The sequence below is a fragment of the Megalops cyprinoides genome, chromosome 3, assembly GCF_013368585.1.
Source record: "Megalops cyprinoides isolate fMegCyp1 chromosome 3, fMegCyp1.pri, whole genome shotgun sequence".
Classification (NCBI taxonomy): Eukaryota; Metazoa; Chordata; class Actinopteri; order Elopiformes; family Megalopidae; genus Megalops; species Megalops cyprinoides.
The window spans coordinates 42,767,079-42,911,257 of record NC_050585.1 but is presented as its reverse complement, the minus strand read 5'-3'; the positions used below and the strand labels follow the sequence as shown (position 1 = coordinate 42,911,257).

The window sequence follows — 144,179 nt, the reverse complement described above, 5'->3', positions numbered from 1 at the left end:
CCAGACAGCTCTCTGATCGTAACATTGGCAGGACAGATCCCTCTGACAATGCTTCCCGCTCCAGGTTGTAAATGTTTTAACCCCACAGCAGATTTTAATGGGGTTTTCATTCCTGGAAATCCTTCAACACTGGTTATCATGCATCACTTTAATTAGTGAGATTTTGCACGGTGCCAGTAGATTAAGTCCAGCCACAGAGAGCCATGTGCAAAGCCTTGTGTTTTTCTCATTCAGAGGACTAAGAATCAGGCTCAGCCACATAGCTCTGAGAAGGGAGTCTCAATCCCACAGAATCAAGTCATCTCTCACCACCTAATTCAAAAGCATGACACGGGTGCATAGAAAAGGAAAAAAAGAGAATAAAAAGAGAAATTGTGTTTTTCAATTAGCACGGCATTCTTTTATCGTACCAGGCCGTGAATTCCTTTCAGAAGTTACCACACATTCACAGTCCATTGCATGGAGGCCCGAATATTAAATGCATTCCAGCAAGAAAAAAAAAAAAAAAAACTACACAAACAGTTTTCATAAAGAACGATGTTCACCTCACCTCACAGAGTCCAGGGTATTCCTGTGTATGCACAAACCTAATTTATCACCATCAAAGAAAATAAATAAAAAAATTGGGATACCAAGGAAGGGGAAGTTTTCATAAAGATTGAGTGAAGTAAGTTGATTTGTTCCCACTTTCATGTCATAAAACACACAGCAGAGTTTACATGTCTATACATCACATTTTGAAAATTTCAATCTCCCATTGACACATTTCATATTCTGAGAATATAAGTTTTTTCTACTATGTCACGCTTCTCCAGGTTTCTTAACTCTGCAAACACAACAAGGACCATTCTGTTTACGGTTACATTTTACCTGCGCTAATTTGCTAAATTTATTTTCAATGTCAAGCATTTGAAAGCCTTTTTGCCTTACACAATGGCCACAACCCAAGTGGTCACCATTGAGGGACACCAGTGCTGATTGGTTACCTATCAATAGAGGAACAAAAAGAATGTCGTTGTGGTTGTGAGAACAAGAACCAGAAGTTTGTAGGTTTTAATCTATGGCAGAACATAGCTATTATGATCCAGAGCAGGGTGCAGTGCATTATTATATTAAATACCCAGCTGTTTAAATGGATAAAATGCAAGTAATGTAAGTTACATTTACATTTACATTTATTCATTTGGCAGACGTTTTTATCCAAAGTGACTTACAAGTGAGGCAGAGTTACCAAAGAAGACAACTTCTAAGCAAACAAATTATGATAACTACAGTACAGGTGTCCTCAGCATTGCCTGTTTAGAAAAAAAAAAAAAATCATAGTAATTAACTGGTAATGTATTCCCTGGCCTGACACTGCCATGTCTGAGGTGTGTATACTGTGTAAATGCCTTCCAGGAATCCCTGGGCTCCACCCTCTCCCATTTAAAGTCAAGAGTAGAAAGGATTTTTCCACAGGCGGTTGTTTACCTGCAGTGACGTACATTTTCACTGATTGTATATACCTGTATGTTTTCCGTTTCATTACACTGGAGAGAGCCTTTATGTTTTAGACGGGTTGTTCAATGCTTCGTCGAGCGTTACAAAAATAAGAGAACGTCAAATGTGGTTTTGGTGTGTTTGCTCATAATGATCAGAGTGGGGAAGGGGCGTTCATCTTCTCCGGAGGCAATCATTCATATTAGTTACATAACATTGTGCTGAATATAAGTGCAGGGTGTTCCTTTACGACATGTGTAATCACTTGTTTATATGAAATGTGATATATAATGCGCTACTGTACACGCCAGCTCCTTTGTTGAGAGTGCTATATCAAATGAAATGTAATTGTTTGGTTGATTGATAGTGGTAGAGGAACAGGAAGTGACCTGTAAGGCTGCCACCGAGCAAAGGGCGGCATATGTGCACCCAGCACAGGAAGTGATATTCCTTTCATTGCCATGTGACAAGCTGAACGCTCATCGCAGCACAGAAGAGCTGGAGCAGAGCTACGCCTGTATCGGGTTGCAGATAGACGGTTTCCAAAAACAACAGTTGCGAGTTGTGGAATTCATCAACAGAACTGCGAAAAAGGGGGTTAAAGGGAGATCCAGCGTATCGCCAATGGAAATGTTTCTTTTACCGAGCGACATCCAAAATTGCCTCCATTATCGGCGGTTAGTCATATCCGTGTCGTATCGCTTTCGCGGAGTCAAACGGACCGTTCTCATCCCTTTGTGGTGCTGTCACTTGACCCCGCTGCTTTCTCCCTAGTGTGTTTCCTCGGGGGTGGCGATAGAGATCTTCAGCACAGAACAGCTTTTATTTCCTTTGTGTGCTCCACACTGGATAAAAAAATAATGTTATTTGTTTAGAAGATAAAGGGATTATGCATCATAACTTCTTTTAAGACAATATGGACGATGTGACATTGTTGTCAGTGAAAGATCGTTCTGCATATTTACGGAAGTGACCCACAGACAATAAAAAAAGGGATATTATCATTAGTAATAATAGTGGAATTGTGTTTGTTAGTATTACTGAACACCAACAGAAGACAAATGGCTGCTGAATTTAGAGAAGGTTTGGTCACTGTTTGTAGAATGTGACCAGGTATGTCCCTGGTAGAAATACCAGGTACAAAAAAAAAAAAAAAAAAACATCTCTGATGATGTCATTGGCTCAGATCCTGGGAGCCTGAAGTGCCAGTCCTAGTGTTAGCCTCATGAAAACACCACCCCGCAATCCCGCGGCCTTTGTCTAACTGTCTCTCGATCCCTAATGATCTCCCAAACCCCTAACCCCTTGTGATTTAAGTATGTCTGAAATCGTTCCTCACTTGACCCTCTTTCACACCGGGGTTAACTGTGCCTCTGGGCTTAGGATTACGCTTGTACCATTGCTGGGTGAGAGCACAGAACACTTTGAGCAGATTAGTCAGAGAGAGAGAGCCTTTCACACAGCTCCGCAGTGTATGGTATCATTCCCATGTTACTCATTTTCATAGCACAGCCACAAAGGCCTGTTTTTTTTTGCCCCCAATATGAAACAAGAGCACATATTATATTGTTCATGTGTTCCAATGCAAACAAGCGAAATGGGAACAACCTCGATTAACCCCTTTATGCCTTAACTGCTTTCTTAACACTATGATAGTACATAAAGAAGTACCCAATTCACTATAATAGCTTCACATTTTTTGTGTTTTGTGTGTGTGTGTGCGTGTGTGTGTGTGTGTGTGTGTGTATAGGTACCTATTTATATGTGTAATATGTATATGCATACACATACACATATATTACATCCAATACATGACCCAGACCCAACCCTTGTGGTGGTTTAAGTGGAAGACAGTATTTATAAACTTTTTAAAAATGAAATTGCAGTACTGGGGCAAAAATAAACTGGAAACATTCCAAAACACAAAACTAAAACATTTTACTAATGTATTCCACCCCTAAGGAAAAGAGACACATTTGGCCTTTTCCTAAAGACATTAAAGCAGACATTATTTGGGGGGGGGGGTTAGACCATGTGGAGCTTTGATGTGCTGGGCTGCAGACAGACAGAGTGCCTTCTAGCACATCCACACCAGGGGGTATGAGGCCCCAGAACAAGTTGTTTTATAAGTTGTTTTATGCACAGCAGCAACACTGTGCGCTGACCACCTTCCAAAGGGATTACAGCAGCTTCAGAACAGACTGAGTCTCGGTGCGCACTGACATGCGTCAGTCACAGAGTGTTAACTAGGAGAACAGCAATGCTCTGCGTCCCTTCCTGGACTGGAGCACGATGTTGTGATCCCCGTTCAAGTCGCTGAGGAGGTCATTAGCTCCAGTGTGTCGAGGAGGTTCAGTGATGAGAGCCCTGGCTGGCTTCAATACATTTCTAATGTGCTGTGAGTAGAACAAATTTCTTGGTACTATAGGCTATCTTTAGTTGAGTGTGCCAGAACCCGGAAGGAATCTACCAACAGAAACACTGCAGATGAAGAAGCCTTTTGACATGAACTTTGTACAGACACTGCTCTCTACTGGACAGTGCACAGCATAATACTGTTTAAGATACTGTAGATATGAGGGCTGAAAGACAAAATGTATCTTTCAATGATACATTATAAACCTCACCGTTATAAATTATGAAATTGTACAATAGCGCCCTCTTGTGGATAAATAGCTTCCTGCAGGATGACAACCATACATATTGATCAAACCAGTTGCTTCTGAATTAGGCGCACGTGGTTAAAATTATTGCCATTCTGATATGATAATTCAGCATGTGCTCTCGATCTAATACTTTAAAACACCTTCAGAATACATTGCATGTTTTCCCCTCATACTGCAGGGTATATAAGACTCATAATTTAGCATTATGAAGAGAAGATGTGCTGCCATAAGAGCAGTAAGCAACACATCCTATTGGCTCTTTCAAAGAAAGAGATGGGCGCCATTTTCATGTTAGGTTTCCTATATCACTGGAATTGATTTAGAATTGATTTGCTTAGCAAACCCTCCAACCCAGTCATTTACGCAGCTATGTTACTAGATTTACTAGACCGAAGCAACTGAAATGTTGCCCAGGGATATAGCATTTCTACAGGTTACCGTCTGCACCTATTGTTTCAAAGGCCATTTCTGCAACTGTTGCTGTACCGTTGATATGTATGCATATCAGGGACTTCCTGGGCCAGTTCCAGTTTCCAGACCACTTCCTGTGTAACAATGAAAGTGTGCCTGTGAGAAATTGGAATCAATATTTAATCACTTTCTATGTGAGGGGAAAAAAAAAAGAGAAAAGACATCATAAGCCACAAGCTGTAAACCCTCTTATCTATGTGGGTTCCTTCACCTGTGCAGCAGCGTTTCACAGCATTCCTTTCACCCACCCCTTCCTCATTCAGTTTCAGAGCTGCACCAGCAGATGTCACTAAATCCTCGTTAATTTTTTCCCCCCTTCAGCTGAAAAAAGCAGAAGATTCTCACAACGGTGATGTCATTCCATACACTCTGCTTCAAATTTAAGAGTGTTTTATTTCAAAATGAAGGCAGTGGCTGGCTGTTGTTACTGCTTCTTCGAGCCGCACTTCATCGCACACCTCAGCGGTGTGAGCACAGACAACGCAGTGTTAACACAGGCAACACACTGCAGTGTGCGGTTTCCTTAAATACGGCTTGATTTGCTTACTCAGTCATCCAGAGAGATGAACGGTGTCTGTGTTTAACTTCCTGTCCGTTTGGACAGCTTCACTGGGGTTCTAGCACACTACGCAGGGCTGTAATGCCAGGGTCAATGGTGTAACTGCAGTGTACCGCTTGCACTTTGAAGCCATTACCCTTTTGGTAATGAGCACAACACCTCTAACCATTACTTACATTACGTTAATTTTTTGTCATTTAGAGGATGCTCTTATCCAGAGTGACTTACATGTGTTACAATTTTTACATGTTAATCATTTATACAGTTGAATATTTACTGAGGCAGTTCTGGATTAAGTACAAAAGCAGGGAATCGAACCGGCAGCCTTTCGTTACAAGCCCTGCACCTTACCACTAACCTACACTGCCGCCCCTTCATACTTCACATCAGTAATGGAATGGAGTTTTAGGCTTCATGACCCCCATAGTCCTGGAGTTGCCATGTGGTATTAGTCACTGGTTTTTTTTAATCCTTCCCAGAGATGGGTAAAATGCTATAACATGTTCAGATGACCAAGTCACAGATGGTTCATTATCACTATCTGCCTATTTTGGGGTTCATGAGACCTTGCTCCCTCTGTCAGTGCTTTGAACCACACCCCCACCCCCTCCCCAGCGTGTGAGTGGCATCTTGTCGGGGGACGCGGCCATATGTGTCTCTTCCCCGGACCACACATACCCACTCATGAAAAGCTGAGTCATTAACCATTAAGCTCAATCCTCCCACCCCACCACCTCCTTGCCCCCCCTACACAAACACCCTGCCACCACTGAGAAAAGCACACTCTAAAAATCGTGTGATTAAAGACACTTTTTTTCTCAGTATGCACATTTTATTGACCCCCCCAGCAGTTATGCTGACCACCTCCCTCACTGTGTTAAGTACTGTTCGATAGAGATGGCCAGAGGCACCGGCGCAGTGACTCACCTAATGATCGGGTACCGAAACGGAAACCAACCCTCTAATCATCGTGTTCTGAGCTCCTCCAAGCTCGGGCAGCGTACAACAGCAACAACAACAACAAAAACTCCAACAAGACTCTGTTTTGTTGCATTTTCTCCCCATTTAAGCACATTTAGTAGTCTGTTTTACCTGCAGTAAAAGCAAGTCATTATTATACTGTTGGGTTTGGAGGACTGTCTTGCAACAAGGGAGACTGTTGCACTGAATTTTTATTTGACTAGCAAATGCCCTTATCCAAAACAACTTCTGTACAATCATTTTATACAGCTAGGTATTCACTCAAGCAGTTCAGGTTAAGCATCTCACAACAGCAAGAAATCAAAGCATAAACCTTTGGGTCACATGCCTTGCTCCTTACCGCCACAACACACCCCATTTCAATGTGATACGTCGCCACCATAGTGGCAATATGCAGCCCAGCTAAATATGATCATCTAACAAATGGGAATATGAATTACCCACATGGGCTATTATTATTTTTAATTAGATACCCCCTACACTGTATTGCATGAAGTCTATATAGGTAAGCTTGGTGATTAATGTCTGGATCCTGAGACAAGGTACTATTAATAAGTTTACAATGTCAAAAATGCCACCAGGCTGCAGCCGGAGCATAAATCAGCTTTATACAGTGCAAAAGCTCACAAAGTGGTTTCCATTACATATTTAATGAAGGGAGCACAAGTAATATTTCTTTCCCATCCTTTTTTAAAAAAAAAAAAAAAAAAACAGGCAGAGAAGAATATCCCTTGGCGTGAATTTCAATAGAAATGCAAAGCAGGAGCTCATTTGTGCATTTAAAATGAAATGTCAGAAAGTGAGAGATCACACGGGGCAGGGAGAAGTGGTGCGACATTAGTGTAAGCTGGAGAAGAGGAGAAATGACATGTCCCCTGGGCTCCCTGCATAAGTTATGTTACTCCCCCCCACACACACATACACGTGGACACCCGACACTCCAAAAGGTAGATAAATGTGGGGAAACTCTTTAGCGCCCTAGTCATACATCCAATAGGTCATAGGTTTACATCTAAGACACAGGCACCTTTGATTAGAGATGGCACCCTTAGCAAAGCAATTGTCACAGAGCTTCCTCAGCAGAGGGAATTTCGTATGAACAGTTCAAGGCATCGAGGATGTGGCTTGAAAGGACAGCGATGCTGCATTAGGAGCTGAAGATAAATTATATATTTCCTAGTCGTGGAAATAAAAGCAGGCTGCTCTGAGGCTGTGTAGCAATGAAATGTCAAAGCTTCAGACAAGCTGGGCTAGTGATGAAGGAGCTCCTCTCATAACAAAATGGTCGCAGTTTTGCGTTCCAGGTGGGGCACTTCGGCTGTACTCTCGAGAAAGGGACATAACATAAACCTCTCTGGTAAATATTCAGCAGCACAACACCAAAATGTATTTTATGTGAAGCATTTTACAGTCAAAGTTGTGACAAATGACCGTACCAAGGCTTTCCAGAGGGATTCAAAACAAAGAAAAACAAAACATGGGCTAATCTGGCAAAAAAGTAAAAATTCTTCCTTGACCCCCAAGCAAAGAGGCAATTGAGTGAAACTGCTGGAAAATATTTCAGTACAGAAATGAATGCTACACACGCATATACGGTGCTTGTGAATCATCAGAAGTAAATTAGTAGTCTGCGAGTGGTTTGGGAAACGATCAGCGGCAGGCCACAGGGGCTGTGAATGTGTATAACACCTAGAATGTGAGTTATGCAGTTGCCCTTCAATGATGAAGGTTAAGAAAAGTGTTTATCTGCTTTTTAGGATAAATGTTAATATTTGCATAACCAGTAGTTTAGTATTCAAGTTCAGTGCAGCATTTCTAAATAAAATTTTAAACCAAAGTATAAGAAAATGCTATCAGACAATCCCCTAAATTTAATGTGGTAACCCTGAAGTGCAACCATGTCATTTTTTAAAAAATGCACAAGAATGTTGCATTAGAGGGTAGGAAAAAATCTCCAGAGCAGACACTTTCTTCAAGGTAGAAAATCTCTCTGGACCATATTCTCCTCTGGAGGAATTGTTCTCCTCTAGAGCATTTTCTCCTGTGGAGAAAACCTACTTCTCTCCAGGAGTTCATTTCAAAAGGGGCGTTCACTGGCAACACTCCAGCTGTTGCGGTTCAGTATCATTTAAACTCAAGGGCTGTACATCCCTCAAACTGTGGAAAGAGTTTCCCAATAAGTCTCTCTGCGTAGAAGCAAATCTTTAGGGGGAATGCACCATTTTACGGGAGAGGCGAACATAAACTGGTCCTGTCCGACTCACCTATAACAAAAAGGTCTGCTAAATGAAGTAAACATAGTCAATAAGCTTCAATATTTGCTACAGTTATGTTTAAGTGGGTTGTGCTTTTTTCCTTTTGCACATGTTGGAACGACAGGTTAGCTTAGAAAATGCTCTTATCCAGGGCAACTTGTATAGATTACAGTTGTCACAAGTTATCCATACAGCTGGATGTTTAATGACACTAATTTGGGCTAAGTACTTTGTCCAATGGCATAACTGCAGTGGCCCGCTCGGGATTCAAACTGGCAACCTCTACGTACTACCACGTGGTTCTCTGTCTATCTTTTTGTTTAGTTTATTTAAAAACGTGTCTGAAATCAATATACATTTATGTCCCTTCCCATTAACTTTACCTGACCTTAACCAATTTCAATTAATCAATTAATCAGTTAATCTTTTTTTCCTGTATAGCATATTTTTACAATGAAATTTGTCACAAAGCACTTCACACAGTATGTTATCCAGAGGGGAAAAAACTCAAGGGGAGAAGCCACCTGCTGCATCCAGAGTGATGCAGAGTGGATCTCTGTCTTTGCTGTCATTGATTTCACAAAACTTCCAACTGTGACTCCAGGATGCAGTGAAAAGATATCCACATGATGCAATAATCCAGGTGTCCTCAGTTTCAATTTACCTTTGAGAAAAGAGTTTACCAAGTTCTGACTATGAAATTCTGAAGTTATTTGAGGAGAAATAACAAACACAGCAAAAAAAAAAGCAAAGCATGCCTCAGGTTTGCACTCAATAGGAAACAGCATATCATTTTAATGTTAATCTCAGCAATTTAATATTTTTTATCTTTTTTTATTATTATTCATATGATATACAGCTGGAGGGCAAAAGTTGCTGCTTGATGTGGTTTAATGTTAAATTAACTGAACACTTGTCCTTCACTCACGCGCATCAGGTAAAGGCCTTTACATGCCAACCCCAGGGCCCCAGACGAGTCAGAACTGTCAGCTCTTGAGTCCAATTACCATTCCATTACAATGCAAGTTGCACCAGTGCAGACGGGGCTGATGTGTCCTGCATTGAACCCTCTCTGAATCTGTGAAAGGAGAGCAAAATAAAGACTCTCAAAGCGTAGGTTGTGGTGAGGATGCTTTTTTATTTTTGCTCCAACTTTCACAGTCCAATGTTAATAAATTGCCTAGCCACTCACATGCCCCTCACCACCCTAGCCTTCAGAGTTCAGGACACTATTGAATTTAGCTCACAGCACTGAAACGCCTCATTTTTCCCAGCTAAAGCTTAAGACACTAAAACTGTCTGAGACCGGTATGAAAGTAGGCATGCCGCATTTTCACTTCCAACCTGTTGCTCATCTTTGGAAAGGAGTCAGAATAGGACTGGTGGGTTTTAATGCAAAAGAGTGGAAATCCTCCATCCGGAGAGGCAACAGGGTGCAGGTTGTCTGACAAGGCTTCGCCAGGAGCTTTTCGATGCAGCGGATCCTGACGAGCATGGCCGGAGTGGGTGTCCGAGGATCCGATCTGAAGGCCCCGCGGAACTGAGGTGGGCGCGAGAGGAGAGGTTGTGCGTTTCTCGTCTGTGAAGAGGGATCTGTGGCCTGTATCTTACCCTCTGCTGAAAGGGAAGGGAGTTGATGAGGGCGAGCTGGTCTCTGAGCGGTCCCAGGCCTCTGCGTTTGTGTGTGTAGGAGCTGGGGCAGAGCGGAGACGGAGAGCATGGAGATCCAGCAGATGTCAAAACAAAACACGACAAATCGAAATCACAAATGCAACGAAGTCTTTTTTGTGTACCTTTCTGTGACAGATACTGACCTCTCTCCTCACCTGAACTCACACAGGTACAATACTCTGTGTGAATACAGAACTCCAGGTATTGCAGCTGTGTGAGCACAGAACCCCAGGTTTTGTACATGTGTAATCTTTCCTGTCCACACGACACCTCATCCTTTACCTCACAAAAATATAAAAAATTAGTGTACACAGACCAGTCTTATTCATTCCAGTTATGCTAATTTCTTCTGGTGCTAAGATGCCCTTATATGCTAAAACCCAAATAAATATAAATCTACCCCAGGAATTACATTTACATAATACTATATAGGCCTAGCCACCTTCATACTGTTAATTTAACATCACTCTAGAGTGTCTGTGTTTCCAAATCACGAAATTAACTCATCTCTGTGTGCTCCACATCTCAGATGCAATCATGAAAACAAAGGCTTTGATGTGTTGTCACAAGAGTTTTGCTTGATGCATTTAAGTTTTCAGTGGCTCGTTAATAATTTAACGTTGTTTTTAATAAAAATTAAAAGCTCTCGCCAGACACAGCATGCGTGGCACATTGGTTAAACAGGCTGTTTGAATCCTTGAAACGGCCCACGGAGACGCAACATGACATTTCCAGGCGCAAACAACTTTAATATTCATGGACGCGTGGAACATTCTGAGGACCGAGCGCGGCGGACTTTGTCATGTATACTAAGGAGAGAGAGTGGAAAATTATCGCCATTCTGACCTCATAAACAACATGCCTGTTGATTTTTAAAATCTCATCAGTTTATTTAGCTCCGTGGCCCATTTCATGCAAAGTGCAGTTTTTGAGTTCACAGCCATGGGTGGTGCTCTTTAGCTCTCATTTTGCCATGCCTGAGTGGGCTTCATATGTGGACACAATTTACCTGGATAAACTACTTGTGTACATGACCTGTGTTTGTTTGCAAATGAATTCTGGTGGCTATTTTGAGAGAAAGTATCAAGAAAACAAGAACAGGGTCATGATTATATTGTATTTTTATCTTTATTATAGTTACTATTATTCTTTTGCTGACCGGGTACCTGTATCCGAAGTGCCTTACATAGCTCACATTTTACATGTTATCAGTTTATACAACGGAATACTCAAAATTGCATGAATTAGTTAGGGAGTATATTAAATAATGATGTGAGAGACTGTTCCTCTTATACCCTGTACCTTATTCATTTCCATGTCACAATATCAAAGGTCAATGTCATAAAACAAAGGCTTGCAAACATATAAATACTGTGCGTACAACTGTGTAGTTTTTGCTATATCATTAATCGGAAGTTTATACAATTTTCAGTGTTAATTTCAGTGTTTCAGTTCTTAATTATTCCTGTTCGGTTCATTCAAATGGATCGCCTGATGTAGAATATAAGTACTACCTTATGTAAAATATCTCCAGTCCAATGGGGCACCATGATGTGGGTACAATTTTTTAATATTATTTTTATGCACTGAAAAATTCCACGAAAAGTTCCACAGCAAGCAATGCAGGTGCAAACATCACCCGAAGCCACATTTTATGGGTTCTGTTGCCACAACACACAGTGCTTGCTTCCACTTCATGTTGAGTTCAAATGCTGGCAGCTCAAGAGAGCTGGAGATGATGCATGCGCTTAAACCCTTATCTTCGGCTCAGACATTTCAAAAACCCAGTGGTGATTGAATGGGGGTTGTGCCTTGGTAAGAAGGATCCATTAAATAGACAAATAAAGGCTTTCACAGATGTGCACAGGAACATTTTAGAAGAAAAAAAAATAGAAAAAGAAGAAAAGGGATGATTCACACAAAGGTTCAGATTAAAGCATGGTGCATAACATTGCTCAGTTGCCTAGCAGCACCTTGCCACCATTGCAAGAGATGAAATCTTCTCTGTTTCCTTTATTGTAATTCTCAGAAATGCATAGAAGAAAATGTCTCTGCCCTAAAAATCTTTTTCAGACAAAGCCAAGAGTACTGCTTTGCTTGTGCCATGCATTTGCACCAAGGAGATGCACACAAGCATGGTTACATGGTCTGTACCTCCATCCTATGATGATCAATCGCCGGGTTCAATGGTTCTGACTCCTTGTTGTTCCGTTTGGATGATTCCCAGAAGCACCAGTAGTGAGTGACTAATGCCTGGACTTTGGGAATCGTGCTTAAATTGCACTGAGGGGAAAAATAAGTAAATACATTAGTATTTTTTTGGTTATTTATTATACAGCAGTTCCCTGTGGGCTAGCGGCATGGCAAACCTCAGCCTCTGGGTCTCTGAGTCTCTGGCAGCTGTGAGCGGGCCACAGCGTCACACCCTCTTCCACCAGTGACACATTCATGAGTCATGTGACATTTGTGGCTTTCTGTGTCAGCATCTGTGGGCTGCGAAATTTCACCTCATTTTTGATGGAGGAAGCTGCTTTTGGCATTTCAGTGCTGCACTTTCATATCCTCTTACGCTGTGTCCATTACACTAAAATGCCTCTAACCCCCCGCCTACACCCCCATCCTCCATAACTCAATGGGTCTTACCTCAAAAACTTTTCAAAAACTACAAGAGGTCCAGTCTTGGCTTCTTCTGTGCTCATTCAAGTCTGTTGAACGCCATCCCAAAATAATAAAGAATATCAGAAATGGAGATTGATATTTTCAAACATTGAAATGCTAATGTAAAAAGGTCTCAAATGTTTGGCATGTGAAGAGTTTTAATATATATGTAATTAATATCTTAAGGATTCCTCAGAAATTCCAATGCTCTGCTCACCCAGCAGGGTGGTGTTAAAGTTTTGTGTTAAAGTTTTGTGAATTTCACACACAACGATCTGGCCTTAATCAACTCCAGGCAGCAATAAGCGCAGAACTATTGTCAGAATCTACCAATTTGCCAACCGCAGTAGTTGAACGCACTTTCAATATTAGAAAATATCTCCAATTGCCTCAAATCACATAGCAATCACTTGGCATTTTGAATGGCTTTCTTTACCCGTCTGCCTGAATGCTGCTTCAACAGGGAACGCATGTGACATTCCCCTGCTGTGTCTCCATTTGCATATAGATTTGCATATATATTCCTATTCATCAGAAGTCAGAAATTGCCTCAAATGATGAGCGGTGACAGAGGTTGGCTCGTGGGACAGCTCTATTGCGTGAATGCTGCCGTGCTCCGCCCGGAAGCATTAGGAGTAACCGGCTGCTCAACAGAAAGCAGATTTATGATAAGGTGGATTCATGACAACAGTTATAATAAACGATGAGAGATAAGGCAGAAACACATTTCCCATCTCAATTCAAAGGAGTAAGAGGAGGAAAAAGATCACCACTGTGCCGGCTGAGTTTTTGTTCATTCTTGACTGATCTGCAGATACGTTCCCTCGCTGATAGCTCCCAGCACCTTACCTGCAGATATAATTTGCATGAGAGCGGTTTCTCATGATTTAATCAACACCTAGAAATCTCAGTTATGGGAAAACAGCAGAGAGTCTGTCTTGACAAATCATTGCAATCCACAAATACACTTTGAGTAAACAGCAAAAGAACTTCCTAAGGTGAAAAGAGAAAAAAAAAAAAAAGAAAACAAAAAGGAGAAAAATGTCAGCGCAATTTGGAACTGTCTCTAGGTAGCCTCGTTATGCGTTATTTTACTACTGCGCTTGCAAACCGAGCCGAATCTTTCAGCTCCGCGAGTTTGTGCTGTGTGTCTGCAGAGTACGTGTTCCTCTTTTCCTCCGTTGTGCAGGTCCTAGCTGCTGCGGCACACTCCGCGGGCTAGATCTGAGGCTGCTGAGTGGTAATGACAAAGGCAGCATTGTTGCGGAAAGATGGGATCGGGAGAGTGTGCGTCATCTGTACCCGTTGTCCCTGCCGAAGCAGAACATCAGGTGATGAGTGCTCTCAGGCGACTGCCTAAACCCTCGGCCTAAAAGTTTGCTGTCTCATCCCGATCGCAGAGGAAGATTTTGTGCACATCTTTCAGAAGAGTGTGGGGCCAAGAGATGTGCAGATCTTTGCTTTAGTCCTAGCTGCAGGTTATGATTCGGATGTTTGGCCTACAGAGGATCGCCTGTCAGATTTGCACTCTAAAAGCGAAGAACAGTACATGCTGAACCACTGCGATTTCACCTCAGTTTGTAATAGGTATTGGGACATACTGCAAATTTAACCCTTATTTTTCCTGGAAACAGAATCTAGAGGGGTAAAACCATCTGCACATAAAACAGAGCAGATACTGCCTGTACCAGTGCTAGCCTGATGGTAACAAAAGTTTTGGCCAAATGTTCAATGAATGCACTTTGCCCTTGTAGGCCACATATTGGTTTCTCATTGACACAGAGGTCTGAAGGTAGTATGTGATATGTTTCAAACATTCCACAGTATTTCAACAATTCAGAGGGATGATTGCAATGATTGATGAGGAAATGAATTATTACTATCAGCTATCATGTTTATGATTCTTTGGTGAGTTGCGGCTGCAGTCAGTGTTCTCTCAGCAGAGTCAGCCTTGGCCTTCATCCAGAACCTGAACGCATTGTTCCCTCTCCACTTTGTTCAGCCCCGTGGATTTCTCTGCAAAATTAACTGCATTCTTAAAATTACACGGGAGGCATCTTCTCAGTCCACCCAAGGAGAAATGATGCAGCTTTCTGCAGAGGCCCAGAGCTGGGAAAGCATCACTGTTCTCCTCCGCACTACACTCCATAAACCCACCACACCCGCCTGCCCGCCTCTTCACGCAATTTTTCTCTCTGCCATAACCACTTCCAGCGCTGAGACTGCTGCATTAAGGACCCCTAAGATGCCCTAAGATTGCTTCCAGCCAGCCAGCCTGGGTCCTCGATCATGCCAGGGCTATTTGTTTTACCGCAAGGGTATTTTTATTCCAAACTCCAGTATGCACTGCTTCCTGTTTCCACGTGTCTCTTGTGGCCTGTTGTTGCCCTAGACACCTCTCTGTCTGAGCCAAGGTCTTCACCAGATCTCCACTGCCTCTCGCATCAGGGAGACAAACGTGAGCTGCTTCAGACAGCTTCAATCCCCGGGGCGGTGCTTGTTTGTGCAAATGCTGATGTCACATATGACCTGTATGGAAAGCCTGGCCAATGGATGGGTCCGCATTGTGTTGCAACGAGACTTGTGGTTGAAAAGACAAGCTGAGGAGTGGACTGCCCAGTTAGGTGTGATTAAATAAAGTCCAAGGCCAGGGGAGCGACATCTTTTTTTTTTGATAAAGAAGAAGACATTTCTCTCAAAAGAAAGAAAGAGTTCTCTCAGCTTTCAGGACGCAGTCCTGTTGAGCACATTTCTGGGACCCTTTGGCACAAAATGAAATGAATGGAAAAGCAAACAATACACCAGTCATGCATATAGTTTTGTATTAGCTTTACAGATTGTTATGGCTTTAGTACACACTTGTATGTTTAAGTTTCATTCAATATGCTTTCATTTTACAGTCACCACACCAGACAGAAATAGGAATTTGAAGAAAATCAGGGAAATGCAGTTTATTATCCCTTGTGGTGATTCACTGTATCTGCATCATAATAGTAGATGATGTCATCACCAAACAAGTGATGGAACTGCACTTTACACAACTGTTGCTCCCAACGTAGTGAAGCCATAGATATTCTGTTTATTATGACCAGACACACAGCTCCTGTATTTCTTCTGCCCTTTTCTAGGAGCTTCTGGTTGGTAGCAGTAGCTTCTGGTGCTGCCTTTGCTCCTGTGCAAACTCACAGTCTCTTGTTTTAGACCACACCCCCTTCCAGAATGTTCATAATGAGGCAGCAAATCAGAACATTTGCTGTATCACCTCAATAATGGCAGACAGAACTTTCAACACAAGGCACGCACTATCTGGTCATAACAAATAGAAATTCTATGGAGAAGCTCTGGAGACAGGTGCTCTTTGACCTGTAGAGAGAGCCCTTCAATGTAGGAGGGAGTGCAGTAAACCTTCAGCTTAAAGGAGTCTGCCAAGGGAAGGGGTTGGTAAAGAGAGCGTTGCCTACAGTTTGATCTGCACCCATTTAACTATTTACTCTTATTCAGTAAGTACGGAATAGGTGAAGACAACTTTAGAATTCTCAGTTTAAAATGTATCATTTTTTACTGATTTTTTTATCTGTAAAATGTGGCCTTGAACATGAATGAATGAGAAATGCTGATGGTCATGATATGCCTCTCTAGATAAACACATATGAGATGATTTGTCTTGGAATTTATACTGCACTGTTAAGATCACGATATGCTCACTACTTTTGTGATAAATCTGGAAATGCCTGAATCTTAGAAACAAAACATAGTGAATTCAACTTGAATGTATACACCTCTCTTTTGTGCTGGAAATTGCTCTGGATAAGAGCATCCGATAAATGTATTTAATATAATGTAATGTGATGTGAATTCGAATAATGTCACTCGTGCAAAATCCACACAATTCATACTAATACTGAAATAATAAAAGTGAGTTAGACTCCTACAGGATTTTCTGTATGTTCTGTGTTAAGTGCTGTGGTTCATAGGGGGTCATACTTTGTTCCCAGGGTCCTATGTTCCTAAGGTCCTATGTTCTCCAGCTCTATATAGAACATAAGGGGAACTTGAAAAAGATGTTCCCCAGCTCTGTATTTGTTTAATATGACATGGAAAATGCTTCCAAGGGCCCAAATGGAGGTTCAGGTCATGATTAGCTTTAGTATTAGTTCTAGGATTAGCATTAGCTTTAGTTTTCCGGTTAGCATTAGCATTAATTTCATATTTAGCCTTGAAATTTGGGTGAGAGTTAGGGTTAGGGTTAAGGTTAAGGTTAGGCTTTGGGTTAGGGTTTAGGTTTAGGGTTGTGTTAACATTAGCTCTCTGTCAGTGAAATGCTTGCTTCCACTCTCTCTCCCTCTCAAATGCTCTCTCTCTCTCTCACACACACACACACTCTTTCACACACACATCCACACAGACACACATACACATTCTACAGCAAAGTGTGCTTGAATACACAAGCAGAAACAAGAGTACAGCCAAACATAAGTAAGAGAGACAGAACAGAGAATAAGTATGCTAAGTATGTGTAATGTTTTCCTTCCTGGTCGAGACTCTGGAGCGCAGCACACTCCTCAGCCTTGATAACGCCCTTCGCCTGCCGTGCCTGCCTGCCGATATATATTCTCCGTCAATGACTTCATCGAGCCTGAGAAGTCTCAGCACTTCCCACTTAAGACATAAATTCAGACCGCGTGTGCAAGAGTTTTGCCAGCTCGCTGTGCAGAGATCCTCATTTTCAATCCTCGGGATGTGCCCGTCGGTGAAATCAATAATGATCTCCGCAAACAGGGCGTCAGCTGAGTTATTTTTCATTAACCTTGCCACTGAACAACTCATTATCCCGACTGCATCGACACATCTTTTTTTTAATGTACACAATTTAATAATGCCTTGTAAGTGATTGCTTGGCTTGTGTTCCCTAACCCAATTTTACCAACCCATCTGTTAGACATAAGCAGCTTTACACACGCTGCTCAAAGTGCTTTTTAAATTCAGGAACAGGTTTCAGTCAAGTGTCAAGATATATTGGTGTTTTTTTTTCTAGTAGAACGTAAGTGTTTCTTGGAGCCAGTTGAACGCATTTTAATTAAGTAATCAAAGATTCATGCCAGACAAAAAACTTGGACTCAACAAACCAATCATTGTTTGACCCTCATCCATCATATCCTTGAGGCAATTACCATTCTTATTGAATCTAGCATGTATACTGTTCTGGGATCAGCCCATGTGAAGTTTGATTGTAATATAACCATGGTAACAGTTTGATGTTTTGTTTTGATGGCTTGGCTCTGCAAATGCTTACCACATTCTTTACATTGGTACATAGCGTTATGGTTCTGGAGGACCACCCTTGTTTTTTTTTTTTTATTACCTGATGTCTTCCTGTCTAGCTGCTTGACCCCTCAGGTATCAGGAAGTTCGTTCCAATCAGTCCTGGCCACATTTCATATGCAGTATTTCTGGTTGGGTCAGAATGGCCTCTGGATAAACATGATTGACAGCGCAATGAGCACATAGGCGTGTGTAGAGCGAAACCAGATTTCGCCGAACGAGCCTGTTTGGTATTCCGCCTCAGCAGCTGAGGGATTATGAGACAGTGTGAGGGTCATCTAGGAAACGTAGCCTGCAGCATGGCTGACACCGAGGAAATGCGAGTCAATCCATGCATTAGGGGAAAAAAATTCCCTCCCAGCTTGCCGTGATGCAAAATTGAAGTGGATCCTCAAGAATAAAAAAATCTGTTCCAGATCACAGCGCCCTCCCTGGAGTATGTTTTCGGGGTCTGTGAGAAGACTAACCTTGACTGTACAATGGCTTGTTATGATCTTTTCCCCAGATCCATTGCGAGAGTGCATTTTTATTTATTTATTTTTTTTGTAATCCATTACATGTTCTCCTTGCCTCCATTGTGTCTACTCTTTATCTCACTGTTTGCTTTTATGTTCATTTTGGATGTGATCTGTCTACCGTGATAAGAACTGACACTTAAAATTGTGAAGGATCAGATTAGAATGCATGTCATACGAAAGAACAAAAAATGCAATTAAAATTCATATCTAGGTTGGCACCAATGCAAACAGTTTCTGCAGTGCAAACAGAGGCGTGCTAAGTGAGTTTGACATTTTTGGCAGGATAGGTTTTTTTTTTTTTTTTTTCCTTCTCAATTTCCCCATGCTCCGCTGCACTTTGTTCACGGAAATGTATAATGTAGTTGGGCACCGATCACAACATTTACCAGTGGAGTAACAGATTCAGCACCCTCCCCCAGAGAGCAGATGGTGCCACTCATCCATCCCACTGCCCGGATGGACGCGAGCTTTAATCACCGAATTCTCCATGTTCGGAGCAGGGCTCATAACCGAAAGGTTGCTGGTTCGATTTCCCTTCCCTTGGGCAAGGTACTTAACCCACAACTGCCTCAGCAAATATATAGCTGTATAAATGGACAACATGTAAAAATTGTAGCCTATGTAAGTCACTCTGGAGAAGAGCGTCTGCTAAATGGCAATAATATAATGTAGAGTTAGAGCTAAGGCGAAATCCGTTATTCCCGCGAGGCCACCACACACAGTGCCAATCGATCTCCGCCTGCTTGTGTGATCCGCAGTGATCTGTGGGGCTGCTCCGCCACACTCATTTCTGGAGAGAAATCATACAGTCACCGCGAAGAAAGCAATCATTCCTCAATAGCGGCTCCAGTAGAAACAGCAATATTTCACACACGGGATGAGACACCCTTGTGATTGGCAACTGTGACCGCGTGATGACAGAGTATATAGATTAGAAGACCTGAAAAGCCTGTGTTTGTGAGGATAGATTACTGCTGCAAACTTTGAAAGGTGCAAATGATTTCTCACATCCTGTGAGGGCTAGTCTTATCTCCTCTTGCTCCAATGGCTTTCCGCGTGCCAGATGAAATGTCACAGATTGCTAGTATTGTCAGGAGACATTTTAGGTACATTTAGAGACTTAGTCATACTTCCCTGCCTTAAAGATCTACGACCTTCATCACTGATTGGTGAGAGATCAGTGAAGACCAGTTGAGTTTTATCTGATTGGCTGAAACATGTGGGAGGGTGGGGCAGGTATATGTGTTTTGCCAATGTGACCAATAGCTGTGAAGCTGACCTGTAGTACCCATAATGGTGTGAATGAAGGAGACAGACAGTGACCGTGTACCACGACAGCATGAACGCTTCTCATTCCCAGTCATTACATTACATTATTGTCATTTAGCAGACGCTCTTATCCAGAGCGAATTAGATAGGTTACAGCTTTTACATCTCATCCATTTATATGACTGGATATTTACTTAGTAAGCAGTTGTGGGTTAGGTACCTTGCCCAAGGGTACAATGGCAGTGCCCCAGCAGGGAATCAAACCAGCAACCTTTTGGTTATGAACCCTGCTCCTAACCACTATGCTACATAGCCGCCCAGTCCTGCTAAAAGGCTCAGGATGTCTTGCAAGGTTGCCTGGCACAGAGTGTGTGTGTGGGTGGGAGAGGCACTAATCCAGCCCTTTGTTCCAGCCCTAATGCCCAGTCAGCGACCTGGCTTGATGCATAGGACAGAATGCCGTGATGTATGTTTCTATGGCAACCTCGTTTCCATTGGCTGTGGATGGGTCTGTTTGTTTCCTTTTTATCCCCCATCATACAGAATTGTCTTGCAAGTTGTCATGGTTACTTTCATTGAACGAGATTTCCTCTGAAAAAAGGAAATCTCTTATCTGTATTCCTACTGTTTGTTTCATTACTCTGAATGCTGCGTAGATATGATTTTAAGAAGGTTTACACTCACTATGGCAGAGACAGCAGCAATGCTTCCAATTCCAACTACCTCAAAATGATAGAAGGTATACAGCAGAACTTTACACAGCATAGTTTTGCAGCCATATTGTAGACTCTATATATGGAGCCAATTGCATAATTGCAAAATTAACAGTCAATTTTCTTTTCAAGCTGTAAAGCTTTTCACTCAATTCCTCTGAATTTACATTTGCGTATGAATTGACTCATTTTTACCTCTGACAAACAATACATGATCCCCTCCAGTAACAAGTATATTAGTTATGAAGAATGCACTTACTGTACAGCATTAATGGCAGCACTTACACTCAGGCAAAAGAGAGATTTGGACTTGAAAGGCAGGCATTTTATGGGCCCAGGCTGTTCCTCCATTCATCTCTGTACTCTGCAGAGAACAGAGAATTGGACTTTTGTACTACAGAATCAAACCTGAACCATTACAGAATGTAGTGGAAAATACAAAGTAACAGGGCATGTTTTCAGGAGCATGCTGGGAGGCTGTCATGGAGGAAAGACTAAAAGTGATCACAGACAGGCAGGTTTCTCCTGTGGTAAGTGTACCAGCCTCCACCGCCACTGCTGTAAGGGGGCCACAGTGCACAGACAGAAGCATCAGTTAAAGGGAGGCGTGGGATGCCAGATTACATCAGTCCCCTGCAAAATGCAGGCCATTTGGGCTTTGGCAGAGAGATCAGCATTTGGTCAATGCACAGACAGACACACACATTGCACGCACACACACACACACACAAATGCACTACTCACCATCCTCCCACACACATACATGCCCAACCCCCCCATCCCCCACAAACACACATACATATACACACACATGCACAAATGCAAAAGCATACACACACTCCTGCTTGCATGCACACAAATGCAAACGCATAGACACAGACACATGCACATGCAAAAACAGAACAAACACATGCATACACAAAAGCTGTATCACCACACTGTCCATCCTAATCACCATCTTATCAGGGCCTGTCTTCCTGGCCACAATGACCCAGACTCCACACCCACCCTCCTCCACACCCCTGTGCGCTCAGGACAAAACATCACGTCTCCCCGTCATGCCATTACCAACCACCCCCACAAGAAGAGAGCCGTTACTGCCCTCATTACCGCTTACTGATGGCCAAGCAGACACAGACGAGATTATTGATGGCCGTCGCTTTGAAAAGCCAATGGAAGATCAGACGGAGACGTTTTGTCATTGTGGAGAGGACACACTGCGGACACACCTTTCCTCCTGGTCTGTCATATCTGTATTTGTCATGGCTCTCAAGGAACATCTCCTGTTGAGTTTTCAAGCAGTTTAGCTGTCAATATTACTATTTTAAGTTCATCCCTATCCCTCAATTTCCATTGAATAGATTCTGATAGACAAACCACTATAAGACCACAGTTCCTACAATTCTTTGCAGAAACTCAATGCTTCACAGCTGAGCTTTTCGATTTCACAGTTTCTCTAGACTGGATGGATGCATTGTTAGAAACAGTAGGGCTGATTTTGAGAATAGGTGACACTAACTATGCTTCTGACTATGCATCTAAACATCTGAGAAAAACTATATGTGCACTAGAATCTCAAACCCCACTGATATCTTTCTGCAACTGATGAGACATTTCATGACCTTAACTGACAATTTGATTTTGGCTTTCACTATTAGAGGGTAACTGATCTCTCTCCTCTATCCTCTGATCCAAAACAGACGATTCAAAGAAAATAGATGTCAGAACATTTACCCCCACAGCCCAAAAGACACAAATTGCGGCCATTTAAGCTTACCTCATTCTCTGCTGAATAGTGTGATCATTTGTCCACAGCCATTTCAGGACGTAGAAATCTCTTTTTATATATGTACCAGACACAAGGGTGTTACAAGGTTTAATCAGACACATGTCTCTCTCAGCTCAGCCGGCCTCGTAGATGACAAGAACAAATTTGATGATTATTGAAGGCAGTTTTTCATCAGAAAAGTAAATATAAACTGATTTATTGTTACATCTATTTGATTTCAATAATTTAAAACATACAGATATGTATTGTGTTTTATTGTGTTGTATTGACTTTATGTCAATATTTATGTAAACAGTTATTCATTGTTGTGATCTATGGTTGTATAACATTTATTTTATATCAACATTAATGTAATTAGTTATTTATTGTTTGCGGTGTGATAAAAATCAGACACTTTTATCGAACTTTCACACTTCTGAGTATGTTTTTGCTTTGCACTCAACAGATACATTTTCGAATTTTAAAGCAATGGAGTTTCCCTCAACAACAGTTATATCTATACATTTAAGATAAACTATACTTTCAGTCTCTGTAGAGAGAACACCTGAGCTGATACATTTGTTTGTGGAGAGGTATTCTAGCATGCAAGAATTATCTTACCCCGTATAAAATGGCATATCAAATTCCCCACATCATGGCCAGGGCTACTAATGTAATTTTCAATTACACAGATTAGTTGTGAACAAAACAACACATGGCATGTGTATCTAGCTTTAACAGATCCTGAGTAATCCGCCTAAAACTGAGCGGAGTCCTGAATGTCCAAAAATAGGGCAGGGTGTATAGGGTTAAAACCGACAGAAAAAGTTGTTGATTTGTAACTAAACTGCAAAAGGAAGTGCTTCCTAATGCTTGGCTGACATTGACTGTTGTTTTGACACCCTGTTGAATATCGGTAATAATTTCTCAACTGTTTTTGCAGAGTCGACAATGCCGTTCCACCCCCCCCCCCCCCATCAGCTCCTGTGCGCTAGACTGGTTTCATTAACTCTGTTTCAGACGAGGCTGATAGCTCTCAATGAAATTAATTTCAAGGCTCCTCCATGTCGCCTATCAGGATTTGTCTTTTTTTTTTTGCTGAAGCCCTTGTCTTCCATTTAATTGGGAAGAGATCAAATATCCCAGAGCTGCTCTCTGCTGAGAGTTTTAATTTACCTCTTTGGGCAGCCACACTGTGTTAATAGACAAGTATATCACTGCCTTAAATAAGTTAGTCTTTTGTGGTGGAGCACTGGAGAGTTATTATAAGTTCATGCAGAGGGGTTCTACCTCCACGGATTGACAGGGAGTTCATTTGAAGAATTTATAACCTGATGGAAAAAAGGAAGCGCTTGCTACTTTAATTGTGCCTAACTCACTCAGTTATGATTAATATGCACAGTTACATTGTCTGTGATCTATGAATGAGCTGAACAGTTGACAGAAGTCAGGAAAGTAAAAAAAAAAATAAGACAGAAAGTAGTCTGTGCATGGATTTGTAATATTAACTGTTTATCAACATCCCATGCACACAGTAAAAGCACTTAGCCATTGATGTGCACCTCCAGCTCAGACATCAGTGGAGGCAAAAGAAACACTGTTACATTATTTCACTGTCATTTTGCAGACGCTCTTATCCAGAGCAATTTACATGTGTTTCAATTTTTACATGTTGTCCATTTATACAGCTGGATATTTACTGAGGCAACTCTGGGGGTGGCAGTGTAGCATAGTGGTTAAGGAGCAGGACTTGTAACAGAAAGGTTGCCGGTTCAATCTGCTGTACCCTTGGGTAAGGTACTTAACCCACAGTTGCCTCAGTAAATATCCAGCTGTATAAATGGATAACATTGTAAAACAACTGTAGCCTATGTAAGTCGCTTTGGATAAAAGCGTCTGCCAAATGAATAAATGTAAATGTAAACTCTGGGTTAAGTACCTTGCCCAAGTGTACAGCAGCAGTGCCCTAGCAGGGAATTAAATCAAAAACCTTTTGGTTACTAGCCCTGCTCCCTATGACTACGCAACACTGCCACCCTCATAAAGCCTGTTTCTGCCCAGTTTCAGGCTGGGAACCTTTTATGTGTGAGGTGAATGTGATAACCACTCCGCTACGGAAACAGATTCTAAGTGGCGTTCACTGTTGACAGTGAATGCCGGATCATGTTTGTTTCGAGTAAATAAGGAAATGAAAAGGACGGTTACCATATTTCATTAAGACGGCGTCTGGGTGTCTCGCTCTTGTTGGATGTTTCTTTTACTTCAGTAGGTTTGTAAATAAATAAATAAATGAATAAAATGGGAGGAAGACTTCAAGAAGAAGAAAAAGAAGAACAAAAAGTATAGCAAGCGAGAATAAAAGAGACAAATTGGCATAAGCAGTGCACACAGGTTTCAGACTCATTACAATGCAGGAAATTCTAATGAAAAGGTATTGATCAGCCCCCCTGCCTCCAGTTCTTAATTGAGGACTTTGGGTTTGCAGGTTTATTTGCTTTTCATTAGTACACCATTTCAGTCTCATAATTAGACCTATAATTACTGCTTTCTTTGAGGAGGAGTTTGCTTGGTCAGCTTTCTTTACCTATCAAAGGGCTCTTCACTGTTGATAATGGATGATGTGACACAGTGGGACTAATCTACCCAGAGTAATTGAGTCTGATAGCGATCTGGGGCGACGTTGAAAGGTTTCAGTTTATTCCCAGCTTTTGCTTTGGTGTGAATGAATGGCGGCGCATTGTTATTTTAGTCATGGTGTCGGCTCATCTAGTCCAGCTGACAGCTTTTCAATAAAGACTCTATCTCTCTCCAACAAAAAAAAATGCTAACAGGAAAATATGAGTTTTAGGATTAGGCTATCAAGATAAGTTGTATGAGATCAATTTTTCTAATTTGTGGTATTTTATGGATATTTCTAGCCACAGATTTAAAAAAAAAAAGATTTTATGTCTTATGTCAGAGGGAATAAGGTGATTTTTTAAAGAATATTTCAGTTTAAAATATTTATCAAATCCCCAAATTTTAATAATCTCACAATCTATGGTGTGATGCTCCCCTGTTGAGTCCGTCTTTCAAGCCTTACTTTTTCTTTGCACAAAAAGATGAAAAGTTATTTGGATGAGACGTTAAACCGTGGTCCCAGTCATTGTGGTCATATGAGATCTGATGACACATCACAAAGTGAAGATAGTTGCTGGTGTCCTTGTCAAATTTCCAGTTTCTCAATCTGTTTCTGTAATAACTCCCCAGTATCATTGGCTAAATACATCACTCCTCTCCACCTCAGCTGATATGTAGTGAGCGTTCTGATACAAAAAGGCTCCTGTGCACCACCCAAATAGGTGCTACGCATTGGTGGTGGTTGAGGCAGTTTATTTTATTAGAAATGTCCAGTAATAATAACCACAAATATTTCTTCTTGCTTTAGTGCGTGCCTCATTTCTACTGTTCCTCAAATTGCATGCCAAAGCCACAAATGACAGTGAATAACTCCATCCAATTACCATATTGCACTTCCCCTGACTGCTATGACATCACGTGATGGCCGTGAGCCTGCTGGCATTAGCTCATACAGACATACCAGACCCCCCCAAGTGCAGTCTTTATAAAAACATTACAGCAATGACCAAAAACTAAATCCCCCACACACCCCTACAGTTTAACATTACATTATCTGCAGAGAATCAATCATTACATTACCTTATTGTCATTTAGCAGATTGTCTTATCCAGACTGACATTCATTATCAATTTAAACAGCTGGATAGTACCTTGCCCACAGGTACAATAGCAGTGTCCCAGTGGGGAATTGAACCAGCAACCTTTTGGTTATTAACCCTGCTCCCTACCACTACACCACACTGCTGCCCTGGCCCTGGCATAAATATACTTTTGCTTGTGTTATTAATTATGCATATATCCACCAAGGATATGCAAGAGGAGAGTATGCAAACATCATTATATTTGTTAACGATGAGCAATCAGACATGCCAGTCCAGACGAGAACAGCTACATGTCAGTCTACAGCAAGTTGGAAGCATTGCATAAATTTGTCATTGCTGGTCACTCTTTAAAGAAACTGTCATTTTATGACAATGATTGCTGAGCAGAAATGAAGTCTTATCTAACTTCATTGGCTGCGTTGCTTAAAACAAACACAGTGGCACATCATTCGCGAGGCGTATCAGATGTGCATGAATGAAGTATATCTGTGTGACTGCATCTGCTTTTAATCTGGGAGGATGATCTTCTTAACATACTGTTCTTTTAAGATGGAACTTGTTTAAAATTCCATTTCCGCATGTAAGATGTTTCAAAGTGCGATTTTTGACATTATACAGATAAGAAAAAAATGGCATCATTTTTTTTCTTTTATTCCGCCTGAATTCGAGTGACGCTGATGATGTGCCCTATTTTTCCCCTTTTACCAACTTGTACTCTCTAAAACAAGTGGGCAGTAGTGTAGCATGGTGGTAAGGAACAGAGCTCATAACCGAAAGGTTGCTAGTTCCATTGCCCACTGGGGCACATATCCCGGAGCTGCCTCGGTACATGTCAAGGTGTATAAATGGATAACATGTAAAAAATGGTATCCTGTGTAAGTTGCTGTGGATAAGAGTGTCAGCTAAATGACAATAATGTAATGTAATGTAAAATTGGTCATCTAGATGCTGACCATGGTCAAATGGTGAATGGAGAATCTGACCCAACGCAGGCTGGCTGCAGTCTTTCTAAGCAAGCACTGAGATCCCAAAATCTTGGCTTCAGCCGGGTTTTTGTTTGACAGACGGAGACGGATGTGAAGAAAGGGAGGGAGCGCGTCATAGCTCTCAATGTTGAAGCGGCCGTGTCACGCCCGTCATGGTGAGTCTGGGTCTCCGGGAACTGGAAGAGGCATGTGTCCAAACATCATTACATTTGTTGAAGTTGCACGATCGGACACGCCGTTCCAGCCTGGAACAGCTAATCAAAGTCTACAGCGAGTGGGAAGATTGTCACAAGGGCTCAGTCAGCTGATGCTGCTCACTCGTTCAAGAAACTGATGTTCTGATGATATCAGTAGTTAAACAGAAACAGAGTTTTATAGAACTTCTAGCTGCTGCTTCAAACAGACACAAATGCGTCCTGTCCATAAAGCACATCATACGTATGTGTATCGCTTTATGTGCTTGACTTGCTCTTTAAGCAAGGAGGCTGATCTGCTTAACTTCATAGTATTTTAAGCTAGGAGCTTGCTTTTATGCATGCAAGTTATGTCAGCAGTTTGGTGTAGTGGTAGTGAGAGTTGGGCTCATAATTGAAAGGTTGCTGGTTCGATTCCCTGTTAGGGCACTGTTGTTGTATCCTTCCGCAAGGTACTTAACCCAATATTGCTACAGTCAATACCCAGTTGTATAAAATGAATGATATTTAAAATTGTCACCTATGTAAGTTGCTCTGGTGTGTGCAAAGTAACAGTAATGTAAGTTGCTTCACATGGTAGCCAGTTTTTGAGAACATGAAGAAAATGAAAATTTACAATCAGCTCTTAAACTCAACGTGTTCCTGAGGATCTAGAGCAGAGACGATTTTGGGTGGCTGAATATGAAGAGGCAGGCTTCGACAGGATTCTCCTAACTGGCTGTGTTGAAGGGACATGATGTATAGGGCGAATCAATGATTCATGATCAACACAAACAAGCAAACAAAAATAGAGAAGCTCGCATGATAAACCAACCCTCCCTGGTGACCTGCAGCTCACAACTTCAGTGCGAGTGAAGGAGGCACTTTTCAATTATGGTTCTGAAGTGGGCAACCTCTGCTGCTCTTCAGGGGATTAAAGATCAAATTCAGCATCAAAAAAAGCGAATGGGATAGATAGTAAACAAAATCCATTAAAGCCGGGGGGCAGCTGCCAAGTCTCTGCTGTACTTTTTTTTTTTTTTCAGGAAGGAGGAGTGTGAAGATAACGTTCTTTGATCCTTGCCAGGGAATTTCTGCTTGTTTTCGTGTTATTATTATTTTGTGACAGTCAAGGTAGATTTTACATTTACATATTTTGCTAAGAGCCATTGCAGCAGGGGGGAGACAGTAATGGATGTGAGTGTGTGTTTGTTTGGGGGGGGGGGGGGGGGTGGGGGGGGGTAACAGATGGCTTGTCATCATCTGCATTCTCTGAATAATCCAGAATGTGGAAACCCTTTCTCTGTTCACTGTAACATCTGAAATTCAACACGCTGACAACCCTTTTTGGTCAGGGGTGGGGGTGGGGGGGGGGGGTGCTGCTGCCGGTGATTGATAACTTTAATTATTCCACATGGAAGGCACTCGATACGTTTTCCCATAGAATATTGCAGCTGAAATCACAGACATTTCATATTTCAAGGCAGAGACTTTTAATTACATTCCCTGATTAACTCTTTAGAGTGTTAAGGAAAGCTTTGATTGGTGCACTGAGAAATCCAACCTTAGACCGCACTGCAGCAGGCCTGTAGTAATTGCAGGCAGTGAATCATCATGTTTACCATATCACTGTTTTATTTTATTTTATATTTTTGGTGAACAATTTTTAAGTTAGTTACACATTCATATAAAACAAAAACCTTCTACAAATTGGCACGAGTGGTTCAGAGTAAGATTACAAATATTAAAAAATCTTTAAAATGGTAGGTGGTCTTCTTTTACCTGTCAGATTACCTGTATCATACCTACACATTTCAAAAGTAATTGGCAGTAATATCTCTCACCTGTGCCACTGTTTATTCAACACACAAGCAATTATTTATTTCATGGTGCAGATTAAATGCTAGATTTTCCTATTTTTTCTTCTTTTTTTTGCAAAAAGTTGAACAGCCCAGCAGTAATGCCCATAGCATACATCTGTCTACCTCTTTCTGTCTCTTCCCTGCATTATCTGAAACAAAGCACAACACGTTTAATCAGTTTCACACACGGATAATTATATCCCTCACACTGCCTGTGCAACATTGCACACTGCCATAGTGAGTGATAAAATAACACTCCTTATATCTTTGCACCTGATCTCCGTGTAAATTCTGCTTATCCGCAGGTTTTACAAGTGAGCTATTAAAAATCAAAAACAGTTGCAATAGGATGTGTGCATTTTGGGCTGAACTTGAGTGTTGATTTCTCTTTTTTTTTCCACGTTATGAGCGTCATAGCTTTATACAGAGTGTTATTACATTCCACACCATTACATTAATTTCTTTATGAACGAGGCCATAGCAAAATATGTGAATTGAATGTTGTACCAGGAATCAGGTTTTTATCTTATGTTAATTGCTTTGTGTGCTTGCAAACACACACATATAACATTTTGTTAATAACAATGGTCATATTTATATAAAATCAGCACTATGGCCTGGAGTTCCACTCTGCTGAGAACTTGTTGTTGAAATGTATTAGTATTACTGCACTGGAGTAATGGCCTCTAAGTGCAATCCTTCGATTCAGTTCAACTCAAGAATTCTATTGTCAGTCAGTGATGTTTTTTAATATAATTATGGAAGCACTGTTCTTTCAATAATGTGCCAGCATCAAAGTTAAATGAGAAGAGTCTATTTAAAGTCAAACAAATACTAACATATAACTAGCTTACTACCTGGTGTAATGACACAACACAACACTACTACTACTACTACTATTACTACTATTGCTACTATTATCACTGCTACTGCTGCTACCACCATAAGTAGTAGTAATGATTCAGTATGTTTGAGTTTCCATACAATCCATACAAAGTGTGAAGGTTTCATTTTATGTAGTTATACTGGTACTTTGGTTTGGAGTCAAGGGATCAGCTTGGGAGGAAAGGATTGGACCTGGCCATGGGCCGAAGTTGTTGACCCCCCCATTTGCAGGGAAAAGTAAGGGGGAGATGGAGTAGAGGAGGGGTGCTGTGAATGCTGCGAATACAGAGAGTATCACAGATACAACCAGCGCTCTCACAGGATTTTCACAGGGCAGTGTGAAAAAAACTATACTCATACAGCAGCAGAATGACTAATTCAGTTTTGCTGGGAGGAAGTGTTTATCGGGCTAATGCTTTGCTAATATGTGACAAATGATGTAATGCTGTAATGCAAATATCTAGCTGTAAACATGGCTAATATGTGAAAAATATTAAAATATGAAAGTTACACTATATAAGGGTGTCTGTGCAATGAAATTACTAATAATTGTTGGGCAGCAGTGTAGCATAGTGGTTAAGGAGCAGGACTCGTAACCAAAAGGTTGCAGGTTTGATCCCCGCTGGGACACTGCTGCTGTACCCTCGGGCAAGGTACTTAACCCACAATTGCCTCAGTAAATATCCAGCTGTATAAATGGATAACATTGTACAGAACTGTAACCTATGTAAGTCAATTTGGATAAAAGTGTCTACTAAATAAATAAATGTAAATAATTGGGCCAACCTAGCCAATACTAGTAGTTTTTACTTAAGGGTATTGCAAAGCTTCTTTTACACATGAGGGTGATAGAGTTCTGCATCAAGTAAGCATAAAATTGACTACTTTATTTTAGTACAAAGAATCAGCAACAGGCTAAAGGAGTCTGAATACACAATAGGCTGTTGTGAGATTTGTGATGCACATGCTAAAATACTAAATATTAATAAAAACATCAAGCAAATATGAAGATTGTAAATATTTTACACACAGACTCACATTGAACCTTTAGGGTGTTGTGTCACGCTGCTAATGCACACATCGTTGAGTTTCACTGTAGTACGGTACATATGGGCAATTCACATGAGGAAGGATTTTATTGATTTTGATTCTGAGCTTTGATCCAGTCCCGCTAGTGCTGGTGGCGGGGTGGGGTGGAGGGGGGTTGGATTTGAACTTCATGTTAATGCATATGTGTGCAAGTACCAGGGGACTGAGCAAAGCTTTGGTTTCCTGTAACTTATTAAAGTGGAAAAATGTAAAGCGGGAAGAGATTAGAGGGAACAGTATGTGTTCTGAAAAGCCGTCTGTCAAGGTTGCATTGCATATAGGTAGCAAAAGGACACTGTCAGCGCTCCCCCCAAACACACTCACACACACTCACACTCACACACACACTGAACTAGCATCCTATCAACTCACTCACCCACCTCTGCCCCACCTAGCACTCTTTACAAAGGGATAGCTAGTTTGGTGATTGGTTTCTTTATAACAGCATCATGCTGTTGATTCATTGTTCAAAGGCACTCTAGTTTCCAGCTTTTAGCTACACTCTGCAGTTTTTACAACTAGTGAGTTAATATTTTGTGAAAAATTGTCCTAATTATGAGGGCATTTTGACACTTCCTACAAATCATATACTATATGGTGTATTGAGCAACATTCTTCCATTACGTTACATTCTCCACTAGGAATCACTCCATCCATGTGCCACTGTGCATTAAATACATCATCAGTAGAAATGGTATGCTTCACAAAAAAATTAATAAATGCACATTTACATATATATTTCAACCTAAATTCCCAGAATACAATCTCAAATCAGTTCCATTACTGCAAGGATACATGCACAGATGTGCCAGCCAGAAATATCATGTGCCATAAAGGCAGCTTCTCAAATGATAAATCCAATGGATTATGTTAAGAGGGGTGATAGTGGCAGCATGTTAGGTTACACAGCCCCCCCAACCCCCCCCCCCCCCCCCCCCCCAAACACACACACACACACACACACACACTCACACACTCCATGAATAACTCAGAATACCAATGCACCCCACACTCAATAGCTCCGCAATGTGCCAAACTGAGCAAAGGCTCATGGGATATTGCAATCGGTGTCATTAGAGGACAAGAGACGCTGAAAATCCAGGCCAAAGGCTTTAAGTTTCACTGATTCCTGCTGTCCATCAAAAGCCGCTGCAATTAGTCCTGAACTGCAGGTAACACATGCACAAGTTTGATTTATCCTTTTGCGTTGGTTTCTACGGCCATCAGACTCTTCCTAGTGTCTGTTCATCAAACGTAGCTGTGTTGCTGCAGAGACAAAAAGGCGTAGGCGTCATAGAAACGACGCTCGCTTAAATGTGTTACTCAAAGTTAATGACAAAACCCAACAGGGGTAAGATTGAATCATGGCCTAGGCAGTGATAACAGCTATTATCTCATCAAAGCAGACAGCTAAAATGCTAGGTTTGCCCACGACAATGTGTAAAATATCCTCTTTTCTCTGAAGCAGTTCAAGCGTATTAGACAAAAAAAAAAAAATACAGATTGTTAATCTGTTCTCCTGTTCTCATCTTCAAGCAAATATTCAGAATTCAGAACACAAGATATAAGTACAAAATGATGTAAAATTACCGGCTGAAATGAAATAAAACACATAAAACACACAGGCTAGTGAATGTACAGACCTATCCCTCTTTCTCGTGATCGTGTCCATCTGTCTGGATTCTAATGTATAGCTTAGGAGTAAATGCTTTAGAATTCTGACTTCCGCCCACAAACCCAGAGACGATTTTCCGATGAATTCCAAACAGCCTGCGTCAAAATGTCTTACCTCACATCACCATGAAACATCTCTGCTGAATCGAATCAGTGTGATTTGTCTACATCAAATGAGGATCTAAAAAAAGAAAAAACATTTGACCTTTCATTCAAAATACTTGTCGTTTGTCTCAGAGATGACATAATTTCTAGACAAGCCTCTTGATATGCGGGAGCCATCTTTCCTCTCTGCCATGCCTACAGCTCACAGACAAACCTTATTATAATGTTTTCTATGTTTCCATACCTGTAATGGAATGTTCTCTAGTTGCTTTGCTTTCCAAGGTCTGCACGCAAGTGATAGCTTAGATCAGCACAGCACAATAAACTCAATGACTTGTATACTGTGATAGACAGTTTGTTTACTTCTATTTTCCTAGTCTAGGGAAGCACACATATTGTTTTGAAGCAGGCCCTCCTGTACATTTAGTACCGGCAGCACTGGGCTGTGGTGGTAGCTAGCATACGCTCAGCACATTATAGCAGGCACATATAATCAAATCTACACAATTTCCCACTTGTGCTTGGGCGCGCCACTGTGGTCTCGTGGCTCAATAACGATCGGTGAGTCCAGGGGCCCTCTGTGTTGTCTCAGGATTTAACAACGTGACCTTTCTCAAAGCCCTCATGTCTGAACCCTCTGTCATTTCCCCCAGAGGCGGCATTTAAAAAGTGGCTGAAGACATCGTGAGACATCGAAACTGATCCCCTCCTTGCAGTTTTTTACGATTTCTCAGCTAAAAAAATTGCATAAATGTGAAATACTGACTAATGAATGAGTATGTTAACAATTTTCACACAGGTAGGAAAAATACTTTAATGAGGGGGAAATATGCCTGTGTTTGATAAGGTTAAGCTGAAGCTCCTTTCTAAAACAACACATTAACCCTCTTAAGGAAAAAAACAAACAAAAAACATTATCCATTTAGCAGAGAAATTTCAAAGGCGTGATACCTCCAAACTGTTTAAGGAAAGACAGTTGCCCAGGTGACATTTCAGAACATTTTCACACAATTAGGTATTCATAAAGGTATTTATATTTCTATTTTTATTCATTTTAATCACCCAATTATTGCTTACCACATTGTTTTGTACATACAAGTCAATCTAGGCATGCATTTTTGATCTCAGCACTATGTTTAGTAATGATGCTTGTTTATGTGTGGGTAGCGGTGTCCTGTTTATGCAACTTTTCGTGCTACTTTATTAGATGCACTATGTTGCAAGTTGCTCTGTAAGAGAGTCTCTCAAATTACAATAATGTAATGCAATTAGGTATTTGAAAATCTGGAAATGCAAAGTCAATCATGTAGACTATAAATGTTTGAGGTGCCTTTGGAAAGAGGTTCTATCACCCCATGTTACCATATGGAACATGCTCTCTCTCAGCTGCAGCAGTCAAGAGAAGAGTTAGTAGTGAATATAATGGTGGAGCATCTGAACACTAGAATGAATGAGTGATAAAGAAACGAGCGTTTAAAAATGTAGCCTGCAAGTGATTTTGTATTCTTGTTCAATGCTGTTCCTGGGTGTGCAGTGAACCATAGAAATTATTGCATTTAAGAAGGTTCTGCTGGCTTTTATTTTTTTTTGCTTTAGACAATGCAGGTGAGATCGGATCCAGGGTTTAAAATGCAGAGCCGTGATCCAGGGCTTCCCCATGGTTTCTTTCACCTCTTATTTTGCCCCCAACCCCATCAAAATTATGGGGGATAGAGTGCCATCATTTTGAATGTGTTTAGAATGCATTACCAGGCTGTTTAATACAGCAGGGAGGTGATCACACAACAGGATTCTGACTCACCGCTTGTCAGTTCGGCACAACAGCGGACATCGACACCGTTGCTAAGCAGCAATCTGAGACAGATAGAGATTTTCTTTGGAATATTTGACCAGCTAGCTCAACTGACAGTGGTAATTCCATAAAGTCCATTCCATGTTTAAACTCTGCAGAGCAAAAACAGAATTATTAATTTCTTAATTGCTTGTATTAGTTTGTTTACTCCAGATGTTCTGGAGTAAACAAACGAATAGTGGATTTCTGTGTTTACCAGCTCGGTATCAACTACATCTCATGGGCTGAGTTAGATGATGGAACCAGAGTGGTAGATTAATTTTTTCCCAGGATTTGCGAATGATAAAGACAGGAAAATATAAAATCACTACTCATATAAAGGAAGAGTCTATTTTTCTTCACTTACCCAGTGAAAATAGAGGCTGCTGCTTTTGAAAGACATAAGTTATGAATATAGTTTCATTCACATAGACATTCTTAAATTGTACACTGTGCCCTTTTTTGATGCAGCATGTTGAGACACTGGCCAAGCTTAAATCACAAAAGCACTGGAAATGTTCAGATTTGTATGGTTTATTCTTTGTACAAACACTCAATGGAAAAGGAAGAAAGATAAGATAGAACTTTATTGATCCCACAGCGGGGAAATTCACTTGTCACAGCAGCATTAAGACAGAGGTAGAAAGGTGCAATGTGCAATAAGTTAAAAAAATACAAAAATACAAAAGAAAAAGCAACGATATATATATACAGAAGTCAAAAAGCAAAGAAATATATATAATGATTCTGATTACAATAGCCTTACTATGCTTACTATGCCTTACTATGCTATTTGTATGCATGCATCTTTCCTGTTAATGTTCACTGCTATGAGCCTGCAGAGGCAGTCAGAATGGTCATGCTTCTCGTCCCTTGTGTGATGGTTTTGCTCATTGCTCTCATAAAAGTCAGACAAAGGGCTAAATCCACTGCTAACTTTTCCCTTTACAGACAGAGGAGGGCTGGAATCTGGGGCTCATGTCAACTCAGTTGCAGTAAGCAATGTATTCAGTTCATATAAGAAACTTTATGGATACGGCAAGTAATGAGAGCATTTAAATGTGATTACTGCATGCTATTCTACTATTGTGTAGAAGACAGCGCAGGTGTCCTTTCTTTGTCCTCACCAGCACAGGCAAAAGACAGCCGGCATAATCGATGGCAGATGTGTGTTTTCCAGTGAATAATTCATGCTGTTTCAGGCTTGCTGTTTGTAGTTATGAAGGGGGAGAAGCTTTAAGGGACTGAAGAGTACGCTTTTGTTTAATTTCCCATGATTCGATTCAGCGGATCGGATCTGATTAGCTCGGAGTGAGCGGGCGCAGGTTAGCGACAAGGAAGCAGCGACGATAAAAATCACGAAAGAGAATTGCTGTAGGATATCACCCCGCGGAGAGAAGCAGGGGGCTCTGGAGAGGCGGCGAGGTCATGACTGCCACATGGGCAACGCATTTGGCTATGCGGCTAAAACGTGAGCAGAAACGAGAGCCGCGGATTCCGACCCTGCGGCGCACTCACCTCCCTTTTCAAATCTCACTTCCTGTCTGTGCTTTACCTGGCCTCGAGAGAGAGAGAAAGAGAGAGAGAGAGAGAGAGAGAGATGTGGGGGGGAGGGATGAGAGACGGTGCTTTTGATCGGTCAGTAGCGGGGAAGCGCTGGCGCAGTGTTTCGTGACTGGAGGTGACGGCCGCCCCCAGTGCCGAGCTAATGAATGCTGCAGGGAGCCTGCAGATGGGCCGCACACCTTACACCGCCTGCCCGAAACTTCAGACACAGGCACCCGGGGGCGGGGAGCGCTCCGAATGTGTAGTGTAAGAAACACGTGGGTGGTGCAGCTTAAGACGGCAGCGCCTGAGCACATGGGAACATTCGGAGTGGAGCGGAGCACGCCGTTCGCTCGGGGGGGATTACGGTCTCAGTCTCCCACGCCTGCAGGGAGAGCTTAATTGGTTTTATGATTTAATATTTTAGATCTAGTAAAGTAGGGATGGGATTAAAATCAGCAAGGCACAGATGTACAGTGGCCATTGTACCACTGTATCCACATGTGTAGGAACATTTTTACATCAATCAACACGAATCCCTATAGTGAAGCTAACTCATACATAGACATTATCCAAAAAATGGCATCTCCTTACAGCACAGTGTCCCCATCACCCACACTTCAGGCTGCAACTTCATTATCTTGAGGTGGTTGTCCTTTCAAGTAAAAACCAACCCCAATCCCACTTAGTGTTGGCCATCAGGCAGGAGAGGGCTACAGGGTGATAAGGGGCAGTAGTGTAGCATAGTGGTAAGGAGCAAGTTCATAATCGAAAAGTTGCTGGTTTGCCTGCCTGCTGAGGAACTGCTGCTGTACCCTTGGGCAAGGTACTTCTATTGCCTCAGTATCTACCAATATAAATGAATTATAAATTGTAAAAACTGTAACCTATGTAATTTCAAGGATATAATCAACACCCTGTATAAGGTGTTACACACCTGGCAACAGAGCTCTATTTCGGTTTTGTAGCTTTTCATGTATTACCTTTTGAGGGCAGTTCAGATGTCCCCAAATTGCCATTTCCACTTCAGACAAACCAGCACAAGCTACTCTGAAATCAGGGCTTGGATCAGCCAAAATAATCTAACTGCAGGGCGCAATCATGAGAGTTCCAAACGGAGCTCTATGCTGTAGCCCGAAAGCTCTCCCCTTTTCATCAGGTAAGAAGCCACATATGGAATGTCCTTGAATCTGGAGTGGTGAAAAAGCTGCAAATGGTCGTTTTTTTTTTTTTGTGCTTACTGCCTATTCAAAGAGACAGACTCTGGCCCCACCCCTGTCTCTTACAATTAGAAGCAGAAGCCCAGACTGAGAGAGGTCACATGCTGAGCCTCAGGAGTGTGTGATGTATGCTGGCACGGCACTGGAAAAACATAGCATGGTGCAACTGTTGTCCAATACGGCGCTGGATTTAAAGTGGTGACAAAATAGATATATAAATAAATAAATAAAATGTTCCTGTCAGCATGCGTTAGGAGCGGACACAGAAAAAAAAAACCCCACTCCTGCAAGACCGATCTCGTCCACTAAATATGCACGGGCAGTCGCTCCCAGAATTACCTCTGCATACAAACTACGACATTACCGCTGGCCACTGCCAGCCTTGCTCCAGTGTGCAGAGCCAGGACAGGGGACAACGGCTTCATTAATGCTAAGCAGCGGGCACGGCGAACTCTGCCAGGTACACCATCAGGGAACCTGTCTGGTTATCATCCGTTAAATTGCACCCTGGTACCTTCGGGGAGCTCAGGGCCCAGGGCAGGCCAGTCTATCTGCAGTGTCATAGGCTGTCACAGCAGCAACTGCAGCACTCTCTCCTTCCATCTCTCCCTCTCTCTCTACCCTCTCCCTCTCCCTCTTTCTCTCTCTCTCTCTCTCTCTCTCTCTCTCTCTCTCTCCCTCTCTCTCCCTCTCTCCCTCTCTCTCTACCCTCTCCCTCTCTCTCCCTCTCTCTCTCTCCCTCTCTCTCCCTCTCTCTCTACCCTCTCTCTCTACCCTCTCCCTCTCCCTCTCTCTCTCTCTCTCTCTCTCCCTCTCTCTCTACCCCCCCCCCTCTCTCTCCCTCTTTCTCCCTCTCTCTCTACCCTCTCCCTCTCTCTCTGCCTCTCTCTCTCTCCCTTATTTTCGCCCGTGCGAGAATGTGCTGGAAATGAATGGTGCTTCAGACGGGCATACTGCCGTGCATTTCATTCCAGCTTTCAACACTCCTGCCATCGTTCCTCTTCACACCTACGCATAAGGACCCCTTGGCAACCAGCTTTATAATTGTATGTGTGCCTGTGTGCGTGCATGTGTGTGTGTGTGTGCATGTGTGTGTTCCTGAGCTCCTCTTTTCATTAATTTACTTGGCATTAGCTGTACATTAGCTGTATGTATATATACGCATGTGTTATATTTCTCCAATGACAAATGTGCATCAAAAGTCCTTGAAGTAACAATAAAAAAGCACACGCACACACAAACACACACAGTATACACAGTATATACATACACACAGTATTGCTTTCAGCAAAGCCACTTCACCTGCAGACTAAGTTCCCTCACTGTGTGCAAACCTTATTTCGAGCAGAGTGGCTGAGGCACAGCTGCGAATGAGTGTGGTTTGCCGCATAGAGGTGAGCTATTGCAGGACATAAATAATTGCTTACAATTGCTTTTGGGAGGTGAAACGTGAAACAGCCAAGCACTTACCCTTGCCACAAAAGTAAAATGAGATACATTAGATGGTGGAAAGGCTTCATCACATTGAGATTAGTCTGAGCCTTAGTGCTCTAAGCTGTCACAGGCACTTGGCTGTAACCATATCAGACATAAAATTCACTAATGTTACTTAACAGGAAGACAAATAAAAATATGATTGAAAATATGAGTAATTTACATAGAATAACAGATAAAAACCCAAGCATGGCTCATGGTGTTTCTATTTCATATAGCTGATTTTTGATTGCACGCATACTTTTATCATTTACAGCCTCATACTGATTGCCAACAATTTATAATAACTTCCATACAATGTCAAAAAATGGGTTGTGTGTGAAAGAGCTGAAGGGCTGAATAAAAGACTGGGTAGAGTCAGCAGACATCTGACACAATGCTGAAAATGACACATACTTCCACACCTTTCTTTTCACATGCTAATTCATGCAGAATATTTGTTTCAAAGCAAGATTTGCCTGTGTCCTTGTGAAGGAGCACCTTCACCTCCCCCCAACACTGCTGATTTTTATAATGGTCAGGTGTTTAAATGTGGGTGTATAAGGATTTTGTCTTTCAGTTTTCAACCTTGTTAATTACTGTGCTCATTTAAATCAACTCCATTTCAAACTGGTTAATTTAACTGTTAACCATCCGATTGGATTTGTTGTTGTCTTTAATTGCGTGACATCATTAAGCTAACAGCCAGATATTGGTTAACAAGCCACACCTTTTTCATTGGCCTGTGGATAAATATAGGTGTGTGGCAACAGCACAGGGACCTGACTTTAATTCAGCACTTTGGCTGTGTGTGTATGCCGGCTGGTACTTGTGTTTGTTGTTTTTTCATACAAATTATTGTTTTTGTAAGTTTCACTCCCTCTGTGCAATATTTCGGCCAGAAGCATTGGCTAGCTTCTTTATAGTCAGCTCACTTCTGTTCTGACTTAATTTCCCTGTTGCTGGAGAATGGAAGCCTTTTGGCTCTTGCATGTCTCAGTAATAGTAAAAGTAGAGTGAGGGAATATTTTCAGGTCTGGCCCATTGTGTGCCACACCGTGGGTGTCCTCTGCCTGCTCTAATGTCAGCCTTCATCATGGCACGGTCTGAAAAAACTGTCTGTACCATCACAATGCTCAGGGACACCTACCTGTCTCTATTGGACACAGTGAATGTGTTCTGTATCCACTGGGAGACATGCGCACGACATGAAATCAACATGTTATATTACCGTATATTATTGTCATTTAGCAGATGCTCTTATCCAGAGTGACTTTACATAGGGTACAATTGTATTCACTTACACAGCTGGATATTTACTGAGGAAACTGTGGGTTAAGTGCCTTGCTCAAGGGTATAACAGCAATAGCAGTACCCTTTGGGGAATCAAACCACCTCTCAGTTACAAGTCCTGTTGCTGATCACTACACCACACTGCTGCCCACATGTGCATGTTACTTTACATTGCATTACATTATTTTCATATAGCGGATGCTCTTATCCAGAGTGACTTGCATAAGTTGCAGTTTTATCCATTTATACATCTGGATATATCAACATGCAATTTTTTTGATTGTTGAAGCACTAGATTGATCAACAGCCAAAATACAGGCGATGTAGGACAGAGAAGGGGATATATATTTTTATGAAGCGTACATTTTTCACAGTGCCTCACGGTGTCAGATTTTCTCAGTCATCAGGCTTCCCTTTGATTTAATCTTCCAGTTTGCTTTTGCCCAGTTCCTAGCTTTCATTGTATGGGTCCTCTCTTTTCATTTTCCAGGTTTGCACTGTTTCCACAGGGGATGGCGATGTTCATATGTAACATAGAGCTCACCATGACAACGACTGGACTGACAAGTGGCTTAGTTATTTTATTTATTTATATCTTTTGAAGGATCAGACTGATCAGCAGAGAGAAAAGTGAATGAGCTCTGGGCCTCAATTTTCCACAAGAAGGTTCTGCTTACATTTCACCTTTTTCTTTTCCTTTTACGCAACCACGATGGCTATAATGAAATGTGAAGTGTGCCTCAAGTGCCCATCTCCCTCAGTGCACAAGCTGAGCATGTGAGTTGTGGATATACGCCTGCTATAATAGGATTCATGGTAAGAGCACTGGGCCACTCAGGACCCAGAGAATGATTATGTATTATGGGTTTTTCTTTGGAGAGACCCTTATGTGGGGGAAACATACAGAAATGTTATTCATATGGTCAGCTGGATATTTATAGGTATAATTCACAATGATTGCCTTCAGAACTGCAGTGTCTCGTTTGAGATTTGAACATGTAACCCTCTGGGCACACCTCAGTTCCATAGCAACTACGCCACACTGCTGCTTGCGACTCCGACTTTTTCCTATTAAAAGAAAAATATAAAAAACTTATTTGTTTTAATACTTTTGTCATTGGGATTGATTTCCTGCCGTGGATCATAATAATTAAATTCCCAATTTCTGTCGACCGTAGAGACACCGCTCCGAGTATGAGGTTTTACCGCCTGTCTCAGAAAAAGATGATCACATTAGATGATCCTCTCAAGCGAACCTTCCCCGCTAATTCAAAAACATATTTTTCACCCAACGAATAAAAGGTTGATCCGCATCTATTGCAGGAATGAGAATGAATCGCGCGGTAAACAAATGGTGACACATGCTGATTGGTCTGGGTTTGCCTTGTCATAGTTTAAACCCGTTCCATTATTCCGTAATTAATAACGAGTAGGCGCGGGTCTGCGTGATGGATGAGCACGAGAACAAACAGCGGCCCGTTTGACCGCAGTTGGGGGGGGGGGGGGGGGGGGGCGGGGCTCTGAGCAAAGATCAGATGCTTACAGTAATACGAAAAGAGCAACTAATGAGGCCGACCGTCTCCGTTTTGGGTTTAATTTGGCGGCCGTGCGCTCCCGGGAGCTTTTGGAATTCCTGACAGTGCTTGGTTTCATGCAGATAAGAAAGTGCCCTTGTGACATTGAAACTTTAAGGTGAAAAAAGCACAGCAAAGAAAAAAAAAAACTTGTCAGGCACAGAAAGTGCCTATTACTCTGACGTATGTGTATGAAAAGGTGGGAACATAATAAAAAAAAAACTGTTTTTAACTACTAAAACTGTTATCTACCAGGAAACTAAGGAAGGTGAAGTGGAATCCATTAAGGACATCACACATCCTCAATGACTTTGAGACAGATGGAAACAGGTCTGCAGTGCTTACGTTTAACACATCATTTGATTGTCACACACATCTCCCTTGTTTTGGTTATTTGGGCTTGGCTTAAAACGGTGATTCAAGCACTCATCTCAGTGTTCATACTTACGTTTTCTTGTTCTGTCCAGCATCTGTTATACATTCACAAACTATGTACAAATTTGTAATGACAGTGGCTTTGTTGCCTGCTTCTAAGTTGGCACACACACACACACACACACACACACACACACACACACACACACACACACAGCACCATCGTTTGCTGCATTCCGTCACTGATTGCAGCAGAATGCCACAATGCAGCAGTCACTGCTGTAAGCATTATAGGTTGCTGTGTCATTGCACCAAGCTTTAAGGAACACATCTTTCCAACATAACAGATCCTCTAATGGAATCCAGCTGTTCCAGTGTGAAATCATCCAACCAATCAGATTAATTAGGAAGAGGAGATATCTGTCAAAACCTTCTTGTGTCAAATTTGGGGTTAAATATAGGTATCTTTTTTGGGGTGGGGGTGATATTTGTATAATGAAGAATCATATTTCGCCATGTTTAGAAACAGCACATAGCCACAACGCAACAAATTCAGCACTGTGCTGTCTAGAATTTGATGTGCTACACCCCTGTGAAGAACACCTGTTTGTCCGCTTGAGAGAACTCTTGAATATTCACCAACCCACTAAGTGACCTATCTCTAGGTGATCAAAATGGCTTTCGCTGCGACCTACGAACCACGCACAAGCAATTAGCGTAGCGTTTCGCACCGAAAGCCTTTTCACAATATGAGTCACGTAGGCTTGGTGTGGAGCTCTCCTTGAAATTCTACATCTTTCTGTGCTTTGTTCAAGCAGCCATTGTTACGAAAATGTCTTTGTGTTGTGTTTAATTACATGCTCTGCATCGGGGTATGTTTATAAATCTGTAAGGTCATGCTCTGATACCTCCCCTGCGCATTCATTTTCAGAATTTTGCCTCACAGTCAAAAATGGGTTTGAATATGATGATAATCTTTGATACCTCTTGGAGCATCTCATACAATTATGTTTTTTTATTTGATAGGGACAACAGTTTAATATTGATAGTTATTGTTCGAAGCAACTACTGTATCTAATGCGTCATGTAAAAATGTTTTTCAAATGAGGTTAGTTTCCTTAAAATTAAAGTTCTTAAAATTAAAAAAAAAGATTGCATGTGGACAAATTGTCCATATAAACATTCAAGTAAGAATTTCAATCAATCATTTTGTTTTTGTTGCACATTTGTACAGGAAAATTACCACAAAGCACTCTACAGAAATCATAATTGTCCACAAAATATGAGAAAACCAGGTCTAGTAGTGGAACACTGGAAGATTACTTACAGACCCCTCATGTTCAAACCCAGCAAACATAATGAAATAAGATCACCTCCATACTTTGGCTTGATCGATAAGGTTCTTCGTCTGCCGTTCTCAGAGGCAGGTATCACTCTCCAGTGTCACAAAACAGGTCGAGCTCCTCTTTGATCACAACACCTCCAGACTCAGACTGACACCCAAAACAGAGTGTAACATTTAAAACCATGAACTATACTTGATTTTATTTGTAAGTCAAAGTTCAGGACAAATGTTCATTGCACCAAGCTTTAAGGAACACATCTTTCCAACATAACAGATCCTCTAATGGAATCCAGCTGTTCCAGTGTGAAATCATCCAACCAATCAGATTAATTAGGAAGAGGAGATATCTGTCAAAACCTTCTTGTGTCAAATTTGGGGTTAAATATAGGTATCTTTTTTGGGGTGGGGGTGATATTTGTATAATGAAGAATCATATTTCGCCATGTTTAGAAACAGCACATAGCCACAACGCAACAAATTCAGCACTGTGCTGTCTAGAATTTGATGTGCTACACCCCTGTGAAGAACACCTGTTTGTCCGCTTGAGAGAACTCTTGAATATTCACCAACCCACTAAGTGACCTATCTCTAGGTGATCAAAATGGCTTTCGCTGCGACCTACGAACCACGCACAAGCAATTAGCGTAGCGTTTCGCACCGAAAGCCTTTTCACAATATGAGTCACGTAGGCTTGGTGTGGAGCTCTCCTTGAAATTCTACATCTTTCTGTGCTTTGTTCAAGCAGCCATTGTTACGAAAATGTCTTTGTGTTGTGTTTAATTACATGCTCTGCATCGGGGTATGTTTATAAATCTGTAAGGTCATGCTCTGATACCTCCCCAAAGTTCTGATACCTCCCCAAAGTTCAGGACAAATGTTGATTGAGTCCCGGTGTATACGGTTAAGGTTAAGTTCTGGAACCCGTGTGACAGGGACATTTCCTCCCTGACTCGACCCGACGACAGCTTGGTCCCGCTGCAGGATAGAACAGATCATCACAAGAGGATGCCATCACACGGCTCCGGTGAGAGCGGCATCTGGCTCCGGCGCAGAAGCGGAGGATGCTGGGTAAAGGTTTGCCCTTGAAAGCCAGCCCTTCGACTCCCAGGGAGGCGAGAGAGCTGAGATGTCACGGAGGTCGCTCTGCCGTGCAATAACTCTCCCAGCGGGATGACGTCAGGCCCCGTCTGCACGGCCCATCTTCCAGTCAGTCGGCACCAACCTCCGCGGGGCTGCAGTTAGCTAAAGTGCTGAGGTCAGAGAGGGCACAGAGCTTCCGCGGTCTGGAGCTCGTCTCAGACACGCCTGGGACTTTAACAGTCTGGCTGCTGATGCAGGAGTCAATGCTTATTACAAAAAAGAAGAATACAACTAATATTGATGATGATGATGGTGGTTATGATGATGATGAAGAAGATACTTGTATTTCCAAATGAAGATTCAGGAGGAGAATGTTCAGACAATCCCTCTGCAATTAACCAAACCTAGACAAACCAGACCCATCGATGACTATAAAACTTACCACTTGGTTGTTGACCCCCTCCCCCCTTCCTGTGTCAACTGTTCACGGCATCCCTCCTCCAGCCCATCTCCCCCTTCTTTTTCCTGTTTGTTATGTCCACACAGAGGTGTACAACCTCGACCCACAGGCAGCTGTGATCTCTTCACCAGACTTCAAGCCAAATAAAAGTAGTACTTCTGGGTGCTTGAACTTCAGCTGTTGATGTCAGAGTCCAAACCTTGAATTCACCTGATCAATTTTACCGTCTGAGTGTTGCTTTTTATTTTGAAGAATACATTTAAACTCATGTCATCTATATTATATTATATATATTTTTTTTTGCAGATTGCAGATTTTAGTTTCTTTAAACTTGAAATAAAACAGCTGAATAATTCTGAATAATTTCTCTCTAAACATTAGAAGGTCATTATGAAAAGTATGTGTGAGAATGTGGAAACAAACAGGAGAATAAGAGCAGTGCCTTGAATAACTTAAGATCTCGATCTCTTTAGTGCAAACATTAATAGGCCTGCACATTTCCCCCCAGCAAGATCTTTTTGATCTTTTCATTCTGCATAATTATTATAATTTTCAGTAATGTCTGTGATATTATAATGGATCGCGCATCACGCTTTAATGTGAACCGCCTCTTCCGAGACGCTTAACTTCATATCCAGTGAAAATGATCTCGCTTTGATAAATAGAGAAATTATCAACAGGGGTAGAAATTAATTAAATCTATCAATAATAGATATAAGATTGTCACTTCACAGCACTGCTAGGACTCCAGGTGTATATGTTCCAGTGGGCTTAAAGCATGTTTTGTAGGTCAATTAACAAATGAGTCAGACTCCAAGCAAGAAAACTTATAATAAGGGTGCAAATGCAGCGTTACACTCCTCTCAGAGAAGGGAAGGGATGGAAGGGTTAGGTGGGTTAGCATGTCTGTATTTAGAAATCACTGTGAATGCCATTAATGACCGTGACTCACATATAATTATTACGCCTGCAAAATTTGCCTCCCACACAGAAATAGCAGAGTGTGTTCCCACAGGGGATGAGGGTGCGTGCGTGTGTGTGCGTGTGTGTGTGTGTGTGTGTGTGTTTGTGTGTGTGGGTTGGGGAGCAAATGTAAGAAGCTCAATTTATCTATTGTAATAAGACAAAGAAAATGAAAAATGTATTATTTTCTTCAGAAAGCCTTTAATTTATTTCAGTGAATGACAACACCGAGCCCCACAAAACAGAGTGGTTAGATTACACTGTGAGATTAGTCCTTGTTTGCCCTTTTTGCAGTAAAGAAATACATATTTGTAAACAGTACCTCAGTTTCACAATGCTACCTCTGCTTTGTATAGGTCTACAAATGTGTGCTGGGTAGATTTTAAACCCAGGCTTACAGGAATGACTTTCTTTGGCCAACCTGCGATATGGGCACATGGAAGATTCAGCAGTACCTTCAACTGACCTCAGATCATCTCCTACTGCTGCAAACAAGCCATCTAAAGGCAATAACATGCCTGATTGACAGGTCTGAGGTTCATTCTTCATTTAGCAGTGTTGGCTGCTTATGTTCATTGAGAAGGGATTCAGCTAACCAATTTGATCCTTGACCTCATTCTCCATCTCAGACAAACGTGATTACACAGAACATTTTTATCTAATGCTTGAGACTCATTGTCTCTTGGATACAAGGGTGTTCTTTGAGGATAGCTACAGAGACCTGATTGCTCAGGTCCTGACCCTCCTCTTCTTCAGGCTTCTGAAGCAGCAATCACCAGCTTTAAACCTCCAGACCGACTGTGATTGCAGCAGAGGGCTCTGACCTTCTGACCCCCCACTCTCTGACCCTTGGTCCAGTATGGTCCTTCTCGGGCCCCATATTCGACCCTTCTCCACCTCACTCACTTCACAGGTGATATATCGCATTTTGAAATTCCTGTCTTGCAGGTAGGTAACCATGTTTTGACCTAAGTGAACGTATGGCCGTCACGTTTTAGGTGAACCACCTCACCTTGTAAGTTACTTTGGATAAAAGCGTCTGCCAAATGAATAAATGTAAAATGTTATGCAAATGTAAACTCACAGTGACTCAGGTTCAATAACGGGTTTTCATCAAAAAAACACAAGACTACACTTTGGCTCCTTGTCCAAGAAACACTGAACTTCGGTTTCGGTTTCACATGTCATGTATGCCTCTGAGGCTCAGCTCAGGATGTGCCCTGGTCATGCCGTTGTAATGTTACTCATTATTGACATTTAGTTTTATTTAATCTGTTTATACACCCACGCCATCCTGTCTGCTCCTCTGTCCTAACTTCCCCCTGGGTAATCCTGTAGTCACGATCATTTAAACCACACAAATTTTCCTCACCAGTGATGGTGAAGCTCGTGCTTTGGCAGCCTTGTGACATAACATTTAATATTGGAGGGAACATGAACGTGGAAATCATAAAACCAGTTAGTCCACTATAGTTGCACTAGCAGCATTCATAGGTAGTAGCATTTTTGTTGTACTTAGGCCTATAGTTTTGGTGTACCCCACTATAGTTCATGTTATTGAAAGAACAGAAGAACCTCTTGGCAGTGGCACTGCTCACGGGGTGAAACTAAGGGGTCAGACACATCCACGCACTCATATCCAATATATTGGACAAGCCTTGGTTGAGTCACGTGATTTCACCAGTCAAAGTTCACTAAAGCTGAACATGAGGAGAATGGGGGGATGAAACTGGAGTGGTTTGGCTTGCTATCAGAAAAAAATGGTTTATTCACCTTTTGCCCATTCTTGAATGGAAATGAATCAAATACAAATGTTTTCTTCACCATGGTGTGACCAAGGCATATTTTTTGTAATTACCTTAAAGACACGTTTCAGAGTAAGTTTCTGTCTTTGCTGTAGATTCCAGGTGCTTATCTGATGCACTGCAGAAGAACAGTAGCACCTGTAGTGTGATTACATTTCTCCAGGACATATAAATGTATACATACATATATGTACACATTTTTCAAACAAGGTGTGCCTGAAAGTATGAAATCAATAGCCATTCTTTCTTCTTCAGAATAATGAATTGAGGATCAGATGTTACGTGCTATGAATGTTCATCATCAATTCAGACCAGCTACAGACTTCAATGGACACACGGTGCTAATATTTAAGCAATAATGTGCTGAAAAGGCCGAAGTAAGATTTGTAATCATTTGCATCGTATCTGATGGTAGTGGCTATATCAGCTTTTAATTAAAAGGCGCAAAAGAGAACATAGCAAATATATACAGCTCCTTTTTCCCCTTTCAGAAATAAATATATACATAATCCTGAAAAATAATAAATGTTTCATTGTTTTGGCATTCCAGAGAGAGCTGCTTGAAAACCCCATGACCATTCTGAAGGTCATATCTGCAAGAGAGCGGTTTATTTAGAACATTGCTGTAGGGTCCTATGCCCCTGCAGAAATTACAAAAATAGCTTTTCTGCAGCCAAGAGAACACACACAGGTATTCTGTGAAACAGGAGGGGCAATCATCCTGACCTTTATCCTCAGAGAAGAAGCCGGCTCAGAGTGGGGTCAAAGCCTGCTGCAGTAGTACAAGAAAAATCAATGAATTTTCTTGTGTCTTGTGTAAGAAATATGTCTGGAATGTAGTTAGTTATTAAATGTATGTAGTTAACGTCTTTCACCTGTGTTGATTAGTTTTTGTTTATGCCTGTATTTACTGTTATTTGTTCATGTGCTTGCTCAGTCTTGAGTTGCCATGCCTAGTGCATATGTGTGTGTGCGTGCATGTGTGCACTTCTACCCAAGCTTGTTTTGTATTCCATGAGCCTCCAGTAACGGCTACTTTACTTTCTCCAGTCATCTCTGTATTGGGGTTCACCTTGTTCCTTGCCACAAAACATCAAAGCCAACAGAGCAAAAGCACCAACAGTATGGTTAAGATTAGCATTTTCATAGGCTTCCCTTCGGCCAGCAGTGTCTGCGCTTTTCTTCCGAATCAGTACAAGCCTTATGACAGCACTTATCGCCTTATGACAGGACTTATTGTGCCAATGATTCCCACAATTGCACTATATTACAAGTGTGGCACTAATGATTCGGTATCTGTACACCTACTTTTCCAACCCCTATTGAATGCACTTTTTTTCTAAATCGCTCTGGATAAGAGCATCTGTCAAAGGAATAAATGTAAATGTACATGAAGCCTTTTTTTCTGCTCAGAATAAAATGACACGGTGACAAAATGTTTACTGCAATAATAATGGTGCTGGGAAGAGGGATACATGATGTTATTTGAGGATATGAGCCTTATTTGAAATCATAACCCGGGATGGTTTTCCAGTTGGCAAGATCAGATATGAGTGAGGTAAACATTGTGGGTGGTTGAGGGGGTTAGAGGAGTTTAGAGGGCATCAAGAAGCAGTAAATCTGACTGAGGCCACCCTCCCAGCCCAAGCACTCTGTTTTTCTCCACCTCTGCCTTACATTACATTACATTACATTCATGTAATAGACACTCTTTTCCAGAGCAACTTCCAGCACAAGAGAACATAAGTGTATCCATTCAAGTTGAGTGAGCAACAGTGTCAGACCAGGCCATGAACACCCCCAGACCAGTGAGTGTGAGCATAACACTATTCCAGCCCTACCCCAATTGTGCAATCTGACTATACAAGGGAAGCCAAACATACTACCATACCTTAGTCACTAGATCAAAGAATCCAAAACACATTGCGATACTACACCTATAATAAATAGCAAGTACTTAGGGGGGGTGGGGACTGAGGTGGAACCAAGATGTAGTCTGAAGAGGTGGGTATTCAGTCTGTGTTGGAAGATGGCCAGTGATTCTTCTGTTCTGACCCCTGTGGGTAGATCATTCCATGATCTTCTGTATAGATCTGAGGGAAGGAATCAGTCACTGTAGCCTCCCCCTGTAGTGTGGGACATTTGTGGGGGACAGAGTTACCTTGACCCAGCATTTAGCTGGCCAGCGCCTAACAGGCAATAAATATCAGCCTGTTGACGGCGAAAATGTTCTCCATAACTGCAAATGGCAGGTTGTGAGGAGGGTGTTTTACGGACCTTGGTGACAGAAACCTTGACCTATGAAACTCTCCGCTCCCCATCTGAAATCCCTCACTCTAAACTTGGGGAGCTACACATGTGGTTGAATGATAGCGACAAGGCGGCAATCGGCTGTTTTCTCTCGGCACCACTGGCCGTTTTCCCAGCAATCCACATCGCACCGTTGGTTTATCAGCTCAGAGCTGGATGCGGCGGCAGGGAAAGATCGCCCACCGAGACCTCTCCAGGCATTCAGTCACTGCTGAAGATCGATGGAGTTAACTCAATGAGAGAGGGAAGGGTCTGTGAGGAAGGAGAAATCGCCGGCCCTTGACTGGCTAACCCCTTTACCATAACCATGCTGCAGCAGCCGCATTGCTTGTAAGGACATAGAGAGCTTGAGCATTCAGTTGGGCCAACATTTCTGTAGCGTGACTTGGCAGCTTTTATCTTAACAATTGCAGGTTAAGCCCCCAAGTGATGCACTGCGGTTGTCCCTCCGAGCAAGGTATTTAACATGAATTGCCCATGGAAAAAAATGTATGAATTGATATTGTGTAGAATGTCTGTTCATCTGAATCAACCTGAATGGAGGTGTCTGCTGTGCATATGAGCACTGACAATGTTGTAAAGCTCACATCTGAATTTGCACCTGCTGTGGATTCTTTACAGAATGCTTGTTGGTTTAGAGGTGTTCAACATAAGTGAACCCTCACCTCTCGGGTTCACTGCTATTTACCTGGAAGCTCTGTGATGTTAAACTGCAGGGGATGGTAATATGTTTGTTTTCCCCTTGCTGCCAATCATCGTCAGTGCTAAGTGAACTGTTGTTACATCAGGTTTAACCTCCCTACAACCTCCTCCTCTATGTGGGCAATTTACAAGCCCTTCTTTGACAAAGCTGTGTATCTGTCTTCAATGTTAGTGCACATACAAAAAGACATTCCCAGAGATTAACCTGCCCCACCCCTGCCTGTTCTGGACCCAGTATAATGTAAAGCGCTTCTCATGGCAGCCAGGTCGCTAGAGTCGCTGACTACCCCCTACTGCAGACGTGACAAGACACTTACATCTTCCCTATTCTTTGGTATTTCTATAGAATAGGATTGCATTTGTTGTTGAATTTTGTTTTCTAGCATAGCCCTTCTATAACAGTGCCTGACAGACTGACACATGCCTGGATGTTGTCTGTCATTTTTTTATACACTGTTGCTCAAGAGACCTCCCTATATGCACTTGTACCTTTGCTTTTTAGGTCACTCCGGATAACAGCAGCTGCCGCCAAGAGACTAAATGTAGAGTAAATTAATAGTAAATGCCACACAAGGAGATGACTTTCCCAGGGCCTGGCACACTTTATTGTTCTAGTTTTCTGCTCTCTGATTCGGCACCTCTGGCAGCTGTGATCCGGAGGAGAGAGAGAGAGAGCTGAGAGAGGACCAGGGGAGTTTCTCACCTGCATTTTAATCTGTGCATCGGATGAATTAGCAAAGCAGGTGAGGTCTGTGACCTCTAAGATCTGAGCCACATCTGAAAGCCCCACTAAGCCCGATCTCAGCTTGGCCTCTGACTGTTAACCTGTTTACAGAAAAATTTTCAAAGACATGTTCAGGTCTGAATCTTGTAGAAAAAAAAGGTATATCCAAGGTTTTTCTGCCTACGCAGATGTGATTTAACAGTCATTAAATGCTGGGGTCAAAGAGCTGAGGGTACAAATGAGTGGCTAATTAAAGTGGCTATTAACACTTGTGCGGTAACCCCTGTTGAGTGGAAGACTGAGGATATTGCTAAAAATTTGAGGAGCTTATCTCTGTTAAACCAACAGAGCAGTGGAAATTTCTGTGCCTCTCGGCATTAAACCTGGGTGTCAATTAGGGTGGTTAACCTCCAGTTTAAGATTGATTGGATTCTCACAACAGTGCAAGGGCCCACCATGTGGCTACTTCCCTGTGGAGAAGCTTGTTGATACATCTCACAAAAGCCAAAAGAAGGACCAAATTCTCAAAAGAAATTAAAATTATTTTAAAAACAAATGCAAAGCCCAGCCCAGTCCAGCCCAAGGACACCCACAGCCACCTGAAAAAAATTCCTCCTGTTCTGCAGCCACATACCTGTATTTCATTACAAGCCAATCAATACAGGTGCAGCTCATTAGCCAATGGCTGGCCTCATTCAATTAAACACCTATGTATACGAGACAGACAGTTACAATTAACTGATGTCAAATGAAGTTGTGTGCTGAGGAGTATTGCTGATGTTAGTGGAGACACAAAACTGAGGATCCTCAAACATTAAAAAAGCATTCAACAATACAAGAACTAAACAAAGAATATTTGACACGAAATGTGTTGTTTTTGATAAAACACGCAGATCTTAATTTGATTTAATGAAAGAATTTGTAGGTAAGACCATGATGTGACCCTGGCTCAGTGACACTTTTACTCTTACTTACTGTAGGGCATAGACTAACTGGCATGAAACAGCATAATGGCATAGCTGATTGAAGCAGAAATAATGAGAAGCCTACTTCTAGTGATGGCTGAAATTGTACAGGTATTGAAATAAAATTATGAAAGACCAACATAAACAAATAGCACACAAGCAGTGCAAATGTAACCGCTGTATTTTTAATTAAGCCTAGAATCCCATCTTCATGTCACCAGTCCTCAAGAAGAGATGCGATTGGCTTATTTTTCAAAAGAAACAGGTGACACAATGCATTTGGGGGGCAACCAAACTGTTCAAAACCGCATACTATACTACCAGTGTATACTGATTTTGACCAAATGTAGTATGTAGTATACAATATGCAAACAAAATGAAATTTCCAGTATGCCAAAGATACCCAGATGATGTACTGATTTGGAAAAATACCACCAGTATGCAGACCAGTCTACCTCGCCTACTATATCCCATAAGGAAGTGCGGCTGTAGATGTTACAGGTAATTTTGAAGGTAAAAAGCTGAAAAACATGGTGGACAACGATTAAACTATTGAATAACTAATTAATTAAACTTTCAATTGTTTCTCACAGAAAATCTTTTTATTCATAAAAAGGACATTTTTATTCATAATTATTTGTGAATTTTCATATACATTTTTACCTTATATCTGACGACATATAGCCTAACAGGCGTAACGCCATAAAAAGTTAAGCTTGCAAGCTAGCAGCGTAGGCTACTTACATTGTATTCATACTCAAATATAACAGTCAAAATGTTTTTTTTTTTTGTAGCAGCCCTTCTCCTCCTCCGTGCCACATTGTGTTCCCGTACCACCAAAAGGTAAGACACTGAAAAGAAAAAACTTGAAAATACTTCAACTGTGAACTCATCAATACTTTTCACTCGTGAGAATGCTAGTGGCGTCTAACTGGAAAATACCATGAGGAAATCTGGACGTTTCTAATCTCGCAATGATTTCACGCGACAATGTAACATACTACAATGTAATCATTAATGGTCGCATACTGGGCACTACACTGATAACTGTGTCTCTCCTGGTGGTCATGGACTTTCACAGGAAGATCCCACCCACCCCACCCCACCCCTGTGGTCTTTGTGTCTGAAGTTCATGGGATAATGGACTTTAAGATAGAAGACTCATTTGTGATGACAATGCTAACACTGGAGAACACTCATGCAGACATTTCATGAATAAATCAGGGCCTGGGAGGCATTTTCCAAGATTTGTCTTCCTTCATCATCTGACTTGGGTAAACACAAAATGTATATGATAATGACCTGTTTCGTAATTTCATTCAGAATTTAATTTCATTCACGAGATCCCAGATTTTATCTGAAGAATGGCTGCAAATGAAATGGTTATGGATATTAATGTTGTCACACATTAGACAGTCTGCTTTGAATGAATTTGAACTGACCAGCATTCTTCTACAGTCTGCATAATCCAGACGTGTTCCCTGAATAATTGAATCACTCTCCATTCTTTGAATATTGCATGCTGAGAAATGACTGTTTCCCTCAGTGTACCCAAAAAAGACTAACAGCAGCAGGACCAATGGTAGCCCTAAATGGTCCAGGAAAAGTAGGCCAGGTCTAAATTACTCATGACCTACCAGTGCCTTCTCGTGGGATCCAGAAGTCTTGTTCTAAAAAAGGTGTGGCAGTGCGTTGTAGTGGTTAAGGAGTTGTATTCATACACTAAGGTTTATGAGCCTGTTCCCACATGGGGCACTGTTGCTGTGTCCTTCATCAAGGTACTGTTCCTAAATTTCATCATAATTATAACCAGCCATATGATTGGATAATAAAAACAAGAATAAGGGTGTTTGATAAGGTGATAAATAATGATAAAAAGGACCAATAGACTTTGGTAGCCTGAAGATGTGCCTATTGCTATGATTACTGCTGTACAATGACTTTGTCAAAGACCTCTGGCTCCAAAGGGTGTGCATCAGGTAATATAACAAGAAGGATTATGGGTCAATATTTCTCTTATTCATTTTATTGGTTGTTGTATGTAGGGGTAGCAGTGTAGCATAGTAGTAAGGAGCAGAACTCGTAACCAAAAGGTTGCTGCTTCAATTCCCCTCTGGGGCACTGCTGTTGTACCCTTGGGCAAGGTAGAACCTAGAATTGCCTCCGTAAATATCCAGATGTATAAATGGGTTGCATGTAAAAATTGTAATGCAAGTCGCATTGGATTTGAGCATCTGCTAAATGATAATGTAATGTGTTTCTATGCAACTCAATTAGAAATAAAGCTATGTGTGTGAAACTGATTTACATACCATTTATACATACTAATTGTATGTTATGGAAAATGTTTTGGGGTGCTGAATTATTTTATAAGTCAGTGAGTTATGCTGTGTTATGCAAATTGCATTTTAATCAACTAATGCAGAGGATACAAAAGTTACCTAAGGCACATGAAAGTACGCTAAAATCACAGGGGCATCAACCAGACAGCAACTACTGATGAGGAGTGAGGCTTGGTGTCGATCTGTATTTAATGAGAGTGCATAATAGTTTAGTAATGCCAATTAGATATTTCAAACTGTGTTGTCTGCAACAGGACCACAGGTATAGGTTCAGAGATTTTAAAAGATGTACATGGGTGGGGGGGTTTTGAGCTGACATCTGCATACCAATTTGGTCATTAAAAAGTAGACCAACTTAATACGGGATGAAATAAGTTCTGTATTCCCATGGAATTTTCCCATGGATCAAATAAAATTTTGCAAACATTGTTAATCAGGCCTGAATTAGATGTGTTTCTCAGTTGGCAACATGTTCCTCTCCTTTTTGCTTTGCAAATGAGATTCAGCCTGCAGCCTCATAAACACATGACACACCTATCAGGATACCAAGCTTTGGCAATACCCCCTTAAATAAAACATGAGCCTGGCTGCTGTTTTTGTGTGTGAGTGTGTGTGTGTGTGTGTGTGAGTGTGTGTGTGTGTGTGACAAAGACAGAGAGAGAGAGAGAGAGAGAGAGAGAGAGAGAGAAAGAAAGAGTGATGCTGTGACCTCACTTCCTTTATTTCTCCCTTGATGGCTGAAATGTCCCCGGCTGAATGGAATGCCCGGGGGATTGTGGGACAACAGAGAGGGGGGAGGGGGCCAGGGGAAGATGTGCATCCGTGTAAATAATGCAGTGGTTTGCTGCCAAACACTACAGCTTACACATCATAGCATATATACCAATACCTTGCCATATAAATCACCATTATACACACAAATACCTTACTGCATCAAACACAGTAACACATACACTAATACCTTTCTGCATCAAGCACCATGGCACACACCCCAAGACCTTAATGCATCAAGCACCATACACACACCCCAGAAAGAGGTTTGTAAGTACATCTCCATGCTGCACTGAACCATCTTTGTAAAGCACTGGGTCCCATGGTGTACCCAGGGGAGAGGCAACAGGAGAAAAAAAATAATCAGCTGTTTAATTCAATGTATCCACAGAGAGTTTACGACAGCATCTATCAGCATCAAGGTCGCACATTTCCGTCCCCAAGTGCAGATTCATTCAGACAGAGACAAAACCGAGGTGACAACCGTCTATCAAAGAGCAAAATCGTGACTTTGTTTTCTTTCTCTCTCTTAATTCCCGGCAGCAACAATTCAGCACTGGAATAATGCAAAATTATGAGAATATAAAACTTTCTGAGAAACATGTAATGAATAATGACAACAAAAAGCAACAGCTTTCACTTTTCGTGGAATGCTTTCCACAAGATTTTGGAGTGTTTCTGTGGGAATTTGTGCCCATTCATTCTGTAGAGCATTTATGAGGCCAGGCACTGATATATATATATATATATATATATATATATATATATATATATATATATATATATATATATATATATATATATATATATATATATAATCTATGGTGATGTTTATATACAGATTCTTACCTTGCGGATATAGTTTATAACACATTTATTGACAACCTATACTTGAGCTCATGACTTAGGGTGTTGAATTTAACTGCAGCAGATACACCAATGGTCAGCTTCCCAGCTATAGGGCTTAAAGCCCCCCCACCTCCAAATCAGCAGGTTCTCCCTGCCAAGAAAGCAGCATGGCTGTCTTCTTCCTGTATTTCCAAATCCCCAAGCCATGTCTATGGTCTGGAATATGTCCTTCAATTGGGACAGCGCTGGCATGTTCCACAGGGTTGGTTATATATGCAAGCGGCACATACACAGCGTGTTTTTGTGCCAGACGGGGGCTTTCTGTTATTTGCTATTGCTCACAAATACCCTGTTGGGACTGATCTTCAGTCTGGAGCTGGCACCTTTTCAACCATGTTCTTGAGACACCAGACTCAAGTCGTATTCGTCTCTGAGAAAAGAAAGCAACAGAGCGCAGGCAGACTCTCTCAGCTAATTAGCGCAGTGGAAATTATCACCCTGCCCTTCACAGTCTCATTGCCATTTCTGCACTCACTTCACTTCAGAAAAAGCAGCAAATGCGATTGCATATTTAACAGCCAATGTATTAGTGCCCTTCTCATTTCTGTAGATGTGTGTGGTATTAACGGCAGAGGTGAAGGTGTGCGCTGGCACTTAAAAGCTGTAGTGATGTATGCGTAACATAAATTTGTATATTTATGATATATATATGATGCATACTGATCAAGGTGTGAGATGGGCCAGTGATATTTAAACATATCGTCATTTCTCCATGAGATGTTAGTTTTGAAGAAAGAGGCATTGTTCTTGACAGGAAAGGCCCCTCAGTTCCCCCCCCCCCCCCCCCCCCCCCCACCATGAAATTGATGAAGTTGAGTAAACCTTGCCATCACACTTTTGTTCTAATTATAGTAAGTTTTCTGTTCTGTACTTCTGCCATATAATCATCTCTTTCGTAAAATTCAGTTACCTGTTATTGATAAATCCATAATTTTATGGCAGTTTTGGTATGGTACTAGCATCTGTGTAGTGCTCTGCAATGCACTTGTGAACAGGGCCTCACAAGATCAAATCTGATCAGCTGATAGTTTTAGTTGATCTCACAAAACAAAGGCATGGAAAAAAATAACTTGGACACAAGTTGCTTTATTTTGATTTGTCTTGAAACTAAAAGAAGCACAATACCAGGTTTTGCTAAATATCGACAAACTACGCCACAAAGACAAGAGAGTTATTCTTTTATACTGATGGAATGAAGTAACATAAAAAGTCTTTTTTTCAGTTTAGATCAAGAAAGGTGGACGTTGTACCCATGCTCATGTAAAACATGTCACTCAACAGGTGCTTTCGTGAAGATTGGGCGACCAGATATCAGACTTCAGGTTATCTGCGATCAGGTTTAGTATTTGTATGTTGCGTGACGCTGCAACACTTGCCAGTGTAAAAATGTCATTTCCTGAATATCTGCTACCCACTTGTTCCACTGCCAAGGCTTCCCAAACAAGTAAAATATCCATTTAAACTGTCTCGTATGCACAGTGACGCTGTATAGTGTTCAGGGCTGCGCGCCGCTGGCCTTTAACACGGATAGCGTTTAAAGGTGTTCGAATGTTTTCAGTTGCCATTCTCTCATAAATAATACGAGCTGCATTGTTTGGGAAATGGGAAGTGTAACAAATGCTTAAATGTTGTTACAGCTTAAATGATGAGCTTTCATATAGCTACATTAAAATTACATAAATGGTCTTCATTATGGAAAATTGTTTTTTTTTCATATAATTGAATAGATACACACAGATATTTCATGAAAATGATCCCAAAACGAGTAGATTTCTTGTAGAAGTTCTTCCCCTGTTTTAATAAGAACATGCCATTTGCTGTGTAAGGCTGGAGACCTCGAACTGACAGAGAAGCCATCATACGGAGACACAAGATTCCACTGATATCGTGTATAAAAACAAACAACAATAACAACAACAAAAAAATCAGAAACATACAGAACTGCCACAGAGATTCATGCCTTTGTACAGTGCTCATTTGTTCGATATCAAATACAAAACATCAATAATGAGATTCATAAAAATAAATAAGAGGAGGAAAGTACAGGGGTGTTTGATACGAGAGAGAGAGAGAGAGAGAGAGAGGCGTGTCGAAGAAAACGCGGAGGTGGTCTCCTGGCTGCTCGGGGGAGCGCGGCGAATCAGAGGAACCCAAGCATGTGGTTGCTTTTTTTTTCCTGTTAAAAAGAGGGCGTGGTTTTTTTGGGGGGGATGGGGGTGGGAGGGGCTCAGTGGCCCTCGGAGTTTGGGGGCTTGGCGTCGTGCTGGGCGGCTCCAACAAGCAGCCAGGGGGAGACGGAGCGAGAGGTGGTCTGCTTGGCCATGCTGTAGTGGCTGATCACGGCATAGAAGCGCTCCCTGGAGTTGCTGTCCTGAGCGGTGTAGTAGGCCTCCAGGGACGCAGGGATGCAGCGCTTGTGCTGTGGAAAACACAACGAAAAACGCAAGACTTCACCATTGCACTTCTACTGCCTGAAAAAAGGGCCTCGCCTGTCCCTCATTGCCTCATAAATGCTGCTCTAAGATCATGTCCTTGAATTATGATTTCACATATAGACAAAGAGTGAGTGCCCATGACCTGTCCACTTGAACCCACCATCTTACAGTCTTGAGTATAAAGCCTCTAACTGCTAATACACTCTACGCTACCTGCTAAGGCCTGCGATCACTATTATAACATGTGACACTCCATAATAACCTACTGTAGTTCCTACTGCAATTGCACTTTAATAGTGGAAAAAATATCATGGAGAAAAAAAGTTTACTTCACAGACTTCCCCAGGTAGCAGGATTCTCTAGAGTATTTGATTTATTGGTCAGCGACGCACTCTCAAACAAAGAAACAAAGTGAACACAGAAAGCATGAATACCGTTGTATTCATGAATACGGTTCTGTGACTGTCTCATTGGGTTTACCTTCCATCGCTCTTTCAGTCATGTTTAATTAATGTATCATTTTATGAATACTCTGATACGATTCCCAGATCTGTCCATCATATGTCACCCTCAGCACTGACTAATCATTTAACCCTCTGCCCGTGACTTCCTATTGTTTCTTGCAGAACACTCTGTGACCATTCCTTGCAACATATACACTATATCAAATAAAAAGTGACTGGTTGGTTGATTGATTGATTGATTGCCTCCTTCACATGTGTCCACTCACCTTGTATATGAAGCCATCTGGGCAGCTGTGGTCATAGGTAAAGGCCTTGTACACCACCAGGAACACTATACAGGCCAGAAATGCCAGAGCCAGGACAATGAGGATTGTGACCTGCAAAAAAAGAATAAATCAACATGAAACCTAATGTCAAGTTTATTTCCCTTTTTTCAGATTGATCATTTGAAAAGAATGACCTGTGAAATACAGTGCCACTACAAATCAAGGTATACACAGTGAGGCTGTTTTACACATTCTCATGGTGTGAACAGACCCACATGCATTCATATGTTGTCTGCTTGCCTGTATTCACTGGTGAATTAGCTATTTCCAAAGGCATGAGATCAGTTGACAACCCACCATTAGCACAAGCTGTCATAACTTGTACTTTTAAAATGCTGAAAAACAGTAAAAAGAAATCACCTGATGAAGATTGTATAGTGACGTCTTTCACCAGTTTTTGTTCTGCCATGAAATGAAGGTATTTGTGGGTGCAATAACAGTGTGCAGATACCTCTCCTTCATTAACATAATCACTCATGTGCTTCTAACCAGTGTTGGGCAGTAACTTGTAACATGTAACTGAGTTACGTAATTAAATTACAAAATGTAATTGTAATCCCTTACAGTTACTGAGAAAAAAATATGTAATTAAATTACAGTTACTAATCAAAATGTTGGTGATTACAAAGGGGTTACATCCAAATATATTCTTTTCGGTAAAAAGCTTATATGTGGAATATAACATTAATTCTGTTGCTTTGCATCTTTTCGCCGTGCAGAAATGCCTTCTTTTTGGCATATTTCCGGACAACGTGGGTCAGCAAAGGTGTTGGGACAAATCTGAGTGCAACACCATCAAGGGTAGGATGGCTTACAAGGAGCTGTCTCTGCGTCTAGACAGGCTCCATTCATTTGGCAGTATGCGCTCAAATTTCGACCGTTGTTTTAGATTGGCTCTCTTGTTTGAATTTGCGTCGCCTCTCGTCTGCCAATCAAATCAATGCGCATTGCTCTAAGCCAGCGTTTCCCAAACCTCTCCTGGAGTACCCCTTCTCCTGCATGTTTTAGATCTCTCCCTGCTCCAACACAGCTGATTCAAATGATCAACTCATTATGAACTCTTGAAGCTGTTTAATAACAAACTGATCATTTAAATCAGCAGGGAGAGATCTAAAACATGCAGGACAAGGGGTCCTCCAGGAGACGTTTTGGAAACGCTGCTCTAAGCAACCTGAGTCTGCCATGCCTGCGACCAGCCGACCATGCCAAGGCGAGTAGCCATGTTGTCGGACAACAACGCATTTCAGTGCTGGAAATTCAACAATATTTTCCTTCTGAAATCAGAAAAGGGCTGTAACATTGCTGTACAGTGTAAAGCTTGTTTACCAGCGGTGAAAATGCTGTCAATATTGAAATGCTCGATGTCAAACCTTAGGAAACATGTACAGGTAAGTTAATGTAACCGCAATCAGTCACATAAAATAAAGTACCTCCCGCCCCACCATGTTAATTATGTGTGTTCAAGATGCAATTTAGCTCTATATCTTGCTCGGTGCCCATCCAGTAGGCTACATATTTATGTTTAATCTCCATTCATGACAAATTAATTGCGAGCTAGCTAACAGACGCCTTTTGCACAGCCGCACCTCCATTTATGAGCCCTTTGACGGATAATCTTAGCTAACATTAGTCCTACTTGAATAGTGATGTAGGTAGCCTATGTGAGATCTAATAACACTCACTAATTTAATTCAGCATTGTGTTTTCATTAAATATTAACTTGGAGAGGTCATTAGGTTGTGAAATTTCTACAGGGCACCAACAGATTAAATTAATGGTCCTAACTATGCATGCTGTGCTTTTTGTTGGGCACACAACGGTAATTGTTGCCAGTTTGCCCTGTGCACAAAGGACGGTAAAACAAGGCAGATTCTCACTAAAACCTACCCTGCCGTATTCTTATCCACGTCTTACTTGTGATTTGTTTTGGTGGTTGTGCTTTAAAATCAAAACATTCCAATCTTAATTCAAGTTATATTGAAGAATTTTTAATAAAAGTTTGACAGTAATCAGTGTTGAGTACTGTTGTGAGGTTTACACTGCCTGGTTTAAATTTATGTTTAGCTTTATTGCCCAGTTTAACACATTTGTTAGAAAAGTAATCAAAAAGTAATCAAATGTAATAAGTTACATTACTTTGATGAAATAAAAAAAGTAATTAAAATAAACATCACTTATTACATTTTTAACAGGGTAACTAGTAATCTGTAACCTATTACATCTCAAAAGTAACCTTCCCAACACTGCTTCTAACTCAAATATATTACAGAAACACATCCTTTTGCAACTCCACTAATGTCACAAATACCATCTCTTTAAGTGAGCACTCCAAATCGAAATGCTCTCTGACCTTATCACCCATGTTTCAGAGCTCTGTGCAACACAGTCTCTGAACAGGCCATGCCTCTGTGCCCAGAGATATTTCTCATGAGGCACCGCTAGAGCAGGGCTCCCACGCTAACACGCCCGTCATCATGTTAAGAGCTGTGCGCTGACTCAGAATCACAGAGACGAACACGCTGACACGCAAAACTGTCCCCTGAGGAGCGGGGACCGAGGACACCTATCAGGACTATGACACAGGCCCGGTCAGACATGACACATGTCATTACCCGGGACAGCTTGCCTTGTTTAAGGCTGTCTTGTTATGCGCACTTCACATTGTGTTTGCGTTTCCTACCTATCAATCCTCCCATATATACATATATGGGACAGCAGTGTAGCGTAGGAACAAGGCTTGTACTCAAAACGTTGCTGGTTCAATTCCCTGCTGTGGCACTGATGCTAACCCTGATGCTTAATGACAATAATGTAATGTAATATGTAGCGTGCACACACACACACACATATATATGTGATGTACAAATAAAGTTTTCTGACAAACTAATAAAGTATTCATTCATTCATCAGATCTATACTTATTTACTTTTTTCTTTTTTTCCATAGATTGTACATCTTCAGCATAGCACAGAGGAAAAGTCATACAGCATAATTTTCAGTGAGTCGGCAGCAGAAACATGTCAAGGGTTGACCAGAGAATTATTGTCAGCCTTTTTCATTTCTTCTAACTTGTACACACTTTTTGTTCTGTTAAGTTCACTACTCGGGATGAACTTGTAATGACGTTGATTTTAAGTAAGAGAGAAAGGCTCGTCTCAGCTCTTGCACGCGAAAATTAAGGACGAAGCGCCCTTGAGGTTAGATTGAATGGTCCCCTCAGCGTCGTTACAGTACAGCTAAGCAGAGGGATTTTCATCTCCGCTTCTCTTTTCAAGAGAGCGGCAGGGAATCGTCTCCTTTGTTTGTTTGTTTTATACATAAAAAGTCGTTTATTCTCCCCGGAGATTGCGAGGGTCTTTCATGAGGAGGGATAGAGGAGGACGGCTTCAGAGTCCCTTCTCTCCCTATGTTGCGTCTCTTCTCCGCGCAAAAACCACGCTTTATTTGAAGCGAGGATGAAAGTATGCTGAATATCTGCCGACTCCCAGGAGGAAACACCAGGGAGAGGGCCGTGGGAGGTCGCGGCACGATTAAGCCCACCGCTTCGCTAATTGCGTTCTCTCTCTCTCTCTCTCTTGCTCTCGCCCAGCATGGCAAATTGGTCGCGGAATGCAGTCAATTAAGACAGACGCTAGGCGAGGGGCTCGGCGCTCAAATTAGGACAGTGAGAAGTGTTAAACTATTTTAAGTGTCACTAATTAATTCACATTACCGTCACCATCACACACCCCCCCCCCCCCCGCAAACTGCCCCATCCCCACAAGACACAATCCAATCTGCCAGAACACATTTGTTTCCTTCCTCACGGCAAGCCAAACGATGTGAAGTGAAAATATTGCACTGGATTTGGAAGTGCTGCGCTCGATGGAAACCTTCCCATCTGACAAGACTGTTTTTGTAAAAGGAGACTTAACAGAGAAAGGGACAAGAACGTGTCGAAAAACGTTCCCGGACGGACTGTTGGATCCCTTTGAACACCAGGGAATTACAATTATGCAAATTGCTGCAGCACTCTTGTTAAGGCAATTCAAAGCATAACTCAGTGATTCAAGGATAGGGGGCTTTAACTCTTCAAAGGTCCTTTAATACTTTCCCACAAAAGCCGGAACATTGCCGCACATTGTTGGGCTCTGTCTGTACAGTAATCTGCTCACCCCCATGCCACTTGCTTCAGCACTGTCTTTAACATCTAATCTCATTCGCGTTTTCAATTAATGCAATTGGAGTCTGCTTGCCAGACTGCTCTTATGATGGGTGTTAAAGACCATTATGAGAAGCAATAACACCTGTTCTGGTGTGACTGAGGGAGAGTGGGGAAATTACAGTCTGGGGAAAAAAAACACCTTTGCAGGATAAGACTGAGCAGCAGTAAGTTTACAAATACCATGCTCCACCTGCCATTCCAAGAAGCCTTTTGTTGGCCAATTCTAACAATTTCTTACTAGCTATGGAAGAACGGGGCTAAAACAAATCCCAGAGTGGTTTTAGCATGTGTTATCTCACCAATATAAATGGATCAGCTATGGAATGAAGTCTTTTGATTGGTTTAGACCATTCAATGACTAACAGCAGCTCCACACACCTTGACTAATTTTTGTGATTTTGAAATGGACAGTGTCTGGCCCTCAGTAAGATGGAAACATTCTCAGCCCCCAGCAATCAACTCATGCCAGGCTGGTGTTCGGACTCTTTCAGACCTAATTACTTGTGTTCTTGCACTTTTTGTCCCCAGACTGCACTTACATGACAGCCTATGGTTTGTATTAATAATTAAACGTGACATTTTCTGTTCAAAAATGAAAAAAAAAACCCTTCTTAAACACTAACAACCAAATGAATATTCAGCATCACTGATTCATAATACATCAGAATCACTGATTCATAATACATTTACAGCTGCAGGAGCTACACATGCTATATACTTAGTCTGACATGTTAAATTTTTCAGCACCCTTTATGACCCGAGAGCCCTGCAGATGCACCTTCTGCATGTGCACCCTGACCTTAATTTGATTCATACACAGATGGGTACTTTCCTCCTCCATTCCTGTGTGGATGGGGGTGCTGTGGTTGTGTGTTAGGCAGCACCTGCGGATTAAGTACCCATTGTGCGAGAGCAGTGATTCGTCTTCACTAAGACCCGGATTGGGAGAACACTTCACCTCCCCCCCAGACAGCATCTCTCTGTGAACAGCATGTGCTGGAGCTGCATTATGGAATACCATAATGTATTATTATATGTACATAATAACATAATAATACATAATACATAATATAATGTATTATTATATATGCCACTATGTATTATTAGGGCGGCAGTGTAGCATAGTGGTAAGGAGCACGGCTCATAACCGAAAGGCTGCTGGTTCGATTTCCCACTGGGGCACTGCTGCTGTACCAAGGTACTTAACCCACAGTTGTCCAGCTGTATAAACGGATAACATGTAAAAACTGTAGCCAAGTCGCTCTGGATAAGAGTGTCCGCTAAATGCCAACAATGTAATGTAATCTAAGGGGGGCAGCCCTGTTATTCAAAACTTCAGGAATGAGGCACTTGACAAGTGAATTTGGTGTGTGCACCATTTGTCCAGAGAATGGCCTCTGTCTTAAAGAAGACCTCTGCTTCCTGCCAGAGCAGAGGGACAGGGTTGTCAGACTGACTTTAAAATGTCAAGCCAGCATGAGGTTACATGTCAGAAAAAAATGCCACAAAAAAGGTAATGGCATGACACAACATGGCCCAAATAAAAGCCATAGTCACAACAGCATTCATTTAAGAAAAGTCAATAAAGTCAATCAATTAATAAAATTGCCAACTGGCTTTTTGCCATTGAGGAAACAGAAATGTGCCCATTTCTACTCAGACATAAGTCCATCATACTACTGCAAGTCAAAATGCACGTTTTTGTTAAATTGACATAGATTTTTAGGGGAAAAAAGTCAAAAGGGCAGCTGGCTTTTAAAACATCAGTGCAATGCCAATGACAATTTAGCCAATTCAGCTGAAAAAGCCAAACAAGGCAGCCCTGCCAAAGAGACTGAGGTTAGCAAGAAGTGACTAAGAGATCTGAATAAGGTGAATCATTTCACGCTCTCAAACAAGCCTTGTCACACAGTTTGGTCAGATTTACTCAATAGTTTTAATAGTTACAGAGCTGTGCAAAACTGATTCATTGTCAGGATCAGTACTGACTCATCTAACCATTCAAAAACAGGAGCATAACAAAGGACTTCCAGAAGACTTGAAATCTGTGGGCAAGAAGCATTCATACAACCCTGAATAGTCATACCATCTTGCTAACATGACTTGTTCAGGGCCACAACTGTGTCTAATTCACACATCACCCTATTAGCTGTGGCAATCAACCCATGCTGGATTGGTGTTCGGACTCTTTCAGACCTACATTCTTGTGTCGATACACTTTTTTCCCAAACTGCACTTACATGACAGCCCATGGTTCATATTAATAATTAAATGTGACATATCAATTGTGTAGTTTCCTATGGAACCAAAAGGCAAAATGGTTTTGTCACTAAATGTATTAATTGCAAACAGATTCCACTTCTCTCAACTGCTTCCAAAATAAGTAGCAAAATAAATAATATTAATTACTCAAAACACCAGTGGCAACACTCATTCTACTGAGACTGCACATTGGATAGACAAAATTTTCCTGCAAAAATATTACCATTATCCTGCTGGGAAAAATAATCTCATAGCAGAGTGGGATAGACCGTTGCGGCTGCTGCTGCTTAATAATATTTTGACACTGATTTTGCTTAATGTGCTAAGCCGCAACAGTGCAAAGCCGGTTTCCATGTATGTCTTCATGGTTTTATGTAGCAGCCATTCAGCAGGGTGATCATGTGTTACTGCATTATCATACAGGTTAGGAAATTAAATTTTGTAATTCTGAGGTAGGTTGTTAAACAAAAGAACGTTTTGTTTTGTTTTGTTTTTATTGGATTTGTTTTTGTTTTTTTATTTTTCTGGAATAGTCCCCAGATAGCGCCGTTTAAATTTTAACCAAAACAAATGGAGCAACCACTGACCACGCAGGAACAAAATGTCAAGTTGATTCACTGGGTGCACAGAACACTAGCCTCAGTATCTTAAAAAAAGGGGACTTTATTTCAGAGTTCTTGTTTATTCATTTTAATGCACAAGAGGACGAAAATCAGCTCATTAAATCAGTTAATTCTGACTGAAAACGAATGTGATTGTTTCTTACGGGAACATTTTGTCTAGGTTCCAGGCACAAAACCTAATATTTCATGAATCAAATCTGACTGACTTCCTCTGCACTATTATCCACTTGAAAGAGCTGAATAACTTTCTGAGCTCCCACTACTCCCCCAGACAAATCCTGATGAGCATAAAGGTAAACATAGATTCTTCCCATATGCACTGACCTTGGGTCAGTTTCAGAATTTTTTTTTTTTTTTTCATTTTCAAAACAAAGGGTTGAGAAAGATGATCCTGGATCAGCTGATGGGAGCTGAAAGCACCCAGAGCGAATGTTGTGTCTCTCTAATCATGCCAGCAGTGAAAGAGGCATGTTTGTGTCCCCGGTCATTGATCTGTCACCCTCGTAGATGGGTTCAATACAGGGATGTTTACTGCAATCTGCTAAAAAAAAAAAAAAAAAAAAGAGCACGCTACTAATAGCGTTTCAGCCACAGATCTGTCCGCCGTAGGCAGAGCTTGTATTCATTTGTGTTTATTATGCATAAAGCCTTCTCAAATTTCTCTCACTAGCGACATGAAATTATAGTGTGAAAACTGTCCACAAACAGTCATCATTTTATCCTGATATATCCATTTCAATATCCATATATTTCAATATACTGAGGATGGCAATATGGCCACATTTAATAATTCAGGATCTTCAAAGGTAATGTCAAATGACTATTGCATCCAGTGGAATGTGTTTGTGTTTGGACAGTTTTCATCTCAGAAAGTGGCACCAGCTGTTCAGAATTAATCTGATAAGGTTCCAGTCGCAAACCCTTCAGCCTCCCCCGCAGAGTGGGCGAGTCCAAATGTAGGATGGAAGGAAGTGGCAAGCCTCAACAGGACTGCTACGATTCATCTGCAGAATTCAATATTCGAAATTCACTCCACCAAAACTACCACACTTACATTTTTTCATTTTCAAAAGTAAATGGCCCTTTTCTCCTCTTGGAGAATACGTGTGACAAGCCCTCAAGCCTCTCCAAGCCTCCAACAGCATCAGCCCTTCTTCTTCTGAGCTGTTAAAAACCTGATTTGTTTTTTTTTTTTAATGACCACATTTTAGGAAGAAGATAATCCTCGGCATCCAGCTCGGGAGAAAAGGACAAACGCAGTGTTATCATCCCACAAATCACCTTTATTTGAAAAACGCCCTTTATCTGTATTGACACAGCCCTTGGATATGGGTGTTGGGGGGGGTGGGAGAGGGCGCTCGGCAGCAATGCTCGGACGTACATTTCGGTGAGGTCACAGATGCCCGTGACGGTGCTTGAATGGGGGTTAAATTGCCGAGAATGGCGGGCCTTGATGGCACAAACAGCCATCTGTTTGTGCCCGCCACTTGTGAGTTGTTTATGGCCGTACACTGCAGTGGCGGATCAAGGTTGTTGTTGCCATTGAAATCTGACGTCAATATAATCCATAGACTGATGACCATAATCCCCCCCCCCACCACCACCACCACCACTGCAGTGGATTTATTCCGCTACTCCTCATCCCTGGAGTGTACAGTATATTAATACATCACATGTAATATTTATGTTCCTGAGGAGAGCTATAGAAATTCATATAGAGGGTAATGCTGGAGAGGGAGGGGACTAAAGGCATTGTTCATTCTTTTGTGTTCCCCTTAGCGCTCATTGTGACTGTTTGCGGATGTGAATTCTGGAAAGGTCAGCCAATCTGAGGCACCTTCAGGCCAGCTCGCACTCTCTGCCTCTCTCTCTCTCTCTCCTGCTCAGCAGTTCAAACCCATGAGAGCCCTCACCACACCGCTAACCCCCCCCCCCCACTCCCACCCCTGCCCCCTTCTTTGACTTCCCTGGCAGCCATCAGCAGGTCGCCCAGCACATCGGAAGGTTCCAGAGGCTGTTATTTTTCACTTCCTTCCTGTGTGCCGTGGGAGCAGAGGAGGGAGGAGAGAAGAGGAGAAATAACATCGCTCTTTGCGTCCGCGGTCCAAGGCTGTCTCTCTCCGGCACATGCAAGAGGCAGGATTCATCAATCTCAGGCCTGCTCCTTCTGTGTATTACCGCCTTGCTCAAGGCAGTAACTAACTTTCACTTAGTTGCTTCTACTTTTGGTGTTCTGCACTGTCAAGTTCTGCAAGTCATGCACTGAATGAATGACTTGTTCCACACCATTAATAGAGAAACACATACTAGCTCACTGAAGCAATAAAAAGTTGCTCAGTCAAGGTCTACCTATAACTGTAATGCAGTGAGCATGAGAGCAGAGCCCCTACCCTGCCGAATGGGGGAGAGCCATGAACAGCCTCCATTTTGCCTCCAAGAAGGCCGCTAATGCATTTGATATCTCACAAAACAGACAACAAAAGAACTGGCGCAGGAGAGACTGTGGACCCTCGTCCCTTTGATCCTGCCTCATCCAGACAAGACGCTCACCGTGGAGGCCGTAGCTGCGCCTCAGCCTCCCTCATCAGGGTCTGCTCTGCTTGCCCCCCATGAAAGGGGGGGCTTGAAATGGTGCCCGAAAATGGTCTGTGATAAGACTGCCAGACCGTCTGGTAGTCCACACGCAGAGGAAACACCATCCAGCGGCTGGAGGTCACACGGGGCTAGCCTGCCCAGCAGAACGGTGTGTAGAATGGGATCCTCATGTATTGTTCTGGAGAGGGTGGCCGTATTTCACTTTGGCTTTCATGTCATAAATTAGACATTCATGGCTCAGCCTCAGAGAGTGGCCGAACCCTGGCAGGATGATCTAAGCCACAGGAAAATTGCAGCAGCTATTTTCTTGGCCTTTTTGGTCTCTCCCCGTTCTCACCCACGGGCATGTGTGTCTGACAGGACAGGAGCCAATCAGAAGCCTCGTGTGAAATAAAAGGATATATTACAGATGGTCTAGTGTTAACATCATGACTGTCTCCTGCTGCAAGTGTCTTTGCCCGAGATGTTGGCAGGGTAGGAGGGTGCAGGCACACTCTGAAACACAGATCTGGGAATGCCAGAAAGTAGAAGACCATGCCAGGGCCTAGTGCCAGAACAGAATGCTTCCCAAATAGGACTCGACCCCCAGGTCATTACAGAGGTGCACACAAGTGCAACTTAACCATGTGCAGCTACCAGTGTGGCAGTACCTGGCACTTGAGAGGGTGCCTTGAAAGTCCATGCCCCACCAAGGAGTCTCAGCATCACGAAAACAAAAAAACGGTAGGAAAAGAAGACCCCACAGGCCTATTAAGTTGGCCTTTTAAGCACCTGCACATTCACAATCCTTGGTCACCACCAACATCTGCAGAGGACACTCACATTCAAGCTTAAGAGGATCCAGAGTGAGAGAGATTAGGGATGAATCCAACTTCAAAAACTTCAAAACTTCAAAAACCTTCAATCAGATGTTTGATGTTTGTTAATGTATCTATTCATTGATGGCCGAATGCTGAAAAATGAAGATAATTTTTTGTTCTGGTCCTTGTCATTGTGATTTGAGAAAACCTAAAGCAAAATGATGGTAAAGCAGACTTAACTTTCCTTTATCATTTTTGTAAACCTCTGGGTATCTCTCTGGACTTGCTCCTCTATATATTTGTAGACATTTCTGAACATTTCTGAGCGTATTAAATTTCATTCAGGGACTCTTCTTATCGTACAGATATTTGCATTCTGCCTGGGGGGAATCCAAAAACAGCAATTCTTTTTCTGAGATTCTCATTTCAGCTTGAGAGCACATCTACTAAAAGCTCATATTGAGGCATTTAAAAACATACAATGCATGCTGTCCTTCTATACATCAACAGCCCTCTGATATTGCTTTTCAAGCCTCCCTGTTTAAAGTCCATCCAGCACCAGGTATCCTTCGCTACTTATCTCCCACTGCATTTCTGGACCTCTTCTGTCATCATTCCTCAGTTGATCTGAAATGAAATGTCAGATTGATGGGTCTCTCGGCGGCAATTTCCATCTTTTGTACTGATCTTTTTTTACCTTGTCTTTCTCTTTTTCCTTCTCTCTAAAAGACTTGCCCGTTCATACAGACGGATCTTATTTCGGGTCATAAGCGTGGGGTCAATAACTCTTACCTGAAGGAATGCTGCAGTGCAGAATATGACTGTACATTTCAGTCATTTTATGGTACTGACAAGAGCACAGGTACAAATAAGCTGAGAAACCAATCAATAATACTGAATAAAACTCTGTCATTCATTCCCTCTGGCCTTAAAACCAAACAAAAAATGAAGTTTGCTTTTTCCCAGCAACAATGAGCATTGTACGTAATGAAACAATATTGCAAAAAATCTGCAAATTTTGCAAAAATGCATGAACATGTAACATGCTTGAAGCATATGGCACGGTCACGTTTTTGCACACGCACACAGAAACCTTAACGAGGGAGGAAGCCTATCGGGAGGGGGTGATTTAAACCAGGTGCACAGGAGAAACTGTAGTGCGAGCAAGTGAAAGAAAGAAGAAAAAAAGAGCCCTCTATTGTGGAGGAGCGGGCTGCAGATGAGCCGAGATTACACCGAGAGTGATGAGCTAAGCAGGGACCGGCGGTGGAGAGCGCAGCAGGGCTCTGCAGCTGGGGAGGAAAGGCGTGACGCAAGCGGCGCAAACACGGACGCCACGGGAGTGTTCCCCTGGCCCCCCACGGAGGGCACTCATCCTGTCGAGCAGGCAACACGAAAACCTCTGCGGCCCGCGCGAGCCCTCCACTGCGAGTGAAGTGCGATTTGGGGGGTGGGGGGAAGAGGCAGAACAAGCTGTGTGTCTTCGGGTTTTCATACGTACGTAGGGTCTTGGATCCTGCCTGGATATTAGCCTAAAGTGATTTCCCTGTGACACTCACAGACTGTGGTTTCTCAAGGTCTACAGTCCATTCCAAAATTCCATTTTGAATTAAAATAGTTTTTATTTTTTGTGTTTGCTTGCTCCTGTGGATGATAAAAATCTTAATTATGTGAATGCCTATATTCTACATGCTAGGATGCACCTTTGGCTTCAAGTGGCCAAATGCCTGTTTTTTTCTTTTCTTTTCTTTTGGTTTTTTTTTTCAGTTCTCATTCAGCATCATGATTTAAGCTGGGTAAAGCAGATGAGTTTGCTTCCTGTCCTCGTGATGGCTCCACAAAGACAGCCCAGAGGGACATGAAAGGCAGAGATCCCTGCCATCCTTAATGACCAGAAATACCTTGACCTCTGTCTGTGCATCTGTGCTGCACTTCACCATGTTTACCGCACGCACACACAAAAAGCATGGACAAAAGGGAAGGAGAGCCATGTTCACATGAGTCCCTATCTGGCTGTTTAAAAAAGCCCAGATAGGCTTACTATCTGGAGATGTGCATCACATTAAATGTGGAAAAAAACAATATTTCATTTCTGATTCAACCTCTCATCAGATCCTTTTGACGTTTAAAAAAAAAAAAGAAACCTGGGTTATAATCAAGGAAATCATATATATATATATATATATATATATATATATATATATATATATATATATATATATATATATATATATATACACACACACACACACACACACACACACACACACACACACACACACACACACACACACACACACACACACACACACACACACACACAAATATATATCATGGAAAACGTATTAAAGACCTGCTATTCTAATGCACAGCACACACACAATTTCCACACAGGACTGCTCAGTCAGCCATAGTGGTCAGGTCACTGCTAGCATAAAAACCGTAGGCTGTAGCTACCTTTGAAATCAGATGAAAGGATACCTGTTTTTTCTACCTTTTCTGGGAAACATAATGAGGCTCGGAGGGTATGTAAATGAAGTAAACAATAATCCGATTTGTGATTAAGCTGCATAATTGAGAATGATGTTTTTCAACAATTTAAAAGAAGGTCAATGCTTGAATGTCTCTCCCAGAGCGCGGAGGGAGTCGTTCCTGTTGCCTGGAAGCTTTGCAAAAAACAACTGAAGCTTAAATCTAAGTGCTGACATAACAGGGGACGCTCATTAATACCTGTCTGCCAGAGCAGTTGAATTAGTTTTTGGCTTTTTTTACATCTTGTTGAAAATAGATTGGTTTCGAATTTTGCGGGGGAATTCAATCTAACTGCTGCGGCACTTTGTCCTTGAACATAAGTGCCGAATTAAACGGAGTGTTACTTTTTTCACGGCTGCACAGTAAAACAAGTTTGTCGGCCACAGAAAATGATGAAAGATGTTGTGTTTTTGGAGTGAAATGACAAAGCCACGCTCCTTTAAATTTGACATTCAAAGTTAGCCGAGGGCAAGGTGCCACAGCAAGCTGCACTGAACGCCCTCCTTGGCCTGCCGGGTTGCAATCCACCCGGTGACTCCCACAATGCTTTGCAGGAGAACAACAAGCCGGTCCTCCCGGACAGCTTCACGGATCACTCTCACACCACAGCGCCCTGTTTCAGAGGATCTCCCCCACTTAGTCCTACTAATGATGCACAGAGAGAAACAGTGGGAGCACCATTAATTGCTCCCCTGGCTCCAGCACTGGGCCAGTGGGGAAGGAACAGAGAACTGAGATGAGGGAGGAAGGTGTGAGAGAGTGAAAGAGGCAGAAGAGAGAAAGATGAGAGAGAAAGGGAGATAAATACATGCTGAAACATTACCATATTAATACTGAAATAAATAAGATCTATCCACTTTTCACAAGCCTCCCAGTCATTAAAAAGTACCAATCCTCCTAGGACCAGAGAGAAAAGGTGCAAAATGGTAGCACAGGCTGGCACTGCCTGGCACACAACTGTTTGTGCTGTTACACACAGTCTCACAGTTAAAAAAAAAAAATCGAACTTTGTCATGCCAATGTGAATCAGCCCGAAGGAGAGAGAGAGCAAGAAGAGCGCGAGACAGAAAAACCCTGTTGACACTTGCAAATTGATCACGGAAGAACACGTCAGGAGACAGTGGACAGGTGTGAAAGCAAAGGTAATTAACATGTGGCTTTTGCCAGGCTCCGCTAGCTTCTTTCGGGACCGCCAGAACAGAATACGGTCGTCTCTATCTCCTGCTGTCCTCTCAAAAGGCCTAAGTGAATGCATAACTGACTGAATGAGTGCTTTCTTCACTGGCTGCCTCGGTATTTGATTACTTTCTTATTGAGGAGCAATGCACTAAACAATGTCAATCACCAAGTAGCATCACTGCATATTCCCATAACTGAGCTCATTGAGCTGTCCTTTTGTCACCAGCTACACCCTGCTTGCTGACAAGCAAGTTGCCAAAACAGGAAATTACCACAAGGAGACACGGGGGAGGTGTGTGGGGTGTTTGGAGTGTGGACATCTTCATCTATCTCTCGAAGCTGACTTTGTTTTTCTTGACTGAGCCAATTTTCAAGTCTCCACTCTCATGGTTCCTAACACATGTAGAAGTGACAGACACCTAGCTGGCCAACATGTCTCCTGGCTACAAGACAGACCACTACAAAATCAGTTTCTAAAATGAGAACACTCTATGGCTTGGCTTAGCATGATGTAGGCTATACAGTGTAAGTTAGCATTGGAAGAATATTTTTTTTTTCCTGCTATCCTTTGTCATTTGTTTTCTCTCATGTCAAAGCCAAGGTAAGAGGATCCCGCAAATGAGTAACTATGAACACCAGGCAGAATTTCAGCAGTTCTGGACTTCCCACTCTGGAGCAGGTAAATACTCACACCTTTAAATGTTTTTTTTTTATTATTTATCCAATGTCCCTGTCTTTGACACACACACATACCAAATAATCAAACGATTCCATCATAAAAGGTAATTTCCTGTATGTTGATTTGCTTTTTTCAATACATTTGTGGTTTATTTTTGTCCACCATTTTATTACAAAAATTTATCCAAGGGGTCGCCATCCCCAGCCAACACAATGTACAATGTGTTCTTTTCAGCAATCCCCAACAATACTTGATTATTCAAAGTATAAAATATATAAAATGCAATGTACAAAGTCTTCAATATTCAGACCTACAATTTTGTAGTTCATACTGATTATAATGTAACAAAGGATTTCTCACTTTGATGATAAAACAGCCTTTATATATTCAGTATTGAAAGATAAGATGGAAAATATGAGGCACACAGAAAAGGCCATCTGCTGTCATAAATCATCTTTGACGTTGCTAACATAAGGGGCCCATCCCTCGTGGCACTTTAATTATGATGTCCTTTTTTGAAATGACAAATGACAAAAATAAATTGCCAACGCTTTGAATACAATGAGGAAAAGAACACTTTGATTCCAAACTCGAAATTGCCCCATTCCAAGCCAATCCTGTGGTGCCTCATCTGTTCGTGTTCAGTCCCTTCCCTCCTGTGTCTGAGCTGTGTGCTTCTGTAATATGGAAAGCTAGGCCTTGATGGTGATCAGTATGTTCTACTATGCAAAAACAGGCTTATTTCAAACCGCACAAATCGGTCATGAACTCATTCTGGTTGTTTTTTTTTCCCGTTCATTTTTTACACTACTTTTTTATTTGCTTCAGAAAAGTGTGAAGGGCGAATGATGTTCACAGATCCCAGATCCACATCCTGCTCCCCCCCCCCCCCCCACCCCACCCCATTGTTAAATAGGTTAAAAAGAGAGCGAATCCTAAACAGCTTATGTTCATTATGAGCAGAATTAGCAAACCAGATTAATCACTGGGTGACAGCCGCAGTCCCCTGTACAGCAGGGTCTGAGCAGAGCAATAACCAAACGCCTGCCTTGCCCGACTCTGCCGGTGAGTAATGAACAGTGAGGAGGCACTCCTAACCCACTGCGGCTACACGCTGGCCCGGTTTCACGACCTCCCCGATAATAAGTCTCCTTATTTACAGGAAGTTTATATAGTTAATTCTCACTCCCCCCCCTTTCTGAAAAAGAATGGATGCCCAGTCATAAATCACTGGCATGGCTTGAGATAATAGGACTCATATTGTAATACAGAGGCAGATAACAGACTCCACAAACAGAGGCTGGAGGCATAAAAACAAGACAAAGCCCCCTCTTGATGCGCCCTCCCCCTATATTCATGTATATTTCCCAGGAACTAGGGAAAAACGGGGGGGGGGGGGGGCTTATGGCTTATGGCTCTCGATCATGTGACTCCACCCTAATCCCTTACTGGAGCTCAAACATACAGTGAGGACACCATATAAAGCGAAGTCAATCTCCCTGAAATGTATACCAGGAATAATCAACCTTTGCTTTCTTTCTCTGTAAGAACCGCACTGCGGAATGCCACATCAAGATCCCAAGATCTAGCTCAGCATCAACTTGACTCCTGATCCGTGCCTGGAAACTCAACCCCCGATCAGCGCAGCGGCCCTGTTAAACCCTGCATCCGATCAATGTCTCCTTTCGTCTGCTTCCGTTAATTACTGATGAATGATAACACTGCGAATTGTGTACATCCATTGTACCATGGTTTCCTCTCAAGTTAGCTCAAATTTACTAGCCACTGTTACAGCTGGCAGTATAATCTGTATGTCTTAAACTGGTGTTTTGGAATTGCTGAGTCTTATCATCAAAAATGGGGTGAATTTCTTCTGAATAGTTCAGTTTATTTTTTTTTAATACAATTTTAGCTGCTTAGCTGCTAGTATCACTGTTCCTATGACTAGCTTGCTATTGTGGATAGCTAAAGTAATTTAGCAGCCATTGTTAGCAAGCAAGTTAACTAGCTAGCTAATTGAATATAAGAAATGAAAACACTCATAATGATATTTGTAGTAGACTAACTGTAGTAACTAACTGTAATGTAGTTTGCTGGCCAACTGGCTAGCAAGCTGTCAAATAAATGTATTTAGAAAACATTATTTGAAAGAAACATTTTAGTGGCTATACTATAACAGTTCAACTGTGTTGAGGCAAACTGTATCTTGACCTCAAATGGCAGATTATCTGGCTGCAACATCAGACAAGTCAAATAGACTGTCTTGAGGTTATTTTTTCATTTCATTTTTTTCCCCAAGCATAGTAATAACCTGTCTTTCCATTCCAGAAAAATGAGCACTTTTAACCAGACAGTTACCACACAGTACTGTCTGAGACAGGGCAACAATGGACAATTACAGATGTCTGTGGCATATGTTACAGAGGAAAAAAAGCTTTGACTTTTAGCACAGCGAGGGAGAGAGTCTCGAGCGATACATCTTGGTTGACCTGGCAACTGAAGGGACTGCTGCAGAGATGAGGTCAGGCCGTTCGAGACGGATGATGCGTGAGAGAGTGAGAGATGGATGTAGAGATGTAGAGGCAGGGAATTACATAACGACGAAAGCAAAACAAAACAGAAACAACCCAAATGCCCTTGGTCTCATGCTACACTACCCTTTCTTCCTGCCTCTGTTCCCAGCCTTGTGTTATTCACTCTCTACCCCTCTCTCTCTCCCTGATTATCTTTTCTCTACCTCTCTCTCTCTCTCTCTTCCCCTCTCTCTTCCTCAGTCTCTTTCCCCTCTCTTTTCACTCTCTATCTCTCTCTCTCCGTTTATCTTTCTCTCTCCCTCTCTCTCTCTCCCTCTCTCTCGCTCGCTCTCTCTCTCTCTCTCTCTCTCTCTCTCTCTCTCTCTCTCTCTCTCTCTCTGTTTATCTCTCTCTCTCTCTCTCTCTCTCTCTCTCTCTCTCTCTCTCTCTCCCTCTCTCTCTCTCTCTCTCTCTCTCCCTCTCTCTCTCTCTCTCTCTCTCTTTCTCGCACTCCCCTCCCTTTCCCCACCCTGTTGACCAAACAGCCTCAGGGACCTGGCGCTGTTAGAAGTGGCCGGGATTTCAGCTCACATCGCATGTGTCACCAGGCCTCTCTCCTCCATTTGTATTCCTCGTCCTTGGAAGCGACTCTCTCTCCTTCACTCATCTCTCTTCCCTCTCTTTTGTTTTCCCTCCCTTTTGCACTGATTTATAACGCGGGAAAGCTCATCTGTCAGGAGCGTGTGACTTGTAGATAAGATCAGCCAGCATTCCCTGCCAAAGCTCAATGTTTCCCTTTTCCACTGGCCTTCTCTTGTCCTTCCAGATCTGGTGTCTGTATGTTGATGGAGAGGGAGCGTGCGTGGCTTCAAGGATGATGGTGGGTCCCTTCAATCCAACACCCTCTCGCTTCTGGCTCTGAGAAGCCTTGACTACGGCTGGGGAGAAAGTCTTTTCATTAACTTTTTTTTAACAATTTCTCCAAGGGCAGAGGGAGGGACAATGTTATATTCCACTCTCGTCTCTCCGCTAGGCTGTCGATAACAGACAGACACATTGTTCAGGGGCAGAGAATAAGCGGATCATCTCCATGTTTGGGAAGCGCTGAGTTACAGCAGCCGTTCCCAGATTAGGCCCACCCTTCCTCGGCGTAATTGAAAGATTTTAATTTTGTTTGTGCATTTACGTCTTGTGATACATTAATCCGTTCTGCTGTTCTGCGTCAGATACCAGGATACGTCTTTCTTCCTTTGTTTGCGGTGTTTATTAAAGAAAGTGCTCCTCTTTTTGTGGATATAAGTCTTATGGGAAATTTGGCAGCTCCCAACTCTAGAACAACACAAAGAGAAAGATTGCTGAGCGCTTTCTACTCCCACTGTACACAAACCACAAATCAAACCCCCACCCCCAAAAACTGATCTCCGACACTCTACATCCCTCCATCTCCTCAGCCTGCACCTGTATTGTTTGTCAATAATAATGAGAATGAGGCTTCATAAACCCCAAAACGTGTTCAGCCATCATGTGCATCAATGATTTGAGCCAATCATGGCATTTTGCTAGAGAGATCAAAGTTGTTTCATTGGTTTGGAAAAGTTAGTGATTGACAGTCATGACAATGTTGGGAGGAGCCTCGCTAGGGAGTGCCCTGGCCATATTATTTGAGCCAAAAACAGTAAGTGTGAACAAACTTGTTTGGGAAACATAATGGCATTTCACACTTGGTGAAGTGGACTCAAACATACATAGCTGTGCTCCATTGCGGCCTTAAATTTGCCTTGTATGACTGTACTAGATCCTGAGCTTCACTTGAGTGCTGGGTTCCTGTCAGTCTTTCCAACATCCGCAGAGTAGCCAGAGCAGCACTGCCAATCAAGGCTTAGGATGGAGACAGCAGGAAGCATCACAGGAACCCTGGCCTTCAGTCAATATCCCCCCCCTCCTGCTTGTGTTGCATTTATCTTCCTTAACGAGTCCTCAAACAACCTTCATCACGCAGAGAGAGAACTTCCTGTTCCCCGTCCTCTCCGGCCGTTCAAGATCAATTAAAGTCAAATGCTGGGCGCTGCCAGTTTCCTCTCCTCCATTAGCCTTCACCTGCCCCTCAAAGTGATTCGCCCCTGTAACTGTGAGCTATTCCACTTCCTAATTCATTCATGTGACGTCGCTCCCTTCCACCCCAGCCATTTATGGAGAAACTCATCAAAGAGCAGGGCATGAATTATGGATTAAATCAACCTGTTTCCTGCAGTGTTTTGTCTCCATTCAAAATTCAGAAGGTTGGCGGTACTACCTTTTTGAGAGACCACTTTCCTATCCATCTCTTTGAAATAATCTTTGTCAGTGGTCCCCCGAGCCTTTCTCGCCACTCTGTACAGACAATATTATACCTCACAATGGGCAACACACATTAGGTATGTGGGAACACAGTCACAAACATGTATTACACATAACACTGACTTTTTGACTGCTAACTTAGAAATAAAGTAGTAGCTGCAGACATATGGATACACTGTATATTTGGGGATATTCAAGATCAGTTACTGTATGATGCAAGGAATTGCAAGTTTGAGAATACCAGAAATATTAGGTCCGGAGGTAATTCTCCAACAACCTAATGTTTGCCCTAGTGTGAGTTTTACAGAATTACAGTGATGCTGAAGCCTAGAGTTAGCTCTTTGAGTACCTGTCAAATGATACCAAGCTGGTATCAGTTCATTTCTGTACAAGGGTTGGGAGTTCAAGGTTGACATACCACATGAGATCTAACAATCAATGTCATAGCATGTCATAATAGTAGTGAGTCATAGATGTTAAATCTGATCTATTTGGAGACAGAAGGGAAATTACTTGGATAATCGCATTGTTTGAAATTTTTTTTGTGTGTTGCTGCTGTTGTTGTTATGGTTACTGTACACAAGGCCAATGGACAGAGGCTGGAAAATAGTATTATCCAATCAGACTCCAAACTATAAATTACCCCATTATTGTCTGTTGGGTGAACTCAGGTGAAGCTCTCCATAAATCACAAGGGCTAATTCAGAGAACCACTGTAGCTCCTTGTAGGGCACGGCCCATGTGTTCAGTGAAATCCATCTTCCCTGCTAAATGTCTCAAAGATCATCGCTGCTGACCTTTGATTGCATCACCTTCCTCGCTCTGGAAGCAGGGAATCAGGACACAATTCTCCAAAGACTATAGTCAGTACATGAGGGAGCCCGTATTGCACTATGTAGTACTTAAGAACTTTATCCCACTTACATGTGTATTGTGTGTATGTGCTTTCTCTTGTTTTTATGCAATTTTATTTCCTCTAAATTTGCCACAATGGAGGTCAAAAGATGTATTTGTTTGGAGAAGCATCTATGGGGATGCCACCTATCATATGTTAGGTAACACCAAGAGTCTAGGAAACATTGACATAGACTCTTTGTTGAAAATATGCATAGATACCTTATAACAAGGTAGTTAATTCCTTCATTTGAAGCCTTTTTCTGTTGCCATGGCAACTTAATTGGATTTTGTTTTTGTCTTTGAGAACCTGAATCATGAAAATGAAGGTGCAAAATCTGTAGAAGCGAAGCATTTGAATTTTGCAATAACTAACAGATGACAAAAAACAAACATGTAAAATGTTGAATTTAAAACAAGGAAATGTTCTGGGTACTGTAGTTAATAAGGTCAGTATTGCTGCTGTGTTATTCCTAGAGGAATTCCAGTCGTGCCAAAACACATTTCTTCGTAACTGACGTTTAATCTCTTTGGGCTTTCCACCAGGGCTGTGACCTGATTTGGATCTGTGCCCATAATTGATTGGGTTCAGAGATAACCTCAAGGTTCCTGATCTGCATAATAGCAGGGAGCTTTTTTCCATTTTTTTCCTATTTCACCTGCTGGAGGCATTCACCAAAGGTTATTCTACCCTTATTTACATACTGCAATTTTAGATCAATTTCAAGTGAGTGCCTGTACTTTCAAACTGGTGTTGGAGTGTACTGGTGGGCCAGGGGGTGTCTGATTCTAATTGCATAGCTGTAGTAATACTATCTTTGATTCCCTACATTTAACCTTTGTGAACAAAAGTGTCACAGTGGTAAAGAATCAGTCCAAACTGTGCAGATTTATGGTACAGGTTAGAGAAACTATAGGGAGGATGTACAAAACAAGAGCAAAGGGCACACAGATTAGGATTTGGACAGTTGTATTCTTGTTGTCGCATTGTGTGAAAAATAAGAATGAGGCGAGAGAAAAAAAAGCAAAATGTCTTCTTTTTAAATCCCACAACTTGCTTCATAACACTTTACAATGAAGTTTCATTAGTTAACACAAGCTAATGAATGAGTTTTCACTCACACCTTTACACCTTTATCTATTATGTGATGACAGTTCGTTAAGCATTACCTCATGGATAACTCGTCATGAATTCATCCTTTTTGCGCATCTACAGTAAAGTGGTAACCACTCACAGCTTTATGTTTGATTAATGTCTAATTCACTCCAGTGTGTAATTAATGTGTCATGAAAGCATCAAATGGATTGTGATGGTGTAAAGTTTCAACTTAGTTTCTGAACATTGGGCATAAAGCACACAGTATTCTTGCTTATGTATCGTTAATTATTTGTTAAGACTACATAAGTCTTGTCCATGCTCTTTGAAAGTATCAATTAATCATTCATTCATAATAACTGATTCATCAGTTTATTTTAACTGATGTAACCATACTGTAAAGTTTTACCATTTGCTTTGCTGAGAGTGCTGACTGCTCCTCCTCTTTTTGAGCTTCTTCCTTGCTCCAGAGATGCTGGGGATTTAGATGGATATCAGCCCCGATATGCTACAGTCCTTCTGCGCAGGCCAAGCCAGCACGTTCTCATAATATTAGGAGAATGCTCCACTTTAATAAGAAGGCCGAGCTTACTGGCCCGGATCTGATAGAGCGCTCCTACCTTGAGTCTTTCTGACACGCCGTCGGTGAAGCTTATAGTGAATTCTTCCGCTTTCGGCCCCTTCTTACCCCTCTTCTGATCCGTCTGGTATTCGGTTTGCGTCTTCACCACAACCTATGGTACATATAAAAAAGCATTATGTGACCTCAGATCCCCCAAATCTCCCCTCCCTCCATACGGAGAGCTTTGACATATATCAACAGCATTCCAATGCACGCTTACACAGACTCAGAATGCATATACCAAGGGTGGTGTGAAACCAGAGGGAGTCACAGGCATAACATTACTAACCCTCTTTCAAGGACTTGCAAAGAAATACTGTGGCAGATTCATTCTGGGCAAGAACTAGTCTGCTCCCCCTTACTTTTTCCATTTGTTCCCCCAGTATGATGTGTTAATCTTAGAAGTTTAAAAGTTTTGCCTGAGGAAAAAAAAATAGGCTAACGGCTAAATGTTTTTGCTGAGATACTGTGATTATTATTATTTTTCTACACCATTCAAGGAGTAATAAAAAAGGTACACATATATTTGTAGTTTTACTTTGTTGAAGTAGCCTACAGCCTACACTGGCTGTGCAGGAGTTGTTGTGTGACCGAGCGTTATCAGGCTGAAGCAGACACATGGAGCAGATCCGATTTTGGCTCCCTCTATTTGGGGTCCAATGCTCTTTCACTGAGCTCTACTGATAGCTCACAGGCATTACGTGATACGGAGCAACAAACAGGTGGTATTTACCCAATATGAAACAAATTTCTCACACCATGTTTTGAACCTAGGGGATATATCGGAGGGCAACAGACTAGAACCTGAGAACCAAATACGGAAGAGCTCCTTGTCTTAACTTCACGTGGTCTTCACATTGATCTTTTCTTGGGATTGAGCACTTTTCAAGGGTGTCATAAATACAGGCCTGCATCAATTACATCTGAAGGATAATGACTATTGTTAGACACCGTGTGGTCCACCTCACTGCTTTTGCTTTTATGAGACTTCACTGAGTTCTATATTTACAACCCCTGTTATAAACTGACATTGCAATAAGGCTCAAATTCTCAACCAAGTACCACCCTGCGGCATTCTGTAACAGTTTAATCACTCATCCAGTGCAACCCTGCCAGATCTTGGTTTAATAATGAAGTCAAGGCCAGAGCGTGGGATGATGGATCAAGGAATGGGTCTATTAAGTAATTAAGTCCTCGGGGGCATCTGGTTCCTCATTTAACAGCAAACCTGCATTCAGCAGACTGTAATATCTCAAATCCTGCTGAATCAGCCTCAGACTCTTGAACAACACCTTCCCGTCACTATTTTTGGACATGTCTCTAATCACTCTGTCATTTCATTCTCCCTGTGAATTACCCATCAACTCCTCCATTTCTCTAGCTGTGGCTCTGCAATTTTTTCCACAGAATCCACAGAAAAAGGGATATTATCATTAGCGCTGCTATTCCTACAGCGTGAGCTAATACACAGGCAAGGAAATGCAACATCTCATTGGCTAATTGCGGTCAACGACAGTGCGCTGTAACCCGCAGTCTACTTGTCTATTTGCTGGATGATATCCTCTTCGTGGCGTATGAGTTAAACAGGTCATTAATTTACAGAGGGAGAAGAGAGAATGATCAATCCTGCACTCTCTTAACGCCACTGAGTAATGACCCTCATTGCCTGTAATGAATCCTACAATCCCAAACAAAAGGGTAGATTGCTAAAGGGGTGACACTTAGTAATGGAATAATGAACTGCAGTAGGGACTTTCAGCTACAGCTGCATACACCACACACCCATTGTAAAAGGAGGGGCCCTTGTGTGGTTCCGCTTCCAGCTGTTACATAATAGCAGATTTAAAAATAAAATCCTGGAATGCTTGTTCACATTTTGATAGATCCATCACTCCTTGAATTGATCTCAAAGACCCAGCGATGACCTACAAATGAGGCAAGCAGATTGGTTTTGATTTTTGTGATGGCTCGGCCTACTGAGCGCTATGAGAAACAACGAAAGATCGATAATCAGATTCCACCCTCAAAGATCACGCGATGAGCTCTCTGACCTTTTGAGTGAATGAATGGAGATTTAACCCAAGCTGAGAGCACCTTACTTTGTGCATGTATGTAATTGATTTTTAATTTCATTGTTTATCAAAAGACTGAGTTAAAAAAAAGATCATCCCAAAGGGCCATTGATCACACCGATAACATTAACGCCTTTAGAGACATTTATAACTGCGAAAGTTTAAACTGCTAATGCCAGAGTATGAAAGATTCATACCTCCTCACTCGGAAAAACGTAACCTATGTGTACAATTTCATTTAATGAATGCAGCAAAATTCAGGGACAACACTTGAACAGAAACAGTTTTGAATTCAAGATTTCTTCACATTCACGCATATTGTGGCACAAGAAACCACAGGCCACGAGCACACCACCCTTTAACCCCAGTTCAGCTCTAATTCAGAGCCTATTTGAGTCAGCGGAGTCTATTTCTAAGACTTGCCATGAGCATACCGCCAACAACATATGGGACAACATATTTGATATTATTTATATACATATTTTAAAGTCAAATTCATAAACTGGGGAAAATAAATCATAGCCACATCTACTAAAGGTAACAACACATACTACAGTCCCCCAATTTCAAGTTTGTCAGCCCCAGATTTCACAGAAATACATTATTCACTGTTTTAAAGTGTGAGGAGAGTTACAATCTCAAGTATACAAAAATGTGTCCTAGGATTCAGTGAATGTCATTTTCGAGATACTTGAAAGCCACTGCATCACACAGCTATTTGCTGAGCAGACTTCATCAAGCATGACCTACACAGTCCGTACTGCGTATGAGTTTGGTAATGTGAGTGAGCGTGTGAGTCCACTACAGAGGGTGACATAACCCCCCCCCCCCCCCCCCCAAGAGCCACAGTGAGATTAGTTCCCATAGTTGGGGACCCTGGTCTTTAGCTTGGTGTCTCGTGTGGTACCACCATTTGAAGCCAGCAGCGGCCCAACCTCTCTTAGAAATATTACCCAATTATAAAGCTTTTTTTTCATTTATGGAAGCAATTAAATCTTGACCTTCAATGGTACTGCATTATCACACCAAGGGACTGGCTCTGCTAGTGACACGACCAGCTCCATGCCCACAACACAGCCCCTTACATCAAAACTCTGTTTGAATCAGGGCTGCTATTTCTGCCCTGGCGCCTCTTCCATTCCTTGTGATATCCTAATGGTAACTCCCTTCTTATGAGACTCACTAAATTCCTTTAGTTTAAAATGAAAAAGCTGAAGGCTCCCGAGAGTGAAATTAACCAGGATTAGTAACAATAACCCAAGAGTTTCAGGGTACAGTTCCACAGCCCAGTCCCAGGTTCGAATCTGAGCTGTGTCATTTTCCCATAATGAACGGGGGTCCACACCACAGTGTCTGAACATAATTGGCTTTTTTCTGCTGGGGCAGGGGGGTTACAGTAACCAAGGTCTCCTTTTTCCTTTCTCCTCTCCTGGTGTACTGTGGGACTTGTAGTAAAAAAATACTAATGCTTTCACATGTGAGGGCATTGGAGGATTGTAATGACTGCTGATTGGTGCGGAGGTTGCAGAAGGTGAAGTGACCTCAATGTACAATTGGAAGGTTAGGATGAAAAGCACTCCAGTCTGTCACTCTGTCCTCCTTCTTTCAGTGAGTCAACCCAAAGCATGGATTCAATCAATATTTGTTCCCCTCTAATTGACTCTCGCAAACAATTAAATGCAAATTACTAGCTAGATTTTTTCATTAATTTTGGCGGTCACTTCATATTATTTTTGTGATGAAAAAGTAAAACTTTAATTATCAATCAAAATTAAGGACATTTTTTTTATTGAATTCAGTTTTAAGTGCTGTCTCAAAATATTATTAACACCAATGGAAGTATATGACCAAAAATACTGACTAGAACAAAAGGAAATTTCTAGAATAAAGGAAGGAAGGAAGAAAAGGAAGGAAAAGGAAGCCCATTGTTTCTTTTATTCCTTCGATCCATTTGGGTGGGTGGAGCTATTACCAATGATGCTTCCAGCCAATCAGAGGAGAGCTCCATTTTAATCCAGCAGATTATACTCAATCTATACTCTATGAGCTTTATACAAAGGACTAAAAACAGATGTTTTTTTTTTCTTTGTTTTGTTTTCCTTCAAAGCAGCATGTGACACAACACTTTCCTTTAGTGTCAGGTTTAAGTTTTACAGTAATCCATTTTCAAAAACCGGTGATGTTAATCTACACAATTCTTTTGTCTGCACTCGCTGAGAAATTTGGACAGTAAACCATGTAGGTACTTAAGGGTAAATGAGCCAGACGGAAAATGGTGCTTTTCCCACCGCGGCCTCCTCATTGGCGGGGCGAAGGTCTGTCAGGGAGCGTTGCTCCCCCATTGACTGATGATTTTAAAAAGAATGAACCTCCAGTCTCCCCAGAGATTCGCCTGTCTGATACCGGAGAGTGCTCGAGCGGGCAGTGTGGAGCAGCGGTGACCCCCGTGTCTTAAAAGCTGATTGCTCCTCGCCGCAGCGCTTCCTGCGTGTAACGGGGCAGGTCGCAGGTAGCAGGTGCGCAGATGCACCCGTGCCCCCATCGGCAGAGCATCTGATGAGCCCCGCGGCACTCGGTGGCAAACGTCACAGTTTATCACCGATGTTTACGCAAGATGACAGCCCGGGGGCTCACTCAACATGGGCTTCTGCGATAAGGCTCCCCGCCTCCGATAAGCTCTGAGCATGCTAATAAATCACAACGGGTAATTATTCATGGAGAGGCGTCTCTGCGGCGAGAGGAAACAGAGCGAACGTCGGCTGCTTAGAGACGGATTACTGGTTTTCCGGTAAACCCCCCCCCCCCCCCCCCATACCTATCAACGACACAGGCAAACTGGTCAGTTTTTAAAGTCGACTAAAAAAATAGTAGGATCCCTTTCTGGACAAAAAATACAAACTCCAAATTCAATGAACATACACAGTTTATTTGACCTCTTTGTTGCATAGTTTCTACAATATGATCTGGTAATTCTGTGAACCATCAGATAATCCTTTGTTTGGTCATAAGCGTGTGAAAAATTCCTGACATATCCAAAGGAAGGACATAAGTCAAAACAGACATTCCCGCTAATACCTGCGTTTTGACGTGTTGTTTGAGACCATAAAATGTCAAATTTTTACTCATTCAAATCAAGCCATTTTCAAGGGCCCTTTTCCCGTTTTGAAATGATTGACTCTCAGCCCTCCTATGTTGCTGAAAAATGCCACTCACTTTATGATTATGGATCTGAATGAGGCTGTTATTCGCTCCACCTCGATTTAGAGACGCATGCTTCGGGTAAAAAGTGTCAAAAGATTGCTAAAATGTGAGGAAGAATGTGATGCAACGCGTGAACGGTGTGTAATCAATATATTTGCTTTGATCACTATTAATATAGCTCGACATAAAAAAGCAAAGACGCATTGCACGACAAGCAACAAATATTACGGTATTTAATCATTATGCAGTGTGGAAGTATTCAGCAATTTTCCACGTGGCATTCTTTCCCGACGTGAATTTCACGTTAGGATTTGCAGGGACCACTAAAAATAAATAATAATTAAAGGTATTATTATATGTTTACTTACAATGGAGTACCACTACATAGCGCATTCTTTCAAAGCAATGCGCATCCAATCGTATGCATAAAGGTAATGACGGTTTATTTTTATTATAGTATGGAGTTTATTTGTTGGCCATGCTTGTTCACACAATACCAGGCTGCGTTGTGCTTCGACTCTGGATCCTGTCTATTAAGAGCCATTAATCACCGATTCCCTTGAGAAAATCCCAAACCAGACAAAGGGTTAATATAAGCACTGATTTTTCAGGCGGGATCGGAGAATGGGGTTCCAACACAACAAGAACTGTCGCGTGCTATTTTAATTCAATTATATTCTGCGGTAAACGACGATAGCTGGTGCGCACAGGCAGTTCTTTGGTCAATATACGGCGTGGGGAAAAGTAGCGTTTTAAAAGTAAAAGTCACCCAAAAGAGACTGCTCGCCTTACCTTGTCGGGGGCCGGGTACTGAAGCTGATTGACATCCAGAGGTGTGATGAGGGGCACGCTCTGAAAGCCATCCTCCACGCTGGCCGGTTTGGTGCCTTTGTCTTGTAAATTACTCCCCGGTTTAACCATCCTCAGCAAATCCCTGGTGGTTCACTTTCCACGCTAAAAGCGCAGATATGAGAGATGCTTATCAATCATCGTTAATCAGCTCGCCTTTATTTATCTTGTAATTTCAATATTTAGGTTGTCTCGAACAAGACAATATTTTAAAATAAAAATATAACTAAAATATAGTTCGTTAGAACTAAAATACAATTAATTAAATTAACCCATTTTGAGTATTTGAAATTGCAATAAAATTCACATATTTTTATCCAAGCATTTAACTCTGGGCTCTTACGGTTTTCAGTGTGCATTAAGTAGGCATCGCCACACGACATTTGCTAATACTATTGAGCAGACAATGCCATGTGAGGATGCTTACATATTAGAAACTAGTTTATGAAAACGTTTCATTTGCGTTCACCCCTGAATTAATAAGAATGGTCATGGGTTCTGATTCCCACGAAACAAATACATTTTCGAAACAAAAAAAGCAGAAACATGGACAGGTGTAGATTGACGCAACGTATATTAAGCAAGGAAACTTAAGGCAATATAACGCGACACAACTCCAGACACAAGCAAGAATTCCTTTTAGTGCGCTACATCTGGTTACACCTGCAGCGGTCCATCCATCCTCTTCCAGCATACGGGAAAAAAAAAACATTTTATCACAACACATACACTGAAGAATACTTACTGAAAAATAGATTGTCTGTGATGACCTCTTCCTTTAACACAGCTTTCCCGTAATTCAGATCCGGTAATCGGTGTGTATTTTACGTAAACAAAGGTGAGCGATCTCAGTAGTAGTTTCAGACGGGCGGAGACACGCTTTCGTTGAAAAGAGCTGCTTGCTGATGGGCGAAGCGTAGCCAGGCAGCGCGCTGCGAAACTGACGGTTCTCGCAACGTCTAGCCTCCAGACCCAAACAAAAATACCGCCCCGGCTTTTTACTTTGCAGCTAACGCCGCTAGGGGGATTTCAGAATTCAAATAAACCCCGTGTTTGTTTGGTCTGAAACCGACTGCAATGTGCTTCTGCCCCGCCACAAGCTTGTTACGCTGTCTCGCCCGCCGCCTGTCGGTTGAGCGTGTAACCTATTCACTCAGAATAGTAAATTTGGCTACCCATGTTTTAGATGACCTTCTTCGGGCCAATTTTACATTGCAAATGCTGTCGCAATCGTTAGAAGTTCTATGCCGACAGCTGTATTTGGAACATATCCCAAAACATTCAGCGTTTCTTCTGACCTGAGATGTCACTGAAAGCCAAGGAGATGGAAAGTCACTTCAATCATGTAAATATCTAGCACTGAAAATATATGTAGGCCACTGATACAATATCTACGTTCTGATGTTCAGTGGGACAACCTAAAACTTCCATGTTCATATCTTTCCCGTATGACTCTGAAAGCGGTTCCCACACTGTCTCCCTTAAACAAATCAGATCGGCATTTAACTGTCCAAGAAGAGATACAACTTTGAAAAACAGAAAAGGCCAACTTTGACATTTTTCCTCTAAGTGGTCAGTTATCCTAAATACCTGCACTGGTGGCAATACATTCGCAGAACTCTCCATCATAACCACCATAAGTAATACATAACAGTAGTTTTAAATCAAAATGACGCAAACACACTGTTGCTGTTGCTGTTGTCGTAAGTGTTCCAAAGAGCGTAACTATTATTCTTCGCATAGGTTGAACTGTAGCCCTGTATGCACTGTTTTGGACTGACGTGTGGAAGCAGAACTTCTCTCCTTTGGCCGTGAGAGGGCGCCTGTATTTCAGTTTTATATGCAAATGCAGCACATGATTCCTAGCGATGATGTATATAATGCTACTCAGATAAACAAATGAAGCACTTAATATAGAATTACTTCTACCAAAGATTTTCACACACACACACACACACATATATATATATACATATATGAATTGAATAAGAACATGAACTGAATAAAGATATGAAGAATCGGGACAAAAGGACAAGGGACTTGCTGACCTGTAGTGTGAAGGCATGGTTTGACCTGCTGACTTCTATGGGACCGTTTTTCAACCAAGGTGCATGAGCAGTATCACTGAAACTGCGAAACAGTATGACCTTTGGCCTTCCATCAAGGCTGCCGGAGATGGAAGGCACTATTACAGGAGCCCTCCCCCCAACACACATCTCATTCAACAGCAAGCCAGCAAAGTCTGAGGCCTTTTGTACCATACAGTAGAGATATAAGGCATTGAACTAATGATATGTTTTATGTGTGGTAATAACCAAGTTTTCCATGATCAAGCGACGGTCTTTAGGGTGCAGAATTATTTTTGACTGCTAGCGTGCTATTATGCCTACTCACTCTCCAATCAATTTGTATCTTTTGTGCTTCTCACATTTCTGAGGACAAAGTAAAGTAATGGTTTGCCAAGAACGACAGCAGAGACATTAAAATGTTCCTGTGAAATGGAAGGGACGTTTACACCACTGCATTCTGTATTTCTCACCGGATCCTGTCCTCATCTTCATTTTCGGGCGGATTTCAAACGCACGCACTTTCAGCACGGAGGCCTTCCCGGGATCCTCTGTGAAGCGTGCGCCGTAATTACTGACTCTGACATTTTCTCTGCGGCGCGTTTCCTGACTCCCGGATGCGCCAGACTGGACCTCGCTCAGCACAACCTTTGTGTTCCCCTGACACAGAAAAGATGATGATGTCATCAGAGCTTTTCATCCCGGCATTGTGACGCTATTATCCCGGGAGCACTTCCTGCGGACAGGGATAGCCGTGCTGCGACACACGAGAATTGGGCGGGGCCGCTGGGGCTGAATAGGGCTGCTTAACACACAATTGCAGCAAAAATGACTGAAGGCAACATACCGGTAAATTCCTCCCCCCCCCCCAACTATTCTCCACACCCTCCCAAAACCAGAGGCTAGAATCTACACCTCCCCTCTTGCATGACCTATTTTATGGGGTGAAAAGAGGAATGTACTTTGTGATGAAGCTGGCCGATGCTCCTCGCATTAAAAAAAGGTTTACGGAGGGAGATTTCCAAAATCTCAGATTTGGAGCAAAAGAAAAAAAATTTTGAATAGTGAAATTAAAAACAAAAAATGCCCATAGACACTAATGTAAAAAGGCAGACAGGACAATCTAGGACAGTGTCTAGGTTTGATAGTGTAGCTTCTACAGAGCTGGAACTGCTTCCTTTCACCTTCAAGCTTACCTGAATACATAATGTGGTTAATTTGATTTAGATGCGTGGAACCAATCACTGTGCCTTGTTCTCATTCACACAAAATTAGCACTAAAGCAGACCTGATGGTTTGCTAGCAATATTGCAGTTTTTAGTTTCTAATATTACCACATAAGTACACTGTAAGACATGTATTCATACACAAATTAAAATCACAGAAAATTGTACAATAGAGGGATTAAAATTAAGTCCATTTTTGGCCTACATCCTTACCAGTAATATAAAACGGCATAAATTGTATATCATCATTACCAACAGGGCTTGACAGTAAATATGCTCACCCCCATATAAACAGGCTTAGAGTAGGTATCAAAGAAGAACCCGTCTTCAACAGATTACTGGAAAGAAAGGTCATTCAGAATCACTTAGTTCGTTTGCATGACTAGGCCACACTTATCCGGGGTACGGGCCTTAGCAGGGCTCATAACAGAAAGGATGCTAGCTCCGTTCCCTGTCGGGGCACTGCTGCTGTATCCTTGGGCAAGGCAGATAACCCAGAATTGTAACGTATGTAAATCGCTCTGGATAAGAGCGTCTGCTATAAATGACAATAATGTACTGCAATGTATCTTGTGCAACACACTGACACGCACAAATGTGCCAAATAGTGACACCAGATGGCGCTGAAGTGATCTGTGGCCACATCCACTGTGCTCTGCATTTTGATTTGCGATTGTGCATCATCTGCAAGGTCAGACAGTAATCCTTTGATGCTGCAGTACAGAAATAGAACACGGAACTGACACCTACATATTAACCAATGTTTATTACATGGGGAAACGAATGTTTCTGTGAATGACAGTGACAATGAAAATATAATGACAATCATCATCATCATCATCATCATCATCATCATCCTCTGAGGAGGAGAATTAACAGCAAACAGATTGCTATCTGGAGCTCAGCTACTACTCTTTTCTAATTCCATGTGTAAGATCAGCGACACATTCACAGTCAGTGTAAACGTACTCATCGTGACCCAATTTAACTCGGAGCACCAGAGATGTTTTGATTCTGAGATACATCTGCCAGAAGCCAGTGTTGGCTCTGTGTCTGCAATACAAAGAAAAATCTAAATATAGACCTGATTTTTCCCCTCCCCCCCAAAAGAGGCCTTCAGTAGAGCATGCAAAGGAATTGAACAAAATTGACTCTCAGCTTGCGGTTTCTTGTCACAGTTAAGTTTTATTCATTCAACATTTCACATTACAAATATTTAAAAATGATGCATACTGTTATAAATAGTTGGCTGCAAACAATTAAATAACATTAGATTTTCTTTTTTGTTTCACTAGCACTTCTACAGACCAACTCCTAGAAATATGGACTTTTGCATTACATAACTTAATTAGAAAGAAAAATACAAAAATAGGAACTTATAAATGTGAATGACAATAAAAATTAAGGTGATATCTGAAGTAAAAAAATGCTATTAATAAATACAACAACCTTCCCATACACAGTTAAAAACTACTGAAATTTTTGCCATTAAGTAACATCATTAACAGACAAATATTTAAATATCTTTTTTCCTTCTGAAAATGTGAACCATATATTGTGGAGAACAATATAGCAATTAGTAAAAACTAGACACTTTAACATATTAAAAGCTTCACCTCAAAAATATAACAAAAATCTGATCAAAATTATAAAAATTAATTATACATTCCAATTAAAAATATACCAATAAACTGCTAAATACATTATTGACCTAATAATTACAATGCAATCAATCACAGTAGCTCGAAATAAACAAAATAAGCAAATGAGCACAAAACCTTTAATATTTGAAAAATAACTTCAATTATTCATATTAGTACAAATAGTTTGATTTCTTTTTTCTTTTTTGTTTTTTACAAACACCAGCATGAAAAGGAGTACAATAACAGTAGAAAATGACTATGAAAAACATATTAACATCTTCTTTAAATGTCTGCAATTAAAAATGGCATTAAAGAATTACATTGCAAAGATTCTTTATCTGAAAAAAGTTCAAAAAAAGTATTGCACATAACAACTCGAAGTTAACTTGCAACATTTACCACATTCAAGTCTTAAAGTCCTCTTTCTCCACAGGCTAAGTTCCTCTAGAGAAAGGTGGGAGAGGGGGGTGAGTGATCAAGTCTTTTCAACAGTGTCCTAGAAGATGCTAAAGTCCTGCACTGCAAAATCAATTTAGAGTTTGTTCAGTATGTCCTGCAGAGATCTGTGTATGAGGAAGGCAGAGAGATAAATGAGGGGGAAGAAGGGGGGTCGGGGAGGGGGGGGGGGGGATTCTTAAATTAAAGTTTAGAAACACGTCAGGTGCACAATCACAACGATTAATTTCGAAAGCTATTTCCTGTATTTATTTTTCAACTTTTTTTGTCATGCATGCTAAAGGATTATGATAGGATCTAGTTGGCAGTTCAAGAATATATATATATATATTTTTTTATGTTAAAATACCTAAACACCTAACATCCATTCCTGTGATACGTGATAAAGCCTAACATGTACCAAATTTGCATTCTTATTATAGTTATATTTCAGCTATGGTGAGGGAGCCAAACGTTATCTTTTTCCACCTAGAACAGCCAGGTGCTGAACATATAGATATATAATTTTTGAAATATCAACATTAGTTTAACAACAACTTTTTTCGCCATGCTGTAAGATCTAATTTTGTTTCTTTTTTAAGTTTATACAGAAACATCTAGTGTAAAAGATATAAGATCTTGAATAATACACCGATCTTTCCTCTGCAGAATTGAAGTCACAACACCAGTGCACGCTAAAAGTTGGAAAGATCCCTCAGCACTGAAATGTATAAAAAGCATAATCGAAAATAATATATATTAAAATCACTCAACTTTTTTCTCTTTTAAATGAAGTTTACCATATATGCAGATCTCTCAGTAACAAAAGTACAAAAGCTACCTTTCACAATGTGAAAAATTGAGGTATTGCAAAAAGGAGTTTTCCCATTTGTGAAAAATGTGCCTAAAATGACTGTTGGAAAAAAAGATTTAGAAAAGTAGTGCATAATAAATGTTTCTATGTGCATGACAAAATAATTTAGCTAGAAAACACAGTACCAAAAAATCAGCAGGCCATGTATAAAATAATCTTTTTATCTCATTAACAGCAAATTCTTCAAAAAGTGTTAAACTACTAAAATGTTCAACCACCACACCCACAAACTGAAGTCATGGTAGAGCCGGTGCAATGGAGCACCACCAAGCCATCACAAAGTTCTCACTAGTATATTAAGTTCTCTTTCAGCACTAAAATCCCTGACAAGTTATACGTTAGCAGACTCGGATACAGTACGACTGCAGTTGTCTACACTAGCATAAGCTTTTCGTTTCTTTTCTTTTTTTTCCCATTCCCAAAACATTTTTTCCTCAGAACTCTGCTGCGGCCTTCTCCACAACACTTCCAGGAACACACGTCTCTGTTCTGTCCTTTGGAAAGAAGAGAACACTGAATCGTGTAGATGCCTCTGCCAGTAAGTTGAATCGCTTTTCTTTGTTTTGATTTGTATTTTTTTTTTTCTTAACCGGAGTTTCCTCTGGATTTTGACTGCGCTCTGTCAATTCAGGGCCAATCTTTGGTTTGCTGGGAGGCCGTCTTAGTTTTGTATGTAAAAGGGAATGACGGAAATTAAAATGCGAAATGAAATAAAAACAATTGAAAACAAAAAAAAAACAGAATGGAGGAATGAGCTTCAGAGCAGCTGTTGGGCGGCCCTGCAGAAATGGTCTTTGGCTGGAGTTCCCTAATGTGTCCAGGTGTCGACTCTGAGCTGCAGTCTCGGTGGGGGGGGGTTGGGGGCGTGGCCTGCTCGGGGGGCGTTAGCTAGGCTGCAGGATACGCACGTTTCGGGGCAGTGCAGAAAGGTGATTGGGGGGGAGGGGGTTCTCGTCTGTGATGTGTGTGCATGTTGACGTTTTTTTCCTGCTTCTTAGTTTAGTGTGTTTTACGCTTTGTGTCAGAACGAAACAAAAAGACGAGGGGAGGTTTGAGTTAAAAGCTCAGGGGGGGTTTGGGGGCATTTTTTTTAAAAAAAAAAAAAAAAAAAAAAAACACAAAAGGAGAGGGCTCGCCGTTAGGCTTGTTCTGACTACTCCTGCCCCATCGGGCCACAAACAGCGAGGGCTAATTCTCCAATACAGGCCTACAGTCCGATCACAGGATCTCAAACAGCATCCGCTAACTATTCTAATGTTCTGGTTAACTTCACAAACCCTTTGCGGTGTCGAGAGACAACTAAACGAAATGAAGAAGAGATGCAGTGCTGAGAGTGTTTGTACCTTTCACCGACGCCTTTTCCCTTTCATAGAGATCTTCAGGAGAGGAGAGAACAGCTTCGTCTTTATATCGCCTTCAACTCGGAACGTTAGCAGCTAAGCTTGAGGTATTAGGTTTTTGCATGTCAAAAAGGGAGATCATACAGCTGTTAAGAAGTGGGTTTTTTCCTGTCAAGTGACCTTAGAACATTAGAATGGTTTTAAAACAAAATGCACAAACACTGATTTCAGAAACAATCTGCCATTCTTAGGCTAGGCATCTCATCTTTTCAAACCAGTTGTGATCGAGCTTTGGTTAACTACTGGGATTTTACTCCAAATTTGCACCCTAGGATACAGAAATAAGTGCACTCTTCTTTAGAAACACCTGTTACAGTGCCATGTCTGGTGTGAGTCCACATAGCTTTTTCTTAACTTTTCCAATCAAGCCTGAATGTAATTCTTTAAAATACATGGTCAAGGTGAAGCCAATTGAATCAGAGGAGTGGTGTGAATTTACAGCAATATCAGGTGATGAAACATCTATATCTTTACTCAAGGTATTCAAGTTTGCATGTGCAGAAATATAAGAATCAAACTGAGTTAAATATAGAGAAATGGGATTAAACTTTTTTTTCCTTCCTAAACATATTTTGCTCATCTAAAAACAAAAAGAATTCCAGTTTTAATCTGTTGTGTTTTTTTTTTTTTTTAAATATATTAAATTACAAATTAAAGATTTAAATCAAAACTAAAAAAGGAACCAGCAACAGAAAAGTGCATTTATTTATATGACTTTTTTTTTCTTTTTTGCCACTCCCGGCCCCTGGCCCCGCCTCTCTCTCTCCCTCTCTCTCTCTCGCTCGCTCTCTCTCGCACATGCTCAGTTCCAGCGGAAGGAGATGTGGCGTGGCCGGTCCCCGCCCTCCTTTACCAGCGGCTTGTGGAACTCCCGGCCGGCGCGCGAGTGGATGGCGGCCCAACAGTATTCACAGTAATACTGGAGGCAGGTGACGTTGGCGCAGAAGAAGGGGGCGAACTTGCCCCCACACCGGGTCCCCTGGCACTCGTCACACAGCTGGTCGTCCAGGACATATGGCTTCACTTCCACCTGCGGAGGCGGACGACAGGGGGAGAAAAGACGATTGGTTTGCACAGCCGGCGGGGGTGCGGACTACAGGAACCCGGGATCACGACAGAGAGACAAGCACAGAGAAGTCAGAAGGTGAGATCTGAGTCTTGACTCCTCAGTGGACTGATTGTGGGGTTTTTTTTAAAGCTTCCTCTCTTTTTTTGCTCTTTCTGGGCCAGTCAGAGGCATGGGATGTCTCCCCCGGGACGGAACGCCTGTCTGTCGAAGGCGCGTGACCTCAATCCGTCACTGTAATTCTGAGAGCTCGAGCTGAGTAAAATCTCGTCTTCGCCGTCTTTCCCAAACCCCCGAACCAAAGTCAGGAGGGAATTTTTACAATGCGTGAACACATCACAGACTGACACAACTCTTTTGCAAACAGCAGCAGAGGGCAGAACACACGGCAATTGGTCATGACACACTAGGAGCTTAGATCTCACAGCCACAACACAACAAAATGACAGAAACCCCAGGAGTTTAACCAGACAAAACCAGTTAAAGACCCGGTAAGAGCCACATCCAGTACAATGTATTAGTGTTGATTACCGAACTGTAACCAAAAGCTTGTCTACTTAACAGCACCTTATGCATATAACCTCTCCATTAGGGATGTAATTGATTCAACACGACCTGTGTGTTGGTTCACACTTCATTATCTATCACCGCCAGGATTCACAATGTCGAAAATCATAAGCTCCGAACTGGAGAGGAGTCTGTCACTTTAACTCAGCAGTGAGACCCAAAACGCTAAAGACCTTTCAGCTGTTCTATTAAATATATTCGGGGATTCAATATTTTCAAAAGCCCTGCAATATGCACATCGACATTACTGACAAAGTAGCTAAAGCAAATTGAAAGCAACTCCAAAGCACAAACCCTGCTCTCTGGGTTGGTTAATATTTCACACTGCTACAGCAGGCAGCTTCCGTAATTGCACATAAATAAAATGATAAAAAGGCAAATATTCCATCGGGTGAGCTGCACTGCCCGCAGCACCGAGGACTCGGGCGTGATGCGAAACCGTTTATTTGCTGCTGACGCTGTTAAGGAGAGGCTTTGATGCAGTGCGAACGGACTGGGTGTGCACGCTGGCTTCTTTTACCTTCTCTGCTCTTCGCCTTTGCCTTTCCCGTTCCTCCTTCCTCTTTCTCGTTCTTTCCTCCTGCTCCCCGCTCTTACCTGCTGATCCATGCCCTTCTTCCCTCTTCCCTGTTCTTTCCTTCTCATCCCTCCATTTTACTGCCATTTCCTGCTGCATCCTGCTCTTACCTGCCGTTTCACGTGCTTCCCTCCTCTTTCCTGCTCTTTCCTCCTGCTTCCTGCCCCTCTTCCCCCCTCTTCCATGTGACAGAAATTGAAACCTTGCCATCTGAATGATTTCTGCCAACCACAAGCAGAGTTTTGCCCCGATTAATTCTCCAGACTGGGACAAATCTTACATCTGCAAAGTGCCAGGAGCAGCGAGGCCAGGCTTAGCCTGGTTAGCAGCTTTATGTCCATACGCTGAGACCCATTAGAGCGTATGTATGAAATCCAGAAGGGCCGTGGCTCATGCAGCACTCACGAGTGCCTAAGAAGAGGATCTCACGAGCTGTCAGCATGCTGCGGCGGGGGCCTCTCCCATTAGGAACGGTGTGTTCTACCTGCCGGTGTGACAAGGGGATCGGATGGAACCTGCCCAACCTGACCATGCTGTGACTATCCAATCACGCGCCTGTCCCAAAAAAGGCACACACTCTGCTGCAGGCCCAGAAATAACATGAAGAGGGGTCAAGGTGTGGCTCTCCCAGCAGTGGGTGTATGTGCACATATGTTATTGAGGGGGGGTGTGTGTGTGTGTGTGTGTGTGTGTGTGTGTGTGTGTGTGTGTGTGTGTGTGTGTGTGTGTGTGTGTGTGTGTGCGAGCACAGGTGTTTGTGTTCATGCATGTGCGCGTGGGTGTGTATGTGTGTGCGTCTCTGCGCCTCTGTAACTCTGTATGTGTGTGTGCATACGTTATGTGTGTGCGTCTCTGTGCCTATGTAACTGTGTGTGTGTGTGTGTGTGTGTGTGTGCGTGTGTGTGCGTGTGCGTGCGCGTCTGGCTGTTGGGAGCCAGGCCCCGTTTCACTTACCCGTTTATCGATTTCTCCATGCTGCAGTTGCACAAAGCGAGCGCTGATAGCAGCAATGTAGCTCTGCTGATTAGAGAAGGCAACCCGCCCTGCTCCCTTGGGGTACTTCAGCTCTGGGTCTGTGTCAATGCCTGCATAGCACACCCCTCCATACAGCCTGTCCATGATCATCGCCAGCTCCACTGCAGAGGGGAAGGACACGCGCACACACACACACACACACACACACACACACACACACACGCACGCGCACACACACGCGCACACACACGCGCACACACACGCGCACACATACGCACGCGCACACACACACGCGCGCGCACACACACACGCACACGCACACACACATACGCACGCGCACACACACACACACACACACACACACACACACACACACACACACGCGCGCGCACACACACATACGCACACGCGCACACACAGACACACAGAGACAAACAAACAGTGATACCATTAAAACCCATCTTAGGACTATGGAGGCGGGCTGGATGTGACTGCATCGTACTAAGATGGCGCAAATCTCGAGCACAGATCAATGAATTAGCCTGGCATTACTACTCTCCCCGGCAGCAGGGCTGAACACCCTCGGCAGAGGCAGCGGCAGCGTCAGCAGAGCAGTTTGGGGGATTGCAGGATTACGGTCATTACATCTGCTCCGCACCGCCGTAACACTCCTACAGCACTGTTCCCCGTGCCCTACAGCACGAGGCTTAAGCCCACGACAAGGATAATACCGAACACAAGCCTCTCTGATAGAGACATGACTGCCAGCACGAACCTGCCTTTCAGTGCACAGCACAGCACATGATACAGCCGAAGTTACATAACCGTGCTGACATTCTGGTGAGAGTCACCTAAAGCTCCCCTCGCCCTTTTCAGATGTACAGCCAGGTGTTGCGCGGCGTACATCTCCCTGCAGACGGGGGATCCCCGCTCACCTGCACGCAGGGGGCGCGGGACCCCTCCCACGAATATGGTCTTCCTGGGGTCCAGTGGCTGGGAGCCGTCCATCACGAAGTCGCTGTCGTTCAGGTTCCAGGGGCGGATCTGGACCTGCGCAGGGAGGGCAGAGGCGGTCTTGGTTAAACAAGCTGTGCATTAAGAGATCGATAACAGCAGGAAGACATTTTCAGATTTCTCTCTCTCCCTCCAGACTCGCAGGCTAGGCCTGGAGTCTGCTCAGCACAAGCTCTGAGGCAAGGCGCTTACTGGTCTGCATTGCATTGTGGGTCAAACCGGATGCTAATTGGTTTATCTTCGATGATGCGGCTGGACGTACCCATACAGGGCTGGGGGCAGTGTTGTTAAATTCACCGGTTTGTCGTTGACGGTGAGGCCAGACGCATAAAAGGAATGGCTTGGAGTGATGTTGTTTAACTCACCGGTTTGTCTTTGATGGTGGGGCTGGACACACAAAGGTAGAGCTTGCCGTCCTCCTCGATGCAGGCGTCGATCAGCGCCTGGACGGAGCTCTCGTCTTGGAACAGAAGGAAGGCGTAACCTGGGAAACCGAAGAACAGAGGTGATTCAGACACCCGAAACTGAACCCTGCTCTCTTAACGAGGCTCTCAGCCTCACCAGAACCCCTTGCTCATCCCACTGCTACCACCAGTGTACTTCCTGTAGGCAAAGGTGTGTGATCTTCCGTATTGGTGGTTGAGGTCACAATCTTGGTGGTTGGTAGGATCAGGATCACTCTCCTGGATTGCAGATTGTTGGATGAGACTCACCTTTAGGAGGAAAGTAAGACTTGCTTTCCGCTTTGTGGGGCCAGTCCACGAACAGGTGGCCAAAACGCCGAAAGCTGGCGGTTATCTCATCTGAAAGAGGAAAATCATACGTGTCTCTGTATTTAGTGCACTTTCACATGAGCCTGGACTGCAAACACCGTCCTCGGTGGAAAATGCAGGTTAAAATGTCAAATTCCCCTTCCTATTCATCTGCTCAGGCTGAATGTTAATCCTTTAACAGATGGCACAGTGTGAGAGAGCGCGATTCAGACTAAACTCTCATTGCAACGAGAAGGCAATGACCTTCTGAACAAACGTCACAAGCTACTGGGCCTTGCACCAAGAAAACCAATATGCCAGAAGCCCTTCACCTAGTTCCTGCAAATCTACATACAAACCCCCCCCATCTCCATATTTTTTAATATAAATGCTGGTTCTCCGTTATTCTGCTTCCCTGGAGAGTCATTCCCTATCTCTCCTAGTTTCTCTAAGGTATGGCAACACTCCCTGCCCTGACATGGAATTATATATTCAGTGTCTCCCGAAGGGGGATGAAGCAGTGATTACTCAAACATCACACCTCTATCCATGACCACCCTCGATAATAGAAGGGATAATGTAAGGGATATGTCAGCTACACTTGCCGTTCCAGTCCAGTCCTTTTCTGTCAATTCTAAGGTGTATAACTCTAACGAGTCTCTCCTGTGGTCTAGAGAATTGCTGCAGTTGTACACTGACACATAGGAAGTACATTGTGCTATAGGATGTATCGCATGTAGCATACAGCAGTGTAGTGTATTGAATATACCTTCATCTATGTCGGGAGGGAGGCCACCGACAAAGACCTTGCGGGAGTAGCGTTCGACCCGCTCCCCGTTCTGGTGGGGGAAGCAGTGGGGAGAGCTCAGCCCGGGCAGGCCCTGTTCGGCCCGCTCGTCGTCCGCGAAGCCGTCCTCCATGGGGAACAGGGACGAATGACCTGCGGTTGGGGACAAACAGATCCTCCGTCAGTCAGCATCAGACAGGTGACCCCTCTTCTACTACAAGGCTATGTTCCCTCCCGACCACTGCGCCCTGCTACTGAATGGTGTCTGGCGGTCCTGACACGCCACAGCACAAAATAACTATCCAGAACTTTCTGTCGTTATCCCCTGATGGTGGAATGACCTTCCACACTTCATCTATTCTGCTGAGTCCCTCGCTATATTTAAGAAACATCTGAAGACACGCGCTCACCTGATCACCTGAATCACTACCACCTGCAGCAATTTATGTCCTACACTCTGTTTTCCTTAAAAAAAAAACTTAATGGTTTAATGCACTTGTGTTTCTACCAGGTAGCTTGTACCTCGTCTGGCCAACTGTTGAAATTTGGTCATGCAGCACTTCTAATATTGTGACTCCTTATGTAGCTTTTGCTTGTGTTGTACTCTGCCTCAGTTATAAGTCACTTTGGATAAAAGCGTCTGTCAAATGAATAAATGAATAAATGTAACTGTGCAGCAGTCAGCACTACTGGCATATCTAGCTCATAGCGTAAATGTGTCTCCACTCCTCACACGCTTTGCTCCGCTCGGCCCTGGCTTGTGCTGTCAGCGCAGTGTTAATTTCGGCGTTTCGAAGACGAGATCTGCGAGTGGGCAAGAGGAACGTTTCCCTCCTCCAGCTGATGCGCCGGCTGCAGCGATGATGCGGATGAGGGGGTGTTTCCAGAGGGGCTGCCCGCTGTGAGCGGCCCGAGGGGGAGTTAATCCCCTCGCCCCCTCAATTACGCGTCCATCCCCGAGCCTGGACGAGCGCTGGGGAGTTTCCACTCACACTGCCGCTCTGCAGCACGCACTGCTGCTCCAATACTGGCACTGACTCTGTCACTGCTGCTCCAATACTGGCACTGACTCTCTGTCACTGCAGCTCCAATACTGGCACTGACTCTCCGTCACTGGCACTGACTCTCTGTCACTGCTGCTCCAATACTGGCACTGACTCTCCGTCACCGCTGCTCCAATACTGGCACTGACTCTCCGTCACTGCTGCTCCAATACTGGCACTGACTCTCCGTCACTGCTGCTACAATACTGGCACTGACTCTCCGTCACTGTCACTGCAGCTCCAATACTGGCACTGACTCTCCGTCACTGACACTGCAGCTCTATCACTGGCACTGACTCTCTGTCACTGCAGCTCTATCACTGGCACTGACTCTCTGTCACTGCAGCTCTATCACTGGCACTGACTCTCCGTCACTGCTGCTCCAATACTGGCACTGACTCTCTGTCACTGCAGCTCTATCACTGGCACTGACTCTCTGACACTGCAGCTCTATCACTGGCACTGACTCTCTGTCACTGCAGCTCTATCACTGGCACTGACTCTCTGTCACTGCAGCTCTATCACTGGCACTGACTCTCTGTCACTGCAGCTCTATCACTGGCACTGACTCTCCATCACTGCTGCTCCAATACTGGCACTGACTCTCCGTCACTGACACTGCAGCTCTATCACTGGCACTGACTCTCTGTCACTGCAGCTCTATCACTGGCACTGACTCTCTGTCACTGCAGCTCTATCACTGGCACTGACTCTCTGTCACTGCAGCTCTATCACTGGCACTGACTCTTTGACACTGCAGCTCTATCACTGGCACTGACTCTCTGTCACTGCAGCTCTATCACTGGCAGTGCCATTCTACCACTGGCACTCTCTAACATCCAGTGCAATTCTACCACTGGCACTGCAGCCTTACCATACCCACTGTCCCTCTGTCACTCACAGTGTCACTCGCATCGCTCCTCTCCCACATGCTCTGGCTCACATTGCTTCTCTGCTGCCCTGCCACGCACACCACGTCAGTCTGTCTTATGCCCTGCCCCGGCACGCCAGCAGGGGTGTCAGTACAGGGAAAGCGTCTTTGCACTTTAACCACAGGGGTCCAGCTTGGACTGAAGTGACGCAGACTGAAATTGAGGTGGCTTATATACATTTAGAGCTGCCTCTAACCGTCACATGTGCTGCCGTTTTCTCTATCAGTGCACAGGCAGGACTGGAGCTGATACCAGCCACACAACACAAAAACACATATATCATCAAACATTTACGTACGGCCCTAGAAACACACACTGTAACACAAGGGGCATGAATGCATTTACACACACACACACACGCACACACACACACACACACACACACACACACACACGTGTGTGCACACACACATAAATATCCAGTGGCTATACATACAGATAAACTGACATTAACTGACAACTACATTAAAAAAAAAACATTCACCAACATAAAAGATAAACAAAAAGACACTTCAACCAACAGAGACAGATAAAACAACACATAACCATACATGGATACAATATTTTGGCAATTCAGTCTCTCCACTGTCAAAGGGCAATGACAACATATCAAGCAACCTGAGATTATTTCTTTACCTCGTCGTCTCCCATAATTCCTTGCTGCATGTAAAACAGGACAGATGATCCGTGAGCAGGGATACCACAGATACAAAAACAGAGAAGACAAGCCTGCGTTACAGTTTCGAGTTCGCTTACATTCACTTCCCAGAACAACTGCCACTTCACCACAACAACCTCATTGCCTTGTTTTGCAAAAAAAAATTCAAAGTTCACTTAAAAAATTCAAAACACAACATACTTTCAGATTTACATGTAAATTTCTTCGGTAAAATTTGAAAGTGACACGTAATTAAACCAGCCAATCTTCAAAGTGCAATAAGATTAAAATGTAAATGAAATTGTTTTAATGGCGCAGGACTTTTAAATTGCCTCCAGGAGATACCGGACAGTTCTGTTCAACGTTATCCAGCCTCGACGTTATCTTCCAGGTTTCTGTCAAGACGGATCTTCTTCCACACCGCAGTGGACGCTGGCTCTGTCCGTACACGACGGTCTTTGGAAAGACAGCTTGTTGGATCCACCTCTGACATGTGTGAGCCGTCATGACTCTGTATACATCACCAAGGGCCTGCGCCCTGTAGCCAGGGAGCCATTTTCCGGTTCTTCCCCTACTGCTTACGGGTTTTCCTCTCGTTTTCCACTTCCCGCAGGGATGTCCTGCTCATTGTGGCAATGCATGCACAATAACAAAAAGCAGACTGACTGAACTGATTAAGTGATTGGTTGATAGACTGGTGGGAATCGCGTGCTTTTAAGGATGATGGGAACAGATATTCCATTGCCAGGTGAGAGGATTCCCCCTTTTTTTTTCCAGATGATCCAAGAGCCAGGCTTGGGCTGAATGGCATGTTCTATTCATTAACCAACTTTTCTTGTTAGGAAGCTAGAGTTGGTAGCTTTTCTGAAACCAGAATTTCATTTGGCAGCAAAGAGAAGTAGTTTCTAGAAAATCCAGGAGCACCAGCAGCAGCAGCAACAGCAGGAGCAGCAGTCACACTGTGTTACCGTTAACGGTCTTCATCCGTGCTGCACCCAAGCACAACTCAACTTCCCTTATTCAGGTCATTTTATGGCAGGGCATGCTGTAGTTCTGCTGCAGTGTACTTAGCGCTGCACTTATGCACCAAACTCAATTATGGATGTACGTACCAGCCATCGAAACACTCTGTAAGGGGCTCATGCGTGTCTGAACGTGGTCAGGTGCACCCTGTACTGACCCTTTCTCACGGTATTTAGCTAGATGGGCTCCATTCTCGCTTTGTGAGCCACTATGGACGAAAGCGTCCGCTGAACGACAAAACGAATTATGAAAGTGAGCCAAAGAGGAGCGGTGAAAATCAGTGGGCACTGACAGAGGAGGCAGAGTGATGCACGGCTAGCATAAGCCTTCAAAGCAGAGACTGAAACTAACATTTTCCACTGCCTGCACAAAGCAGTGTGGAATCGCAACACAATGCACCTGTACTGTCATCGGCGGGTTTTCACGGAGAGGAGGTCCAAGGTCCTCCTCTCTCTTTCTCTCCCTCTCCCTCTCTCTTTCTCTCTCTTTCTCTGTCTGTCTCTCCAGTTACACTGCTGCCATTTTGAGCACCTTTTTCCTTTTCATGATTCTCCTTTTGATCTTCGCTGGGTCAGGAAAAGCCGGCTACCGGCAGAGACCGTGGTGCACTATTTCACTGCAAGATCAATGATGTTCCGTCCACATTTACAGGCTCTGTTTGGACCGAGGCCAGGCGCTTCATCCACAAATGCGCCCATCCTGGGCCTCCTATCTGCGGGTTAGATCCAGCGAATAAAAACAGGGGCGCATACACACCTGCTTGCTGTGAAATCAAAATAAATCCTACTGGAACAGAGTGCTTTCAGTCACAGATGCGGGCTGGATGTGAAAGTCCTAGTTCGTGATTCTTTCATAGAGACTACATTTGTAAAACACCACCTGAGTTTTGGGGGCTGGGGGGCCCGGGGGCCGGGGGATGGTGGGGTAAGCATAACAGAGGCTGCTGTACAGGTTATCGTCCAGGTTCTGCAAAGCAATGCTTTTGATGTGTTTGACACTGGCACTTGAACCTGATCGGGAAATGGAACACGTAACGCAATGCACATGTCCTGCTTATTTGCCAGTACCAGGCTGTACCACCGTCACCAGGAGAGCAAAGCAATAAAAACCCGTTCACATACCATTTATGGGCAAAGGGCTGTCTCCCCCGGGGTGCGTGAATCCCAAACGCCCTGGAGGGGGAAAAAAAAAAACATAGAAATAAGCACATTAGTGCAACGGGAGCTAAAACACCCAGCATAGGTCCACATAAAAAAAAAACACAGCTTCCCCAAAGTAGAACTTCATGGGACGTCCTTCGTGGTTTCATCCAGATAAACGAATTTGCTTATCAGAGCCCCTTATCCGGGGTGACTTACTCCAGAGCAAGTTTTACATATTATCCTTTCACACGGCGGGATATTTACTGAAGCTATTCAGGTTAAGCATCACGCTCAAGGGTACAATGGCAACAGCGACCGCAAGGGAATCCGGCTCCTGGTACCCAGCCCGGCAGTAAAGCCCCTCGGTTTGACGGACTCCGTGTTTAATATGTGCCCTGCTGACGCTGCCCGTTAGAAAGGGATGAGGGAAAAACTACCGCAACAGTCAGCCCATTGTGACCGGTGCAGAGAATGAATGCAGCTAAGCACAAACGATTTGGCACCTGAGAGGCCTCCAACCCCCCCCTCCCACCCCCCCCTTATTCAAGCAAAGGTCATCCCAGAGCACTGGAAACCAGTCCCACTCGCCAATAAGTGACTTTATTGGGAACAGCGCGGTCCTTTTTAACGGGACGCGGGGTTTCACTTCAAACGACTTTCACAGCAGATCTGGAGTCAGGGCTGGGGTGCCGAGGAGGTCAGCGTTTGTGAGCGTTGACCTTTTTAAAATTTGGGCTGGAACACCTCTTTTGGCACCCTCGGAAAGAACGGCGTTTGTTCCGGTGGGGAAGTCAGGTGGAGGGTGGAGAGAAACTGATGGAAGAAGCCCCTGGGGGATGGTTCTGCTGGCAGATAAATTATGTACCATAATTACACTGGAACTGCATCTGCTTTCTTTGGAGGGAAAAAAAAAGACTTCTAACACAACTCTGGCAGGAGCTTTGCTGCAGGTATAAAAACACTCTGAAGCCCAGTGTGTCTGGGCAGAGTCAGAGAGGCATGTACGAGTGAAAGCATGCTCACGCTCACACTCGCAACAAGCATACACACAAGCGCACATGCACACTCATTCAGACACCAGCAGTACCACGCCCATTACATTACACAACATTCATTTATCATACAGTCTTAACCAGTGTGACTTCCAGCACAAGCAAACAAAAGCGTATCCATTCAAGTCGAAGGAGCAACAGTGTCAAACCAGGCTAACAGCACTCCCAGACCAGTGAGTGTGAGCTTAACACTATTCAAGCCCTGCCGCAAGTTAACCTGTGCAACCTGACCCAGCTCTGGACTGTGGAGGAGAGGGGATCGGGCAGGTCAGGACGTCCTGCGGACAGCGAGCTACACAGTGTTTACCCACCGGCCGCGACGTCGAGATTACTCACTTTCCATCAAACATCGGAGCAGCGCCAACATCGCCAAGCGGCGATGAGCTATGATGTGACCTGACGCTCACTCTGCGCGGAGCTGACATCCAGCTCTGACTCCCCGACATCTGGGCCAGGCGCCGTTCGCTTAATGGAGCTCGCCCCCTCGACCGCCTGTATCCCGTGTGAAAGAAGGGCATGCCCAACTCACCCGCGAAAGTACCTGCCGTTAAGCACCTCGCCCAGGGGTACAGCAGCTGTGCCCCTGTGGGGAATTGAACCCACAACTTTTCAGTAACAAGCCTGGCTTTTTACCAGTATACTTCACTGCCGCCCCAAAACATACAAGCACGACTAGTGAATGAATGCAATAAAATCAGCTAAAGCCAGCAAACACCCCATTCAGCTCCACAGACTAGCACGGTTTAGATCATTATTAACGGCCATGTTATTCAGGCTCCCTGCTCATCCACGAGGCCTGGAGATATCCGTTTGGCATGTCTGCCGCCCCATGTGCTGCGGTGCAGCTGGCGATGGTCGGATCGTGCATGCGGAGGCGCAAGGCTTTCCGCTGCGGTGGAGAAGAAGCGCTTGCATAAAGTCCCGGGGGGAGACACAACGCCCACCATCTTGTCCCGCAATTCCGCCTCCCATGATTTTACTCTCCACGCCTTATTTCCCCCAATATCCCCCTTGTTCGGAAGTATTAATTAAACTGCGTGTATTGACAGTGTCAAAGCATGCAGTGTTTCTCTGATCATGCAACAGGGCAGAAAACCTGCTGATGTTCACATGGTGGAGAGGGTTCCCACACCGGCCCCGCCCTCGGCGAGCAGGAATTACCCGTTGCTTCACTTCCTCCCACTCCGCTGCGGCCGGACCGGAGACGGGCGCGGCATTCGCCCAGCCCCCGGGCCCAGACACCGCGGCTGCCTCCGCCCACCTGATCCTGGATCAGTTTAATCCCAGGGAGGAAACCGGCATCAATTACCTAGGGAACCGGGCCCACGGCGGCCTCTCGGCCTCACCGCCCCCACTGAGAGGACCCCGCCCCTCGCTTGTGTAGCTCTGTTCACCCACACAGCAATGCCTGTTCCCCCCCAGAATGCCTACTGAAGGAGAAGAGACCCATTACCCAATTACACAATTATTCCATTTTGAGACCAGAGATCACTAATCGGTTACACGTATCAGCTAGGGATGAGACTGATTATCCGATTATTTTACCAATAAATCCCTAAGTGGTCACACGGCCCATTACTGAAATGCCTGTTACTTAAATGGAAAAGAAAAAAAAAGATCCGCTTTCATTTTCCCATAAATATACCTGAAGTAGGATGTAAAACTCTTCAATATGCTCCCGGATAAATGTGCGATTTAGGTGGGCAGGAGGATTATTACAGGCGGTAATTCGTTGATCTTATTAATTCCCCTGCCCGAGAGTGTGAGCGAGCGCAGATTCTCTGCGCAATGACTCATCACTTCCACAGAAAGACGAGGGGCTGAGCGCAGCGTTCGGGGGTTGCGACAGACAGGGAGGGACCGCTCTAACGCTGCGGCTCAGATACCAGAGGGCACCGGGACGTGCACGGCTGGAAAAGCACAGGGGGGCGGTGGCCGCACGGGCGCGGGGCCGGGGCGCTCCGGAGCGCTGAGCGCTGCAAGCGCTTTGCAGGATTTTAGGTCACTGAGGAGGTGGTTCTGCCTGGGTCATGTGACACACACGCGCAGCCATGCTGCTTTAACGGATTGCTTTTTGCAGCTGTTCACCAAAAAAAAGCCTCAAAAAACCCATCGCTCTGCATTTAATGGCGAGGGAAACTGCGAAAGACTGAGAAAATTTCACGTGGCAAAAGGGTGGGATCGATGCACAGAAAACAAAACGGATCAGCACAGCGCGTCCGGTGCAATCGCAAAACGGAAACGTCATTGAGACTGTCATTCACTTGTGTTTCGAGATGGTCGGTGGTTGTCTGAGGGGGAAGGGTCCGATTGGATTTACTCTGTGACGGGGTCCTTCAGAACTGCGGCGTGCCCAATTACGAGGCTTTATTTCACGTGATTAATGTGCACTACCATAAAAACCTTCAGCCCTGCACTTTCTTCCTCCATTTCAGAGAGAGGTGTAATATACACCAAACGCACAAGACTTGCAAAGACAAAAAAAAAAATCATTAAAGCCTGTGCTATGCTATACACCAGGTTAAACCTTAAAAAACGGGAGTTCAACACCACTATATCTTGTGGCAGCAGTTTAGAAAGTGGCTTCACAGCATTACATCCTGCCATACAGTATGGAGAAACTTCAGGATCACGACGGAAAGATGCATTGTTTTACCATTACCAAAGACATTTATACCACTTTGAAAAACAACCATTAAACATGCCTAAATTGTTTCCAGTGTATTTTGTTACGTCTTTGTCAGTAAATATTAGGTCTCCATCCCACCTCCAAACATATTCTTGGCTGTGTACAGAACATCACAAAACGATGAGCTGAAAGCAAATAAGAGCCGCAAGCTTCAACGACACAGACACCAGGACGCCCCAATACAAACGACCTTGACGACGGCCCCCCCAAGGACATTTCTTCTCAGTTCGCCTTCAGCGGCGGCGGTTTGATCCGATTGCTCTCACCTTTCAGGGAATCCTGCTCTGCCCTCATGATGTCGATCAGGGAGTTCTCCAGAGACTGCATGTTGAAGCCATCAAACGACCGGGTGCGCTCCTGGAAAAAAGGAAAAAAAGGGAGGGTGGGGGAGGGGGGGGTCGGGGAAAGAAAAGTTTTAGAATCGTGCGACTTCTCCTGGGAGTTTTTTTGCAGAACGGCGCTTCTCTAGATCGAATGTTTCCATGTTTCCTTCGCTCAAGCTGAAAAAGCCTTGAGGAGGATTAAAAAAAAAAAAAAAACTGCCTCCCGTTTTTATCACATCGTTCCACGTTACCCCTTAAAGGGAATGTCGTCTTGCGCGTCAATTACCAGAAGCACTTTTCACACTTCCACCAGAGCCCCCGCTGCGTTTATACATGCGACTGATGTGGCAAAGCCAATTTCCCTTCTTTCAAATTTCATTTATTACCTTATCATAAAAATATGGCACTATGGGGAAATAAAAAAACAACCCAAGTTGCAATACATCTAAACTCTTCAGTACCACACACCAGAGTTGGGTTGGTACAAGACAGTGATGTAGTTTCATTAACATTACATTATTTCTGGCTTCAAAGCGAATTGGACGGATTACATGTCATCTGTTCCTAATGCTGGACGTTTACAGAAGCAGCTCTTACTAAGTATCTTTCTCTGGGGTACAAGAGCCGGGATTCGAACTTTCAACCGTCAGGTGACAAGCCCTGCGTCTTCGCTCTAAGCTTCACTGCTGCCGCATGCCCGTGGGTGAGAGAAGCAGATGTATTGGATGACGCAAGAGAAGCACACGGCAGGGTAATGACCGGGGCGAACTTTAACCGTCTGGAAAGGGCTGACACCGGGACGAAAGCTGGAAGCATTCAACCCCTCCACGCAATCAGACGATACGTGGCAAGGCCGGCAACGCGTTTTCACAACGTCAGAATGAACCGTGACAGAACTCATTTCACGGTTGGACCATTGAACTCTGGATCCAAAAAAAAAAAAAAAAAAAAAAAAAGAGCAGACACTCAGTAGTATGGTACAACACACTGTGTCTTGCGCAAATCAACACCATTTCATTCGGGCAGCGGTGTGACGTAGTGGTAAGGAGCAGGGCTCATAACCAAAAGGTTGCTGGTTCGACTCTCTGCTGGGGCACTGCTGTTGTAGTCTTGGGAAATGTTCCTAACCCACAGTAAATATTAAACAACCCTCAGCAAACATCTAGCTGTATAAACAGATAAAACTGAAAGATGCTCTGGATGAGAGTGTCTGCTAAATGACAGTAATGTAATGTTTGTTTGTATGTTTTATAACACAAAGGTAATCAGATAGAACCAACATTACAAAGGTGAAGCCCACCCCAACGGTGGCAGTCTCGTCCATGCTACCAGGAACTGATACAGCTTCACTTTGTCAGCAGTGCAACAATACACCCTGAGTAATCAGGGCTTCAGACATTCTGGCATGATTGGATAAAGCGGAACAACACTGGAATCTGGTTGGCTGGACTAACGTGGTATGATCAGACCTCAGCAGAAACTTAGCCCGATCATATTTTACTTTGGTGATGGATCCAATTACAGCTAAACATTGGCTGTGTCCGCAAATTTTGGTTGGCCAAAAACAAAAAAAAATTTGCTTGGTTTAAGATTTTCAGCGTGAAAAACCCTGAATTTCCTTATGAAAGATTCCTTTAGTTGAACACCCTCACCGTCTTTGTTGCACCTTGAATCCCACTCTGGAGAAAACCGGTTAACCGAGCGGCATGGTCACGTAAACACAGGTGGAACGACGAAAGATACGCAGCACCAAAGAGGCGACGTCCTCGCCGGGCGCTTCACAAGCCCTCCCCGGCGAAATGTAGCTACAGTTGCTAAGCAGACGGGGGGGGGGGGATCGGCACACAGCTGTCATAAACCGTTTGATCGGTCTTTTCCGCTGCTACTGATCTCCCATCTGCTTGGGTTTTCCGAAGCGGCGCGCGTATCTCGCGTCTCGCTTTGTTTGGACGGCCTCAGTCTTACGCGCCGTCCCCGGAGCAGCCCTGCCTCGCAGCCCCAGTGCTGATTCATTCAGAACAGGGAAGAACGACTTTCATCAACAGACAGAGAAGGCCTGCTCCACACCGCATCTGCGCAGAGAGCGTCTGATACCGCGACGTCACGGCACGTCGAGCCCGACCGTTAACCTTTAAAAAAAATCTATGACCAATACTGCAAACACAGATCGTGTTTTCTCACCTATCGCCCATTGTTATGTATGTGCTACTGACAGGAGTGCCTCAAGGGTAAAATTAGTCCAAAAGCCAGCTCCTTAAACGAAAGAAGCTTTCGGAATATTTTGTACCTCCCCACATGCTAGAGACAGGCAGGTCCCCATCGCTGGCCATGATTTTTCACTATCCAGCTTGCCATCATTTGCTACATGCACCGAACTGGTGAAAAGCATAAGCCCAGGCCTGTAGAACTACATACCCCGATGACCAAGGAGAGATACGGCATAGAAAGGGTGTTTTTAGAGCAATGTTATTCCACAGCGTCAAAGTTATGAAAAGGCGGGAGGGGGGTCCGGAGCTTGACATTGTTAATGTTTTGTTGCCGGCTGAGGCGTTTCAAAGCAACCGCACATGAAAATCACTCTAAAACCCTATTAATCCACCTCGCCCACCATGGGGCCGGTAGGCAGGGGGTACGGAATCTTTCCACGGGGGACCGGGATTGACTCCGAGATCCTGTAATTAAAGCACGGCCGCCGCTTGCCGCTAGACCCTCGCGGCTAAATACCTGCCACGTTTCCGCCGCCGTCTTCTTTCCTTCCTCCTTCGTCCCAGTGCGACACGCGAGGCGCTTCCTTATTTCGAGAGACGGACAAGGTCACGGGAAGGATGAAAGGCTTTCCGAGGGACGGGCTTTAGGAGCGTCGCTTCTCGAGCCCTCGCTCCCCTTCGATACTCCTGGGCTGTTTTTTGCATGCGTTAAGAGAGGCGGGGATAGAATTAACCTCAAGGCCTGCCGCGTTCCCCCGAAATCTTCGTTACCGAAGGGTGTCGTTTTGTGTCGCACTTGAGGAACTGAAATTGACGGAGCACTGATGCTGCTGGACAGAATCAGGCCTGCTGCAGCACGCGCACTTGAACCAATGAGTGATGCACACGCACAGGAAAAGTGCTCAGATTACCGCGGCCGCTTGTCACTAATGTAATGCTATTGCACTCTGAAAATTTAATAAATATTAATATCCACGAAACAAGGTTAATCCTAACACCCACCATTCAGGACTGCAAATCTGCAGCTGGTGAGATCATCCATGCAATATGATTTTAAAGCACCATTTACACAGCGCAAGGTGTTAACACTAAGCTTGATGAAATTTCATTCAGCCTACCTATAATCACTACATATGACTCTTAAATAAAGTACGACATACAAGGCTATGCAGGGAACTTCCTTTAAATGAATTTCACGCGTTTAAACTCCAGCTGGAGCATAACAACTATGGCTCCACAACGGCAACAGGTAAGACCAAGACAATGCAGTGTTCTCCTGGGGTATGTTCTCCTCATAAGAGCTTCCCATGTTCACTTTTGTAAAAACGAATGCAAAAAAAAAAAAAAAAAAAAAAAAAAAACCATGACCTTGTGTCCTAACCATCTCCACTGCAAGACCAGTGCATTTCTGCACTGCAAAGCCCTTCTGCATTTCACGCATTCCCATGACTATCAGTGGAGGACTGGCTGAATGAGACCATAGTGTCCTTTTTTATTTATTTAGCGAATGCCTTTAACCCACGCAGCCCTTCCCCATGCAATCGCAGCACGGTTCTGGGGCCTGTCAACAGGGTGTGTCGACCAGAGCTAAGAGGATGTCTAAGCTTCTAGAAAGTTCAGCACCCCATCAGGCCAGCTGGCAAGCGAAAATTTGCTAAGTCAGAGCTATCGACGCTACAGGTTGTGATGGTTCCTTTTGTGCAGGAGTGCCTTTTCCTGGCTGCCAGAACAGGCTTGACAGCAACCTCCAAGGCTTTACAACTTCAGTTTCGGTGAGCCTCTCTTCTTTTTCAAATGGAGACAGCGTGTGACTCGCCCAGCTCCTCTTCACAGCACATCAGGAACTGTGCTCTACAAGCCAGTGAAGAGGAATCACTTGAACAGTTCCTTCAAAAGGAAATTCAGAAACTGGCGTTGTCAGCCTTAGAGGCTCCCTGATTGGGCGTTTGGACCTTTAAGGGATCACTTTCCCGTTTCCCCTCACTGAGTCCCAACAGAGGGTCAGAGCCAGCAGCAGGCATGCACTTGTCGATCTCTGAGTGAGATCGCGTGTGTGTGTGTGCGTGTGTTATTTTTACAGCCTTTCCCAGGAGGTGCTGTTAAACACACACCCCCCTCCCTCCCTCCCTCCCCGCCTCAGAGATGACACCGGTCCTAAGCAACGGCTGTCCGTTTACCTTGGCCACCTGCTGATGTTTCCTGCTCAGTGACAATAGGCACTATCCACTGAGCGGTCAAGAGACTAACACCGAACGCGGCCCCCCAGCCCATAAAGCAAACAAACCTGGCCTCAGTCTGTCCGGAAAAGCCCGGCTCGCTCCGTCTGCAGCCTGCAGTGTTTCCGACCGGTAACTCCACCATGGCGATGGCGCCGTCTCCATGACCAAGGCGGCGCCTAGCGGCTCTTCTTTCTGTCATGTGCTGTAGTCCCCGCCTGTGTCGGCACACAGCTGGCCGTAGAGACACGTACACCCCTAACGGTGAAGGAGGACTTCCCTGACAGGGGACGCAAGTGCCCCTAGAAACGGCCATTGAACCGCGGCAGAGCTCCCAGTCACATCATGGTGGTCACCACTACCACCATCATCATCCTCATCGTCATCATCACAATCACCATCACTCTGAACCCAGGGCCGAGAGTGCTAGATGCAATCACACACTTTACAGAAAAAGCCAGAAAAAGGGACATTTGCAGTCGAAGAGCGGATTTAAGCGACTCCAGCGCTCAGGCTCTGATAAGAAACGAAAACGTCGAAATTGACAGTTGAACTGTAAAGCGTTCTGGTGAAGCACCGAGTCAGGGCTTTGTCTGTACATGATGTTCCATGTTGCGTAACACACACAGCTTGCAAAAATTTACACGTTAAAGAGAGAGAGAAAAAAAAACAAGGACAGAAAGGCTTGAAAATGGATCTGATTTCTTAACCAGCTTCTGTTCAATCACACTTCAGCTGAAGGGGGCTGCTTCAGCGCTGTGCCGGCCAGTGCTGTGGAGGGGTGGGGGGGTGGGGGGGGACTGGGGGAGAGGAAAAACAGGGACACAATCCACTGCCTGTTCTTGGTAATAAACTGGAAACTCTGTGGGGTGAGCTTGGATGTGGCCTCGTGCAACAACAACGAGGCATGTGATTCTGGGAAATGTGTTTGTGTGCTCACTTGTTGTTCATTTAGATTCAAACCCCAAACGGGAACGCGGAGACCTTCAGAGAAGGGGAAACCTTTAGCAAACGCCTAGCCGAGAGTAAATACGAGATACGAGAGGGGGGGGGGGACCGGGCAAACGGGTGAGCTTACATGTAACACAAACCGGCGTGCCGGTCTTCTAAAAACGAAAGGCTAGATGAGTCAGGAGACACACAGTCACGCTGCTTCCACTCTGAGGACTAAGAAGGTAAGGCAAAAAAAAAAAGAATGAATTCTCTGTAGTCACCAAGAGGCACATGAACACTGCAACACGCCAATTCTACAGCACATCCAGAGAGTGAGATGAGTGCAATTCAATCCCATGCAAATCTCCAGTTATTCAGGGCACAATTAAGCTATTTGTTCTGTCTCTCCACCCCCCCCCCTCATTTTAGCCATTGTGCAACCGTGGCAGAGACTGCAACCCAGGTTTCAACAGACTTCAAAGGACACAGTTTAACATATTATACACCCATATCAATATATATGAGAGAGAGAGGGGAGGAGGGAGACAGCGTGTGCAAGAGAGGCCAAGAGAGATAAAAAAAAAAAGGTCCTGTTACAGCATATGCAAAATACTCCTCTCTCACTGCCTGGCTGGCAAGCCGTGCCCCTTGTATTTAAAGACCCGAGCGCCAAATCCACTCTCCCTTCTGCCTTTCGTAGCATAATACCAATTACATGACAGCAGGACGGCCACCTGGAACCGCCCGAGTAAGGTACAATCCCCACCGTCTCGCTAGGTGAGGCAGGAGCGGAGAACGCCACCGCCACGTGACGGGGGTGGGTAGGTGGGACCCCGGGGTTTTTCAAAGTGTCAATATTGCAGCTATCCAACCCCAAATTCGTGGCAGCTACCCCGATCCCTGATCAATAGGAATAATCTACTCCTCCTGCTCTCTCCCTTCATCTTGGTGTTGCCACTAAGGACACGGAAGGAAGAAAGAGGAATGCCATCCTCTTCTTAACTTTGTTGCACAATGCCAAATCGCCTCTAGGGTACAAATAACATTTGGAAGGCGTGCGCCGTTTTGTGTTCGGTTTATGAAGAGCCCACGTTACAACGCAACGGCGCCGTAACGACTGGCAATCGCTCGACTCTGCAAGTCATCGCAGGCAACCAAGATACTGAATCTTTCCCTCATTACTCTACCTTTTCCACAGAATTTCATTACAGCAAATTACATTATTGGCATTTAGCAGAAGCTCTTAACCAATGCGATTTACACAGGTTATGAATTTACATGTTACCCACGTACACAGCTGGATATTTACTGAGGCAACTGTGGGCTAAGTACCTTACCCAAGGGTATAGCAGCAGTGCCCCAGTGGGGAACCGAACCGGCAACCTTTCAAGCCAACAAGTCCTGCTTCTTGCCAATGTGCTGCACTGCCATTGCTTTAAGAGTGGATGGGCGCTGCCTTCAGCCGACTTGTCCTTGTCTTTTTATATCAGTGAGACGCAGCTCACAGGGGCCCGAGTGACAGAGGCACATTACTCATCGGGGCCTGTGGTATTCGGAGCGCGCGGCTTTGATCTATCTCCGTGGCGCGTTTGTCAAACGAGGCCGGGAGAAGGCCCTAATCGGCGAGATTAGATCCGGCCCGAGTGGCAGCAGGCGCCGGTGGACACCAGGGGAAAACACGCTCTCCTTCCTGTCTTAGCTTTATATTACGTTATATTACATTACATTCATTTAGCAGGCGCTCTTCTCCAGAGAGGTAACCGGCACAAGGGAACGGAAGGGCATCCGTTTCCGCTTTCGGGAAAGGTGCGTTTGCACGTGGGCCTCACCTGAAAGGGGAAGATGTTGTCGTTCCTACTCATGCTGTCCTCCATCCAGGACTTGGGGTTGAAGCCGGGGCTAGCGCGGGAGTACTTCTGCGACGACACGTGGTTGTTGGGGAAGGTCTTCTTCAGCGGCGAGATGGAGTTGAGGGGCGTCACGCCCCCGTTCACGCCGCGGCGGTAATCCCGGCCCTGAGAGCCGCCCCAGCCGCCGTAGCCGCCGCCGGGGCTCCACGAGGTGGACGACGGGGTGGGCGAGGGGCTTTGGTAGCTGCCCCACGGCGACGGGGGCTTGCTCAGGTTGTTCGACAGGTGGGGCAGCTGGCCGAAAGCGGCGTTCCTGTGCGGGAAGGGCGGGGGGTGGGGGCTGGCGGGGGAGCGGCGGTGCTGTTGGTGCTGGCTGTGGGGGTGCTGGAAGTGGGGGTGCGGCGGGTGGTGCTGGGAGAGGGGCCCGATCTGGGGGGAGAAGTTGCCACCGAAGCCCGGGCTGACGTGGTGCGAGAAATTCTGGAACAGCAGGGGCCCGCTGTTGGCCGATGCCGCCGGGTTGAAGAAGCTGACGTCCTCATTTATGATGGTGGAGGGGGCGGGGGGGATGGCGGCCGACCAGTTGTTGAAGCCAGTCAGGGAAGAGGACGTGCTGGACTGGGCCGTGGTCCCCAGGCCCGACGTCTCCTGGTAATCGAACCCGGTCAGCACCGGGGACTCGATGCGCAGTTTCTCCTTCCCGGCACTGTCCTCCGCCGTGCCGTTCTCCCCTTTACCCTCTTCAGACCTTGCCTTCTCCAGCTCGGATATGATGCCTGTCTCCTGGTGGCCTGGAGAGAGCTGCTGCTGCTTTTCTTGCGTTTCTTGTATTTCCTGCTGCTGCTGCTGCTGGCTTTTAGGCTTTTCTGACCCGAGAATTTCATCTTGCATGTTGCTGTGGGCAGCTGCTGCAGGAAAAAGCCAAGCCGATCCACCGTTACTGCCATTGCCAGCTGTGTTGTTATTTATAAAAGCAGCAGGGCTCTGGGACGCATTCTGATGATGGTGCGGAGGTTGCAGATGTGGGTGAATTCTTACTGGGAAAGCGGATTTGTTACCAGTGTTGTTCTGTACCAAGACTCCAAACCCGTAATCCCCCATTTATATTCTCCAGTAGCAATATTTCCCAACACAATATTCTATTCCGCTCTCTTTATTTCCTACAAGAAATGACAAATCACAACAAGTGAGAAAGTTAGCCACATACAAATCCGGAAAGAAACTGGTTATATGTGGCTAGCTAGCCGACTCCTCAAACAAGCTTGTTTCACTCTAGCAGTAAAATTTCTCCCTAGCTATTCAGATTGCATTATAACCCCCCCACCCCCCACCCGATTAGCTAACTAGCGAGCTGGCTAACATCAGTGAAATCAAATAGTGCCAGTCCACTTCTTTAACAGTTACTCAACGAGACAGCGAACTCGAGACAGCGTACTGTTCAACTACTCATTACACAGAAATTATATCGGTAGATACACTGGCAATTAAACCAACTCAGTTACCGTTGTTGGTAGTTAGCCGGTTGGTTAGGTATCCAAAACATATAGCAAAGCAGCTAGCCACAAAGCTAACCGGCTACAATCTTGGTAACTGCGCTGTCGCTAGCTAGCGAGCTAGCAAGAAAGCTACCTAATAATAGCCTGGTGACGTTTGTATAAAAAAGGACTGGCGATTCCACATATATTTGCTAGCTACGCTACTCAGCCAGCTAGCCGTAAGATAGCCAGTGTTACGGGTCACCGTAGCCAATTCGCCAGCTATCTAGCTGAAAGTTCACCTTAAATGTATGTGCCTTTTAATCAAAAGACGCCTGAGAATTCCACGTAGCTTATCAACTACAGTCAACTAAAGCAGTCAGCTGCTATACTAGCAACGCTAGCTGTCGAATTTCCTTCCTTTTTTTCCTGCAAACACCTTGGCTATCCAGCCTCGACCCTTTTAAGTACAGGAAAATGTTGATGACGTCTTCTGTTTGTTCAGGATTTAGGTCAGTTTTTCCTCTCTAATAATAGCTTTTAATGTAAATAGTCCACATACGCGTTTCGTCAAAGGCTATTCTTATAAGCCGACATCGGCTTTCATCAAGAATAAAATGACTTTTTTCACCTTTTTGTACCCTTGGTCTCCAAGCGACGTCCCCGACGAGATCCGTTCCCGTTTTTTAGCACAGAAATCAGCTACACTGTGCCTGATATGACTTAATTCTGGAGACCTGATGCCTCCTTATAATTCTGGTTTCATAGAAAATAAAAATAAAACCCAGCAGCTTGCTAGCAATATTTTCCGTCTTGACGTGTCCTGCCTGCTCAATGACACAACCTTCTCACCAGCTAGCTAGCTAGCCGCTAACCTTATTTATCAAACAAATTTTACGTCATCGGTAATTCCTTGCATTAAATAGAGCTAGCAAGCTAGATCTATGGTTTCAATCGGCTTTCACTGAAGTATATTTAGCTGTCGGTTTCATTGTTTTGTACGGTCTCTGGTTTATTTCGTATTTCTATATATATCTATGTATCTTCCCTGTAACTGTAATTCTTCGCCGCTTGTCCTTCTAGCCCTCAGAGCCGACCGAAGCTAAATGACAGCCAGCGCAGTCGCGAGACACTTCCGGCTCTAACCCCGCCCCCATCGCGCTAACCCCACCCACACGCGCTCCGGCATGCCGCGCACGCCTGCGGAGTCAGCGGCGCCCGATTGGCCGAGGCGTCGGAAGCCGCACCCATCTTTCCCGCATTCAACACAAAAAAACGCACAATGCTAGTCTCCGCCCTTTAAGGTCAGCTGGCCTAACAGCAGACCGGCTTCCCTGAACCAACCCGCCTGGTAAGGTCTTTAGCCTTATGAGCAAATCATGGGAATGGACAGAGCGACTTTTTTTTTTTTTTTACATTCCTAGTTCGACAGCAATCTTATGAGCGAGTTGTACAAGGAGTACTCCACCCAGCAGAAAAAATATTGTCGTGATCTGCTTGTTAAAGGCAAATACTGCCGGGACTGGTTTGGGTTGTTGCGTTGCGCGGAAGGAATGAATGATAGTGACGAAGGCCTGACAAGTTATCGTCATTATTAGCCATACTTCAGCTGCCTTAGAATGTAATGATACAATGATACATCAATTATCGATGATGAATTCTTGGGTCACAGAAATGAGTTGTTGTTATGACTGTTGAATGTATGATGTTTTCCGTTGTTTTTTGTATCTTGTGTCTAGCAATGGCTGCAACAGCTTCATGATCAATCACTTGCAAAAATGTTGCCATGCCTTTCTGCAGTCAGAGATCAGTGTTGTGGCTCCATTTGCTCACTGTCTAGATCTCCCAAAGCCATCAACATCACTTGCCTGTGCTTGGAATAAATAGCCTGCATTTCTCCAATTATGATGTTTATTGCTAAGTATGTTGCACCGAAAGGAACTGAGGAGCACAGAAATGCATGAGCATGCAGCACTGGCAGTAGTCAACAGTCTGCGAGGCGAATGCCTCTCAACCACCCCTCCAACCCACCCGACCCTCAACTTCCTAAAATTCTTCCTTTTCCTGTGTCGTTGTAAAAAAAAAAAAAAAAGTGTGTGTTTGTGGGTGCAGATGGCAGATCGGGGTGATGGGAAGTGCATGTGTGTGTCGGGGGGGGGGGGTCTCTTCAACAGTGCACTCGACTGCTCTCTTTCTCTGCCCATTTTAGGGAAGTGGGTACAGTGTCATTTGCCAACAGAGCTGCAAACCGATGGGTCAAAGTGCGCTGAGAGTGTCCTGTGCAGAGCAGCTGCGGCCACAGGCAGAGATCTCATTAAAGTAAGCTGCTGCTATTTCCAGCCCATAATCAAGCTTTTCTGGCTTATTTTCCCTGAGTCAGGGCCGTTCTCACAGCGACAAAGGAACAAGATTGGCTTTAGCCAAATTAAGTTGTGTATTACAAAAAAGGGGCGTGAGGGCTGTGTCTGTCGGGGTGAGGGGCAAAGGGAGGAGGATGGTAGAGCTGACTGAAGAAAGATATCTAAGCTTTTTAAACACAAAATGAGCTCATTTCCCTGTAACCATATACTGAACCAAGATAAGCAAGCCATCTTTCCTGCTAACTGATAACAGTTTAGATTGAGTTAAATTCAAATGTTTGTAATTATCTGCTGCCACTGTGTGTGTATGTGTGCATGGCTGAGGTTGAGAACAATGCGGTATTTGTTGTCAGAGATTACATTACACGGGATCACGATGCAACATCAATTACCCCTTGAAAATTCAAGACGTGATCAGCCTGAAACTCAAAGCATCACTCCGAATTCAGCACTTTTCACTGCTTAGTCCTGAGTGTCTTCATGAAAAGCAATCCAATGTACGCTGCTTTCCCATAATGCACAAGTCAACAAGAACTTTAGTTTTCAACTGTTATTATATTCTTGGTCATTTCCGGAAGTTTACCCACTTACTGCACAAATGCGTTTCTAGCAACCGAACATCTGTGCGGTTATGATTAATGGAGACCTCTGTGGCTGTATGTTTTAGATCCTCCTTTGCCAATTTTCTTTACAGTTCTGCAGTGTGGTCCCAGGGATATTCAATCACGTACAGTGACAACACCAGTAAGAGGCAGAGAGAGCATTTCATGCACATATTTCTTTCTCAGTGAGAGGACACGTCAGAGTAGGTGGGTAAATGGATTACAGAATTGAATAGCCGGTGCTGGCCCTTTTCTACCAGAAAGCACCCTCTCTTTTCCTCCCTGTTCATTTTACTTCCTGAAAGATGCACATGCGAGCGCACACAGTGGAAAAATAGCATACATATTTCTGGATGGGTGCAGTGCTCTTTGCAATGAGCTGTAGAGTGCTGCCCGGGTGGCGCATTGTCCACCCCAGCGCGCATGCAATTGTAAGCAAGCCTGCATTTTGTCTTCCCATTTTATATCACAACAGCACAGGGAAGGGTATGAATAAAACATTTATCCCATTGAAAAATTAATTACCCCTACCTAAGGCAAATTATGGTGCAATTTCTCCCCGAAAGTCAGGAAGAGCCTGCAATGGAGCCTCATTGTGTTGTGTAATACCTACGGTATTGCGCAGCATGAAATATTTAACTTGTGCGCATACACCAAACAAAGCAATCAGCATCGCCCGTGCTACTGGGAGCCCTTTTCTCATCTGTGTAAGAGCCACTGACTTCAGATGGGGTGAGGAGGGGGATGCGCACACACACACACTCACTCACTCACTCACCTCAGGTCTTTACTCGTCGATTGATAGTTTATTTATTCATGTGCAGAGGCAAGCCATGCAACTTTCCCCTCCGCTGACTGTGACCGCCTGTGCTATGTGTGTGTTCTGTGGCTTTTTGTGTACAGTGTAAACATGCACTACAATATAAAGAGCTGTCCCCAGGTTGTGTTCATAACACTACCACCTGCCCCCCCCCACCCCCATTTACTGCAAAGCAGCATTGGCTTGTTGTCAGTCTAAACCTGTATGTCTGTGTGTCTCTGTGTGTGTGTGTGTCTTTGATGGAAAGTGTTGTTTACCTGCTTCTCCTTTTAAAAGCAATGGAATATGTTCCTGGGGTGTGTTCCTTCCTCCTGCCTTGTGTTGTTCGCTCCCTATTTGCTGTGAATTTACCTCCCCCCTCCCCCCCTCCCCACTGGGATCAAATACTAATTAACCAAGAGAGGCCGAGGCAGAGGCCCATCTCGGCGTGTGTGAGGAGGAATGTGGCTCTCCAACATCACAGCAGCTTTCCCCTCGTCACGAGTCTTCTGGGAGCTCTGGAGTAAATGACATCGAAGCAGCTGTGTACAGTACATGCGTGTGTATACCTACGGGACGGACGGCCGTAGGGGTCCCAGGTGTGACAGCCATTCCAGTCTCTTCTGTGTTTTTTTCCTTGGCTCTGCTGGGTTTGCTGGCAGCAAGGTGCTCGGTCAGTGCGTGGCTAATTGGCACAGGACAGGACAGGCCAGTCTCTCTCCCAGCTGACTTTGAGGGGCCGCCCTGGTCAGCCCTCCCTCTCCTCTGCGGAGCTGTGCTGACAGGGCTGAAAAAACCCGGGGCGAGGGTGCGGCATGGGCCCACGGGCACCGAAGCACTGAGTAAGCCAGAACGTTCCGTCCTCCACGTCGGCAGGGATGCGCGGAGCGGCCTCATCAATAATGTAAATTCCTCCGCCGAATGGTATCCATAGAGACGACGGGTTTGGTTTCTCCCGCTCCTCCGTGGGGTGGAATTACAAGCCCCCCAACGGTTGGTCCCAGCCTGTTTGATTCCGAGCCGCCTCGCAGTTTCTTCTCCTCGTGTGAAGCCTTGGTGCATGGCCTGATCGCATTTTTGTTTACTCTGTCAGATGGATTTGTTTGCAACGCTGAGCGAGTCCGAGACGACTGGCTGCCAGCGCAGTTAGGAAGCACAGTGCGTTTGCATCTCGTTAACGCACCTCTCCAAAAAGACTGCAAGACTTCATCAGTCGTTCAGCCCCACTTTGTGAGGAGCATTTCTGTCGTCTTTTTTTTATTATGGTTATTAATGAAATTCACTATTTTCATCTTGTCTTTCTTCTTTACGGAGTTGAATTTCTTGCTGTGGCTCAACAGCCTATCCAATTTGTTTTGCATTGCTGGTCCACCTCTTTCCTGCACCACTACTGTTTTCTACAACAACTTGCTGCGGTGAATTCCCCCAGGCCGAATATAACCTCGTTTTCATCACAGACTCGTCTCTGGTCTCTCTTCATCATAGGTGTGTTTGTTCACAGATTGGCCACAGTGTGAGGTAAAATGCATGTTGTCAAGAAAGACCAGCTTTAGTTGGAAAATGCAGCACAATTCCCTTTGTAGCACAATCTCCTTCCAGATATTTCAATGGCACTCTCGTTATGCAGACAGACATAACATGCAATATCATTTACATTAGCCAGGGACTGTTTTAAAAGAGAGCCATAGGTCCTTTATTACAGTCAGAGCAAGGCTTGGCTGTGGTAAAGTAATTGATTTCTAAACCAGAACCCCTAAGGTAACATCATGCATTTTGACCTGAGTTTGCAGAGTTCGCTGGTGGATAGCCAGATCGACTGGATTATGACATGCAGATAAGCATTTCTAAAATCAATCTGCTTATATCTCTCTGTGTGTTATCTCTGTCTGAATGTGTCTCAGCTCTGTGACTCAAAAGTGTTCACTGTGCATCCACGCACGTGGTTAAAGGAAAATCAACGCATCCTTTCCAAGCTCAGAAACTTCAAAGGAAATGTGGTCTTAAAACTGAAAAAGGGTGTTAGTTCTGTTTCAAAACCAGTACCTTTTAATTCAAAAGCTGAATGAAACAGAACTATGGGTAAATGAAATCTTTACGTGCCGTTATAAATATGCATTCCCATGCAATAACTGTGCTCAGACAAGTTAACTCATGTTTCAGAGTTGTTGTTTTTATATTAAACTGTGTGAACTGTGTGAAACTTGGCACATGTACGCCAAGTTTCCAGCTAGGGTGATATTACTTTATACAAGCACAGTTTTTAGATAATTCAACCAAGTTTGCATATTCCATGTAGTGGGTGGCTACAGTTATTATAGTACCATGTGCAGACAGTGGAGAGCACATGAGATCATAACAGTGTGGTTATATTTGATTACAACTTTGTATCTTTTTTTTTAAGAGATCACTTATGTGTGCATGTTTCAGATCACATACCTCATCCCCACACACTGAGTGTGTGTGAAATTGGCCTTGTGTTTGTGTATATTCTGCTCCCATTGTGTCGATTTGACAGTGTCTGCTTTATGTGCTCACCACAGAGGACTTCAGAGGTCAAAAGTTACAGGACAGAAATAAACAGAAATAAAGCTGCAAAGCAATAAAGAAGCCTTTGAGTTATGACCCCATGAAACACAGAGAAAACCTTGCCTCAGTGCTTTTCAGAAAATTGCATGCTGGCCAGTATGCTGATTTTGCAGTATCAGACAAAGAAGTACGTCAATGAATATTAACGTAATTATAAATATGTAGATCATGATTCATAATTGTACACGCACTTTAGTACATATCCTGTTCTGACAGGAGAATATCTCATATGACATTTCAAAACCCTGTTGAGGTTTTTTTTTTTTTTTCAGCCCTCGGAGCTTTGTATTGCAAAACCACTTTCAGTGCTGCATTGCGGGTTAGTCAGAATGCTTTCCTTCAACAGCGCGTGACAGACAGCCATCCTCCATTTTGGGTGAGAGATGTCACACTGAAGCCGGTGAAACAGCTGCTGTCTGGATTTCCCTCAGGGTGGGGGGTGGGGGAGGCATTCATGACTGTAGAGATCAATACCTTAAAAAACCATGAGGAACAACCGAACATGTGTTTCAGTGTCGCATAACTGAGCCGCCTTGACATCAGCTTCCTTTTCAGGTTCACCCCCGTTGCCTGCCAGCCATGAATGGAAAAGATAAGAGCCCATTGTCATTCCGTGCATCCATCCAGGGCAGAGGGCTTTCTGCTTTCCCTGTAACCCTGTAGTCCTCGGCTGGGGACAGACAGCACGGAGCAGCATGTCAGAGCATCGGTCTACAGGCCCCATCAAACATTTGCCCATCAAGGCTGTCTGTCAGGACACATACAGCCTCAACCTCAAGGCCAGTACAGTATATTACCGCTGCTGTGTTTTACTGCCCCGAGGCTTCCATAGAATTAGGCTCCTGGAATTATACTGAAGCACCAAATGAGCTCTGACTCTGCATTTACTGGTGGACTTTTCCTTGTAGTGGAGTAATTGATGAGTAATTGCTCATCGAACACCTCGCCTCCTCTGTCGTACAGCTGTTGTTTGGCTGTCCTCCCTGTGTAGTAGAGGAGTAGAGGTCTGATTTGAGGTTGGTGGGGGGGGGGGGGGGGGGGGGGGGTCGGGTAACAGCGGGGGAGGGTCTTTCCTGAATTTAGATTCCTTAGGCAAGATTGTTACAACCTCCTCACTGGGAGCTGACGTGATAGGCTCTCCATAGATCATGTGACTTGCTGTCATTCGCCTCCACACCCACTACATGCACTTGCAGGCATTCTCGATCTCCTTCCAGCATTCAGACACGCCCTCAGGGTCTGCAAACGTCACACACGCGTCTGCTCTCTCGCACATGGGCTCACAATCAAGTCCTCTTCTCGCTGTCTTCTACAATGACGCAAGAGGGCCTGCGTTCTGCGTGTGCCGGGGCAGGTGCTGCTGGAAAGAGCGCCTCACCCGAAATCTGCAAGGATGTTTGAGGAAACCCAGGCATGGCAAGTGCTGAGTCACTCGGAGGCAGAGACACAGACAGGTTATAATCGAGGCCTTGGCAGCTCTCCCAGTCACGAAGCATCACTCCTCTCTTTGTTTCCGAGCAACACTTGCTCATCTGGGCCCTCTCCCTCCCACTGACCTTATAGGGGTCCTCGCTACTCCTGGGGCTGACCCACAACTGCCTGTCTCTTTGCCAGGCAATCACCCCGAATCTCTCTCTGTCATCTCACTGCAGCTGTGACTGCATCTAAGTTTGTAAGCGCTGCTTTTTTCCCCCCTAGAAACATTTACACGGATAAAGCAGAAAGGAACACGCCTGTGGGTGAAGTGAAAATGATAATGATTGATGGCTGTAAGGAGAGCAGGTGTTGGGTGCTGGTGATGCTCACTTGGAAAAGCTTATCGTCGCTCTCACAGTGGGGAGTAAAAGCATGAAATAAAAAAAGAAAAGACCTGGCTTTTTTCTGTGGAACTCATACCATTTGGCAGCAATGCATTTGGACCTGGAACATCTTCTCAGTTTGGCAAGACTTTTGTTGCCAGAAATGGCAGTGTTGGGTACTCTGATATTCCCCATTTCCATTTTATTTTTTTTTTCGCATAATTCTCTCACATGACCAGTTTGAATTCTGTAGTATTATCAGTAAAACAAGATGAGTCTTTGGAAAGAAAAGGAAAACATATATTAATAAGGAAGTTAAACATGGTGTCTATGTGAGCCACTATGGTGAGGATTGGTCAAGGAAGTAAACTTGCAAACAAGCAGTTGTGGGTTTAAATCTGAAAAAGCTCCACCCATCCCTTTTTGGGCCTGGGCTGGTAACACAGAGGTTGCAGGTTCACTTCTTAGGTGTGGCACTGCTGGCGTACCACAGCTTGCACTGCTTCATTAATTACTCAGCTATATAAGTGAGAATGTAAGTCAAGTGTTAAGTAAAGTAAGGAAAAAAAATGTAAATAAAGTAAGCAAAATAAGTAAAAGTGTTAAGTGTTAAGTGTACAATCAAAAAAATATGGATTTTAAAAATGTGTTTTTTGCATTGTAGTTTGAGCAGTTTGTAGATTGTGCAACAGAAGGTGAGGGGAAAGAGAAGCCTGAGCAGGTTTGTCGAACAAAGCTCATCTCCAAGCCGTCTGCGGAGAGGCCAAAGCTGGCTGCCAACACCACACGACCGAGGCTGACTGGGTTTCCTCACAGGGCCGGCGTGGAGTGAAATATCAGAGGAAGTCTGCTCTGTATCATACCACATCAGCACTGCGCTTAACCATCTCCTCCCCAATGTCAAACCCATAACACTATCTTCGCTGTTTACAGAACGCTGGCGGCCTACTTCAGCGCCGGCCTTTTCGCAGCCTTCACTCACATGATAGCTGTGTCTTCCCTCCTTTTCCTCTTCGTGTGGAGAGCACCATTACTTAATGTTGCCTTCGCATCCACAGCCTTTAAATTATGACCCAAACCCACCCAGAAAACTACTGACTGCCCGTTCCGATCTTGGGAAAGAATAAGCCTCTGCCCCTTTGCCTGTTCCGTGCCACACCATGTGTGGCAAAGGTGGAAAGTGTTTTTTAGCCATGGAAAAGCAGCAGTCAGGATGAAAACCATACGCCACAGTTGAAGGTAGTGCGTTAACGCCCACGCCATCTCTCTCGTCGCATTGTGAACGGCATTAATTTTTCATGCGCTTCCGTGACTATGAACACCGCATCAGTTCCACCCAGTGCCGCCCTGCGTGGGAAGGTCAAATAAAAGCTATGCCTGTGGGACCACAGGGCCTGCCTCGATATCCGTGGCACAAAAGCGGGCATCCCTGCTAAAGAAGCATCGCAACACACGGTCCCTGTCGTAGCGAGCGGACGCCCGACAAATACACTGTAATCAAATTCCTACTGGAAGGTAATTAGTTCAACCCCCCCCAACCCCCACCCTGTAACAGAGGCGACAGGCACGCTGCCAGCTTGGTTAATGTAACGTTGGAGAGCAAGCCCTCATTGTGATGTGGAACACAAATAGAGCAGAGCCTTAGGCAGACTGTCCACCAGCAGCACGGCTATTTATACAGAGCACACAACCACTTTCACACGTGGTTCCTCACATGCTTTTAAAATCCAGTTCTTTTCTACAATATGCATGGATTCTCATACAGGATACGTAGATAGATAGACAGACAAATAGCCAGATAGATAAATAGACAGACAGAGAGAGAGACAGAAAGATACATCCATACACACATTTATGTATACATACCTATATACATACATACATACATGCATAGATAGACAGACAGACAAAGACATACACACACACATACATACATGCATACATGCATATATACGTACATACACTGTAGACAGATAGTGTAAAATCAAGGTTATAGCTACTTACATTTACTGTTGAAGAAATGCTTTCAGGCATTGCACATTACTTTTAAAGCAGTCCCCCCCTATGTGGAGCAAAAGTAGCTACTCTACATTTGCATTTATTCATTTTGCAGATGCTTTTATCCAAAGTGATGTACAAGTGAGGCAGAGAACAACACAAGCAAAAAGTCATATAAGGAGTCAACAATATTAGAAGTATTACACGACCAAGTTTCAATAGTTGGCCAGACAAGGTACATGCCACTCTACTTTTCTGTGAATACTGAAGCACAGTGAAGAAGGGGGGGGGGGGGGGGGGGGGTGAGGGAGTGGAGAGAGGGGATGGGGGAGACGGGGGGGTTGTTGTGATTTGCCGGACAGTGGAGCAGCAGAGGACAGAGGCAGCATGAGTCTGGTGGGACATCTGGCTTAAAAAGCTGGAAACCCCGCTCCTCTGTAGCTGCAGGCCATGGCCAAGTCAGCGCTTTGAAGTCCTCTCACTCCACCGGCGGGCCGTGCCGAGGGACCTGTTTCGGGATCCGGCCCCTCTCCCAAAGCGGTCAAAGTGTTCCCCTGTCAGAGGAGCTCTTTTCCTCATCAGTGCCCTCTGTCCCCCCCACCCCCCCCTCGCAAAACGCCTCTGTATAATCTGCCCAGAGTGTGTGCGTGTGTGCACGCATGCGTGTGTGTATGCGTGTGTGTGTTTGTGTGTGTGTGTACGTGTGCGTGACAGGGGTTAAGCACACAAAGGTCAGGCTGGAGCAGGGGCGACGAGGACAGCACCGTGTTTGCATAACAGAGCTAGTGAGCCTTGCGTGCGTTAAACAAGCACAGCTTGATTAAAAAAAAACCCCTATTTTCGCATGCACACCCAGCAGGAGTCTCTGAGGTCGTTCTGGTGTGCAATTAGATTACGTCGCAAGCCTGCTTTTAGCACAGGAGCTACAAAAAAACCTGCTGAAGTAAAAGGCGCAGGGCTCTTTGTAGGAGACATGCTTATTACGTTTTCTGCTTTGTGTCATTACTGCTTATGGTCCAGGGTGTGGTCACCCCGAAATAAAAAACATTCATAATTGTACATATATTGTATGAAAAACAGGGACATCGATGGCTGAAATGAGAAGCCAAATTTATCTGGGAGGCTCTTTTTGCTGCCTGGTCCCTTTGAAGTCTGTGCTGTGCTTTAATTCTTCCCTGTATGGGTGTGTGTGTTTTTTGATAGGGCTCTCGAACAGTCCTGGTTCACCCAGCGAGGCTCCAGCCCAGAGGGTCTCCTCTTCTGGGTCCTGCTGGGGGGACCCACCAATAGATAAGACCCCAGCACAGCACACTGTCATAAGCTTCTGGGCACAGAGAGGCCTACCAGTCACACTGGGTACTGAAGGTCTCCCTCACCCACCCCTCCCCCCACCCCCCCGCCCAGTTCTGTTCTCTTTACCCAGAAGTCCCTGGTGCAGGGACCCCCTCCCTTCTCCTGGATGGAGCTGGCACCCCAACAAGGGTTTCAGACTGCTCCCACGACTCCCCCAGACGCTGGCCCTGGGAGTGGCATGAACAGGACCTCTGTCCTCATGGCTGGGGTTGTTGCTCTACAAAGGCCCCCGGCCCACCACAGGCTGCATCCCGGGTGGGTAGTGTGGACCTGCACTGTGGAAAACTGCACAGTCATCCCCGACGACGTGGCCTGTGTGTCCGAGGCAGCGAGGCCTGGCAGTGTAATGTGTCAGTCTGGTGCTGAATTACTCTCCGACAGGACACAGCCTTCGTCCCCAGCCCACACCCACCCCCCCCCCCCCCCCCCCCACCCTGCAGCACCTTAGGCTATGAAAGGACACAGAGGGGGATACAGAGAGACGCGTTGAGGATTTCCGGTGGCTGAACCCCTCAGCTAGGGCATGTCAGGGGAGAGTAATACACTGAAAACATTTAATACAAGGCAGTAAGGTCCCATAACAAGGTCAGCTCTCAGAGTGAAGTCATGCACTGTAGGAGGAGGAGGAGGAGGAGGAGCAGGAAGAGGAGGAGGGAGCTGCGTCTGTGTGCAGGTGCAGACATGTATCGCTTTGCCGAGGCAACAGGGGGGAGCAGGAGGGAACACAGTGATCTTATTAAAGCGTCCCTGACAGCGCGTGACTGACGCGCCCGGGGAGCCGGACGAAGCCTCCCTCTCGAGCCCGGAGCTCGGAGCATCCAACTGTCACTGCCCAGCATCCTCTCCCGCTGTCCTCCTTGTGGCACATAAACAATGCATTATGGCTCTGCGGGTGACTAAGAAATGTGGTAATTACCATGACAACGGGATGGAAATGCAGCAAATATGAGTTTATTTATGGATACGGCCTCCGTGACTCACCGCCGAGCTACGGCGAGGCACGCTCGGGCCCCGCTGCAGGATTTCTTGAGAGGTTAGACGGAGTGTGTGTTCCAAAATGCCATCGCACCGAACCCTTCTCCCCTCTCACTCTCCATGGCAACAAAGATGATGGCAATCTAGCCAGCAAGGTTGCACTCTTAAGAGTGGAGGACACACTTTGGGAATCCTTCAGGAGTCTGTGAGAGAGGGCACACCGGCTCCTGTGTGTGTGAGACAGGGGGAGAGGGAGTGAAACTTTCTCTAATGTCTGTGTGATGGAGAGGACACTGTTTCCTGAGAGAGGGGACACTTCTCATCTGTAAGAGGGAGGGGACACCGTGTCTGCATGAGGCCGGGAGAATGAGTGAAACTGTCTCTTGTGCATGCCAGAGATGACACCGTTTTCTGTGTGCAACATCAGGAGAGTGAATGATTCACACTGTGTCCTGTCTGTGTGACAGAGAGGACATTGTTTTCTGTGTGTGAGATTGCAAGCATGGGGACCATCTCCTCTTGTCTGCATGAAGGGGGCCGGGGAACACCTCATATTCATATAGGAAGAGGGGCAATACCCCCTGTGTCCATCCTGCCCAGTTTGGATGCTCTGTCCTGTCTTCTGTTTCCTCCATTCTCAGAGCCACGTCCCCGTATCTCTGAGCATGTACACCAGGCAGCAAAGAGACATTCCAAGGTGGACTAGTCCCAGAGGAGGAAGGGTCTCTGCTGCTGTTCAGGAATGCGAACAGAGAGTGTTCATGTGGCATGTGCTCTGACACATCTAGGGTGGGGGGAGAGAGAGACAGATTCTGTCACTCACACAGAAGATTCTGATGTTGGGCCTGTAGACTGGGAATATGATTTGATGGAATCTTCCTCTGGGATTCAAACTGACATGGCTTACGTGTGTCTTTTGTGCCAGGAGAATACATGTACTGCTGTATACTGTCACATTAAGGAGAAAAAGAGCACATACATGGTATTCCATGAGGAGATGATTTGTTTGCATTTCTGTTTGTGCTTGTGTGTATTGCAGAGCTTGTAGCTTCCATTGCACTTCAAATGAAACATGAAACACACATGAACATATTAATGCAATACAGTACAGTGCTTATCCCTGCTGCCTGAAGAAAAACATTGCTCAAAGATGTGCTTGAACGAATATATTTCTGTGTAAGTTTAAACCATTTGAAAGGGACTTTATTGATGTGTTCTGATATTTTGTTTCATTCTGAGTGTGAATGAAACTACAATATAATGTGTTTATGTGTCTGTAAAAGTTTGACTGTGTCTCAGTGTGCATGTCTGAGTATGTGTGTACCTCTGAGTGTGAGTCTGTGTCTGTGTGTTTATGTGCATCTCTGTGAGTGTGTGACTGTGTGTCAGTGCGTGTGTCTCTGCATCATCGTGTGTGTGTTTGTGTGTATCACTGTGGCCTTGCTTCAGTTTGGGTGTATCTCTGCTTGTGTGTGTGTGTGTCACTGTGGCAGTGCTTCTGTGAGTGTATATCTCTGTGTGCCAGCGTGTGTTTGTGTGTGTCACTGTGGCAGTGCTTCTGTGAGTGTATATCTCTGTGTGCAGCGTGTGTTTGTGTGTGTCACTGTGGCAATGCTTCTGTGAGTGTATATCTCTGTGTGCCAGCGTGTGTGTTTGTGTGTGTCACTGTGGCAGTGCTTCTGTGAGTGTATATCTCTGTGTGCCAGTGTGTGTTTGTGTGTGTCACTGTGGCAGTGCTTCTGTGAGTGTATATCTCTGTGTGCAGCGTGTGTGTGTGTGTGTGTGTGTCACTGTGGCAGTGCTTCTGTGAGTGTATATCTCCGTGTGCAGCGTGTGTTTGTGTGTGTCACTGTGGCAGTGCTTCTGTGAGTGTATATCTCTGTGTGCCAGTGTGTGTGTTTGTGTGTGTCACTGTAGCAGTGCTTCTGTGAGTGTATATCTCTGTGTGCAGCGTGTGTGTTTGTGTGTGTCACTGTGGCAGTGCTTCTGTGAGTGTATATCTCTGTGTGCCAGCGTGTGTGTTTGTGTGTGTCACTGTGGCAGTGCTTCTGTGAGTGTATATCTCTGTGTGCAGTGTGTGTTTGTGTGTGTCACTGTAGCAGTGCTTCTGTGAGTGTATATCTCTGTGTGCCAGCGTGTGTGTTTGTGTGTGTCACTGTGGCAGTGCTTCTGTGAGTGTATATCTCTGTGTGCCAGCGTGTGTGTTTGTGTGTGTCACTGTGGCAGTGCTTCTGTGAGTGTATATCTCTGTGTGCAGCGTGTGTTTGTGTGTGTCACTGTAGCAGTGCTTCTGTGAGTGTATATCTCTGTGTGCCAGTGTGTGTTTGCGCACGTCTGTGTTAGGAGGCCTTTCATGTGACCCGGGCTCTCTCATGACCGGATTAGGAACAATGAGGCCCATACAGCACTGCCCGGACAACACTGAGGAATGTGCGTTTCGACTCCCTCGTCCACTGCTGAAATGAAAGGTTATTGCCCCAGCCGCACCCGACATCTCTGCTGACAGCGTCCCATATGGGGCTATTACGCTCTCAAGGGGCTCTTTTCACTTTGGCGGGGTGTCGTTCGCCCCCCCACCGAGACGAGTGTGATATCTCCAGGATATTGGGCCAGTTGGGTTCCCTGCCACTTCACTTGATTGACCTCGTCCCGAATCCAGGCCGCTTCAGGTAAATGGCCCGTTTTTTTTAACTGCCACATCCTGCCCGTTCTCCGAGCCTCCGGCGGCGTTAGGCCAGGGTGATTAGGTTGGCAGTGTAGTGTAGCAGTAAGGAGCAGGGCCCTTAACCAAAAGGGTGCCGGTTCAATTCCCTGCTGGGGGACTACTACTGTACCCTTGGGCAAGGTACTTAACCCACAATTGCCTCAGTGAATATCCAGCTGTAAAAATGGACAACGTGTAAAGACTGTAACCTATGTAAGTCTCTCTGGATAAAATCATCTGCTTCATGCCAATAATGTAATATAATGTGATGATTAATAGAGACCACCAAGGGAGCCAGTGGAGGTTAGGTTAGCCGAACATTGCCCTCTCAGTCAAAGTAGGTGAAACAAAGAGAAAACCCGGAAAAGAGAGCCCTGGGAGAAAGGCGGAGGGTGTGGGCAGTGCCTCCAGTGGTACCTGGAATGCACGTAGCCTCGGAGGATTTCATCGGTCGTGAGAAAAATGAGCGCCGTTCTGCGGTCTGGTGTGCTGTGCTGCCAGTTGGCACCCAGGCGATGGTGTCGCTCAAGTCAGGCCCTGGAAGTATCAAGAGTCTGAAAGTCACGGTCTGTGTCATTAACCGTGTCATCTCCTGCTAATCCAGCGAGCTGCCTGGCGCGCTGATCTCCCCCGCACACGCGCGCTCGCCCTCGTAAATCCCCAGAGATTACGGGCGGGCAGAGTCAGCCCTGGGGGACCCGGTGGCCGAGGAGGGCCCCTACAGCGAGGAGAGGGAAGGAGGGATGCAGGGAGGAGACACGGCACAGCGTGTGGACGCTGCCGCGGGCGCCATCGTGGCAGTACGTGTTGTGCCTGAGCCAAGCGTGGCGGTGGAACTGTGCAGCCTCCCATTGAGGTTTTTTTTTTTTAATGCCATGGCTCACGTGTGCACAAGAGCAGCTGTGAGAGCCAGAACGCAGCTCATAAAAAACCGTGACGGTTAAGAACTGTGAGGTCCTTTCTGTTTATATTTCTCTCACTTTCTCCTCTCTTTCTCTCACTCACATCTCCCTCTCCCTTCTCCTTCCTTCCACCTTTCATTCCTTCATTCACACTCCTTCAGTTTCTCCCCACGCATCACTCGCTTTCTGTATCAACTCTCCACCTCTCACCGTCTACCTCTCTTCCTCTCTTCCTCTCTTTCCCCCTCTCTGTCTCCCTCCCTCTCCCCCTCCCTCTGTCTCTTTAACCTCTCTCCCTCCCTCCATTTTCCCTCTGTCTTTCCCTCTCTGTCTTTCTCTCTCTGTCTTCTCTCTCCCCCATGTGTCACTTGCTCTCCCTCTCTGTTACCTCTCTCCCTCTCTTCCCCCCTCCCTGCTTCTCCCTCTCCTTCTCTCTCTCTCACTATCACTCTATTTCCCTCTCTCCCCCTCTTTCCCCATTCCTCCCTCTATCTCCCTCTCTCCCTCTCTTTTCCCTCTCTCCCCCTCTCTCTCTCCCTCTCTCCCCCTCTCTCTCTCCCTCTCTCCCCCCTCTCTCCCCCTCTCTCCCCCTCTGTCTCCCTCTCTCTCAGGACAGTGAGTGGAAGAGAGGAGCAGTGAGGCTCAGGTCCTGTGGGCCTGCGCAGTGTGGCAGCACATGCTGAAGCCATGTGACTCCTCTCTCAGGCCATGTGACAGGAGCTCTCTCCAAAGCCTGGCATGCCTCCGTGCAGGGGACTCTGTGTGTGTGTGTGTGTGTGTGTGTGTATGTGTGTGCGTTTGAATTAGTGAGTGTCATTATGAGTGTCTGTGTGTGTGTGTTGAGTGTATGTGTCTGTATGTGTGCTTGTGTGTGTGTGTGTGGGTGTGTGTGTGTGAGTCTCTGTTCTGCCGGATTATGACCCTGCATCAGTATTATGCTGCCCAGACAACAGATCGGCTCAATGACATTTTTTGTTCCCCTGCCATCAGGGTCCACCCAGGGGGGCAGTGGACTGTAGGCCGCCGTGGTATCGGACTGCGAGCACCCGGGCTAACCTTACCCGCGCAGGGCTGCGGAACAGTGTTAAGTTACCGCGGAGACACAGGGTGTCCTTTCAGAGCCAGTGACCTTTAGGACGGCTTTAGCGCACCGATGCGCGGATTTTCCCCTGTGCTTTGACTGAATGTAAGCGCTGAAGGCCGAGATAAGAAGTATCATACACATGAACTGAGCACTGAACTACAGCTGTGAACAAATACTGCACTTTATTTTTCCCTGTGGCTGTTACAAGGAAGACACTCCCGAACTGAAACGAAACTGTGTCAGACACAGATCTGATCAGTGTGGTGCATGCTGTTGCGGTGCGTGTGTTTGGATTGACATATGCACAGCACAAACATGGATACATACACATGTTTACGCACTTTTACACATGCATGCGCACATGACACTTCGGGACATACACGTCATATGATACACCAGGTGTTTGCATGTGTCAGATTGCTAGATGTGAAAAAAATACGTGCAAACATGGATACGTACATGTAGACACATACTTCATTGACACAATACATGCATGCATGAAGCTTTAACACATACATACTCAGAATGTGTACAACTGTGCATATCAGGACACAGACACTCCCTGCACACACACTCAAAAGATGTTTGACATGTCCCCACCCCACACACACCCACACACACACTCACACATGTACACGCACACACACGCACACACACAGACATGCACACACACACACACATACACACACACACGCACATACACATACACATGCACATGCACACACAGGAACATGGGGACCAGGCCAGCTTATCTCTCAGGATAACCAGCGCGACTCAGAGACAAACAGCGTGACACAGACACCACTTGACCTCTCACAAAATGCCAGGAGCAGGGGGCCTCAGCTCACAGTCCCAGCCAATGAGCAGGCCCTCCGTTCCTCCACGGGGCCGAAGTCGGAGACTACCCGAACATAGGGCCTGTGCCGTGGAGACTGCCTTCATATCCAGAAAGAGTGGCCGTGTCTCAGTGGATGCTTTTAGCATTGAGCTAATGCACGCATATGCACAAAATGTCAGGTAAATATCAAGTAAATGTCAGGCTGACATAAATATTCTCAGTTCACAAGTAGTAGTAGAGTACAGTGCTAGCAGTACGGTGGAAGACTACGTTTAGACAAGAATAGGTTTTAAAACAATCAAAGCACAAAAAAACCCTGAAATCATAGCACCTGCCTCAACTAAAAAAATATGTGTATTTTTCCACTCCTGGAGTGTTCCTGCGATACGGAGACAGATTCAATGCTATGCCGAGGAAGGTAGCTGTTAACGGTTGCGATCGTTTCTCCTTGCTCATCGGAGCGGAGTCACTGCTGGGACAGTTTGCTTTTTTTTAAGCTGAGCAAACCGGGGCCAAACGAAGTCCATCTGTGCCAGCGCCTCCCTCTCACAAGGGTGTTAAATACTGAGGGAGGCCCTTTAGCATTCATGTCGGCCTTGTTTACAGGCCAATGCAGAGCCCTGCTACTCTTTTGCTGGACCTAATAGACAATTAGAGTCCATTAGCCGCCCCCCCCCACCCCCCGAACATACCCCCAAATCAAGCCCATGGGCTTTGGATCACACCCCTCCCTTGCCCTCTCTCTGCCACTCACCCCCCGCACCTTTGTTTCGTGCCACGGGGGGAAAAGCTGACAGTAGGATGTGTGGGGTGTGCCCTGCAATGTTTCTTGTTTACTGGGATACAATTCAGGGAGGTGACGCTTAGCCCTGTTTTCATCAGACATTTGGACTGAACTTTGACTCACAAATAAATGCGAGCTGTTCTTTTTATCATTCCAGAAACTCGCTAAATATATAAATGCAGCCGGGCCGAGTTCAGCAACCACCAACAAAAAAAAAAAAATGGTGTTTGTTTTGAAAAAGAGGAACTCTCGAATTTATTTGCGAGTCAAGGTTCAGGACGAGCGCGGGCCGCTTTTAGGGGTGAGGGGTGCAGGCCTCGGCCTCCACACAGACGTGCCGTTCCGTCACGCGAGCAGGAGTGACAGGGACCACTGATACCGCCATGGAGTAAACACGGCCCCGCAGAGGGACCCTGGCACACCCTTATCTCCCACACCCTCTCCCTCCCCCCCAGCCTCCTCGCCCAGCTTCACACAGAACCTTGCTTTATCGCTGTGTGTCCACGCACACTGGCTTATGCACGTCACTAAGAGAGTGTGTGTGTGTGTGTGTGTGTGTGTGTGTGTGTGTGTGTGTGTGCGCATGTGTGTGTGTGTGTGGGTGTGCGTGTGTATGTGTGTGTGTGTGCATGTGTGTGTGTGTGTGCATGTGTGTGTGTGTGTGTGTGTGCGTGTGTATGTGTGTGTGTGTGTGTGTTTGTGTGTGTGTGTGTGTGTGTGTGTGTATGTGACAGTTCAGTGTGTGTTTGTGAGAAAGAGAGAGTGCTTGACTGAAAGTGTATGTGAGAGAGAGGGAGGGAGAGTATGTGTTTATTTGTGTGTGAGAGAGTGAGTGAGTGAGAGAGAGAGGGAGTGAGAGAGAGTATGTGTGTCCTGCTCTATAGAACAAATAACAGGTTCCTTGTGATTTACTAGGAATACCCTCCCTCTCTGCTGGCTCTTTGATTGGCAGGGGGGTTAAAGGGGGGGAGGGGGCATAACTCCTCTTGTAAGACCTAATTGATGGAGACAGATAACTTCCAGTAATTCAGCTGATTAAGCCTGTCACTCTTCAACCTGGCAAAAAATGAACAGCCATGCGTGAGGGGTGGGGATGGGTGGGGGGGGGGGTGGGGAGGGGGTTGCAGAAAGTGCTGATACTCACTTATTACATTCCACAGCAGAGCACAGCAGTTCACAGGAAAACACGTTGCTCTCTCTCACCCAGCCCCTGAGCCATCGGGCTGACTTGCATTATTCGCCTCTCGCTGTTTATGTGTGTGTGTGTGTGTGTGTGTGTGTGTGTGTGTGTGTGTGTATGCGCACGAGTGTGTGTGTTTACAGCGCACAGCAGGAACCGTAATTCGCTCACGCGCTTTTATCCAGCGGGCACCCGGCTCGTCTGGAGCGGACGCCAAAACGTGTTTCTTATTTTGCGAAGGGCCGTAAGGGAGAGAGCGGCTTGGCTCGTTGAAACACTAAGAGCGTGGCTGCCTCTCGGGAGCAACACCCTACCGCACAAACGAGCAGAAAGCAAAACTGGCCATGCACCAGTGAGGGGAAGAAAAGCAGCGCTGGGCTATTGGGTGTGACGAGACTCTAAAAAAACAAACAAACACAGAGCCCTGGGGGAGCATAGTAGCATAGTGGGAAGGAGCAGGGCTCATAACCGAAAGGTTGCTGGTTTGATTCCCACTGGGGGCACAGTACCCTTGGGCAAGGTACTTAACCCAGAACAGCCTCAGTCAATATCCAGCTGTATAAATGGACAACTAGTGAAACTTGTAACATGTAAGTTGCTCTGGATAAAAGACTGTAATGTAATGAGGAGCCCCTGTTACACCACAGGTACACTGCAGGATTCCATTCCGGCGGCTGTGATGGTCTCAGTGCCGCAGCATCCGAGATGGGGGCCCGCACAGCGGCGGAGGCAGCTCGGGTCAGCGTTAGCGGCTCACGCGGGCGTAGCAGACGGCCGCCCGCTCTCCCGTTATCAGGCAGGATGCAGGCTTTTGCCATAAATAGCCCGGCGGAGCCACAGACCTCTCCGCATGGGCGGCAGATTACACCTGCGGGAGCCTCCCGGTCGCAATCTGTCAGGCCCGATTAGTCTGAGAGGTTACGGGCAGCTCCAGAGTGTGGGGCCGCTCCGCCCCAAAGGCCCGCTCCTAGGGGCCCGTCCCGAATGCCGCCGCTCGGCCCGCCCCGCTGCGTATTGCCCAACACCACCCCCCACCCCCCCACCTCCGTACTCGCCCTCCTGTGCGCGTGTGGAATGCTCTGACCCGCAGTCATTCTGAACAGGACTCTCCTAATGTGAATTGTCTTCTGAAGGGCTGGGCTTAAAAATAGCCACCGTCTTAAGTCTAAAAGATGGTCACACTTTGAGTTTATTTGTCGCTGAGTGAAAAGTTTGTTTTATTAAGGTCTGTGCTCCTGGAATGAGCTGCAGGCCAGGCTCAGACTTTCTTGAGGGACCAATTTTGAAACAAAGTTAGAAGACATCCATTCTGAAAGCTGTTCTTGCTTCGGGCCGTAACTATCATTTCACATATGTCTCGCTAAATCAGGTTTGTTTCCAGTTCGTGTTTTAGAATACCCGTGGTTTATGCATGTTATCAGTACTATTTTTGTGCTCTACATGCTTTTAAGTGTGCTGCCTCTTGGCTAGGTTATCTTTGCAAAGAGATTCCTTCCTGGTAAAATAAAGGATAATTAAAAAGAATAAAAAAAATAGAAGTTGCGGGTTTGAATCTTGAGTAGGGCAATAGTAAAAGTACCCTTTAGCATGGGGCTTAAGATAAATTGATTTAGTAAATATGCAGCTGGAATAGATGAATAATAATTTGTAAATGTTTGAATTGTTTAAATGTATCTTTAAACGTAAATTGCCCTGGTTTTTTTTTTTTTTTTTGTAGTAGCAGATTACAGACAGGTAATGGCATTGCCTTGAGAGGTTGTGCACTGCATTCACAAGTAGTGTCACTCATCAAGCCGACAAGACGCTCAAAAGCCAATGAAGCCCCACAGGACATTACTCAGTGGAGCACCGGTGAATTCGAGTAGGACAGCCCCTTCTGTCAAGTGTGATGGTACGACCAAAAACAGCTAAACCGAGCGGCTGGGGGTGGGGCAGGTGGTGGGGGTCAAAGTCGGCAAAGGCCACAGTCTGAAAATAAGCACACGAACAGGGAGTCCGGGGCGAGACGTGCAAGAGAGGCCAACGTTCGGAGAGACGATAAGTCCTGTGACCTTTGCCCTTTAGCCATGTGTCGTCCCCCAGAGCGCACCGCGTGAACCGTGGCAGCGTGACGAGCGAGATTAACGTAGCGTCGGCACGCAGACAATGTGTGCGTCTGTGTTCTGGAATGCCCCCCCAGGGCGGGGGGGGGGCACACCACGGCCAGACACATCCTTCTCCTCTCACAAAAGAGGCAGAAACACAAGGGTCTGTGAGAGAGAGAGAGAGAGAGAGAGAGAGGAAGCAGCTTTCTGAGAGATTAGACTGCTGAGACTGATGCTTTCAAACAAACAACAATATCCTTCTGCCTAAAGTGGACAATCAAAGCCCTCCTCCTTTGGTCTTGTGGGTTTTGGCTGAGACGCCCAGACTGGGCTCGATCCCTGCACTGATAGGCCCCTTGTTTCATTGGTCTCTTAAATGGGCACAGGTTGTCATCAGCAACCTGATGACTTTGGACCCCAGCCATAACGAGGTGCTTTGCTCCTGTGTTCAGAGGATGGGTTATTTTCATCTATTGCAGGACGTGGAACCTCTTGAACATTTTTCACTCAAAGCTAAGCATAAAGTGCCATATAGAGGTAAGACTGAACAACCCCCCCAGGACCCCATCCCTTCACCCACAGCATTAGAAACACAATCTCTGAACGCTGGTGTCCCCCCCCCCACCGTCTGTGCCGCGGCAGCGTGGCACGGGCTCGCGTTTCGGAGAGAGCCGCCTGGAGAGCTCAGAGGGAAGGGGGGGGTGGGGGTCTGCCGAGCGGAGCCCAGCGTCCCGCGGCGGCATCCACTCGTTCCGTTGCCCAGAAACATGCAAGCCAAAGCCAGACCCGGCAGCATATTGCGCTGAGCTCATTACATAGTCACCATCGGCCGACAATCTGGACAGAGCTGGCACCGGCCGCCACTCCCAGCTAAACGAGCATCTTTCCCTCTTTATTGGGAAGGGACTGCTCTGGTGTGGGGAGCATGAGGGACAGACACGGAGCCCCCTTTTTTTCTCTTTATTTGTCTTGTGGATTACAACTAATCTGGAACCAGGAACGAGGGAGATGGGACACTACTTTTGTTTCAAGTTGGCCTGGCGCTGGTCTTGGCCCAACCGGTGCCAAAACATGTTTGCTTAAACCCTGGGCCAGAGAAAAGAGAGCCCCAGAGGCCTGCTACACATGCTTCCTGCTTTAAAAAGCCAAAGCTCGTGTTTCGCAGGCACCAGGCCCACTTTGGGTGCTGACTAATCCAGCAGGTGCTTTGACCTTTGACCCCAACAGACCTGTCACCCCTCCCCATCTGCAGAATCCCATAATGATCCACCTGCACAGCTTGATCATTGATCCATTGAATGGATCAGGGGGAGGGGGTGTGTCTCAGTCCCCTGCTGAGCAAAAAATTGCAGTCTTCTCCCTTCTCCACCCTACGCCACCCTCCCCGAATCCAGCTGGCCCTCGTCTTCACCAGTTCTATTGAGTTAGAGTTAGTGTGGGTGGCATGCTGGGATATCTGGGCTCTGTGTGTGTCCTCTCCTCTCTCATACGTCTCCCTCCCTTACCACAGACAGCACTCCATTACAGGCAGGTCCCCATTACAGCAATTACTTACAGGCCTTATTGATCCCTTTCCAACTCTGAGTCACGCTTTTTGGGCCGAAGACATTTCAGACATCCCCGGTCGTCCATCCATCGATTTTTAACCACCACCCCCCCCGCAGAAATCGCATTATCCTGTTTTGTTCCCTTCCTTTTAATTTGGTTTTGTCTTGAGTGGCTGCCCTGTTGCAGAAAATGAAAATGTGTTCTGGATCGTCACCGGTGTGTCCGTGGAAACCAGCAGCTCGAGAATAATTCAGAAGCATGTGTCAGTATACCCTAAACACACAGGGGTTATTAAATCAAACATAAAAGGCAAATGCTTCAAAATGGTCAGCGTGACCGATTTTTCCAGTTCCTGCCTACCTCTTACTATTGCAAACCACATTATAGAGCTGGAAAGGGAGAATCCACAAGATGCAAATGCTTTACGCAGTATTGGTGAGATCTGAGTTCTGTCAATCTGGAGCACAGCATAGGGCTGTTCCTGGGGCCGAGCAGTTCTGAGCAAGGTGAACATGTTTCCTTGGTAACAGTGTGCATTCTGTCCACTGCACCCCCTCTTCATGAACAGCCCTGTTGGGGGCACATCATTCACCGCATTTGGGTAGCATTGTAACATGCCTGTGCCCCCATGCCCACAAAAGCTAACATCTTCTCACACAAAGGGAGGTGTCAAGTTTAGCTGGTGAACCTTAAGTCATCAGTTTCCCCACCAGCTCATGGGACAGAGGATCCTGGCGGCCTTCTGACCCGCCTGACAAGCTGACCTGGGATCAGTGCTAAGTTTTGGTTTTTTTTTGTGGGGTGGGGGGGGGGGGGGTGCTGGAACACCACACAGCTTTTTTGATTTGCCTCATTTTGGTTCTGAGAGCTGGAAAATGTTGGCAGCAATGTGCATAAATAAATACAATGATGTTTTGTCATTCTTGGCTTTGCTCCTGAGGACATGGGAGAATGGAATTGGATTTAACTGAATTTATTATTTTAAGCAATTGGGACTCTTTTCCTTTGATTAGATGCCCTTAACCTGTGGTATCAAACATCAGTGAGTATTTACTGGAATTTATGTGACTTTTTCATGAGGGGTAATATCACCACCAGTGAGGAATGCGACAGAACCTGAAAAAATTAATACTTTTACAGGGTTGTATGTTTATATAGTTCATTTAAAGGGGTTCCTTTCTTTCTTTTTAAATAAGCCATTCTTCTACAAGCACAGCTTCATGACAGTGTTAAGGCTTTTAGCTAAATTATTTTGGCTTGTTGCTGGGTGTGGATTATCCACTGCAAGGCCTCTGCACTGACAGGGTATTTCCACTAAGCTGTGTTCCAGCATCACCCATTTTTCCACTAGCTTTGAATTCAACTCAACACTCTGAACACCGACCATCAAAGTGACCTTTAAATCATTCGAGCTACACAACCCTGTCCACTGTACGGATACAGTGCAATAATCACAGCTACAA

The 144,179-nt window shown here is 44.3% G+C and overlaps 2 protein-coding genes across 4 annotated transcripts; both read right to left on the bottom strand.

The window, feature by feature from the left end:
* Window positions 1–58,678: 58,678 nt before the first annotated feature.
* On the bottom strand, window positions 58,679–89,193 carry nsg2 (neuronal vesicle trafficking associated 2). Its single transcript, XM_036525045.1, has 5 exons — window positions 88,941–89,193; window positions 88,139–88,300; window positions 82,072–82,185; window positions 59,678–59,788; window positions 58,679–58,931 (listed from the first exon to the last, which is right to left on the bottom strand). The coding sequence occupies exons 2-5, from the start codon at window positions 88,265–88,267 to the stop codon at window positions 58,740–58,742; spliced, it is 546 nt and encodes a 181-aa protein (XP_036380938.1). The 5' UTR covers window positions 88,268–88,300; window positions 88,941–89,193; the 3' UTR covers window positions 58,679–58,739.
* A 7,383-nt stretch (window positions 89,194–96,576) lies between these two features.
* On the bottom strand, window positions 96,577–120,209 carry cpeb4b (cytoplasmic polyadenylation element binding protein 4b). Of its 3 annotated transcripts, none has more exons than XM_036523482.1 (11): window positions 119,752–120,209; window positions 117,625–118,805; window positions 110,383–110,473; window positions 106,355–106,405; window positions 104,189–104,212; window positions 101,560–101,730; window positions 100,752–100,841; window positions 100,404–100,522; window positions 99,960–100,074; window positions 99,004–99,185; window positions 96,577–96,869 (listed from the first exon to the last, which is right to left on the bottom strand). In XM_036523482.1, exons 2-11 carry the CDS (start codon window positions 118,744–118,746, stop codon window positions 96,642–96,644), a joined length of 2,193 nt encoding a protein of 730 aa, XP_036379375.1. In that variant the 5' UTR covers window positions 118,747–118,805; window positions 119,752–120,209; the 3' UTR covers window positions 96,577–96,641. The 3 variants fall into 3 exon arrangements, with proteins under 3 accessions (XP_036379375.1, XP_036379377.1, XP_036379376.1); XM_036523484.1 differs by having other exon boundaries at window positions 117,625–118,553; XM_036523483.1 differs by lacking the exon at window positions 104,189–104,212.
* Window positions 120,210–144,179: the final 23,970 nt, after the last annotated feature.

What these genes read in the sequence shown, in the direction of transcription:
- nsg2 (XM_036525045.1), bottom strand. Translation starts at nt 88,267, where the DNA reads ATGGTTAAACCGGGGAGTAATTTACAAGACAAAGGCACCAAACCGGCC. An exon ending in AGTACCCGGCCCCCGACAAG is followed by an intron (nt 82,186 to 88,138) that starts GTAAGGCGAGCA and finishes TATGTACCATAG; the next exon opens with GTTGTGGTGAAGACGCAAAC. An exon ending in GCGTGTCAGAAAGACTCAAG is followed by an intron (nt 59,789 to 82,071) that starts GTAGGAGCGCTC and finishes CTTTTTTTGCAG; the next exon opens with GTCACAATCCTCATTGTCCT.
- cpeb4b (XM_036523482.1), bottom strand. Translation starts at nt 118,746, where the DNA reads ATGGGGGATTACGGGTTTGGAGTCTTGGTACAGAACAACACTGGTAAC. An exon ending in GAATTATGGGAGACGACGAG is followed by an intron (nt 101,731 to 104,188) that starts GTAAAGAAATAA and finishes CCCCAACCGCAG; the next exon opens with GTCATTCGTCCCTGTTCCCC. An exon ending in CCACCATCAAAGACAAACCG is followed by an intron (nt 100,075 to 100,403) that starts GTGAGTTAAACA and finishes CTCCCTGCGCAG; the next exon opens with GTCCAGATCCGCCCCTGGAA.